The sequence below is a fragment of the Gopherus flavomarginatus genome, chromosome 3 (assembly GCF_025201925.1).
Source record: "Gopherus flavomarginatus isolate rGopFla2 chromosome 3, rGopFla2.mat.asm, whole genome shotgun sequence".
Classification (NCBI taxonomy): Eukaryota; Metazoa; Chordata; order Testudines; family Testudinidae; genus Gopherus; species Gopherus flavomarginatus.
In genome coordinates this window covers 227,977,030-228,121,208 of record NC_066619.1, presented here as the reverse complement: position 1 = coordinate 228,121,208, position 144,179 = coordinate 227,977,030, and the positions used below count along the sequence as shown (strand labels likewise).

The following is a 144,179-nucleotide window of genomic DNA, read 5'->3' as shown; positions in this document are numbered from 1 at the left end:
GCATCCCCATAATTCCCACTGAAGTCAGTAGAAGCTGAGGACACTCAGCATACTGCAGGTTAGGGTCCTCAATCAGTAGAGAAAAATGTACTTTCATTAGAACACAAAGAACATTTTGGGGTGTGGGGCTATTCACAGAAAAATGAAGATTTGCAGCTGATTCACACAAAGTATTATCCAGCAACAACAACAGAAACACTTTCTATACTTAATGTAACCCTCACACCTTCTGGGTGTGGTGTTCTGTCCAATCTAGTGGCACTGAGACCACTTAGTGAGAGAGCTGAAGTGAGTGTATGCTCTACAGCCTTAGCTAACCAGCAGTTCAGGTAGTGATGTTCATCCATCGTTATCGATGAAGACCTCAACAACTCATTCGTTCGATGACCAGGCTCTGTGCGTCCAAAGATGACTGATCAGTCCGATTCGGGCATGGAACGTCCTGTCAGACGTCGGGCAGACATGTGATGGCACTATTGGTGATGTGCGGGCAGCTCTGGACTTGCGCAGCTCACGCTTTCTTTCAGTCTCAGCAGTGCGCCGTGCTGGACGGTTCAGTGCGAGGGTTTCCCATGTGGCGGTGTTGATCTCGAGGGACTTCAAAGAGGTCTTCAGAGTGTCCTTGAACTGCTTCTTTTGTCCTCCATGGGAGCGCTTTCCCTGGGTGAGTTCTCCGTAGAAGAGCTGTTTAGGAATGCGCTCATCTGACATTCTCACAACATGTCTGGCCTATCTGGTCTGGGCTCTCATCAGCAGTGTGTGAACTGACGGAAGACTGGCTCTGGTAAGGATTTCAGTATCAGGCACTGTGTCCTGCCATCTGATTTTTAGAAGCTTTCACAGACAGGAAATATGGAAGTGATTGAGCCTTCGTGCATGACTCCGATAGACAGTCCACGTCTCGCAGGCGTACAGCAGAGTTGGAAGCACCACTGCTTGGTAGACTTTCAGCTTCATTGGTAGGCTGATCCTTCAACGTTCCCAGACGTTGGAGCGCAATCAGCCAAATGCAGAGCTGGTTTTAGCAATTCTGCAGTTTACTTCATCATCAATTGACACTGCTCAGGAAATGGTACTGCCCAGGTACGTGAAGTGGTCCGCTGCCTGAACTAAACTAAACTCCAGAGGTCCCAGGTTCATGTTGATGACCAGGGTCTGTTGGCATTACATTAGCACCATTTAATATATGTCTTTATTTTTTTACGTGGAAGTTGGAAAAAGGATTGCTCTATTCCTTTCCAACCAGGCCTGAAGCTTTTTATTATGACTCATTATGCTAAATGAGAGCTCTCATCCTGTTCCCATCTTTACCGTCTAAATAAGGCTAATTTTGGCAAAATATTTTAAAATTAGATCTTTGATTTTATCTTGCATATTTCTGTCTCATTGGGTTCCACTCAACTAAAGCAAGGGAGGCAGTTACATATTTTAGATGTAGTTTTTTCCTACCAGTTTTCTACAGTTAACACACAAGAGTACCCTCAGCTTAATTTTTTGATCATGTACAGACATAGAAAAGACAAGTCCTCTGGCATTTAGCTTAATCTTTTCTGTCAGGTACAACAGCCCGTAAGAACTCATTACACAAAAATGGCTCATCTCACAATGCCTCAGTTATAAACGTTCAGAGTAATACAAAACACTTCGCGCATGTCACAGAAATAACATACAATTCCTCTTAGTTTTATTTTTATTCTCTGGACCAAGCTACCATTTATGGCTCTGCTTTGTTCCTGCACCTTTCAGCGATATGATCACTATAAATTCTCAGAAAACATAAATATACTTTGCTCCAAAGAGATAAAGGGTTAAAATCTGCAGTTAATCCAGTGGTATAAAATCAGATTCTTGCCCATAGTCTCTCTGGGTGAAATTCTGGTCCTTTTCAAGTCAATGAGAGTTTTATATCAAGGGGATAAAGGATTTTATTGTCTATATCTACACTGCTTGCTTAAATAGATACTCAGAGATCTACAGTCACCAGTATGATGAAGAGTTTTATTACTGTTATTGTGACATCATAACTATGATCCAAATTCTAATAGACAGTCACCAGTAAGCCTGCTACTTATATAAGAAGGCCAGGTGACGGGTTTTTGACCGGAAAGTCTGGTGGAAAAGGGGACCTGATGGTGTCCAGCCAGATCCACTGACTGGACATCCAAAGTCCAATTACTGTGGGCAGGGGAGGCAGGGAGGCGCCAAGTCATCATCTGCCCCAGCCCCTACTCAGCAAGGGCCATCTCCTACCTGCATCAGGTGGATGCAGCTCCTAGCCCTGGGTGAGTCCCTCCCAACCTGTGCAAGGGGGTACGGGGGAGAGGAGAAAAGCAGTGAGCGACAGAGGGAGAAGGAAAGAGGAATGAACAGGGGGTGGGGTCTTGAGGAAAGAGGCAGGGCAGGGGTGTAGGCCAAAAGCCTAATGGGAAAAAATTGTTTCAAGTAAATTGTACTCCATTTTGCTTTATACTCCATTTTGCTAGCTTTAAATTAGTAAAAAAAAAAAAAATTGTAGCCTTAAATTAGTAAGAAAAAATTATTCTAAAAAGAATAAAAATTTTATGACTGTAATTATCGCCTTATTTACTGTTTGGTGTGTAAGTGAAAAATGTATGGCATACTAATTAACTAAGAAGAGACAGCGGGACCGAATGGTCAAAAGGGAAATAAAAAAAGTCAAGAGGCACCAACTTTATTATCAAAATCACCTGGATGGCAGATTAACTACCCTAAAGCAAAAGCATACACCTCAGAAACAAAATGAAAAGTTAAGCCAAAAGAACAAAATAAAAAACAGCTGTGGATCCTCCCAGTACCAACTCAAAATAATGCTAATTAAGAGCAACCTTGACTACCTCATAATTAACATCTCCGGTGTGACAAAGCAAGGTCCATAGACTTGTATGGAAACTTACTATAAAAAAAGGGTGTATTGCCATGGAACTTTGAGTTCATTCTGCATCAACATCAGAGCTTCAAACGTGTTCAACAAAGACCCAGCTCCCCTCCCTCGTGTGCAGTTTCAGCTGGCCACTGGAATTGACCAAACTGGTAATGACGAACACTAAGAACTGGTAACTATAAAATCCAGCTGCAAAACCTTTTGGTATGTGTATGTCTGTGTGTAAATGAAAGCATATGCTAATTTTAATGCTTACATTGTATGCTCAATAAACACTGCGTATTGCCTTTTCCCCTTTAAAAGGACTCTATGTGCTTCTTATAAGCATAACAGGGTTGAGGCCTGGGGGAAGGTTCCAGCACTCCTGCTGGAGTGTTCAATTTTTAAATATTACAAACTTGGCAACCCTATGCAGTAGCTCAAGACAGAAGCTGACTGCCTCAGTTCTGGTTCTTCCTAAAACCTGTGGAACTGTAGGCTGTGGAACATGTGGAATCTGTAGACTGTCCAGAACAGGAAGTATCTTCTGGAGCAGTGCCCAGGCAGTATGGTTTGCATGTCTGTGTGTGAACATTGCATAGCTAACCAATGGTACCTTCACACAGGTACCTGTGAAGACTATACATTCTCCTGGTGGGAGACAGCATGAATGGGCTACTGCAAGGCAGCATAATAGTGCACATTAACTTTGCTTTTGCAGTTTATATATGCACCTGTTGCAAGGGGTTGTGTGGGTAGCCACACCACTTTCCACTTGCAGTAAGCATTTGATTCATAATGTCATTAATTCTATAATGTATATGAATATAAAAGAGCCATTAAGAAGAGAAGAATCTAGTGGCAGAAGTTCTGGATATCTGTAGTGGGGTGGTTGCCCTGCTCCTTAAAACAGCCCTGGGAGAGGGCTGTAGCAGGGGAAAGGCTGGGCTGATTGGAAAGCAGCCACAGCTGTGGCTGGATTAATGAGGGCCCAGCTGGCCCTTACAAGAGGGCGGGGGCCAGAAGCCAAGACATACTTTCTCTAGCTATATGGACAGAGAAGGACCTGGCTGCCTGGGAAGCTGAGGAGGGTACCTAGGGCAGAGCAGTGCTGGTGAAGGGCAGAGGGAACTGGGGAGCTCCAGCCTAACAGACCCCCAGCCTGCAGGCCAAGGTGAGGGCCGATGAAAGGGTACTAGAGCTGAAGAGGGGCAGCCCAGACCTAGGTTGAAGCAGCTGGTCTGATGACTGACAACACACACACACACACCCACTGAAGATGAGTGGTACAGACTGAAGTCTGCCCCAGGGAGTGTAGGCTAGACGATGACTGACAGTTGCCACTGAGGCAAGGGAGGGATAGGGGGTGGGGGTTCCCTGGGAAGGGGAGACCCAGACTAAGGGGGTATTGCAAGGGAGCAGAACCCTCATGTAGAAGGGGCACCAGGGTCCGGGAAGGAGATGGGGCCAACAGCAGGCAAGACGGCAGCCAGCGCTCCTAGCTGAAAAGAGCTAATTCCCTGGACAACCAGCAGGAGGTTCTGTGCTGGTGCGTCGTCACCCCACCACAGTATCCATAAAGGCCACACACGTTAGGCCCAATTATCCAACCATTACAAATTTGATAAAAAACAACATTTTATAAACATGTGAGGAATTAAAGTTATACTAGTTATAGACACAATGGCTGAGTGTTGCACTGATTTACACTCTATATGTCAACAAAGGGTATAAAACAGTGCAGAATTTGGTCCCTACAAATTCACTTCTCAAACAACTGAATGGATTCAGCTTCTGGTTTTGCATCTTACAGCACCTTCCAAGTTAATTTTTGGTGTTAGTTCCAGTACACTTTATATTGTGGGGATTGTACTATTCATGAGTTGTGGGCTTAACAAATGTTACAAAAATGTGTGATTATAATGAAAGCTCTTTCTCTAATTATGCTGTGAATATTTTATTTTATACAATAAAATATATAGCTCAGGATTTGTTCCTCTTTATGCCTACAGCATGACTGTGGCAGGCATGTCAACAGTTACTGCTAAATCCAATCCAAATACAGGTCACTCCTTGCAAGTCAGAGCTTCACATAGTTTAACAATTGTGCAGGAAAATATTTTCTGGGTTTGTTTACAGAAATAAATCTCCCATTAATGAGGAGCCTCTTGTCAAGCCGGCATTCTAAATAACACAATACCTCTTCTCCCAACTCTAATCTAGTCATATTATGTGCACCTATTCAAGCAAACTCCCAGGTCTAACTGACTGTGAAATATGTTGTTACACACATTGACATGTCAAACTTTGTAAGAAGTTCAGACAAAATCAGAGAGACTATATCTGTTTTTTGAATCATTCATCTTCTGATCATATCAACCACCCAACTCACGTTGGCTGTCACATAAAAATAAAAATAGTTTGTATTTGCAGGAGAAAAATTAAAATGTTCATAAACAATCAGCTACCTAATACTACTGCTCCTCCGAAAAAAATTATCCCAACTTTGTCACTTTAACTTTGCTGCAAAAAGGGTCTATGCCTCTCGTCAAGGTGGTTTTATTTTGTTGGCAAAACAGCAGAGTTTTACCACCAGACATAGCTTTGTAGTGTCTCCACTGTTTTGTCGGCAAAAGCTGCCTTTTGCTGACAAAACTGTGTAGTGTAGAGAATACACCATCCAGGCATCTAAGAAACAAAGTTCTCTGTAACTTTTTAGAGCACTGGTCGACTCCATCCAATGTCCAACACCCTGCTTTCAGCCTGTGAATCATTTTATTAGTGCCCAGAACACATCTGAGTTCCCCATGAATATTTAATTTCACATTAACCTAGGCAAAACAAAGGAATATAGGAATTGTTGTCATCCCAGATCACACCAATGTCCCACTTAGTCTGGTTTCCTGTCTCTGGCAGTAGCCATTAAGGTGCAAAACATTCAGGCTGGACGGTTGTACCCAACCTACCATAACTGCTGCCTCCATTGAAGATGCACCTCTACCCATGCTGTAACGTGGTCGTGAGAAGCCAAAAATCCCTACCGCGTTATAGCTGAAACCCCGTTATATCGGGTAACAGCGGCAGGGCTCCGGTGGTGATTTAAAGAACTCCGGGCTCCAGCCGCTGTGGGGAGCCCAGGCCCTTTAAATCGCCAGTGAGCCCTGCTGCTGCAGCCCTGGGGTAGCGGCGGCAGGGCTCCAGCAGGATTTAAAGGGCCCGGGGCTCCCCGCAGCAGCCAGAGCCCCGGACCCTTTAAAGCGCTGCCCAGCTCCGTGGCCGCAACCCCGGGGTAGCGGTGGCAGGGATCCAGTGGTGATTTAAAGGGCCTGAGGCTCCGTTGGCAAAGGATGTTCAGTATCATCTGTCAGAAGTCAAAATAATACCTTATGTAACTGCCAAGGAGTGGAGGCAGAGTAACATTTGAGGTTTTAACCATTTAGTATTGTCTTCTGATTCAGTGGCAGTTTGTTATACAATTTAATGCTATTTGTAGGCAATATGGTCCATATTGAGTTTGGGGCCTGGATAACTTTAGTTGGTCAATGGTAAATGAAATCTGTTTAAGAAATGTTAAAGCAGCTTGTGGGGAAAGGGTAGTATGATAGGCCATAAAGGTACTAGGCTAGACCCCACAGTTATTTTCCTAATGTCATGATGATTAATTATCATGAGGAATGTATCAAAATTAATGAAAAGGTAACTGCAAAATGAGAATGGGTCTTATATTGTTAGACAGAAATCTGGCAACTCCTTCTTATATGGGCCTCTCACATTTCCTTTTTATGAAGGAAGTGGTTGCTCATGGATTTTGTGAGAAAATGTCTACTCCAGACTGGAATCTCTGACTATGACTTCAGATACAAACTCAGACTCAGATACAAAATGATTGGTCCCCCTTGAACTATAGCCAACATCCAGGAATTCCTAATTGGCCTTTGAAGATACAAGGGTGGTCCCTGAGCAGAGTAGCGGAGATGTGACTCCTACACAACTCTAAGTGTTTGCAGACAGGATGAGTGCTCTCTCATGCCAGTGATGACACTTGAAGCCTTAGCCTGCTCTCTTCTGGGAGAGGGAGAGGTGAAGCACCAGCTAAGCCAAGTCTGAAGTCTACAGACAAGAGAAAAGAAACTGGATAACTTTGGTATGATTTGATGTATGAGCTCAAACCATCTGTAACACCAACCTGGTTCCAGAAAAAGGACAATCAGGTGAGTCAAAAGACTCAGAATGAGAATTCTGATCTATTCACAAGAGGGATGCCCTTGCCCCATCCTCTACTAGTGTATATCTGTCACTAACAGTAATACCAAAGTAGACATTAAAACCCTCAAGTGTTATAAAATTAAGTAAGATTATATTGAGTTAAAAAGTGTGTTTTATTTTAAAGCTGCTAAGTGTATGATTTGATCCATGCCTCTGTTAAAACCTGTAACAGATGCTGTATGGGAGGGAAAGCAAGATTAGTAAAACTTTGGTGCTTTTTCCTTAATTCTTTTAATAGACACCAGGTAGGAAGATACCAAGTATCTCTAGTTTTAACCTCCTTAAGACCAGGACCGGCGCTAGTGTTTTTAGCGCCCTAGGCGCACAGCCATTTCGCCGCCCCGCATGCTGGTCCCATGGCTCCGGTGGACCTGCCACAGTCATGCCTGTGGAGGGTCCGCCGGTCCGCGGCTCTGGTGGAGCTGCCAAAGGCGTGCCTGTGGGAGGTCCACCGGAGCCGCAGCAGCAGCAGACCGTCCACAGGCACGACTGCAGCAGGTCCACCGGAGCAGCCTGCCGCCCCCCCCCGGCAAAATGCTGCCCCCCAATAATCCTGGCGCCCTAGGCGATTGCCTAGGCCGCCTAAATGGAAGCGCCGGCCCTGCTTAAGACAGGAAATATGTCATCTCTGTTCCAGAACAGCACTGAGCCTATATCAATATTCAACAAAAAGAAAAATAGCAATAACCGTGTATGTTTCATGTCAGGCAGGGTAGGTATCTACACACCATTGTCAGGGACTTGTCATCGGCTAATACACAAAGGGGGTAGCCCTATAGATAAAACTGTAATTGAACTCAGTAGCACCTTTGCCTATATAAGATGGTAGGATTGCTTCCATAGCTGATGTGCTGACTGACTGCAGTTATGCTAATTAAGAAACCATTTGAAGACTCTTCAGGTCCATTATATTTAGTCATATACTGATATGACAAGCAAGATGGGTTCAGATGTCGATGGTATCATTGATATGAGTTGGCCAATGGCTACCTTGCTAAGGCAAGAATCCAGGGAACAATGTAACATAGTGGTGCACAATGTCTACCAGTTAGTACACTGATACTTTGTGGGTATCCCAGGATCAGAGGAATTTACCATCTAGCTCTTTATATTTTATTTACATTTATTTCTTGTTGTAAAATAGAATCTTTTTTCCAGTGATAAGTCTGGAAAGTCAGCTGACTTCTCAAGGAGCTTTTTCTTCTGCCAAATAAAAAAAGAAATAAAAGCTTCACCTCTCTTCAAAATTGAGATATTAATGATTGACTATTATTAACAGTACATATAAGCTACATGCTCATCCAGGCTGGCTTGCAAGAAGGTAGCATAACTGAAGTGACAAACAATTTGTCTTGTAAAAACTGCTATACAGAACTTGATGTAGCATTTATAATTTGCTGCACGATTGGGTGTGGTAATCACTTTATATAACTGTCATCACAACCAGTCAGACACCTGTTCAAAACCTTGTTTTTAGTTTGCATATATATAAAACTGCAGCCAGGCATACTATATAGAACTGAAATTAAAATTGTTCCTTTTGCAGCCACCAAGTGGCAGTCCTCATCAAATGAGGTCAGCATTTTCTGTATACTGTGAATTATATTAGCTATATTTAGCATATAGATTGTGCCCAATTTCAGTGAATTTTGGGAGCTCAGGATTTCTCAGGATCAGACTTGTAGATATCATAAGCTTATTGGAGCAGAAACTCTGCTTTCTTTATGTTTGTACATTCACTGGCTCAGTGCTCAGTGAATAAATGTCTTCATCTTTAAACTGAAGCAGTCAATGACAATAGCGTAAGAGCTGCCTGCTTCAAAAATATATTTACAATATTGAGAAACTCCACCATTGGAATTCTACTGGAGCTCCACATAGTCCAAAGGCTTGAGAACTGCATGTGATGTATTGAAAAGTATAGTAAAATTGTAAGCTATCATTTTAAATCCTCAAGGATTTTCCTGCCCAGCCTTGCAGGCTAGAGGGTTCTGCAGGAAGCTTGCGATCTGCATCTAGCAGCAGTCAGTTTGCAAAGTTGGCCTACAAGAAGGTGGGGTGAGATATGGCTGGCTGTTTTAGAAAGCAGCTTGCTTTTTTCTTTGTTTTTGGTTCCTGTGTATTAAAGTTCTGTGTTTTTAAGAAAGCAGTATCCCATTGCAACCTTCCTCAAGAGAGTCTCTTATGATTTTTATCTAACTTTTTTCTGTTTGTATGCTGTGGCCGTAACACTGAAGGTGCACATCACCTCACAGGAGAGCTCAACATGATGATTACCGGGAACCTATTACCGGGAACCTATTTATACTAGTTCTGGCAACTGAATTCACAGTGACTTATTACTCTGTAAGGAATCTGTTTTTATGCTAGATTCAACTGTTCCTAGTAGTCACTTATAATAGTGTCAAGTAGTAAGTTTTAAGTAGCACTAACTAAAGCTAAAGCTACTAAATAAAGTGATTCTTATAAAAAGTCACTATAATTTAGTTGTTAATTTCTATTCTGGGAGAATGATTAAATGCTTAATTGTTTAGTGTGTGTATATATATATTACCCTTTACCCATTCACCCTTGCTGCTAACAGACAAATTAGTCACACTCTATCTTGTTAAAAGTACTAACTAGCATATAGATCCTCATGTTCAGTAACATCTCTCACGGGATGCTACAAACACAAGTAAGGTTTTTGGTGCCTACTTTCACCCACATGCAGGTGGCCCTCACAAAGACTATACATCATGTACATTCTAATTTGAAGGTTTAAATGGGATTTTACAGGTGGATACCCTTTGTACTGAGGTGAATTGTGCTTTTGGTGACAACTTGTGATACTATTGGCCAAATCCAGCAATGTATGTAACAGGCATTCAGTGTGAGAGAATATATTGTTGCCCTTTTTTGACTCAAGTGACTAGTCAAAGTTCAGGACCCTGGGGAAGTTCCATCTGGAAGTAGAAATTGATGGAGTCTGGTATTTTCTTTGATGCAATCTTAGTTATTTACAAGGAGTGCACAAAGCTGTGCTCCTTTGAATGTAAAATGAACCAAAAACAAAAGAAGCCGTTTCTTAGCTTACAGCCCCAATCTTCATTGTTTTTTTAGGTCTGTTGGCTAGTATCTCTCTTGCTTTTTCCAGGAGCAGACTGTCCTTGCAGGCTACTGCTTGGCTTTCTTGCTTCTCCCTTCTTGCTCTCTTCTCATCTGTCCTCAGTTTGTGTTCTCTGACCCTACACACACACCTCCACCCAGGGGTAGCTCCAGGCACCAGTGCAGCTGCTTTCGGCAGTGCACCTGCAGGAGGTCCTCTGGTCCTGCAGCTTTGGCAGCAATTCGGTGGCGGGGACACCGAAGCCGCGTGACCAGTGGACTCCCCACAGGCATGCCGCCGAAGCCATGTGACCAGCGGACCACCCACAGGCGCACCACTGAAAGCTGCCTGCCTGCCCTGCTTGGGGTGGCAAAAAACATAGAGCCTGCCCTGCCTCCACCCACACCCACAGATCTTGTCACAATACACAGTCAAACTCTCTGCCCACATGGTGCTAGTTTATTGGGAGATTTTATTAGGCTTTGTCCCTTAACTGTCTCTTGCAACTAAATGGAGAAGCAAATTTTGCCCATTACATGTGCATGTTCCCACCTATCCAACTGCTAGAAAGAAATTTGACAAATAAAGGAATCTTGGGATTAATTTTAAAATTCTCCCACTATCTTTTCTTCTCAGTGTTGGTGATATCTCTGTCAAAATAAGCATTTATAGTTTGTTTCAGTCCCATAGCATGGTAAGGCCCCAAAAGTTGATATAATCTGAACCAGCATTTGAACTTTTGGGCCTCTGCCAAAATTACATTCCAGCCTCTTGATTGTTTACCCACTAAGTATAAGGGAAATTTTCTTGATACCCTCAATCTGTTGACTTTTTGAGGTAGAAAATTCCTCTGAATAGTGCATATTAAGGATGACTTTGGAAATCCAAAGCCAAACCCAAAATTGAATTAAGACTAGAAATGTGTTGAATGTCCCTAGTAACCAGGCTATATGGTTACTTTTAGCCACAGTGAAAATTCACTGAATTCAATATGCAAACAAGGACATTTTCTACGTATTTGTAATGTACCAAAAATGATCCATTCTGGAGCTTCTGCAAACCCAGGAAAGCCAGTAGACTTTCAGGGGGGAAGTAAAAGGAATTGTTAAAGCATATTTGGGTGCTGACTCACTTCCCAATGGCCTGGTTAGTGGGTCATTCAGCATATTGCTGAGCTTCACTCATTTTCTGGATTTGCAGGTGCCCCCTGAATATGTGAGGACCAATGAACAATTGGCAGTACTCTCTAGAAAAAAATGGAGTAAGGCCACTGTCGTCTGCATTGATCAATTACACAGTGCCACAAACCTGTATATCTTTTGGGGGGCTTATTGAGCAAAGTGCTGAGTGACCTCAGTTTCTAATGATTTCTATTCCCTACTTGTGGGAATATTCCAGCACCTTAAAGAATCAAGCCATAGAGCTTTAAAAGTGCTGAGAGAGAAGATGAAGAAGCAAATACAGTTAATGAAATGGCACACTAGAAAGCTTGGTTCAGTTGTATCCAGGTTCACAACTGTGTAACCAAAGTCCTCTATCAAACAGAGAACTTTCCCCAGTTAAAAAAACTATGGATCATTTTGGTGTGTAGAGGCTAGATAACCATTTAGTCTGGGTTTAATGTGCTAACAGGCCTGCCTGATCTTGCCCTCGTCGATGTTAATGGCAAATCTCTGATTAACTTCAATTAGTCAGATCTACTCTACAATATGAGAATCCAGATTATATTCACAGTGTCAGTATTTTAGTAATACTTAATGTATAATATGTTTAACATATTATATACAAGATAATGGGCCTGAATTTTAACAAACTTATCTATCGATCACAGCTGACTAAATCATAATGTAACACATAGACAAAGTCTACCAACTGACTAGCAGAGAGCACAAGTAATGACTTCACTGCTACATAAAAGAACCAAAATAAGTAAATCAGCCTAAATCATATACTATCTAACCCCTAATATTCCTCTTTTTGGCTTGATCTACACTGGGCGGGGAGGGAGAATTGATCTAAGATAGGCAACTTCAGCTATGAGAATAGCGTAGCTGAAGTCGACGTATCTTAGATCGACTTAGATTGACTTACTTCGCGTCCTCACGGCGCGGGATCGACGGCCACCACTCCCCCGTCGACTCCGCTTCCGCCTCTCACCATGGTGGAGTTCCGGAGTCAACGGGGAGCACATTCAGGGATCCATGTATCATGTCTAGACAAGATGCGATACATTGATCCCCGATAGATCGATCACTACCTGCCGATCCAGCGGGCAGTGTAGGCATACTTTTAATAAAATGCTATCTACAATTTATTTAGCTTTTTGAGTCAGGAAAGATATAGCTTAACTCGTAAGAAAATTAACAATTTGTCACCCAAACATAATGATTCTAATGAAGTTTCTCCAAATTTATCTTTAAAGCCAGGAATGTTTGCAGATTTCCTTGTGCCAGCATTCGCAGCATAATGCTTCAGCCTTACTCCTCCCACAGCTGCATGTGCTCATGAATCAGAATTACTTATTCCTCCCATGGGCTTCTACAGAGAGCCTTGCAGATGTGGAAATTTTTCTTAAGGAGAGTCTTTGTACTGTAGAGAGAAAATGGTCCAATTAAGTGGATTCCTATTCTTCTAGAATCACTAGACCAGAGTGATTTTTCTTTTAACCTCTTTGCATTATGAGTAATAAAACCAATCATTTAACAATATCAAAATCATTTCCTCTACCTTTAATTTGTGAAACTTGTATAAAATGGGCTCCTTCCATCTAGCAATCAGTTCTTGCATCCAGCAATCAGACACTATACTCAGAGCAAACACATGTATTTGATTAGGACAATTAAAATTTAGGAGTGCTCCAGAATAATCCCACTGAGGTCTTGAGAAACTGGAGGAGCTCCATCTTTCTCAACAGCCCCTCTGGTTGATTGATGAATGGTACTAACAGGTGCTTCTCAACCTAAAGTGGCTCAGGAGAGACATTTGGTGCTCCTCAGCCTAAAGAATGATAGCTATAGGACAGGGTGCCAAAACAGAAGGCGGCATAAATATCGCTGTCAATCCACATAAATTCTACAGCAGAAAAATTAAACCTATCTGTCATTACTTAAGAGGCCAACATTGTAGATATCAGAATAACAGAATTAATTGAGTACAAACCGCATTAATTGTGTATGAAATAAAGAGCAGTAGCCAAGATATATGTATGTCTATCATATGAATAATACCTTAGATATATAATCACCTTTCACTTTGAAGGATCCCCAAAGAATTTTACAAACTAAATATACAAGGATCACTTCATCCATTGCTGAAGCATAGTAACCTCTGGGATGGAACAGTTCATCTGTCTTCTTGTCTAGTATTAAAGAGTTCACGGCAGGAAATAAAGAAGAATGCCAAATCCAGTGGTAACTTCAGAAAAGAGCCCCATGTCTTAATTTTTTTCCAAATGTACAGACATCTTCAAATGATCAAATATTATAAAACAAATGGGGCACTTTTGAAATAATATGCAAAACAATCCCATACTTTAAGTGTTTAATTCTTCCTTACCACTTTAAACATATACATCTTTATCTGTAGGAAGGAAACCTGTAAACATACTGTTTGGGGATTTTTTCCCCTACCTGATTTAAAAAAACCTTCAGAATATGTGAATTCTTAACATTTCTAGTAATAGTGTTGGTGACATTATCCACTATCTTTTACAGGCCCCAAGCATAAAATTATGTTCCTAGAGGAGCATTTCAGAGTATTCTTGACATGTAAAGGAGGGAACTGAGCATATTGACACTAATGTTTCCTTAGTGGTATAACTAGTGTGCGTTTGAATGATCCAGATAACTTCCTTCCCTCTCTCCTAGGCAGATGCTGAGATTAAAATGTGTTTATATATGTTTATATGCTCTCATTTTCAAGGACAGCAGGGTTGTTTAGTCTTCCACATCTGGCCGCCCTCTCCCACACTTTTCCTGTGGGAAGCTCTCTTCTCATGTCCTCAACCAAAGGAAAGGGGAAGAATAGCTGTGTGTGGGACTTCACTACAACCCTGAGGTCAATGGAATCTTCCTGGGAAATCTTGGTTAAAATGCAGCTCTAATATGTAAAGTGATGCTGTAAAAATGTCAGTTGGGGCTCTGTGACAGTACCTAACAGCATCACAGAAAGTGCCAGGAGAAAATTGGAGGTTTTGCCAGCTGAGTGGAGGACAACTGAGGCTTTTGGTAGCTGATAGGTATGGGAGACTGTATGGAATTGCAGAATAAGCATATCAACTTCATGCTTCTGCTCAGATGTTTGGCAGTGAGTTATTTAACAGTCCTGGTATTTAAATTGCTATCTCTAGATTTCAAAATAAACTACCAGTTAAGATGAATGAGGCAGTTCATATCAAATTCTGTAAGACTGCCATTGCATCTGTTTATTAGGATCATGTTTTCTAGGCTTTCTTCACAATCATGAGAGGAAAAAATACTGCTGTGAATTAAAAGCAGATTTTTGGAGCACACTTTTGTGTCAAGAAGAGAATTGAGGCCACAGAATCATGGAATGAATTGGCTCTGGTAATAATGTGCAAGAAGAAAATAACCCAGCTTGCCTTCTCAAGCCTGTCTTGAGTTTGCAGGGCTGGCAGTCGGGGGGGAAGGGGGCAAAATCTCTTTTATTGGTAAACTAAGGGCATTGGTCCTGGATATCATTTAGAGACAATGACCATGTACCCCATAATACCACTTTTGCACTATCACTTTTCAAAATGAAACTGCAATTTAAGTCCCATGGTCTCCCATCCCCCACTGTGCTGTGGCTAGGCATTATTGTTCTCTGTATTTATAATGCTAGCCTTGCAATCAAATCTTCATGATCAGCTCCAATGCCAGTGCAGAACCCTATTTTCTTCAATGGAATGCTGCGTATCCTCCTGCACAGGTCAGATTGCAGCACTGAACCCTATTTCATGTTTTAAGGAGACTTTTAAAAAAAATTACAATCCACTTGACTTTAGAGATTGCCCTATGTCCCATCCTCTCATGCAGATTAGAGACTAGGGCTGCCAAGCAATTAAAAAAATTAATTGTGATTAATCGCGCTGTTAACAATAGGATACCATTTATTTTAAATAGTTTTGGATGTTTACTACATTTTCAAATATATTAATTTCAGTTGCAACACAGAATACAAAGTGTACAGTGCTCACTTTATATTTTTTATTATAAATATTTGCACTGTAAAAATAAAATAAATAGTATTTTTCAATTCACTTAATATAAGTACTGTAGAGCAGTGTCTTTATCATGAAAGTTGAACTTACAAATGTAGAACTATGCACAAAAAAATCGCTACATTCAAAAATAAAACTCGGTCCTACTTCTTGTTCCACTCAGTCCTACTTCTTGTTCTGCCAATTGCCCAGACAAACAAGTTTATCTATATGTGCAGGAGACAATGCTGCTCGCTTCTTGTTTACAATGTCACCTGAAAGTGAGAACAGGTGTTTGCTGTTGTAGCCAGAGTTACAAGATATCTATGTGCCAAATGTGCTAAAGATTTATATGTCCCTTCATGCTTCAACCACTATTCCAGAGGACATGTTTATGCTAATGACGGGTTCTGCTCAATAACGATCCAAAGCAGTGCAGACCAATGCATGTTCATTTTCATCATCTGAGTCAGATGCCACTGGCAGAAGGTTGATTTTCTTTTTTGGTGGTTAAAGTTCTGTAGTTTCCACATCGGAGTGTTGCTGTCTTAAGAGTTCTGAAAGCATGCGCCACACCTCGTCCCTCTCAGATTTTGGAAGGCCCTTCAGATTCTTCAACCTGGGGTCAAGTGCTATAGATATCTTTAGAAATCTCACATTGGTACCTTCTTTAAATTTTGTCAGATCTGCAGTGAAAGTGTTTTTAAAACGAACAACGTGTGCTGGGTCATCATCCAAGACTGCTATAATATGAAATATATGGCAGAATTGGGGTAAAACAAAGCAGGAGACATACAATTCTCCCCAAAGGAGTTCAGTCACAAATTTAATTAACGCATTCTTTTTTTAATGAGTGTTATCATCATGGAAACATGTCCTCCAGAATGGTGGCCAAAGCATGAAGGGGCACAGGAATGTTTAACCTATGCAAGCTACAAAATTGCCATGCAAACACCTGTTCTCACTATCAGACTGGTAACATTTTAAATAAGAAGAGGGCAGCATTATCTCCCGTAAACCTGTTTGTCTTAACGATTGGCTGAACAAGAAGTAGGACTGAGTGGATTTGTAGGCACTAAAGTTTTACAATGTTTTGTTTTTGAGTGCAGTTATGTAACAAAAAAAATATATATTTGTAAGTTGCACTTTCATGATAAAGAGATTGCACTTCAGTACTTGTATGAAGTGAATTGAAAAATATTTTTTTTACAGTGCAAGCATTTGTAATAAAAATAACATCACGTGAGCATTGTACACTTTGTGTTCTGTGTTGTAAAAGAAATCAATATATTTGAAAATGTAGAAAAATATCCAAAATATTTAATAAATTTCAATTGGTATTCTTTTAACAGTGTGCTTAAAACTGCGATTAATCATGATTAATTTTTTAAATTGTGATTAATTTTTGAGTTTATTTTGCATTAGTTATCTGCAATTAATCAACAGCCCTAATAGAGACTACAGGCAGACAACACTCATGATCACAGACAGCACCTCTTCATTCCTTCAGTGTGAAGAAACTCCCCTAGCATGGTCCTGATTCAGCAAAAGTACTTAAGGGCACACCTAACTTTAAGCATGTGAGTAGCCAGTGAGACTACTCACATGATTAATTTTAACCATAGTTTTAAATACCTTGCTAGATTGAAGCCCCAGTAGAGAAAATGTAGAGCTTGTGAGCTGTTCTAGCTGCCAAGAAAAGAGGTTGTATAGCAGTGGTTAATATGTAAACAATCCGCTGATAATAATAAACTGTATATTTTCCACCCAGATGTGCCAAGAAAATTGTACATACTTGTTTGCACTACTTTTTATAACATTGACACTACTTCAGTTGCTCAACATCTGAGGCTTGTCACAGGTTGCTTCTGGTATTTGGCACTAATCTCAGTGTTCTGGGGAAATGTGAAAATGATTGCGGCTGCCCTACCACTCCCCCTCGCACACCCCTTTAGTGCCTCTAATCAGAAGCCTACCATATGTAGGTGACAATCACTTATTGTCAGAATTTTACCCTTGGGGGAAATTTATTAGTGGTTTGCACTTTAAATCCATCCCATAACAAAATAACATACTGTCAACCTGAAAAACTCTCCGCAAGCTTTCAAATCCTCACAAAAAGCACTTTTTCATTGCCCCAAAGATTATGTAGCTCTTAATACGTGGAATTACTGATTTGTGAGGTTAAATGGTCTTTGCTCTCCGTGACCTCAGAGAGTGTGCTGTAGACTTGACACTAATTTGTTAAATTTTCCACTGATCTTGAAACAAATCCTTCACACAAACTTTAAAAGCTCCCTCACCTTTACTCTAGAAACCTAAGAAGAGTTTAAGGTCAAGTGAATTTATTCAAGAAGCTTTGTCACCTTTCTATGCAACCCCCAATCTGTAACCAGTTAATTAAAGTCAACTAAAAAAAAACTTAAGAGTGGCTTTACTAAAAGCTGTGGTAATAAACCATGATATCAGAGCAAAGAGGTTAAAAAAAATCTAATCATGGATTTTTCATAAGTATCATTTTACCAAGAAAAGAAAAGCTAAATGACAAACAATTATTAAAAGTTTCTTAACTTCTTTCTAAAGTGATTTTAATGCCTTTATTATCTGTTTGAAATTATATAGGGATTAAATCACTTTCCTTTTTATGAATGTTGCGCAGGTCAATCAAGCAGAAATTACAGAACTATAGAAATAGATACATGTGGCTTCAACTGTTTTCCCACAAACTAATAAACCACCGACTGAATCCTGCTCTCCCTAAGCGAATAGTCCCATTGATTTCAATAGAACTACTTGTGTATGTGTATTAGTTTTTTTAATTAAAGTTGCCCAGAAACTGAGTCCTCTTTTTAGTTCTACTTACAAAGGGAAGAGGGAGAAATCAAATGAGATATTTAAGGATGTGCTGCTGCAATCTCATATTCTCATATTTATGGTTACTACTAGGAATAGTCTCATTGAGATAAATGGGACTAGTTACATATGGTTGCCAACTGTTTAATTGCACAAAGCCAAACACCATTGCCCCACCCCCTGCCACACCCCTCCCTGTGGCCACATCCCTGACCCACTCCTTCTCTGAGGCCCTGCCTCCCATTCACTCTATCCCCCTTCCCTCCAACACTTGCTCTCCCACACCCTCACTCACTTTCACCCAGCTGGGGCAAGGGGTTGGGGTGCAGGCTGTGGGCTGGGGCCCATGGGTTTGGAGTGTGGGAAGGGGCTCCAGGCTGAGCCTGGGGCAGGGGTGCAGGAGGGTGTTTGGATGTGGGCTCTGGGAGGGAGTTTGGATGTTCGAGGGGGCTCAGGGCTGAGGTGTTTGAGGGGGTGCGGGCTCTGGCTGGGTGGTGCTTACCTTGGGTGGCTCCTGGAAGTGTCGGCATGTCCCTGTGGCTCCTGGATCAGGGATGACCAGATGGCTCTGCACACCGCCCCTGCAGCTCCCATTGGCAGTGGTTCCTGGCTAATAGGAGCTATGGGGGCAATGTGCAGAGACCCCCTGGCCATCTGTACACCTTGGAGCTGGACATGCCAGCCACTTCCGGGCACTGCGTAGAGCCAGGGGAGGTAGGAAGCCTGCCTTAGCCTTGCTGTGCTGCCGACTGGACTTCGGGCCTATTAAAATCTCCCAGATTGCTTTCAATAGCAACTGAGAGATTGGGGCCGATTCCGGGAGACTCCCGGCCAATCTGGGAGGGTTAGTAACCCTAAAATGAGCATAGATATTGGACTGTTTGCAGGATTGGGTATTCTGTCTGAAACTTAACTACTGTATGCATTCCATGGCCATCTAATACATTATATGCAAGAGAAGCATATCAAAGTTTGTTGTAGCAAAAAATGTGTAGTTAAACATGATCCTGATCCTGCATTTTGCTTAGAAAACTTGCTTACACCCAACATTACTTAAAAGTTTGGAATATTATACAATTCCACTGTAAAAGGTTGAGAAAGGGAGTACTGGGACTCTTCAACACCTTTGAAAACACTTTTTTATTAGGTGTCTAAATGTAGATTAAGCAGCTTAACTTCAGGGATCCAGGTTTCAAAAATTTGGCCACAAAATATAAAAATCTCTGCAGCTTTTTCCCCCTATGTGTAAAAAGCTCACTTATCACATAAAGCAAGCCACTAATAAATAAGTGGTACTCTAAATAGATGCAATTTAATAAGCCCATAGAGAATCCTACTGGGAGCTACTCTAAAGGGTAATGGGGGGAGGGAAAAGCAATTCATTAAGAAATTGACAGAAAGAAACAAATTGAGGGCCCAGTCCTATGTTCCTCATGCACTATTTCAGTAGGAGTTTTGGGCCCAATAAATGAAGGGGATGGAAAATGACCTGTGTATTCCCACAATAATAAACATGAAGTTCAACAATAATGATAATGTTCAAGGAAACTTGCAAAAAGAGTAGAAGTTTGTACAGTTGCTGTGATGCCTTTAGTTCATCTTGTTGTGTCACAGAGTTACCATCCCCATCTGACATTATATATGTGTTGTAATATCTGAGCACAGTGAGATTAGGTAAAGGGTCACTGTCAGATCTGATTGGTATAAAATTACTGCTTCAATAATACTTCAGAAGATTTTCCGGTGATGCACACCATTTATTCTGATGGATTACAATACTCAGTTAAAATTCGTATTGTCACTCTGGAGATTGTGTTTTGGCTGGATAGGCTTCCTCATGGTACTGTAATCCCTTCGAAAAAGTGGTTTGCAATATGGAAAAAATCTTTGATGTACTGTTAAAGTTAACAGTGTAGATTTGCCCCTCCTCGGCATGCACATGACATTCCATGCTGGACCTGAAAAGTCTGAAAAATCTATTGAGAATAAGAGTAATAGAGGTCAACCAATACGGAGAAAAAAAATTAACAGTCAGTGGCTCTAGGACTTTTGTTCCCTCCTTCCAGCCCTGCAGTCACTGACGCAGTGTTGCATCACTAAATATTTTGCTGCTCCTAGTGTTTTCCTGTCCTGCTTGTTTGGTAGAGTTGACTTTGCGTACAATTACATAAACGGCCTGATTGTGCAATGTAAACACTGGCTCACTTGTAGGGGAGGAGTGTAGAGCTGGACTGTCCTATAGGGAGGTGTGGAAGGAATTATGTCGCAAAGTTCCCTGGCATGCGGAGGAAGTGTGCATGTTGCAGAATCACTAATGTTATGGCATACTCCCATCTCTGTGCCCAGCCACTTTTACCAGTGCAGCAGGGAGGAGAGAAGCCATGATTCTGCCTCTTTCTTGCCCCCATGGGGTGTCTTGAGCCCCTGGGAACACCAGAAGGGAGCTATCCCATGAGTTCAGAGGCTGTGACAGATTGGGGCCTTGCATTGGGGTATAAAGGAGGGAGGATCCCTCTGCACCTACCCAAGCAAGGGATAGGCATAATCTGGCCATAAAAACACTGTAATAAGGGCCATCAACTGCTTATAAATGTATGGACATCTTTGGGTGGGCTGCAGTTTACATCACTGCCCTTTTCCAGTGCCTAAGAAACCGAACTCCCATAGAAAAGTACCAGAGACCAAGAATTCAGTCACTGAAGGTTTTCAGCAAGGATTGCACAGGGTCAGTCTCCTCGCATTCAAGTCCAAACGAATAAAAGGAATCAATTTCATTCTTAAGTACCAACTTTATAAAATATTTTGATAAAGAAACATAAACAACTTAATTTTTACAACATAACATGGCTATTTAGATTATTCATATCTGAAGATAAACATAAATAAAGAAAAAAATTGCATCTAAACAGGTCAGTCTCATTCCCCACAGAAGCACAGCAAGAAGAAACTCAGAGTTCCCAAAAGCTTAGGTTGAGTTCACCTGAATTTCAGTTAATCTTTGATAATTAAATCTATACAGTCTGCTGAGTCAAAAGCAACATCTTCCCTACACTTGCTTGTAGAAATCTCCAGCTGGAATTCATGGAGATTCTTCCTCCTCCTCTACTGAAATCATTCAGTTAACTAGTCAGCTAACCAATTAACCAACCACTCCAGTTAAGTATATAGATAAAAAAACCTGTGACAAAATACAAATCTGAGTAGCAAAATATAAATAACTCTTTCCCCATTATCACATTTAAATAAGAGAAAGTTGGTGAATCATACTGGTTGAGACAATTTAACTAAAACAGTTTGGCTAAAATCAAACAACATTCAAAGTATAGAATTAAAATAAAAAAAAAAAATGTTCTCCCAAATTTCCCCTTTCTATAATTAACACTACCTGGGTGCTCTGTTGGAGAGTTAACAATATCACTAACTTGCTGCAAAATACTTCAGAGTTAGGGACAAGAGCCTGCTTTCTGTTCCTTGGGTTCAGCTTCTCCCAACCCACACAGTGCACATAACCTTGTGCAAAGCAGTTACCCTGACTACTTGCCCTTGTGGAGTCTGAATCCACAAACAAGGAACTTATTGAGCACACCCAAACCCACCACATCCAGTTCCAGAAAGTTTTGAATTTAGAGAACTAATTGTGCATTGGCCCACCAACAATGACCCAGATCAACTCATTCCTACCCACCCCTCAATAGATCTCTTGAAGAGATCTCCCTATTAGGCACATGGGTTACACATACAGGTCAGTCACCTTATTGATAACCAACAGATTTAATTAAAAAGAAACTCATTTGGCTCCAGAGGTGCATTAAGGTATTGTGGAATTGAGCCCTGGGCCAGAGCAAGTGGGGGGCCCCCACCCCACATCTTCCATCTATGGTCCCATCCCCCTTATGCCCATTCCATCTGCAGCTAGAGTTACCAACTTTCTACTTGCAGAAAACCAAACACCCCGCCCCCCCCCCGCTCCAACCCTCCTCTGAGGTCCCTCCCTCCACTCCATCCCTCCTCTCTCTGTTGCTCACTCTCCCCACCTTCACTCACTCGCTCATTTTCACCAGGCTGGGGCAGGGATGCGAGAGGGGGTGAGGGCTCTCAGGTGGGGCCAGGGTTGAGGAGTTTGAGGTGCAGGAGGGGGCTCCAGACTGAGGGGTGGAGCCGAGAGGTTCAGAGTATGGGAGGTGGCTCCATGCTGTTGGGGAGTGGGACAGGGTATGGGCTCTGCAAAGGGGTGTCGGTTCCAGGGTGGAGCCAGAAATTAGGGGTTCAGGGTGAGGGAGGGGGCTCCAGGCTGGGGCAGGGAGCTGGGGTTTGTGGAGGGTGAGGGCTCTGGCTGGGGGTGCAGACTCTGCAGTGGGGCTGGGGATGAGGGGTTTGGAGTGTAGGAGGGGGCTCTGGGTTGGGGCAAGGGTGTAGGGGTGTGTGAGGGCTCTGGCTGAGGATGTGGGCTCTGGGGTGGAGCTGGGGATGAGTCCACATCTGAACTTTCCTGAACACGTCCTGTAGAAAACTGAGTCATGCATAGACATGTGACTTGCCCATGTGACTCCAAAACTCCATTTTGTATCTGGATTCTACACAGGGGGAAAGAGGGGTTTCCACCCACAAGAGAGAAACTATATATGCCCCTGGGAAAACCCCTACATTTTGTCTCTCTTGGGTTTGTCTTGCAGTAGGAGGCTTCTGGGTACACGTCTGGCTCTGTTGATCTGTTTCCTTATTTCCTCGTGTGGGTATTGTAGTTTTGAGAATGCTTGGTGGAGATTTTGTAGGTGTTAGTCTCTGTCTGAGGGGTCAGAGCAGATGCGGTTGTACCTCAGTGCTTGGCTGTAGACAATGGATCGTGTGATGTGCCCGGGATGGAAGCTGGAGGCATGAAGGTAGCCTACCTACCTACAAAATCAACAGAGCCAGACGTGTACCCAGAAGCCTCCTACTGCAAGACAAACCCAAGAGAGAAACCAACAGGACTCCACTGGCCATCACATACAGCCCCCAGCTAAAACCCCTCCAACGCATCATCAAGGATCTACAACCCATCCTGGACAATGATCCCACACTTTCACAGGCCTTGGGTGGCAGGCCAATCCTTGCCCACAGACAACCTGCCAACCTGAAACATATTCTCACCAGTAACTGCACACCACACCATAATAACTCTAGCTCAGGAACCAATCCATGCAACAAACCTCGATGCCAACTCTGCCCACATATCTACACCAGCGACACCATCACAGGACCTAACCAGATCAGCCACACCGTCACTGGTTCATTCACCTGCACATCCACCAATGTAATATACGCCATCATATGCCAGCAATGCCCCTCTGCTATGTACATCGGCCAAACTGGAGAGTCTCTACGGAAAAGGATAAATGGACACAAATCAGACATTAGGAATGGCAATATACAAAAACCTGTAGGAGAGCACTTCAACCTCCCTGGCCACACTATAGCAGACCTTAAGGTGGCCATCCTGCAGCAAAAAAACTTCAGGACCAGACTTCAAAGAAAAACTGCTGAGCTTCAGTTCATCTGCAAATTTGACACCATCAGCTCAGGATTGAACAAAGACTGTGAATGGCTTGCCAATTACAGAACCAGTTTCTCTCTTGGTTTTCACACCTCAACTGCTAGAACAGGGCCTCATCCTCCCTGATTGAACTGACCTCGTTATCTCTAGCTTGCTTGCTAGCATATATATACTTGCCCCTGGAAATTTCCATTACATGCATCTGAGGAAGTGGGTATTCACCCACGAAAGCTCATGCTCCAAAACGTCTGTTAGTCTATAAGGTGCCACAGGATTCTTTGCTGCTTTTACCTTGAATTAGTTTCCCAAATCCCAGTTCTTTATATACTTTTCTCTCAACTCTTAACTCCAATTTCTCCCTCTGCCTACTTGTCTTTCATGGGTTTTACCCTCTTCCTATGCCCTCCCCACTTTCTTATTTATACTATTTATAATATATTTGAGTTAGGCCTCTTATCTAGTCCTGCTATCCTAGTATCCAGAACAATGATTCCTCTGCTGTCTATATAAGTTGTATAGCTTCTTCTCCATGAACCTGAATCCCTCTATCCTGCACCATCTATTTAGCCACTAGCTTAATTTCACAATCCCGCTTCTTGCTTCAGTTTTGCTGAATACTATCATAATTTCTGATATCAGCTGTGCTGTTCTAAACTCATGTTTTTAAACCATCAAATGATTATTTTGAATAAGCCTTGTGATGTTCTTTTGGTATTGCTTCTCTTCTGTGATCTTTGCGATACTAGTCAGCTTCTGCATAACATTTTAACTCTTGATCGCTATGAACTATCATGCTGTTACATTCTTGTAGAAATTTGATGTATTTTGACACTCAGAAGAAAAACATGCCTCTTCTTGGCATTGGTCCTTTTTGATGGCCCAGATTCAGTCCTGATGAATCCCACTGAACTCTTCAGGAGCTGCACCTGTCTGCACAGGGGCTGAATTTGTGCCAGTGATTTTATCTTACATGCTGTTTCACTTTCTTCATTGTACTCTTTTCCAGTTATCTATTATCTGTTATCTCTCTGATGTGATGAGATAGAAGATGTATTGATATTCTGATTATTTATCACTTTCTTCTCAAACACTGTGGCCTCTGCCTTTGTACTTCTTGCAGCACTTTGTCCATGAATGCTTCTGACTGTATCAACTATCCTATAGGCTTCAACTGGCACTCAGATTCACTTAATTTACTTGTCAAAAGGATAAGATATTTTGCACCTTATGCATCAAAAGCCTTCTTGATTTCAGAACATTTACCTGATGTATCTTGTTCATCTAACTGACTGTGCCATTAGGGCCACACTTCCATTTTTAGCATGCTAGTGCCAGCAGATCCAGCACATGTCTGTCTGTTCTGAGAAGCACACTCCAAGCTGCTGTGTAGACATACTCTTTATCATACATTTTATAGCCAATAAGATCAAATTTTGCCTCCTCCCTTCAGGTTCACATGAAATCATGTATCTGGTACAGATTTCTTCAGTAGCTAGATGTACTTCAAAGTTGGCAAAAAAATTAATACAGGGATACTAGCGAATTAGTAATTTAATCTCTGCTCAGAAGTAGGAAGAAAAGAAGTGGATGAACTCATTCTTGTTTTTAAAAAATGTAAGAGCAGACAGGGCAAAAGAGAATTCCTATAAATCACCAGCCCTTAAAAGAGTAATGATGAGACAATAGTGTATTTAATAGTAGAACTACTCTTTCAGTAGTTCGAGAACAGGTCAAGACATAGTGGCTTCCTTCTTCTAATACAGAACTTTGTCCATATTAGTGCAGGATCTTTATCAAAGATGGCAAAGAATGTCACATTTAGTCATCCTATTTCCACGTGCCTAACTAACATTACAGTACATTCAAACTAATACCTTTTACACACTGTAGCCCTAATCCTGCAAGCACATATGCACTTGAGTAACTTAACACATATAAGCTCATGTGTTCGAAAGATCATGGCCTTAACATATACTGAACTGTTCAGTGCAAGTTTGCACTAGGGAGAAGACTATAGGAGCTTATATGGTAAAATAAAAATGACATGTCTGATCACTGCCTTGAATTAACTCCCTTTCCTTTTTCACATCTTAGACCATGCCTATGCTGGAGACTAGAACGGCATAGCTACAGCACTGTAGCTAGGTTGGCGTAACCCTGTAGTGTAGATGCAGCTTATAGCAACGGAAGGGGTTTTTTCCATAGCTGAAGGCACATCTTCTCCCTGAGTGGTGGTTGCCAGGTTGACAGAAGCATTCTTCCATTGAGTTAGTTGCATCTACAGTGGGGATTAGGTTGGCATAGCTTTGGTGCTCAGAAGTGTAGATTTTCACACTAAAGGCTGGTCTACACTACCGCCCAAGTTGATCTAACTCACATCGCTCAGGGGTGAGCAAAGTAAGTTATATCGACCTAATTGCGGTCCACATCGGCACTATGTCAGCGAGAGACTGACTCCCACCGACAGCTTCCGCCACTCACGGAAGTGGAGTAATTATGCCAGTGGGAGAGTTCTCTCCCATCAGCATAACATGTCTTCACCAGATGTGCTACAGCAGTCCAGCTGCACTGATGCAGTGTTCTAGTGTTGACTTGCCCTGCATGCTATAGCTATGTCAACTTAATTGTTAAGTGTAGAATAGACCTAAATTCCTTTAAACCATTTAACATCCCTCACACGTCTCTTGTTTAAGTAAACCAATAAATATATTGTTGAATTCACTAATAAATAAAAACTACTCAGAGCTCTGGCTTCTGTTTTCTTTCACCACTGCTGCTTTTAATCTTATCTAAATTTACTGAGATAAATAATAGCACAGTGTGCATAACCTTGATGGATGAATGTATCACTTCTGCCCTCACCATTTGGAATGTCTAAAATGATATTTTACCAACCATACCAAAATAATTAATATTACAATGGCTTTAAATTCAAGATTTCAAGCAATAAAATAATTTTTGATAAATCATTGTTTTGTGTTTTTCTTTGAAAATGTAAAAGTTGGGGTTAGTATTTCTGGCACCTAGAAACTGTGGTGATGGGGGGCTTTGCAAATGGAGAGGAAAGTAGGTAGCTAGAAACTTTGAGAACAATCGTCTATGTGATTTTATTAATCATGGGCATATTTTAAGTTAGAGCAGTAATGAGAGAAAAGTTATATAGTTGTATGTGATGCGTGTGAGAGAAGTTTGTAAGAATTGCCCCTAGCCATTTTTGGTGTTTGTAGTGTACACAAAGATTTTAAATTCGTGGATTGGGGGAAAGTGATATGGAGCTCTCAGATATTAGCATGTGGGTGGGGGGGAAGACAAAAGTTCGACAAGCTATGGATTGACAGAGCTTCTGCATGTTATGTATCTTATGTGATACTCATGCATTTGGCAGCCCTGTCATGGACCTTGGATGGACTCTCTTGCATCTCACAGGCTGGCAGCAGGATTTTACATGCAATGTCATTTACAACAAGGTGCTGATATGTTATCCTAGGTACTCGGCTACCACAGAATTTGCTCTGAAGAGAAAGTCCAGGATATACACCTAAACACCCTTAAAACTGCCTTCACTAAACAAGGACACTTCACCAGTGACATAGATCGCAACATGGAAAGGCTCACTTGGGTACCGGGAGAACCTGCTACAATATAGGGGGGGAAAAAAGAATGACCACACTCCCCTAGTTGTCCACACCCCATAAAGTGTACATCAATCAAACAATTCAACCTATAGTTGATAGGCACCATATCCTGAAAGAAATCTTTCCCAATCTCCTTCCTGGGTGTCCTCCAAACAACCCCCGCAACCTCACCATGCTCATTACTAGAAACAAGCTCCCCACAGATCAGTGCACACCAACTTAAAGCAGCACCAGCCCCTGCAGAACAACAGATGCAAAACTCGCAGACACATCTCCACTGCTACAACGATCACTACCCCTCCCACAATACACATTTCAAGATTAGTAGATGCTAAACATGCCTATCACAATATGTGGTGTACCTCATCTAGTGCATCAAATGCCTCAACAATTATGTGTCTGAAACCAGCCAATCACTACACTCTCAAATGAACTCACACAGAAAAATGATAAAAGACCAAAATTACACATCATCCATGGGTGAATGCTTTTCACAAAACGATCACTCCGTATTTGACCTCTCAGCCCTCGCCTTCAAAGGAAATCTTCACAACACCTTCAAAAGGTGAGCGTGGGAATTTAAGTTCATAACTCTGCTAGATACTAAAAATGATGGACTCCCAGACTTTGGTTTCATGGCTCATTACAATAATTTGCAACACACCCTACTGCCTGTTAACCCTTAATTGGCCACTTCATTTAAGTGGTCTCTTATATTATGTGTAGTGTGAATCCCTTCTGCTTAACATTCTGTCCCAAACTGTATTTAGTTCAGACATTCTGGTTACATTACCCAGCCCTGAAGAAGAGCTCTGTGAAACTCAAAAGCTTGTACCTTCCACCAACAGAAGTTGGGCCAATAAAATATATTACCTCACCTGCTTTGTGTTTCTCATATGCAGGGACTAAAACAGCTACACCACTGCAAACAAATCTCGTTTTAAGGCAGACTGTCTGCTTCTTTTCCTCTAATCTGGCTGTTACCACCACCTGTGGAAGGCCAACAAAAACATTACAGGTGGCGCTGCATAAATCTTGGTGTCTAAAAAAAGTGTAATGTAAAATATATTGAGCAAATGATAAAAAATATATAAAATAATGAATAGTAGAAAGAAGGTGCTTCTCTTCTTGTCTCTTACCACTGGGACAAGGAGAAATTCCATTAAATCAACGGGCGGCTAACTCAGAAATGATGAAAGGAAATACTTTGTCATTCACTGCATAATTAGGTTGTGGAACTCCTTGCTACAGAATATTGCTAAAGCAAGAATTTAACAAGATTCACAGATGGATTGAACACAGATGGCTAATAAAGAATATCCAGAGTTACAATGGTTAATCACAACAAAAACATTGCGCGGGGGGAGACCCCTTATAACAAGTTTAAACCAATTTCTAACTATTAGAGAGAGGAGGATGGGGAGGGGGCAGCTTAGTCTGTATCTGCCTTTTGTGGGGTTTCTTGAACTTTTCTCTGAAGTTCTGCTGTAGGCCACTAGCAGAGGCAGGATCGTGAACTAGAAGGAGCAGGGATCTGCACTCCTAATGGCAAACTTTATGTTCTGCTGACACAAAACAGAAGCAAGTTTGGAGGGGGGCGTACATTCCTTGGGGCTGGGGAGCAAGTGGCATTAGTGCCAGCAGGGCACGGATCCTTTCTCACAGTGGGGCGGGGGAGCCTTCCCTCAGCCCCCTCCCCAGCATGAAATCGGGCAGCTGTCACCGCGCAGCCGAGGGGCCCCGGTTACCGGAGGGGAGGTCCCCGAGCCTGGGGCTCCCATTGGCCCGTGGGGTGCGGGCCGGGGGCTGGAGGCGGGGCAGGGCTGTGTCTGGGTTGGGGTGTGTGCACGTGTTGGAAGCCTGGGCACGCCGGAATCCTGCTGCTGCTGCAGCTGCTGCTACGGTCCGCGAGCCGCCTCAGCTCAGCGCTCGCCCGCGTCAGCCAGGCAGGCCCGCCTCCCTCCGGCCCCAGTAAGTGGGACTCGGCCCCGCCACGGGGCAGGCGAGGAGCTGTGGCGGGACAGCTGGCGTGGGCGCAGCCAGCTCCGCGGCGTCCACATGGCTGGGGGCGGGGAGCTCGGTGGGCAGCCGCTGGCCCGTGCCCAGGGGTGGCTGGGTCTCCCTCCCGCCTCCCGCGCTGCGGGCACACGGGGTGACGTGCGGGGGAGGCAGAGGCGGGGGGCGCTGCTGCTGCTGCTGGCGGGGGAAGAGCGAGTACGCGGAGTTATTCTTAGGGCTTGACGAGGTTGCATGGGGAGCTGTGCGGAGTGGGAGGCCAAAGGCTCCTCTGTGTCCTTTTCAGTCCGCTCGTTGTGAATGGGGTTGGTTGTGCTTCTACGTGGGTCGCAGCCTGCTGTGCAGAGCGCTGCTGGCGGTCGTGTAGTTTATGTTGCTGCTAGGGGTATCTGCTCTGACCTAAGAGGTGACAATCGGAGCTGAGTCCTGCACACACCACAGAGGAAGATGCACACCTGGCAGCTTCAGAACGCGACCAAACAATAAAAGCAGCAGAGTGCTGTGGCACCTTATAGACTAACAGACGTTTTGGAGCATGAGCTTGCATCTGACGAAGTGGCTATTCACCCACGAAAGCTCATGCTCCAAAACGTCTGTTAGTCTATAAGGTGCCACAGGATTCTTTGCTGCTTTTACAGATCCAGACTAACACGGCTACTCCTCTGATACTTGACCAAACAATAATGACTCTTTACTGGTTTACACAGCATTCTTTGAAACTGATGTGTGTGAAACGCTGAGTTGCAGGCGGTATTTATGGGACTGTGGCTCAAGTGCGTACAAGCTGGTAACTTCATATTTAGAGTTAGATTCATGTACAGTATGTGCCATTCAAGCAGTATTGGAAACTCGCATTGGCTTCTGCAGGCACTCAAAATAAAATCTTCACACCTTTTTCTTCATGTGCAGCTAACAAGCTGCGAAGCCATACCCTCAGCAGAGAATGTGGACTGGGGAAAAGACAAGTTGTCTTCTCTGAATATGTAAAGGAAGTTTAGGGGAGGGCAGGTTTCCGTTCCTTTGCCACCGCTGCATGTTTAAATATAGAAATGTGTTTGTGACAGGATGGATAGATTAAAATCAAAGTGAGTTTAATCATTACTTAAAGGAGAAGCAGGACACCTTGATTGAAATAGTTGATTTTAATTTTGTTTTAGATTTGCATATTTTAGTTACTTTCCTAAAGAAAAGTTGATTCCCATTGTGTTGGTAACCATTAAAACATGGATATTTGCTACTAAATCTAGCCTTTACACTAAAGTTGGTACTACTTTTTGGTAATCAGGAGGAAACACTCTATTTATACACATTTATTTAAACAGTTACATTGTGTTACATACATTTATTTAGATTCTAAATTTTTACACTTTTTTCTTATGTTAGATAATGCAGAATGATTCATTTCTGATTTACTAGATGATTATTCTTTGCTCAGGATCTATGTTATGCTCAATGTGGATAGAAGTTGAAATTCAATTAAAAATGCACACAATAGTATTTAAAGTGTTTTTTAATAGGTTTAAACTATCTTAAATGTATTGGATACATAAGGGGATCCAAAGTAAGTTTATCAAAACATGTTTTGTATTTAAAACTAACTGATTTATTAAACAAAGAAATACTGTCGGTAGTTAGTGAATTGAACTGTTTCCAGTGACCATGTTCTTCAGGATTTTACAACTACGGAAGTAGATCTCATCTTCTCACACCTCATTTTTATTCATAAATTGGAAGAGAAAAACAGGCGTTCCTACTTTTTCAACTTCCAATCTGGTTTTTAATTCTGAATGAATTAGTCATTGAACTGAACTAGTTGGATAAACTGAAAGAACAAATGTATTCTCTCTTTACACCTGCAGAAGGGGCTACTGCAGTCAAAGGCTAGTTTAGACCTTCAACAAACTTTGGTTCCAGGTGTTTAGCTAGTGACTTTGAACAGTTCAGTAGTTTGACTTTCTTTGAAACTTTACAGCAAGTATATACTGTTTTTTAATTTAATTTAAATAGTTTTAATAGATTAAAGCAAATTTAGGCTATAATATGGTTTATCGTAATAACAAATATATTGTAAAAATATATAATTTAAATAAAATATCAATTTTTTTTAAATTACTGTTTTTTTTATCCACCCTGGCTTGTGAAGAATTTGAGTCTTGTGTTACAATCAAGTTTGTATTCCTGGTAGCAGCTGAAAAAAGCTGTTGTGAGTGAAATACTTTAACATATATTTATTTGCTTGACATTAAAATACAAAACTAAATAACAGAAGATGATTAAATTGTCTATTTAAAAATATATAGCTACAATATTCCAAATCTAAAGCTATTATGGTATCTGCTAAGGATTATATGGGTGTGACACTGATCTTACTGGTAAACTAGGAGTGACATCTTGAAGTCAGTGGAATTAAACCAATGTGAGAGGAGACTGAGAGGTAATGGAGAGGGAGATAGCTCAGCAGTTTGAGCATTGGCCTGCTAAACCCAGGGTTGTGCGCTCAGTCCTTGAGGGGGCCACTTAGGGATATGGGGCAAAAATCTGTCTGGGGATTGGTCCTACTTTGAGCAGGGGGTTGGACCAGATGACCTCCTGAGCTCCCTTCCAACCCTGATATTCTATGATTTTATAAACAATTATGAGAGTGAGCACAGGCAGCGTATGTTGTTTGCCATGAAAACTGCCAGAGTTTGGTCCCTTTGAGGACTGGGACTCATGATGCTCATGCACGGTGAAATAAATTGAGGACAGTTTTGCTTTCAGCCCTTATCCAGTATCCCTATAAAGACAAGACAAAATGAAATTTGACATTAAGGCTGTCTACACTACAGTTTATGCTGTCATAATTTATGTCCCTCAGGAGGGTGAATAGATCACCCCCTGAGCAACATAAGTTATGCCAGTGTAAGTGCTCGTGTGCACAGTGTATATGGGCGGGAGAGCTTCTCCCATCGTTTCTGCTGCTCGTGGAGGTGTTTTTTTTATGCCAACAGGATTGCTTTCTCCTGTCGGCTCAGAGCAGTGGTTCTCAAACTTTCTTATTGGTGACCCCTTTCACATAGCAAGCCTGTGAGTGCGACCCTGCCTGATAAATATATATTAAAATGTTTTTAATTTAACACCATTATAAATGCTGGAGGCAAAGCAGGATTTGGCGTGGAGGCTGACAGCTCGCGACCCCCCCATGTAATAACCTCACGACCTCTTGAGGGGTCCCAACCCCCAGTTTGAGAAAATTGTATGGAGGGCAGATTATGGGAGGCTGTGCCTCCCCAAACAGCCTGGCGTGGCCTGGCCCCTGCCCCCATCCGACCCCTCCTGCTTCTCGCCCCATGACGGCTCCCCTGGGACTCCTGTCCCATCCAACCCCCCTGTTCCCTGTCCCCTGACAGACCCCAGAGCTCTCACCCCTGACTGCCTCCTGCCACCGCATCCAACCCCTCCTCTCATTCCTGACTGCCCCCTGGACACCTGCCCCATCCATCCCTGTCCCCTGACCCTCCCAGAACCTCTGTCCTTGACTGCTGCCCCATCCAGTCCCCCCTCTCTGTCCTGACTGCCCCTGGGGACCTCTACCCTCATTCAACCCCCTTGTTCCCTGCCCTCTGAACGCCTCGACCCCTATCCACCCCTCTGCCCCCTGACCACCAACCTGAACTCCCCTGCCTTCTATCCAACCCTCCCTGCTACCTTACTGCACTGCCTTGAGCACAGGTGGCTGGCAGCGCTACAGCCACGCTGCCCAGATGGAGCCAGCCACGCCATCGCGCAGTACAGAGCACCAGGTCAGGCCCCGGCTCTGCAGCTGCGCTGTCCCAAGAGCTTGCAGCCCCACCGCCCAGAGCATTGCACTGGCGGCGGAGCGAGCTGAGGCTGCGGGGGAGGGAGAACAGCAAGGGAGGAGTTGGGGATAGCCTTCCGGGGCTGGGCAGGAGGGGCCCGCGGGCCATCGTTTACCCACTGCTGGCATGTAGCGTCTTCACCACACATGCTGCAGTGGCTTAGCTGTATCAGTAGAGTGTAGCACTGTATGTACAGACAGGACCTAAGCTTCAGGAAGACCCTACACAGATCCAGTGCTGTGCTTAGTGATTGGATTCAACAGTGGGGAAAAAGTCTTGAGTTTTGTAAAGTATTTTTGATCTATAACACTGTTTAACAGTAAGCAATGATATAATAAAAATGTATACACAGAAATGAAATTAATATTTATTACATGTTTTCATTGACACGCACAGTGCACTAAGTATCTTCCAAACAAAAAGAGCCCCAAAACTTTTACAAGCAAAGGCCCAGAGCTGCAACTGGAGCCATGTGGGTGCACTCCTGTACACTCCTGTACACGTATGGCACTCCATTGAAGTCATCCTGGATCTGATACACAGACAAGGGGAATAAAACATACATGATACTTTAATTTCTGATTCACAGTTATTTTTTTGGTGGTGTTATGATATATAAATTATCCAAAAATATTACAATCTGTATTTGTTTTGCTCTGATGATATGACCAGTATTGTACCAGATATAGCGGTAAGGATGGCCCCTGCTTGGAGGAGTCTGCAGTCTTATAGAGACAGAGAAAACAGAACTCACTCATTCTAGTATGGGGGAGGATGATTTAGTGGATTTTTTTTAATGGTTAAGAATGCAACACTTTTTGAAGCTCTATTGGCTTCCAAAACATCGGACAGAGCATAGGTAAACTGTGTAATCCAGATTCCTGCCTCAGCCAAAAAGTGTACCTAACAAGGCCCACTACAGCCCTAGTCTCAACCCCTCCCTGATTTACAAATTCTGGTTTAAATTGTAATCAGTTTTAAGGTGCTTAAAGTGCACTTAATTTACCTGTACTCACATCCTGAGCCACTCTGAGTATAATCCTGGTCATTCTGCTAAATGCTCTGATTCAGCCAGGTACTTAAGAACTCTGATGGATTTGGAGCTGCTCTGTAATAATTTATGACTATTGCATGTTGACCTGTTTATTTGGACATTTACTATATGACTATACTGTGCAAATTTAATAGGGGACTGTTCGGGGGGGGGGGGAGGGGGGAAAAAAGCAGAAAAGGAAAGAAAAGCATCACTTCTCTGCAAACACTTTAGGGTTGTTAAGAGATAAGGAAAAGAGATCAAAGATAGATCAAAAGAACTATTAGTTTTTTTTTTTAAAGGGATTTTCTCTTAAGTGGGGAGAGTAGTTTGGCTGACACACAAACATACCCTGGGATGTCTGAAGAAGTTAGGCCTGCCTAGGTTAATATCAGGGAATAGACTCCAAGTAAAATAGATATGCATATAGACTGTTTTAAAATACTTTTTTTACTCTAAATTCTTTGTCCTACTGTTAAAATAAACAATACTTTGTTTTAGGAAGGGTGTTTTGGCACTGTATGCCACTGGTCAGAGACTCCTGAATGGAAGAACTGCAAGTACTTGAACTTAGACCTGCCAGGTAATCACATTTGATACACAGGGTATTGTAGCCCAAGGCCTGGTTTAAAAGCGGGAGAATTGCAGAATTCCACTTGCAATGGAATGTAGTTAAAGGCATGATGCCTGACAGTTGAGGCAATGTACTTATCGGGATTAGGATGGGGACAGAGGTGCAGCTAGTCCTGTAGCTTTGACAATGACACACATAATTTTAACCATGCGAGTACCCCCATTTAAGTCAATGCAGCTATTCATGTGCTTTAAGTTACACGTCTTTAAATATCTTGCTGAATTGGGTCCAAAGTGCATAGGAGGCAATTCCTTTCCCATAGTGTCTAGAACCCTTTTTTCAGCCCCAACATGCTTTGCAAGGTGTGCAGGAGCCCTTGCTTTAACCATGAGCCTAGGATCATGCAGCATATCCTTCTTTAGCAAGAAAAACATCTACTCTATGTGCTCAGTAGGCAATTGTCAAATGATCATAACTCCATCAAATCAAAACCAACTTCCCTTGAAACAAAGCCATGTATTGTTCTGAAGTAAGAGCTATTCCCAGGCCAAACTATATTTCTAACCTCCATGTTTTTTCAGCTGTAAGACTGTACATGTAAAAAGATCAATAAATGATTTTTGTGATGGAATTAAAAAACAAACAAAAAAACTCCTTGTGCACCAAAATGGCTCAATCACTCTCTCCTCTCTCCCTTCTCCAACTTTCCAAAACCAAGCAAAACCTTTAGGTAAGGATGTTTTAGGCCTAAAAGCTGAAAGTTAAAGAAAGCTCTGAGTGACTATAAAGCATGGATTACAGGGCTCAATCCAGTGCCTAATGAAATTGGAGAAAAGGCTTTCACTGTCTTGACTGAAGATTGGAGTAAGCCCCAAATAAAAACTGTGTTATGCAACCTAAACTATTGCAGGTTGCAGTCAGTTTCATTTGCAACACACTATATATAACATTAGTGAGTGGTAGCACAAACCTTGTAAGATCTTGTCTTGGGGGCACTTTACTAATATAATGAAACATTCTATACAGCTACTTGGAGGACTTCTGAATTCACATCTTATTTTGAAAGCAATACACAATTGTAATTTGGAATCTCTTGGGAACACTAGAAATACACAATTCGCAAATAACCAACCTGTCTGCTTTCAGTTTTGCACAATTAGGAAATAAAGTTTTGATTTTCCAAATGAAATGGTAAAAGAATACATGGAATTCTAACTCAGTTCCTGCAATGGCTATGACGTTAAAAAGCCAAAGGATGAGAGTAATCTTGTAAACTATGGTATAAGAAATGCACTGTCAAGGCTGAATTATTAATTGAACAAGTCAGGAAGTATAAGTTAGATATTTTGGGGTAACTTAATTCTCTGCATATATGCATTGTGTATGGTTTGGTAGCTAGCTCTCATTCTTTTAAGTCAATACTGAATCAATGAGCAATGTGTAAGCATACTATTGGGGGGTCACTGAAAGAGGTGAGAAAATAAGAAACCGAAGAGAGGCAAAATCAGTAGTCTTGGAGGCACAACAGAGGTAGGGCCCTCAGATGGAAAAGCTAAAAACGTACTAAACCCTCTAGTGTGAGGGGAAAATCCTAAGCCTAGAAACCAAATCCCTGGAATTAGCCATTTATTGTTTTAGTTTAGAGTTCTTTACCAAATGCTGCTTAAATAATGATTAAATGTGGGTGGGTTTGACAGGTTGGGAGAGGGAAGCATTGGTACTGCATAAGTGGTCTTGCAGTGTTCCATTCCTTTCCCACCAGTTTAAAAAAAAAGGTCTAGCCTGAAAAGGAAGCGTTTATGTAAGGCTGACAGACACCTGTTGACAGTGGGCAGCATCAAACCGGGGATCTCTGGAGCTCTGTGCATGAGCCTCTACAGCATGAGCTAAAAGCTAACTGGCTGGTAGTTAAGGTCGTAGAGCAGTGGTCCCCAACATGGTGCCTGCAGGTGCCATGGCGCCTGCTGGGGTATCTATATGCGCCCGCCTACTGACAAGGGTGCACCCAGCCGCAGAGGAGTGTGGCCGCCTGACAAGCAGCCACTGAAAAGTGGCAATGTCAAGAAGCATCACCACCAAAACACTGCTGCTTTTCGGCAGTGACACCTCTTGATGATGCAGCTTTTTGGTGGCATTTCAGCGGCTGTTTGTCTGGCAGCTGCGCTCCTCAGCGGCTAGTCATCAAGTGCTCGCCACATTGAAAGGTTAGGGACCACTGCTGTAGAGTATGCTCATTTTACCTCTCTCTTTAAGTGGCCTCAGTGCCACTAGATGGGACAGGACACCAAACCCAGGAAGTGTGTGGGTTACATTTTCATTGTCCTTTATCAAAAAAATTCTTGAATGAGGAAGGAAGAAAAACCTGGGGTCAGTGAGATGATTCCCCTCAACTCCCAGTTGCACACCCCACTTTTCTGCCCAGGTAGGTAACTTCTCTTTCTGGAAACTGTTGAATGCTATAATATATAGCATTTACCATATATTGTACTTTATGCTTTTTAAACACTGTACAAACTAACTCAGCAAAAGATTCCTGTAAAGGTAGATAGGTATTTTTCCCAATTGCAAATAGGGAAACTCAGACACAGTTTAAGTGTCATGCTTCCAGTCAATGGTAGAGCCATGATTTAGAAAGAATTTAGAAAATCATGTTGCTTGAACACAGGAGGAAGTTTCTTTGCTCACAGCTCCAAGCCCCTTCCAGCCAGCGCTTGGCGCAAAAGCACTCTGTAAGCTTTTTCTCTGAGCCACATTACCAGTGTGTCTGTGTCTGGTGCTTCCTTGCTGCCTTCTCTCTCAGTTTCTTTGGCTTTTTCTGCCTTTCTTTCCAAGACAGATACATTTTCACAGTGAAATCTCTCTGCCCACATGTGTCTTCCATGAGCCTCTGTTTTGAGCAGTGTCATATGCCTATTTGAGGTGGAGGCTGTTCTTGTTCCTCTATGGTATCACACACCATAAAGGAGCTTAAGTGTTTCTTACAACTATCCTAAATGAATGGTGGTGGTTGTGCCCAACCTCTAACATAACTGAGAACTGTTTTCTCAAAATGTAGCCAGGACAGTAGTATACTCATTTTTACTTTGGGGTGGGATGAAAGTGGAAAGACAAAGAACTGCTCTGCCAGTGACTCTCCTCCCAAATGGACTACTAGCCTCTAATACTAGTATGCCATTATTTAAAGCTAATATGCAGAAAGGCCCAGTACACAGGACATGAGAGCGTTATGCAGGATACTTTAAATGTTTTATTTAATTTCTCCAAAACACACAGGCAAGGACAAGTTTCTACTAGATCTTTTATTACCAAGCAGGTGGGCTCTTTAGTAAGTTCAAAAGGCTGTATGTGTCCTGTGGCTAACAGCAGCAACAGGCCAAACAGGAAAAATAGAAGGAAACTGCCATGTACATTCATTCCTCCACTGCCCTTTGTCACCTTGTCTCCCTTTCTTCCTTGACGTCACTCTTTTTCTAGCCACCGTCTGCCTCCACATCTATTAGCTTGTTGCATTTCTGCTTCTGAAAAGGCCCCTGAGCAGAAGCATACTACCTGGCACCTCCAGTCCCTGGAGCAGGGAGTTTGAAGGATTCCGTGGTGCATGTTGGTGCTGCCAACTGAGCTGCTGTTTGTGAGATTGAACCACTACAGGTAGGGTTAGATTCTGCTTTTAGATCTGATGCTCTAGGTCAGTGTTTCTCAACCTGGGGGTTGGGTTTATGGGGTTGCAAGTGCAGGGCCAGTGTTAGGAGTGGCAGGCAGAGCAATTGCCCAGAACCCCATGCCACACGGGACTCTGCAAAGCTAAGTTACATGCTTTAGCCACGCTGCCTGGGGCTGAAGCCAAAGCTCGAGCCCCGCTACCCAGGGCTGAAGCCCAAGCCCAAGTCCCACTGCCTGGGGCTGAAGAATGTAAGTTAGTTTCATGGGGCCCTGGGCAATTTCCTTGCTTGCCACCCTCGAATGCCAGCCCTGAGTAATTTACTAAATGACATTTAAGATAGGGAGGGGGCACTTTTTTCAAGTCTTAGTGGGGAAGGGAGGGGAGGAGATCACAATTTTTTTTTTAAGTCCAAAGGTGATTGCCAACACAAAAAGGTTGAGAAACACTGCTCTGTTACCAGATCACTTACTCATAAGACTTGCCTGCCCTGTCTTATTTTTAGTGCTAAAGTCAATCCTCCATCATTTCAAAATACTTGTCTTTATTAAAATAATGGTCTCCTCTTTGTTCCTAAAAGTTACCTTGTCGGATGCAAAACCAATGACTTGCTCACCCACAGAATTGTCTAGTTTTATTGATTGTTGAATTTTGTGAGCATTGCTGCATCTGTTATGGATATGTATAGTTGGAGTTCTGTGCTTACTGAACAAAGATAATATGGGGCAGGAATTGGCAACCTTTCAGAAGTGGTGTGCCGAGTCTTCATTTATTCACTCCAATTTAAGGTTTTGTGTGCCAGTAATACATTTTAGCGTTTTTAGATGGTCTCTTTCTATAATATATAACTAAACTATTGTTGTATGTAAAGTAAATAAGGTTTTTTAAATGTTTAAGAAGCCTCATTTAAAATTAAATTAAAATGCAGAGCCCCCCAAACTGGTGGCCAGGACCCAGGCAGTGTGGGTGCCGCTGAAAATCAGCTCGCGTGCCGCCTTTGGCACCCGTGCCATAGATTGTCTATGTCTGATGTAGGGGTTGCATCAGCAAAATCAATGCTAAACGTCCCTCCTAGATTTTCGGAAACTAGGAATAAATTACCAGTTGGAGGGGGATGGTGATAGCAGACTCTGCACCAAACACTTTCTCCCTTGTTTTATTGTCTTCCCAAAGGTGTAGATCCTTATAGTTAGTCCTTTTGCATTTGTGCTATCACTTTTCCTAAAGCAGTGTGATTTAGTTAAAAATGAGACTTTTTAAAACAATACACAAATTCTTCCTGTACCTCTTCTTGAAGAAGATGGAGCTGAGGTGATGTAATGAGCATAAACATACACATCAGTATTTTATTGTGAAAAACCAAGATATGCACATAATCCTTGCAACATTATGGTAAATCTTGTTCTATTTTCTCACCACATCACCTATTTTTGCCCTTTGTTTGAGGTTATTGTTTGCTTCATGTCTGCAGCTAGATTACAAGCTCTCTGTCACCATGAGAGAGGGACCACATTTATTTTATTTTCATGAAGCAGCATGCACACTGTGGTTATGGAATAAAAATAGTTAGAATGGACTTTGGAAGGGATTATTTATTGCGCTCTCTTTGGCATCCTTAGACTGACTAACTAACAAGGCGATGTTTAGCAAGATCTAGCACTTGGACATCATGTGGATTTCCAATTAATCTCATGAGAATTAAGAATTAATTCCTCTGAATGTAGTATTTATCTGTGATTGATATATGAATTATATCCCTCACTTTAACACTTTTAGAATACCATACAATCGAGAGAATGCAGTTGTACAAGAGTTAATTACTATAGTTGCAGCATTTCATGGCAAGTCACTGTTGCAAGTTGCAAACAAGCTGTGGAAGCCTAAAAATGATGTGTGTGTGACATACATGCTTTTTACATCATGAAATGCAAGCAAATGTAACAATGAGCAACAGAAGGTCCCTAAAAGTAGGGGGGCCAACAGTGCTCTGACCCCCCCCAACACCCAGCCCTCTGCCCTGTGCCCTGCACACCCCCCAGGCCCATGCCCTGAGCCCTGTACCCCCGTCATACACACCCAGCCCTCTGCTTGACTCCTTCACCCCCTCAACCCTAGCCCTGACTCTGGCACCCCCACACATACTCAGCTCCTCCTGCCCTGACACCTGTACCCCCTCACATGCCCCCAGCCCTCTGCCCTGACTCTTGCACACCCCCACATACCCAGCCCCCCCCACACCCCATGCACCCCCCACATCCTGACTCTTGCACTCCCCACATCCCCACCCCCACCCTGAGCACCAAATGGGAGCTCCTGCACCCCTGCCCCCTACATTCCCACCTGCACCCCTTGTACCAAATGGGAGCTGCCCAGGTAAGTGCCCCACACCCAAACCTCCTGCCCCAACCCTGAGCCCCCTCCCTCATTCTAGCTCCTGGCCAGACCCTTCACCCCCAGCCCTGTACTCAGTGCACTCCCACCCTCAGCTCAGTGCAGAGAGAGGAAGAGAATGGGCCAGACACACGGAGAAGGTAGGTACCCACTGTATGTGGGCAGGGCCGGGACCCCAGACTGGTAGCGGGCTGAGTGGGTCCGGCAGCTGGGCTCCCAGTTGGCAGATGGAACCCCTGAGTGGCAGTGGGCTCAGCCCACTGCCAGTCTGGGATCCCAGCAGCTGGCCCTGCACAGCCAACTGCCGGTCTGGGGTTCTGGCTGCTGGACCCTTACCAGCTGGGGTCCTGTCCGCAGGCCCCGCTCAGCCTGCTGCCGGCCTAGGTGAACAGAACCTCAGACCCGCAGCAGGCTGAGCGGGCCGGCGGTGTAAAATCATTTTAATTTAATTTTAAATAAAGCTTCTTAAAATTTTTAAAACCTTGTTTATTTTACAATACAACAATAATTTAGTTATGTAATATATAGACTTAGAGAGAGAGAGACCTTCTAAAAAACATTAAAATGTATTACCGGCACGCGAAACCTTAAAGCGAATAAATGAAGACTCGGCACACCACTTCTGAAAGGTTGCCGACCCCTGATCTAAACATTTCAGAGGAGAGGGAGCTTGCAAACAGTGCTTAAGGAATTGAGGGTAGCATGGTATATGACCAGTCCAAGCTAGGAATGTTGATGGGATTGAGTGTCAGAGCTGTGTGTAGGGGCTTCTGAAAGGACCAGATATCCTAAGAGCTGTGGTTTTTGGCCCACATTTTTTACTAGATTCTTGGGCTGCATATGATTAGCAGGGTGTGAGCCCTACCAGTTCCCTAGCCTTACAGATTCCTCCTCATAGAAGGGGGCATATGCTGGATTTGCACAAAAACTAAACCTGTAGACTAACTAAACCTTTCAAGCAAGGCTCATTTATGTGTGTTTCAAGACATCAGAAAGGGAAGCATATTCTGTAATCTTTTGGTTTTATTTTTGACCACTTGTTTATTGAAATTCCTTTAACAAATGACTGGTATCTAATAGGAGTAGAGATCTCGATCTCTCTCTTCCTCCTCCTCCTCTCCTGCTCCCACAATCCAAGCAGCAGTAAAATGTATCAAATATTCCTGCACTCACAGTGCTCTTTATAAAACATATGTATTCCCTTAATGGAAAGTGTTGTCTTCCTAATTTATGGTCTTTGAATTTCATTCTCAAGTGGATTCTTTAAAGAACTATCTGTTTATATTTGTAATACAGTACGTCATATTGCACGCAGCAGTGTGTGAACAGAAGGATATGCCATCCAGTACAAAAGCAATTAAAATACTAGTTTCAGAGTAGCAGCCGTATTAGTCTGTATCCACAAAAAGAACAGGAGTTCTTGTGGCACCTTAGAGACTAACAAATGTATTTGAGCATAAGCTTTCGTGGGCTACAGCCCACTTCATTGTAATTTTTAGGTTTTTTTTAGGCCATCATTTAAATGAAGGCATATGTATGCCCACACACTCTAAAGCGGGGGTGGGCAAACTACGGCCTGTATCCGACCTGTCAGCCGTTTTAATCTGGCCCTTGAGCTCCCGCTGGGGAGCAGGATCTGGGTCTTGCCCCTGCTCCAGTGCTCCAGCCAGGGAGCAGGGTTGGGGGCTGCTCTGCTCCCAGAAGCAGCAGCATGTCTCCCCTCTGGCTCCTATGCATGCTGCCCCCATTCATTCATTGCCCACCATACAATTTCCATATCCAGATGTGGCCCTCAGGCCAAAAAGTTTGCCCTCCCCTGCTCTAAAGGTTTAACAGCAGTTTCCCCTGAGCATTCCTCCTTTCAGCCAGTGCAGGAATTATACTCTTTAGATGCCGTCTAATCTTGGAGTTGGAAGGAAACGTCACTTGCATGTCTTGCAGGCTTCAAAATCATATTAGGTTGAAGGATATGGTAATAAAGACAGCAGTGGGACTTTCTTGGTCAGTTGCTTTCTGAGTGGCTGAAAAACTGGAAACTTGAACTTGGTATTTTAGAAATTCATAATGAGACCAGGCTTTTCTTGTCAGTGTAACATTGTGGGCCTCCTGGACAAACCTGTTATCATTTCTTCTCTTCTTTTATTTTTCCATATCTGTTTTGATTTTAGCGATTTGTTTCCTCTGTAGTTCTGTTATTACAACATAGCTGAGAAGTTTGAGCCTTGGCCTGCTTAAACCTAGTGTTGTGAGTTCAATCCTTGAGGCAGCCACTTCAGGATTAGGGGCAAAATCAGTACCTGATCCTGCTAGTGAAGGCAGGGGACTGGATGACTTTTCAGGGTCCCTTCCAGTTCTGTGAGGTGTGTGTATAAATATATATATATATTTCTTTTTAGCTGTCAGATGTGATCTCCCAGTTACCTTTTTGTTTGCTGCTTTTTTCTCCATTCCTCCTTTTCCTCCTTCCCCCTCCCCCACTGCATAAATATGAATTTGCTCCATTTTCATGGTGATCACATTAATTGTTACAGATCATCAAGGATCTTGGGCCATTAATTTGCTTCCTCTGGAGATTAAAAAAAAGTGTTCGTGTGCTGTTTGGGAAGCCCTTCCTTTCACTCACCTATCCACTGAAATTACAGCTTTATCATGGCAGTCAAGTTTGAAACTTGAGCAATTTGCTGCTTGTTGCAGTTTTCTTGAATATTAGGTGTTTTGACCGGATTGGGTAAAGTTTGCTATTGTACAGTGGTGCAAATTGAAAGGGTAGCCTTTATCTTATTGTGATAAGATCCACTGTCTGATACTGCATAATAGAAAAATAGAGGTACAGAAAATAAGTACTGTACTATGCTTTCGCTAAAGGAGGATATATGTAAACTGATTTCAACAACTGTACTTTCGTGAGACATGATTCCTGAGTATCCATTCCAGAAATTGTTGCAGTGCCGCAAGGCAGTGCTGGTCAATTAGAAATATCTTTGTCAGACCATCTTAACTTAATAAATATGCATATTCCATTAATAAGGCAATTGCTTTAGGGAATTAAGCTTTCAACATAAAAATGAACTTGTTAAATCTAAGTTTCTGTTTAAAGATCGTGGGATTTTTACCTTTAAAAACCGCTGTAAATGTACAATGTTCTTTAAAGCTCTTTGTGGTGTTTGATTAAATCCGTCAGATTCAATAGTTGTCTAAGCAACTAATTTCAGCTTGGTTTAAAGTGAGATTTTTATCTGTTTGACTATTTTTCTATCCTGTGCAGTAACAGATGGTTTGCACTTAGTTCAGTGAACCAAGTGAAAGAAGAACAGAACTTGCAGCAAATTACTGTTGATACTGCATTTTTATTCACACTCAGTGGGTTAAATGAACTTTCTGAATATTTAATTGAATGTTTACACTAACCCACTTTTACTGACAAAATATATATACAAGGTTCATTATGTGAAAAAGGTAGCATTTCCCTTTTGTGTGTGTATGTATTGTGTATATTGTCTCTTTTTAAGTGAAGCTCATTGGGGAGCTTTGCAATGTTAGCTTTCCAATGGAAGAAGAATTGCTATCACAGACTCAGGGTATTTTCTAGTGTAACGTATCTACAGATTGTGCACAAATCCCACTTGCTTCAATTTGAGCTGCTCAAAATTGCACATAGTTCCACTGGCAGAAAATCCAACTATCTGAGACATCTCTGTGTACAGCTGTGTTATCACAAAATTAGCTCCATTTCTGTCTCTGCTTCTTGGTCTCTCCTTGCTTTTAGCCCATTATCTGTTTCTCTGTCCTGTCTGTGCATTGCCCTTTTCACCTAAGAAATCCTTTAGCCCCAAGTTACTAACCATTAGCCACATGGAGCACTTTGTTCCCAAAATAGGTGGACCTGAGCATTTGCCCACTTTTGTTCAGCTGTTCTGCAACACAAAGGAACATCAGACAGGTAACCTGATGGGAAAAGTCTGTACCTACTGTGGGCAGATCTATGGTTCCAGGATTGGACTTCTGAGTCAGCTCAGGACCCATATGTAAATCTGTGATAGAGATCATCCTCGAATCAAGAGATCGCTGATGATGATGATGACAAGAGGTCCTTTGGAACTGGCTTTTTGCTAGTCCCTATCCAGAGAAAAATAATGTTAGTCCACACAATCTCATTTACCAAGTACGGTTGCTGAAGCCAGCATTTATGGGCTCAGTAAGATCCCTCTAAGCGTAACCATTTTTTATGGAGAGTTTCATATTGAGTTTTTATATCAATATTTTATAGCATGCATTTAATTAACATCTTTGCCATAACTATACCATTGTATTGCCACATGTACTACATGCTGAGGCCTGAGCTACACTGGGCGAGGGGAGTTCAAACTAAGAGATGCAACTTCAGCTATGCTATTCACATAGCTGAAGTCAAGTATCTTAGTTTGACTTACCTTGCCATCCTCACGGCAGCGAGTCGACCACCATGGCTACCCTGTCGATTCTGCTTACTCCTCCTGCTGAGGTGGAGTATGGGTGTCGATTTGGGGATCGATTATCTAGATATGATAAATCGATCCCCGATACATTGAACACTACCCACCGATCTGGCAGGTAGTATAGACATACCCTTAGCCTGATTTTGATCACCTTTCTACTGGTGTAAATCAGGAATAGTTCTGAGATGCCGCTGAGTTACTAGAGTTCAGAACAAGGCACACAATAGTTAAGCTTTGTCTACACTATACAGCTGTCTTTGGGGTGCGTAGGGGGGGTATTTAAGCACCTGTGAAAGACAGAAGTTTTGTCACTCAATTGCCAGTGTAGACAAAGCCTTAGTTTTTAAAAGGATCTATCTTATCTTTGCTACCAGTATTATATAATGTTCTGATAGAACAAACATTTCAGTGTAAAATCTTAGGGCTAGTCTAAACTGGCAACGCTAAATCACTGCTGCAGCAGCGCTTTACCATACCTTGTGTGGTCGCGGCACAGCACTGGGAGAGAGCTCTCCCGGCGCTCTAAAAAAACCACCTCCATGAGAGGTGTAGCTCCCAGCACTGGGAGCGCGGCTCCCAGCACTGGGGCACTATTTACACTGGTGCTTTACAGCGCTGCAACTTGATGTTCTCGGAGGTGTGTTTTTTCACCCCCCTAAACGAGAAAGTTGCAGCGCTGTTAATTGCCAATGTAGACAAGCCCTTAGTTTTAAGGGCTTGCTCATATTATTTTCAATGGACTGCTGAAGGACTAGCTCTGTTGAATCTAGATATTAGGAATTCATTCACACAAGTATGCAGGGCCATTATTCACATCCTGCTACAAAGGACTGTGACTCTTGGAAATGTATGTGAAATAGTGGATGGCTTTGAAGCAGTGGGATTCCCTAACTGTGGTGGGGTGACAAATGGTACGCATATTTCAATTTTGGCCCTGGACCATCTTGTGATGGAGTACATCAATAGAAAGGGGTACTTCTCTATGGTATTGCAGGTGCTTGTGGATCACTGGGGTTGTTTCACTGAGATTAATGTGCGGTGGTCAGGGTTGGAAGAGACCTCAGGAGGTCATCCAGTCCAACAGGCCTGCTCAAAGCAGGACCAACCGCAACTAAATCATCCCAGCCAGAGATTTGTCAAGCCAGGCCTTAGAAACCTCTAAGGATGGAGATTCCACCACCTTTCTAGGTAACCCATTCCAGTGCTTCACCACCCTCCTAGTGAAATAGTTTTTTCTAATATCCAACCTAAACCTCCCACACTGCAACTGGAGACCATTGCTCCTTGTTCTGTCATCTGCCACCGCTGAGAACAGCTTAGCTCAGTGTTCTTCACTGCAAGGCCCACGAGCCTGTGGCGGCTCCCACGGACTCTAAATGTGGCTCCCTGTCAATCACACTCTCCAGCGGCACAGTGGGGCTGCAGCTAAGGCAGGCTCCTTGCCTACCCTGGCCCCATGCCGCTTCCGGAAGCAGCCAGCACAATCCTGGAGGATAATGGGGGGAGCAGAGGTCTCCGTGCGCTGCCCCTTTCTGCAGGCACTGCCCCCACCACTCCCATTGTCCGGGAACTGTGGCCAATGGGAGTTGCTAGGGCAGTGCCTGCAGAGAGGGGCAGCGCACAGATACGTGCCCCCCACAGGGCCCACAGGGGGGCATTGGCCCCTTCCAGGACCAGCATGGGGCCGGGGCCGTCTGTAATAAGTGCTGCCCCCTTCAATGGGCAGGTTCTGCATAGCTCTTCCACCACCCAACCTGCAGCCTCCTGGAACCAGCCCTCACATATCTTTCCTGTACCCCAAGCTCCTGCCCCAGCCTTGAGCCCCCTCCCAGAGCCATCCCCCAATCCCTCCTCCTGCACCCCAAGCCCCAGCCCTGAGCTCCCTCCAAGAGCCTGCATCCATACCCCCTCCTGCACCCCATACATCCTCCTGGAGCCAGCACCCTATACCACATCCTGCACCCAAACACTTTGCCCCAGCCTGGAGTCCCCTCCTGCACCCAAACTCCCTCCCAGAGCTTGCACCCCTCCTGCATCCCAAGCCCCTGCCCCAGCCCTGAGCCCCCTCCCATACACCCTCCTGTCCCCCAAGCAATATTACCAATAATGGTAATATTACCATATCAACCAACAAAGATCTTGGCATGTTCAACTGTCTCTATCGGGTTGATGTGGCTCTCACACTGAAGTTTTTTGCAAAGTGGCCCCCAGTTCAAAAATAGTAAAGTGCACGGCCTAGCTTCATCCTCTTTGGAACCCCCCCTCATGTAGTTAAAGGCTGCTATCAAATCCCCTCTCACTTGTCTCTTCTGCACAATAAATAAGCCCCATTCCCTCAGTCTCTCATTGTTAGTCATGTGCTCTAGCCACCTAATCATTTTTGTTCTCCACTGGACTCTCTCCAAATTGTTCACATCCTTTCTGCAGTGGGCGGGGGAGGGGGGGTGCAAAACTGGATGCAGTGCTCCAGATGTGGCCTCACCAGTGCGAATAGAGGGGAATAATCATTTCCCTCAATCTGCTGGCAATGCTCCTACTAATGCAGCCCAATATGCCATTAGCCTTCTTGGCAACAAGAGCACATTGTTGACTCATATCCAGATTTTCATCCACTGTAATCCCTGGGTCCTTTTCTTCAGAACTGCCGCTTAGCCAGTCGGTCCCCAGCCTTTAGCAGTGCATGAGATTCTTCCATTCTAAGTGCAAGACAATGCACTTGTCCTTGTTGAATCTCATCAGATTTCTTTTGGCCAATCTTCCAATTTGTCTAGGTCACTCTGGACCCTATTCCTACCATCCAGCATATCTACCTCTCCCCTCTGTTTAGTGTCATCCATGAACTTGCTGAGGGTGCAATCCATCCCATCATCCAGATCATTAATGAAAATGTTGAACAAAAACGGCCCCAGGACTAATCCTTGGGGCACTCTGCTTGACACTGGCTGCCAACTAAACATCGAGCTGTTGATCATTACCTGTTGAGCCTGACGATCTAGCTAGCTTTCTATCGACTTTGTAGTCCATTCATCCAATCCATACTTCTTTAACTTGCTGGCAAGAATACTGTGGGACACAGTATCAAAAGCTTTGCTAAATTCAAGGTATATCACATCCACCACTTTCCCCATATCTACAGTGCCAGTTATCTCATCATAAAAGACAATCAGGTTGGTTGGGCATGACTTGCCCTTGGTGAATCCATGTTCACTGTTCCTGATCACCATCTTCTCCTCCAATTGCTTCAAAATGGATTCCTTGAAGACCTGCTCCATGATTTTTCCAGGTACTGAGTTGTGGCTGTAGTTCCCCAGATTCTCTTTCTTCTGTTTTTAAAAGATGGGCATTATATTGCCTGTTTCCAATCGTCCGGGACCTCCCTCGATCGCCACGAGTTTTCAAAGATAATGGCCAGTGGTTATGCAATCACATCAGCCAACTCACTCAGCAGCCTCAGATGCATTGCATCCAGCCCCATGGACTTGTGCATGTCCAGCTTTTCTAAATAGTCTTTAACCTGTTCTTTAACCACTGAGGGCTGCTTACCTCCTCCCCATACTGTGCTGCCTAATGCATGACACATGCATCTTCAGAAACACTGGCCTGTATAGAAAGCTCCAAGCAGGGACTTTCCAGACTGGAGGGATTTCAATGGGTGATGTTGAAATGCCCATAGTGATCCTGCAAGACCCAATGTACCCCTTACTCCCATGGCTCATGAAGCCTTACACTGGAAGCCTGGACAGCAGCGAGGAGTGCTTCAACAGGCTGAGCAGGTGCAGAATGACAGTTGAATGTGCATTTGGCAGATTAAAAGCATGCTGGTACTGTCTTTATTTAAGATTAGATCTAAATCAGGGAAATATTCCCATGGTCATAGCAGCCAGCTGTGTGCTGCATAATATTTGTGAGGCAAAGGATGAAAAGTTTCCCCAGGGTGGAGCATGGAGGCGCATTGCCTGATGGCTAATTTTGAGCAGTCAGATACCAGAGTTGTTTAAGGGGCGCAACAGAGGTTATTTGAATCAGGGTGGCATTGAGGCACCATTTTGACAATGAGCACCAGTAATGTATCTTTCTATAAAGCATTCTGCCATGCTTTGTTAACTTGCTGTCTTGCATGAAAATTTTGATGATTGCTTCCTGACCATGATTTGTAGTCTGCAAATGTGCCAGATGCCACAGTGTATTAATTCCAGCAGCAACCACCATCTGTGGGAGACAAATAAAGATTGATTATGCAGGGACCAAAGCGGCACACAGGCGAGCAGCACAGGGACCCATCTGAACCAGCAATAAACACAAAATGCTTGGTTAAAAGGGAGATGACAACACTAAAAGGCACTCTCCTGAGGGAGGCCCTCATGGCTGTGTGTTACTCCAGCTATCATTTTGGAAGTTGTCCAAAGGCATGGAGTGAACGGGGTACTGTGACAGGCTGGGAAGATGCAAGGAATGTGTGGGAGGAGTTTGAGGAGCGCATGGCAAGCAGTTCTGTATGGGCTGCAGGGAGGGGTGAGTGAGCACACATGTTCTGCCTGCAGCGTGATTAGGGATTTCAGCATCTCCATTTGTGCCTCCATCATTTTTATCATCTGCTCCTGGCCCATTAAAATTTGCTCCTCACCCTCCTTCTTCTCCTATCTATTTAAAAATTTTAATTAACTCTCTCTTTCCAGGCCCTGTGTTGTTGTTCTGTGTTTTCACAGAATTGGAGCATCATCTGAAACATGTACTCCTTTAAATAAATATATGGAGATATACCTATCCTCATATAACTGGAAGGGACCTTGAAAGGTCATGAAGTCCAGTCCCCTGCCTTCACTAGGCAGGACCAAGTACTGATTTTGCCCCAGATCCCTAAATGCCCCCTATGATTGAACTCAGAACCCTGGGTTTAAGCAGGCCAATGCTCAAACCACTGAGCTATTCCTTCCTTACTCTGTCTTTCCTGCTTCCTTATCATAATAGTAAAATACACCTGTTTCTCGTTGACCATTGGCAAGCGCACAGCTTGGCCAATGCCTTAAACATGGTGAGTTCAGCCAGGGGGTGGAGTGGGCGTTCAAGATGGGGCAGAGGGTCTTGGTTTTTTAAGGGGATCACTGCAAGCAACTAGGGACAATACTGTAAACTCTGCCAACATTTTCCACAGGTGGGAGTCTTTGAAGCTGATATTTCACTCCTGAGGGTAAGCCAGGATACAAGGGTGCATCTCCTGAATGCATGCGGCTTCAGACCTGGCCACTGTGCTGCTTGCCTTTGTGCAGCTTTGATTGCTACACAAGTAATTGCCAATTGGCACAAGAAAGTTTCCTACAACAGTGGAAGGAACAACGCAGCTCTGCCAAGGAACTTTTGGCACAGGATTGACTAGTACTTTCTGGAAGGTTGCCTAGATATCTCTCTGGAGGATTCCTGTGAAATCTTGGTGTGCATTAACACACTTCCACCCCATTGTGTAGCTGCACAGGGGAATGTGAAGCAGACACAAACACAGCTAGTTTTGTAAATTTCTATCCCTTAATCTAGCATATAACAAAGCAAAGGACAGGTCTGCCTCATGTAACTAAGCAGCATCAACTCTAAATGATCACTTACCAGAGCATCCCTCTCCTGTTTCATGCATGCCAGAGAAAGAGTGGTGGGACAGGCTTGAGCCCTCCAGGGTCAAGAAGAGGTCCTGATTCACCATGGTACCAGCTGACCCTGTTGCCCGTCCCATCTCATCTTCCAACTCCACTTCCTCGTCCACCACTTTTCCTTGGAGTTGAGTCTACTGGCTGCTGTCTCCATCCCCCCCTCACCCCTCTCGAAGTATCTACGGGGCTCTTGGCAGTGGAGGTGGGGTTGCCACAAGGATGGTGTCCAGCTCCTTAAAGAAATGACAAGTCTTCAGCACAGCACACGAATGACGGTTTGACTCTCTTGCTTTCTGATATGCCCGCCTCAGCTGCATTATCTTCGCGCAGCACTGATGCGTGTCCCATTCATAGCCCTTATCCGACATGCCACAAGAAGCCTGATTGTAGGTATCAAAGTTCCTATGGCTGGAGCAGAGCTAGGACTGCGCAGCCTCCTCTCTCCAGAGACCCAGCAGATTCAAAAATTCTGGTGTGCTCCAAGTAGGAAAGCATTTGCTGTGTGGAGTCACCATGGTCAGCTGGGAAGATCTGATGTGAGCTCTCCATGCCAAGCAAACAGGAAGTAGAAATTCCCAGCCCTTTAAAGGGGGAGGGGCAGATGACCGTGTACCTGGGTGCAAGGCAGCGGAGTTTGAACAGCTGACCAGAGCAGTCAGAATGGGCATTGTGGGACACTTCCTGGAGGCAATTTACGGTGACATAATCAAGCACAGTGTCTACACTGACACTTTGTTGATCTAACTTTGCTGCAAAAAGCTCTACACTGCTCATAGAGGTAGTTTTATTTTGTTGGCAAAGCAGGAGACTTTTGTTGGAGGGAGGAGCATTGTAGTGTGTACATGAAGTGGGTTAGCAGTGGCCCCTACCCCTCTGGGTCAGTGGGAGGCCACTCCACCTCACTACGTTGGGGGGCATTGCTTACGGTTGGAGAGTTAGCTGAGTCACTCTAGGCCTGTAGCTCTGGTCGACAGTCCGGGTACAGCGTTAGGTAGTTATGGTCTCTAGCCCGCAATCAGGGCAATGAAGGGTCGGTGACTGAGACCTGTATTCAGAGGCGAGCGGCAAATAAACAGTAAGTTCAGCCCTTAGTCAGGGCAGGGCGGTACAGAGTCTGGGTCTCGGGCCTGCACTCAAGGCCGAGAGGCAAACAAATAGTTCAGAGCCTAGGCCCTTAGTCAGGATGGGCATCAGGTTCTCTGGGCTCAGGCAGGGTTAGAGTACCCAAACACAGTCTTGGGCAGGAGTAGAGCACCCAACCACAATCTGTGGGGAGCTCAGGCAGGAGTAGAGCCTAGTGTCTTCACTCAGCGGACTGTAGGCAGAGGTAGGTGGGGTGACAGGAGGGACGCGGGGACACCCAGCTCCACCGCGTCCCAGCCCAGGGCCCTAATAGTGGCGGAGGGACTGCCACTGGGTCAGCGGGGATCCTCCCACAATACGTTAACCTGTCGCAGGCCAGCTCTCAACCAGATAGTTGTCTAGTTCCCCTGGGCTACTTCCTATCCCCCCCTCAGAGCACACCTGGGTCTGTAAGGGGTCCTCTGTGTTGTCTGGGTAGCAGGCCACTGGCAGTCCTGGCAGCTCCTCCTCAGCTTGGTCAGTGTGTGGCTCTGGCAGCGTCAGCGAGTCCTCAGCGCCGCAGGGGTCCGTGGCAGTATCCCAGTTTGGAAGTGGGAAGGAGGCATCTGGGTCCATCAGCAGCTGCAGCCCAACTGAGCTCGCAGACCTGGCTTTTGTTCTTCCTGTCCCACCCTCTGACTTCCGATGGGAGGGGTGAGCATGGCCTGTCTCCACCCACCAGGGCTCTGTGAGTGACCCCTCCGCCTCTGGGTCGGTGGGAGGCCATTCCGCCTAACTACAGTACACCTCCACTGTTCTGTCAACTAAAGCTGACTTTTGTTGAAAAAATTCTGCTATATGGGAAACTATAATAAAGTCATTTGCCTATTTTAACTTTTGAAAAAGCCCTTAATTTTGAAATATTTCAGACTATTCAGTTGTTTCTTATTCTTTGAACTGCAAGTATTAAAGATTTTTTTTTTCCTTTTTGAAGAAATAAATGCTGACTTTCCTTCACCCCTGCAGTTTTGGAGCTCTCACAGCCTGGGAACACTGTTTAAACATGGTTCCAGTTAAGCCACTTTTGTAACATAGTTTGGCTTGCCAGAATGGATTGAGGCCAAACTGTGTTGGAACTATGTTTTAAGACCTAGTTCTAAGCTAGAATCATTGCTAGAGAACTTGTTTGGTCCCTCCTGCCCTGGACCAGCCAAGTTGTGTTAGAAACTGGGTTTACCTGGAACTGTGTTCAGACTCTTCACAGGGTTCCTTCTGTTTGTGTTTTAGAGTGAATGGAGCGTTAGTCGGATTACTATTATTCTGAAAAGTCACTGAAATAATTTACTTTCTAATACAGATTATCTAATAATAGGTCATGCTTTCATTTGGTCTAGAAACTGAGCACTTTGGAGCCAAGAACTTCCTGAAATTTTTTTTGTTGCCTTGTTAGTTCTTTCAAAAGCATTTAATCAAAAGCTGTCTGTGCTGCCCTAGAAACCTTTTGATCCTCTAAAAACACAACAATTTTTATGCTGCATTGGTTTATCTTCTTTTTGCTTTAAAAATACAACTTGCAGTATAAAAGGATGACTGCAGGGTATGATTTTTAACAGTTTTGTGTAAAAGTGATTTGGATCCTTTTCCCACAGTGAAAATGTCTAGACATCTTTGAACCTTTCTAAAGCTGATATCCAGACAAATTAGTTCCATGAATTTGAACCACCTCAGCCTTAAGAATTATCCAAATAAATTGGATCTCCAAGTCACTTTTACTTTTTGCTATAAATACAAAGTACTGCTCAGAAGCATCAGCTGTCAGATGTGAAAAGAAAATTGCTTGTCAGCAACTGTCCAGCTCTTTCTTTGAAAGGAAGGATTTAAGCTATTTGTTGGTACGAGTTCTCTAGGATAGTTCTCAGTGAAGCAGGAATTCTGTTGCGTAATAACATGGCCTGTATTTTCATGTTTTACAGCTGAAACCAAATTTAAAGTCCTGTATAGGGGTAACTAACTGCTACAATCTAGACCATTCAGGAATGTAACTGCATTCAGTTACACTTTTAGTGAGGTATTCCATTTATTTTTATGTAGTCTTTTATGGGCAAGTATCATAATCCACTTCCTGATCTTTTATACTATTTACTATGCTAAATTTTTATACTATTTCAGAATGCATGCTAATAGACAGTAAAAGTTTACTGTTCTTTCATATTGAATGCATCTCATCTGTTTTTCATTGTACTTCTAAATATCCTTTCATTCCACATACTCTTGCTCATTTGTGCGTTCTTAGAATGACACTTACTAATCTCAGTGCATTTTGAATACTAAACCAGAACGAATGGACTTTGTCTTTTGAGATAGTCATGACTCGAATGTTCTTCAGTATTTTTCTGAGGAAATATTCTTTGAATAATTTCTTTGATTTAGGACGAAGGCTTAGGAAGAGTTAGACAAATTATTTCCAGCAAATTTATTCAGTTAATAAAAAAAATTTATTTATTCCTCTAATCTGTTAGCAAGCTGTTTTCAGAGATTACAAATTTTACTTTTGCTAAATGTTTTATATAAATCTATATTTCAGAACTTTCTCTGAGTACTGCTTTAAGCACTCACCAGTCTCACTTCAAGCTCTTTTCATTCTCTTACACATTCTTAGATTTTGGTTGTGAACAAATGCAAAGTGGTGCACATTGTATAAAGGAATGAGACCATCTGGCATATTTCAGTGGAATATACCCTTTGTAAACCAATGAAGCTTTGTAGCTCTAGCCCCCTCTCCCTTCTCTACAAATTCTGGTTTGTTATTGGAAGTTATGGCCATGATAAAATTGGCCAAAGGCATGCTTTTGGTAGTGACTCCTTTCTAATTCAGATAACCAGTTGAATGTGAGGTCTGCCACAGGGGAAGAGATTGTACATGTTAATTGTATGAAGTAAGCACTATGTTGGTTACATTTTGCATGACCTACCCTCCAGCTCCTCCCTACACAAACACCACAGTCCTGGGTTGAGGAAGGGTAAAGATTTCCTTAGTCTTTTAGGTCTGAAACAGAAGCCTTAGGCTCATGATGTTTAATATATTTAATACCCAAGAGTTGCTTGTAGAAGCATTTACAAAAAACACTTAGCTTGTCTGTTCCTGAGCCTAAAAAACATTCCAAGGAGCTTCCCCTGCTGGTAGAGGAGAAACAAGAGTTTTTCATGTGCACCTTGCTGCAGAAATTAGAGAGTAAAATATAACTAGATTCAGATATAAAATTTTAAATGGAGGAAATTGTATAGTTTATCTACAAACTGGGAGATTTTTTGGGGGGAAACTAAGATGGAGAGGATGATAGGTTGTCTTTACCTGTTGAACACTATACGGTATACAGATTCAAAGATAAAAATGTAGACTGCTCTTTGAAGAAAATCATTCAATCTTGCTTCTACACAGGAGAAATAAGAGGAAAATGAAACCTGTGACAACAAGGCGCTCTTAGAGTGGCTGGAGTACATAAAGAAATTTTGGATTTCCAGGTCACCAAATTAGTCTTCAGTTTTCTTTTTCATCTGAAATGGGATTTATTGAAATGGGTGGGAAGCAGTGTGGCTATCTATGTTGTGTAGTCAGAACAACTCCTTATTTTTTTAATTTATTTATTTTTAGGGCTCTGACTCTTTAGGTTAATTTTTTTAGTTTATCTATTTTTAGGGCTCTGACTCTAGGTTAAGGTTTCAAAGATTTTGCCAAAGGTAATGAGGTTCTTAACTTTTCTCAACAAGCAACCATGCTCTGTCCTCTTCACATGCTTCAGTCTTTCCTTTTATCCTTCCTACAGGAAGAGAGTGAGGATCACAAGCACAACCTACCTCTAACTGAAGACATTTCTGATTATCCAGGTGGAGCCTCTAAGGGTATGTCTACACCACAAGCCTGGGCCAGCTGACTCGGACTTATGTGGCTTGGCCTGGAGGGCTGTTCAATTACAGTGTAGGCATTTAGGCTTGGGCTGAAGCCTGGGCTTTAGGACCCTGCAGGGTGAGAGGGTCCCAGAGCACATACTGCAGCTTGAATCTGAATGTCTACACTGCAATTAAACAGCCCCTTAGCCTGATCCCTAAGAACTCTAGTCAGCTGGCATGGGCCAACCAAGTGTGTAATTGCAGTGTAGACACACCTTCAACAGCTCAAATGGAGAGAAAAGTCAGATTATTCAGATTATTCAAATACCCTTTTAGAAATTGGGTGTGGGGATGTGTCAGGAATCTGCTGCTCTTTGTGAGAGAGGGTCTGCCAGCTATGCCAACTGTACCCTAAGAAAGCGTCCGGCTGGAAATGAAGAGCAGTCAGTTTACATCTCTAGGAGTCACCTTAAGAGGCCTCCTAAGGTCAGTTGCAGGCAGTTCTAACAAGAGTTGGTCCTCCAACCCTTAAAACAGCCAAGAACAGGTGGAGGCCAATCTCAGCCCAGCAGGATAGATAAAAAGGGCTGGCTGCTTCTACTGGGAACCAGTTCTACAGTGAAGCCAGGACAAGGAAGGAAGCCTCTCTACCCTAACCCAAGGAACCTGGTCCAGTAAAGGGTTTAATTTTGTGGATATTGGTCTTGGATCTGTGTGAAGGATTATTTTGATATTATGGACTTTAATGCCCAGATGGCTATTTTGAGTTCAGATTTAATTAGTTTTCTATTAACCCCTGGAAGGAGACTGGACTGGGTGCTGGAGGAATAGGCCGCGAAAGTGGCAAACCATTGTGGAATCAAGACACAGAGGAGGTTGTGATGGGTCTACAGTCCCCACGCTCAAGCAGTGCGGGAAATAGAGCAATATTGGGCTAGGGAAGGCTTGTTCCCAGTGGAGGAACAATTTAAAAGGATCCTGGTAGCCCATGGGAAAAATGAGTTGCATGTGGTATCAGGAAGGAAGGCTGATGTTGAGAGCTGTACCAGGAGCAGCAACAACTTTGTGAAGGCTGCTTTAGCAGCAGGGATGGGATTTCTCCTCACCTCCCTTCTTTGAGAGTTGAAAGTCCTAAGAGTGATTGACTAACTGAAGAGGCCAAGGAGAGCCTGCTAAGCCAGCGACCTTGCCCCAGACTGAGGCGCTCCAGACTGATAGGAAATGACATGAGGGGGGAGGGGAGGGACATAATTTGGAGTAGCTCAATAACTGGATTGGATACTTTGATTAACCCCTAGGGACCTGGGTCAGGACCCAGTGGAGTGGGAGAGCCTCGGTCCCTCTACCTTTGCCCCCCTCCTCACTTTTGTAGTGACTGAACTCTTGAGGAGCAATCGGAGCATAAGCAGTTGATTGATGCTGCTGCTGGGGCCCCTCTAGGATGACTAAACTGGCAGAAACTTTAAGGCCACGAGCTGACCATTGGATAAGCTGGTCATCAGACCTTTCCACTACTGCACGGGTGCTAGAGAGAAAGAACCTTTGCAGCACCATGTCCTGCCATAAGGGGTGCTCTGGTTGTGAGTGCACACTATAACACGGGGGGAAAGTGGCCCTCAGGCCCAACACAGCAGATGATTCTTTCAAGTTCCATGTGTATCAGAGAGAGTGTCTCCATTTTTTTTTGGCCTAATCCTTCTAATTATAGAGTTCCTGCCATGCTCTTAATCTTAAAACTCTAAAACTAATTTGTCTAAGATCAGTGAATCTGTCAAAATCTGAGCATTTTATTTTATAGGAAGGACATAGGAGTGGAATACTTCTAAAACCTCACTAACTGGATAGCTCAAGGGGTATACTGATGATTCCAACAAATCCTAAAGAGCCCCGTGCCCTTATAATTATGATGCAATTTAACTCATTCTCAGGGACCTCCCTGGGCAAAGAAGAGAGATTCCGTCAGAGGAACTTTGCAAGGAAACTGTTTGGTTATCTGTGGATTCTGCTCCCAGTACAAATAACACATTTGTGTTTTGAACTCTCTGTCTTGATACAAGTGTCTTCTTAAGCTTTCGCACTGTTTTGCATCTGAGCTTGCTATTCCAGATTGATAAGCGTCAGATGATGCAGGCAAGAGAATCTTTATGCATTCATGATGGTTTTTAATCTCATGTCCATCAAACTGAAACAATCCATCCTGTTGCTTACTGGTATGTAGGATGGTGGTGGTGGTGGTGGTGTTTGGGGTGGGTTCTCCCTGTGTTACTTCACCCTCTTATCAGAGGGGTAGCCGTGTTAGTCTGGATCTGTAAAAGCAGCAAAGAATCCTGTGGCACCTTATAGACTAACAGACGTTTTGGAGCATGAGCTTTCGTGAGTGAATACCCACTTCCTCAGATGCATGTAGTGGAAATTTCCAGGGGCAGGTATATATATGCTAGCAAGCAAGCTAGAGATAACGAGGTCAGTTCAATCAGGGAGGATGAGGCCCTGTTCTAGCAGTTGAGGTGTGAAAACCGGGAGAGGAGAAACTGGTTCTGTAGTTGGCAAGCCATTCACAGTCTTTGTTCAATCCTGAGCTGATGGTGTCAAATTTGCAGATGAACTGAAGCTCAGCAGTTTCTCTTTGAAGTCTGGTCCTGAAGTTTTTTTGCTGCAGGATGGCCACCTTAAGGTCTGCTATAGTGTGGCCAGGGAGGTTGAAGTGCTCTCCTACAGGTTTTTGTATATTGCCATTCCTAATGTCCGATTTGTGTCCATTTATCCTTTTCCGTAGAGACTGTCCAGTTTGGCCGATGTACATAGCAGAGGGGCATTGCTGGCATATGATGGCGTATATTACATTGGTGGATGTGCAGGTGAATGAACCAGCGATGGTGTGGCTGATCTGGTTAGGTCCTGTGATGATGTCGCTGGTGTAGATATGTGGGCAGAGTTGGCATCGAGGTTTGTTGCATGGATTGGTTCCTGGGCTAGAGTTATTATGGTGTGGTGTGCAGTTACTGGTGAGAATATGTTTCAGGTTGGCAAGTTGTCTGTGGGCAAGGACTGGCCTGCCACCTAAGGCCTGTGAAAGTGTGGGATCATTGTCCAGGATGGGTTGTAGATCCTTGATGATGTGTTGGAGGGGTTTTAGCTGGGGGCTGTATGTGATGGCCAGTGGAGTCCTGTTGGTTTCTTTCTTGGGTTTGTCTTGCAGTAGGAGGCTTCTGGGTACACGTCTGGCTCTGTTGATCTCTTTCCTTATTTCCTCGTGCGGGTATTGTAGTTTTGAAAATGCTTGGTGGAGATTTTGTAGGTGTTGGTCTCTGTCTGAGGGGTTGGAGCAGATGCGGTTGTACCTCAGTGCTTGGCTGTAGACAATGGATCGTGTGATGTGTCCGGGATGGAAGCTGGAGGCATGAAGGTAGGCATAGTGATCGGTAGGTTTTCGATATAGGATGGTGTTAATGTGACCATCACTTATTTGCACCGCGGTATCAAGAAAGTGGACCTCCCGTGTAGATTGGTCCAGGCTGAGGTTGATGGTGGGGTGGAAGCTGTTGAAATCGTGGTGGAATTTTTCCAGAGTCCTCCTTCCCATGGGTCCAGATGATGAAGATGTCATCAATGTAGCGTAGGTAGAGAAGGGGCGTGAGTGGACGAGAGCTGAGGAAGCGTTGTTCCAGGTCGGCCATAAAGATATTGGCACATTGTGGGGCCATGCGGGTGCCCATAGCAGGAACACTATCCCTGATGATGCCACAGCACAACTGGCTACTGAGCTCTGTGCCTTTATACTTACACACAACTATTTCAAATTTGATGACAATATATATCTCCAGATCAGTGGCACTGCTATGGGCACGCGCATGGCCCCACAATATGCCAATATCTTTATGGCCGACCTGGAACAACGCTTCCTCAGCTCTCGTCCACTCAAGGATCTACAACCCATCCTGGACAATGATCTCCTCTTAGATTGTTATGGGATTTTAATGGAGATCTCAGGAACCAATCCATGCAACAAACCTCGATGCCAATTCTGCCCACATATCTACACCAGCGACACCATCACAGGACCTAACCAGATCAGCCACACCATCGCTGGTTCATTCACCTGCACATCCACCAATGTAATATACGCCATCATATGCCAGCAATGCCCCTCTGCTATGTACATCGGCCAAACTGGACAGTCTCTACGGAAAAGGATAAATGGACACAAATCGGACATTAGGAATGGCAATATACAAAAACCTGTAGGAGAGCACTTCAACTTCCCTGGCCACACTATAGCAGACCTTAAGGTGGCCATCCTGCAGCAAAAAAACTTCAGGACCAGACTTCAAAGAGAAACTGCTGAGCTTCAGTTCATCTGCAAATTTGACACCATCAGCTCAGGATTGAACAAAGACTGTGAATGGCTTGCCAACTACAGAACCAGTTTCTCCTCTCCCGGTTTTCACACTTCAACTGCTAGAACAGGGCCTCATCCTCCCTGATTGAACTGACCTCGTTATCTCTAGCTTGCTTGCTAGCATATATATACCTGCCCCTGGAAATTTCCACTACATGCATCTGAGGAAGTGGGTATTCACCCACGAAAGCTCATTCTCCAAAATGTCTGTTAGTCTATAAAGTGCCACAGGATTCTTTGCTGCTTTCACCCTCTTATTCAAAGTTATCCTGGTATATTTTTGAGTTGATTCAGTGCTAAGTTTAGACCAACCTGAGAATAGCCTGAAAGTTGGGAAATTGTAGGGAATTTGCCAAGAAACTTCTATCTCATATTTTTATAGAATGAGAATTGGGGGAATCTGAAGTACAACAATAACATAAACCAGTAAACTCTAAACAGAGTAGAAAGAGGAATTTTTTTTCTTCCCTGATTTTTTCAGATCACTCAGAGATTCCAAAATCTGGTGAATTCTGTTTTTTTTTTTGTTTGTTTTTAGAATCTTTTTTGGATTTTTGGTGCTAAGAATGACTTTTCCAATTTAAAAAAGATCCTAATAATCAAACTTAGAAACATAGTTTTCTAAATGGCTTTGCAATGTTTTAATAATGGAAAAATTGGTGAATGTTAGTGAAGTAGTCAAACTGGGAACATTCAGAAAATGCTCCCTATTTGAATACTTAGCTACCTTTCATTAAATACAGTACAATGCTACAGATACATAAAAAACAAAGGCCTTCCTCTTTTTTTTTTTAGGCTGAAGTTTGTATTGAAATTGACATATTTAGTATTCATCTTAATCGCACTGTGTTGTGTTCTACTTTTCATATTCTTATTGTTGAAATAGAAGTTTCTAAAAAATATCTACTTTTAGAGATTCCAAATGCATATCTTCAAATGCTGTAGGAATGGCTCATGGGATCACTCTATTTGCTAAAGTGGAGAGGAGAGAATGTTAAAATGCATGTTACTTTGTCTGATGCAATGAGTGTGTGTCAACCTTTAAACTCTCTAGAACTCACTGAAAAATCGATAACTTCTGATTTGAATAGGAGACAAATAATGTATTTCCTAGCATCTCTTGACACTTGTCCAAAATCACCTCTTGCTGGATTACATATATGTTTTTGCCTGGGTCACCTAGTACTCACATTGCTGACAGCTTCTCTTTTCATGTGACAAGATGGACTTCAACACAAGCTGATTATCTACCTAAAACTTACATTTTTGGCATGTGACATTGCTCAGATGTTTCTTTTAAATACAAGCTAAATATTTAAATGGATATAAATATTGATTCAGTAAAAGAAGGGCCAGATTTTGATGGGCGGGTCATAACAATAGACATAGACACAGAAGGAAATTTGGATGCTATGATGGCTATGTAAGGTCATGAAAAAAAAAGAGTTAGGGAGAAACTTCTGATAGGAAAGCAAACTTTTGAAGAGGTCAGAAAGGTAGAATAATAGTGGACTGGAGGATTGTCTGAAGGGCATTTTTATTCTAGTCTTCATGGAAGACCATGTTTAGGGCTGAAAGAGAGTATACAAAGAATTTATTTTGTAGCAAATATATATGTGAAGGATTTTATAGTGAAGCTTTGTTCTTCTACCCAGAATAGATGAGACTAGTCAGCAAAGAACAAAGCTTTAATTTACAAGAACAAAAAATCTATACAAAGCTGTCTAAAATAGTAGTTCCAGGAAGTAACTGGATAAATGAGAGCATGAGAACTATTAGAAATAGGGGGGTTCCCCTTTATCCTTTTTATGGTGGAAGTCAGAATTTTTCTGCTTGAGATGTATAGGTGGGGAAGAACAGCCTCTTGGAGTTGAACTGGCAAAAGTGGTCAGACAGGAGGATACAGAAGAAGAGAATACAGAGACAATCTACAGAATGTTTTTCCTGTATCGGTAGATAACAGCTCAGGCAAAGAAACCAATGCAGAGAAGAAATTTAGTTTCAAAATCCAGTACAATTGTAGCTGTGTTGATCTTAGGATATTAGAAAGGCACGAGGCAAGCCACTCTACCTTGAATGGTCCCTTAGACTATATGATGACTACTAGAGCTGTCCCTAGGGTATGGTGAATTGGGGTGACCGCTCCAGGCCCTGCGCTTTGGCATGTGAACCACTGGCTGGTGGAGGCTAGCCCCCCGTGCTGCCCCTTCCACCCAAGGGAGAGCGCGCTGGGAGGGAGAGTGCGTGGCGGCACCACTGCAGCCTCCCCAGCCCCGAAGCACTGGAGGGACAGCGCATGGCGGCACTGCAGCCTCCCTAGCCCCAGGAAGGCAAGCGGTGTGGCCCCAGCGGGACCCTGGGATGGAATGTGAGCGGGCCCGCACCTGGCTATTTGGGGAGGCACTGCTTCCCCTTCCTGGCATGGTCAGTCCCGGAAGTGACGGGTCCTGGACATGACTGATTTGTCATTTCTGCCCCAGGCCCTGCACCCACCTAGGGATGCCCCGATGACTACTTATGTTAAACAATCTGTTCCATTTTGCATTTAGCTGCAGGGTGATCAGACAGCAAACCAGACAGTCAGGAAAAAATTGGGACAGGGGGTGGGGGTAATAGGAGCCTGTATAAGAAAAAGACCCAAAAATTGGGACTGTCCGAATAAAATCAGGACATCTGGTCACCCTATTTAGCTGTGACACTTGGAGTACCTTTCCCACACCTGAAGAAGAGCTCCATGTGGCTTGAAAGCTTGTCTCTCTCACCAACAGAACTTGGGCCAATAAAAGATATTACCTCACTCACCTTGCTTCTCAAAATGAGATTCTCATTAGACCAGCTAACAGTGCTCTTAGATTGAGTGTAACATGCTGCCCCCTTCCCTAATCGCCCATATAAGAGCTGTTTAGCAGATATGCATTACAGATCATTATCAAGAAGGGGATATAGATTGGTGTCTGGATTTACGACCCTCACAAAAACTCAGCTGGAATAACACAGAAGGGGAATGACAGAATGTTGTCCGACTCACCTAAATAAGCATAGTGGTTCACATCATTTATGGGGTTTTTTTAAAGTGGAAATTGAAGAAAAGAATATCAATACATTTTATGTACTATAGCATTCTGTTAAATCTTGCTCTTCATATATGTGGTAGGAATTTAGAATTCATCCATTTCTGCCCAAATCTTTCGCTGATTTAAAAAAACCCAAAAAACTATTGAGCAATGTTAATAATATAGTGGATGTATCAGACTGAAGAAATGGCTCACTATTCCACACTGTACTAATATGGGCAGGAAGTGGCTCCAGATGCTCTTTCAGAACTGGATGTCTTATTTTATACTTTTTCTCTTTTAATGATCTGCCAAATGCTAGTGAGAACCTGGCGCACAATTAAGAGATTATCCTAGTCACCATATTAACCCAGCAGATATTGGATTTCAGAGGTTGTTGGGTCTTTGTTCAGGCTTTCAGTAAGATTAAACCTCTTCCATGGCTGAATTTTCCATTGAGGTTACAATATATCATCCTTCTGCCTTATAGGCCTAAAAAAGAAAATTCAAAGAATACCCTGGTTCTGCATACACATAGTATTGGCAGCAGTTGGAAATCTCTTCCTAGCAATACCCAATCTTTTCCTGGTGGCCTGCACTCGGACACAGAGTCAGTTTTCACTGTTCCGGCGGATTTTTATAACCAGGTTCTGAAAGTGTACTGGAGGCCAATGCTTCTGTAGCTTACCTGGAAGATGGTTCATCTATTTTGGGAAGAGTGTCAGAACAGTTTCTTCCTTCGGATACACTTTCTGTCCTAGTGTCAAATAGACACCCTTTTCCTGAATGCAGTGTGAATCTGGTTTCCAGTGCTTCATGTCTTCTTAAATACTCTTATTTGGTTTCTATCTCTATTTCCGGACATTAGTCAGTTGCCATAGTAGCCGTGTGTTAGGGCTAACCAGTGAGTGAAATAAGTATAGACAGGATGATCTCAACCAAATGGGCACTTTTAGGCACATTAGTATTTCCTCAGATGCAAAAAGATTGATAGACTCCTTGCCCAATATTGCAGCTCTTTCCCTGCCCTCCATCGCAGCTCTCCTTTGCTGTGCACAGCTGGCATGCAGTTGATGCAGTTCCCTAGTCGAAGCTAGCATAGCTGTATCTGCTTAATGCATGCCAATCAGTTGGCCATTGATTAGGATCCCGCTGTTTCCCTCACTGACACTATTTCCCCAGCTTGCCTCTTCTATCTTGGCTGTCCCTTTCTCTCCTTTCAGGGTTTCTTGGTGTGACTGCTTAAAACTTATCAGGAAAGAAGTTAATAGTCTCTTTATTCCCCCTCTGTCTACCCAAGGGAGATGGAAGAAACAGGCATGCCTACCAGTGCTGTGCCCTGGGCTGGACCTTGTGGGCCTGTTATTGGTCTAGTCAACCACCCATACTCCTGAGAATGGGATTTAATCATGGACATAATTATAGGGGGGAACCTCTGGATTTCAATTTTTTATTATTCTTTTCAAAAACATTATATTTTAATCCAATCTCTGGGCTCTTTGGGGCCTGACACAGGATTTTTGGCAATATGGAGTGTGTGTGTGTGTGTGTGTGTGTGTGTGTGTGTGTGGTGTTTTTTTTAAAGGGGGTTTACACATTCTCTCCTCTTAGATTGTTATGGCATTTTAATTCCCTTGTATCCTTCTATATACAGTAGTGACACAAACAGAAGTTACTCTAGCTTTTAGATAGAGTAACCCCAGCTGGAAAGGATAGTGAGCTAATTTAGTAAGAAAAGAAGGGTGAAATATCTTTAAGTGATAAAAAGATGTTTCACTGATATTAATGGGAAGGTAGAGGTCAAGAGAAAAGCTGGAAAGATACTGGAGTAGATTACTTAACAATCAGTTTGTAAACACCTAGAAGATAATTGGATTATGAATAGCCAACATAGATTTGTCAAAAATGAATCAGGCCAAACTGACCTAATTTCCTTCTTTGACAGGTTTATTGGCCTAGTGGATAGGTGAGAAGCTGTAGAAGTGATATATCTTAATTTTAGTAAGGCTTTTGATACAGTCCCACATGACATTCTCATGAGCAAACCAGAGAAATGTGATCTAAATTACTACATAGCAAGTGTACAACTCAAAGCATAATTATTAATGATTCACTGTCAAATGGGGGGGCGTATCTAGTGGGGTCCCTTTCGGTCTGGTACTAGTCAATATTTTCATTAATGACTTGATAAAGTAATAGAGATTATGCTTATAAAATTTGCAGATGATGCAAAGATGGGAGAGGTTGCTAACACTTAGGAGGACAGGATTAGAATTCAAAGTGATCTTGACAAATTGGAGAATTGGTCTGAAATCAATAAAATAAAGTCCATTAAGACACATGCAAAGTAGTACACATAAGAAGGAAAAATAAAATATACAAGTAAAAAATGGAGAATAAGTGTCTAGTCAATAGTACTGCTAAAAAGGATCTGGGAGTTATAGTAGATCAGAAATTGAATGAGAGTCAATAATGTGATGCAGTTGCAAAAAATCCTTATATCATTCTGGGGTGTATTAACGGGAGTGTTGTATATAAGACATGGGAGGGAATTGTTCCTCACTATTCAGCAATAGTGAGGCCTCAGCTGGAGTACTATGTCTAGGTCAGTGCGTCACACTTTAAGAAAGAAGTGAAAAAATTAGAGTCCATAGCAAAGGAACAAAAATGATAAAAGGTTAATTAAATCTAACCTAACACATTTATTTGGGCCTAAGCTTTCGTGGGCTAGAACCAACTTCATCATATGCATGGAGTGGAAAATACAGGAGCAGGTATAAATACATGAAAAAATGAGAGTTGCCTTACCAAGTGTGAGGTCAGTCTAACGAGACAATTCAGTTAACAGAAGGATACTAAGGGAGGAAAAATAAATTTTGTAGTGGTAATGAGAGTGGCCTTTTTCAAACACTCGACAAGAAGGTGTGAGTAACAGTAGGGGGAAATTAGTATGGGAGAAATTAGGTTTAGGTTTTGTATGACCCAACCACTCTCAATCTTTATTCAAGCCTAATTTGATGGTGTCCAGTGTGCAAATTAATTCCAATTCTGCAGTTTCACGTTGGAGTCTGTTTTTGAAGGTTTTTTTGTTGAAGAATTGCCACTTTGAGGTCTGTAATTGAGTGACCAGGGAGGCTGAAGTGTTCTTCGACTGGTTTTTGAATGTTATAATTCCTGATGTCAGATTTGTGTTCATTTATTCTTTTGCATAGAGACTGTCCAGTTTGGCCAATGTACTTGGCAGAGGGGCATTGCTGGCACATGATGGTATATATCACATTCGTAGATGTGCAGGTGAACGAGCTCCTGATGGTGTGGCTGATGTGGTTAGGTCCTATGATGGTGTCCCTTGAATAGATATGTGGACGGAGTTGGCACAGGGGTTTGTAGCAGGGTTTGGTTTCTGGGTTGGTGTTTTTGTTGTATGGTGTGTAGTTGCTGGTGAGTATTTGCTTTATGTTCGGAGGCTGTCTGTAAGTGAGGGCTGGCCTGTCTCCCAAGGTCTGTGAGAGTGAGGGATTGTCCTTCAGGATTGGTTGTAGATCCTTGATGATGTGCTCCAGAGGTTTTAGTTGGGGGCTGTAGGTGATGGCTAGTGGCGTTCTGTTATTTTCTTTGTTGGGCCTGTCTTGTAGTAGGTGACCTCTGGGTACCCTTCTGGCTCTGTCAATCAATTCTTCACTTCACCAGGTGGGTATTGTAGTTTTAAGAACGCTTGATAGAGATCCCGTAGTTGTTTGTCTCTGTCTGAGGGATCGGAGCAAATGTGGTTGTATCTTAGAGCTTGGCTGTAGACAATGGATCGTGTGATGTGGTCTGGATGAAAGCTGGAGGCATGTAGGTAAGTATAGCAGTCAGTAGGTTTCGGTATAGGGTGGTATTTATGTGACCATCGCTTATTAGCACTGTAATGTCTCGGAAGTGGACCTCTTATGTAAACTAACCAGCGATGGTCACAAAACCTTGGATGCATTTGTTACTGTCTCTATTATTCTACTTGTTACTGTCTCTGTAAATTGAAGATGATGGAGTGCCTTATTGACTAGGCAGGACAGTGATACATAGACTAACCTCAACTTTTTCTGTGTTTTGGTCCTGTCAGTGTTCCCAGTTTTAGATACCCAGGGAAGGAAATGTAATTTAAATAATTTCCTCTGTGGAGATCCAGAACATGTAGATATTTGTTAATTGTCTTAATAAGCATCATGATAGTATAGACCCAGTTTTGATCTCCCTAACATTGTTTTTGTACTGTACTCTCCTGAAGTAATTCCATTGACAATGACAACAATTATTCATGATTCTCACCAATGTGAGATTTGAATTGGCTTCTTTGGCCTGATTCTCCACTGTTTTGCACCTTATTTAGTTACTTATACCAGTACAAAGTGCTACTCACCATAGTGGTACTTTTCAACCACCAATTTGCACAAGTTGTAAGTGGTTGAATAAGACACAAAAGTGGTGAATCAGGCCTGTGTCTTTATCAAGTAATTTGTAGCTCACTGAAGTTTTTTGTAACTCATTGAAGTGTCTTTAAAGGAACTACTGCAAAGTCTTGTTATAAGCAATGCTGTACTGTGCTTCAAAGCTGAGTGCTCTGTACTCTCTGTAGCATATGCTATGTAAGCAGTGTGGAAAGTTGCAACACGTGGGTTTGGGTTAACAGGGAGTGAACTTGACACTACCTTTGCTCTACCACTTGGAAATTCCTGAGCAACTTCCTAATGTACAACATAAAAAGCACAGCCGTGCGTACCTTATAATGTGCTGCATGCTCTTGATGACACCAGTATTGCAACATCAGTCCTATACTTTATTCCCATACTTCCAAATCATTGAGAAAGTTGAAGATTTTCAAAATATGTTTAAGTGGAAAGTGGTAATGAATTTCATACTCTGATTCTGATGCAGTAACTGTAGAGCTGCTATTTAAAGCAAAGAATGTATCCTGACAACAGAACTCTCTGGCATTAGTTGCCTCAGTTATAAATAAATGCTAGATGCTAGGATTTATATGATCTTGAAGTAGATATTATATATTCATAATACCATAATGGCTTGAATACCTACATTTAATGTCAAAGGTTAACATTCTAAAAAAGGGCTCTTACTGGACTTCATAGATTTATAATTATGGTGACTTCATGTTGAAAGACGCATGTGGGACCATAAATGATAATTTGTTTCCCTGCTAATATAGATTTTGATTTTTCAAGGTGTGAGGTACAGTGTGCCTTCCCCTTCTGCGAACTTCAAGGGAAGTGGTGGGTGCCCAAAACCTTGCAGGATTAAATGCATTTTACAAAGCCCTCAATGATTTTATATGGGTTAATCCTCCCTCACAAGGTTGTTTTATTGCACTTTTTATTTGTGAGGATAACAATTACTGTGGGGAGATTTGCCCAATAAAATATATATATTTTTGTAAAATACTATTTTTGTATGAAATTCAGAAGAATTCCTCTCCATTTATGCTAAATGTAGCCAGAATTTTGAGATGCTTATGTTGGTTTCCCATTTAAAGCCCTTGTAGTTATTTCAAAATCAGCATTTAAGTGTGTCTCTTTCTGATTAATGTTTGGAAAGCAAAATGTACATCTGGGAATTTTTGGAGCAGATTAATTGTGACAGTGCATAACATTTAATCCTTGATACTTTTGCTCAGTTAAATAAACCAGCAGTTATGAGCAAGCTTTATAGTTAAAGGTCTGTCAGTCAGCACTGCCATTATAAACTTCAAATTTTAGGGATTGAGATGCAATCCATTTCTTAATTTGAGAGGTTCTTCATTTCCCTGAAACCATGGAAGTCTGGTAACCTGCTGGCCTAAGATTATTCCTTTTTTACTATTTCCATTATTTGGAGGTTTTTTTATTCCAAATAGACTGTTTCAGTTTCACGGAGTTTCTTTTTATTCGTGTGTATCTTCCTCCCACTGTGTTTATTGCTAATTTTATTATCCACTGATGATTGTGTGGTGGTTTATGCACATGTAGACAATATTACACATAGAAACTCTCAAATGTTATCTGAAAAAATATTTGGAGTAGCAACTTGGCCTATTGTATCTCACATAAAATAAGTTGATGATTTAAGTTCTAGAAAAAAGCATGGAAATACGTTTGTAGTTTGATTTTTTTGTATGTGTCTTTTGGAGAGTGTGGGAAGAAAGTAAATAGAATTCAAAGCCCAGTTTTAATTGAAACATAAAATTATGCTAATAGTTGATAGTAATAAATAACATGTAGTATGTCATTTGATAACTGTTTTAGTTGCGGGGGAAGGGTTGGAGAGTGAATAGGTACAGGATAGCTTCATGTTTCTGTGACTTACTTTAGCCCAATTGCAAAGTAAGTTAAATAGAACCTGTAAATCAATACATATCTAAACCAGAAAAAAAGTAGATATGCATTAAAATTCAAAGAGCATAACTGTTGAGGCGTATGTAAATTCTGGTTGTAACGTGACAGCTTTTTTTTCTTTAAACACAGATAATCTAAAATAGGAGATTCCTGAAACCAGCTAAAGACACTTCAAGTATTTAATATAATTGCATTTGTGGAAAATGATGATTATATTTCGGTTAGGGGCATTGTTATGTTTAGCTTATTTGTGCTCAGTATAACTTCTCATATGTTCTGAATTTGTATTTATGAATTGTGTGAAGCAATATAGATAGTGTATGCAACTCCATATGATGCAACTGTGCTTTTTGCTTGCAGACAGACTGTTCCTGCAAATGAGACTTGTTGAAACCTTCCTATAAAAATATTTTAAATAAACTTCACTCTGTTGACTTGAGATAAATGAAATGTGGAATACAAACAATGGGTACATCTGAAAGGTTCTCAGCTTTCTGTTTGTGGGAGCTTATAAAAGCTGGGGGGGTTGTTGTTGGTTTTTTTTGGTCATAATACTGTGAGGTTATATAAGACGCTGGTGAGACCCCATCTGGAATATTGTGTGCAGTTCTGGTGTCCCATGTTCAAGAAGGATGAATTCAAACTGGAACAGGTCCAGAGACGGGCTACTAGGATGATCCGAGGAATGGAAAACCTGCCTTATAAAAGGAGACTCAAAGAGCTTGGCTTGTTTAGCCTGGCCAAAAGAAGGCTGCGGTGGGATATGCTTGCTCTATATAAATATATCAGGGGGGTTAACGTTAGGGAGGGAGAGGAATTATTTAAGTTTAGTTCTAATGTAGGCACGAGGACAAATGGGTACAAACTGGATATTAGGAAGTTTAGACTTGAAATTAGACGAAGGTTTCTAACCATTAGGGGAGTGAAGTTTTGGAACAGCCTTCCGAGGGAAGTAGTGGGGGCAAAAGACTTATCTGGCTTCAAGACTAAGCTGGATAAGTATATGGAGGGGATGTTATGATAGGATAGTTTAATTTGGGCAATTGATCTTGGATTATCACCAGATAAGTCTGCTCAATGGTCTGCGGGGAGATGTTGGATGGGATGGGAACTGAGTTACTGCAGAGAATTCCTTCTTGGGTGCTGGCTGGTGAGTCTTGCCCACATGCTCAGGGTTTAGCTGATCGCCATATTTGGGGTTGGGAAGGAATTTTCCTCCAGGGCGGATTGGCAGGGGCCCTGGAGGTTTTTCGCCTTCCTCTGCAGCGTGGGGCATGGGTCGCTTGCTGGTGGATTCTCTGCAGTTTGAGGTCTTCAAACCAGTTTTGAGGATTTCAATAACTCAGTCCTGGATTAGGGTTTGTATAAAAGTGGATGGGTAGGGTTCTGTGGCCTGCCTTGTGCAGGAGGTCAGACTAGATGATCATATTGGTCCCTTCTGACCTATGAGTCTATGAGGTCATCTATATATGCATGGTATAAAAAAAGCAAGAGAATGTTAGCAAGTTGCATTTTTAAAAATTCAGCAAATAGAAGATGATTAATTATAAATATTTAACTGTAAAATTGTCCCGCAGTACGCAACTGTTTTATCTCATGAATAGGGCCCTAGCAAATTCACAGTCCATTTCAGGGCTGGCCTTACCGTGAGAAAACTGAGGTGGCTGCCTCAGGTGGCAGACTGTGGGGGGCGCCACTAGGACCCAGAGTGTAGAAAAATGTGTCTGCTGCTGGTGCATATGTATTCTCTCTGCTCTGGATGCACAGAGATGGTGGAGTGCTGTGCTGGAGGAAGGCGGGCACAAGAGACATAACAGGCAGTCAGGAGAAAAGGTGAGAGGGAATAGGGTGACCAGATGTCCTGATTTTATAGGGACAGTCCTGATTTTGGGGGCTTTTCTCCTATTAGCCTCCACCTCCCTGTCCAGATTTTTCACATTTGCTGTCTGGTCACCCTCTGAGGGAATAACAGAAAGCATCAGGAGCTGCAGGGAGAGAGAGGAGGAGGAGCCTCTTATGTACCTCTCTAGCACCCACAGGAGCCTGGACTGATTAACACCAGCTTCTCAGGGAGCTTCCAGTTTCCTGCTGATTCCCTGAACCCACATGAGGAGAACAGGCAGTCAACTGAAGTAGTAGGAGCCAGTTAGACCCTTAAGATACTGATATCATCTCACTCAGGCCTTGCTACCAGCCTGCTTATTTAGGGTTACCTATATGTCCATATTTTTCCAGGCATGTCTGGCTTTTCAGTTGTTAATTGCCGTCTGGGAGGATTTTTTAAATAAATAAAACCGTCCAGAAAATACGAACATATGATAACCCTACCCACTGCCCCTCTCTTCTGTTGGGGTGTCAGCTCGCTGCAGCCTGTGGATTGCAACCCCTCCACCCCAGTGCTGCTGCAACCCTGCACCCCATGGCTAGAGCAGTGGCATCTCTGCAGCCAGCTGCAGGTGTGGGGGACCTGCAGCTGCTTCTCCCTCCTCTGAGCATCCCCTGTGGCTCTTGCAGAGCCTCAGTCTCCTCCCTCCACCCCCACCATGCAAGGAGTTTAGTTCCTTAAGTCTGGATGATTCAGGACTGTGGACCCACGTTAGCAGTAGCCTGAGGGATTTCCTTGTACTGCATGGGCCACAGCAAGTGAAAAATGTCATGTTCCCCAAAGACAATGAAAATAGAAGTTTCCATCCAACACATTACTGGCGTGAAATCCCCAATGGTGACAAAGTGGAGAGGCCATGGCTTATGTACTCAAAAACCCAGAAGGCTGCATACTGTTTTTGTTGCAAACTCTTCCAGTCTAATGTTCCAGTCACATTGGGTTCTACAGGAACAAAGGACTGGAAGAATCTGTCTAGAAATCTGGCATGCCGTGAGAAGGCAGCAAATCACCAGAGAGCATTCCATAGATGGAAAGAGCTTGAGATGAGACTAAGGTAAAAGGCCACCATAGATCAGCATCAAGAGAAGATTGCATCAGAGTCTCTTTACTGGCAAAATGTTCTGAAAAGGCTTGTTGCCACTGTAAGAATGCTTGCTACCCAAAACCTAGCACTGCATGGCACTTCGGATCAGCTGTATGTACCAAACAATGGAAACTTCCTTAAAATTGTGGAGCTGATGGCTGAGTTTGATTCTGTACTCCAAGAGCATCTAAGAAGAGTCACCATGCAAGAAATGTATGCACAACATTAGCTTAGAAAAACAATTCAAAATGAGATCAAACAGTTACTGGCAACAAAAGTCAAACAGAAGATTGTGGCAGATCTGAAGTCAGCAAGATATTACTCTGTTATTCTGGACTGCACACCTGACATCAGCCATACGGAACAAATTTCTTTAATGGTGCGTTTTGTAACAACAACAGACCCTAATGAAAATGTCCCTGCAATGGTGACTATCAGAGCATTTTCTAGAATTTATTGACACTGATGATACTACAGGAGCTGGTATGACAAATGTGCTTCTTAAAAAAGCTGGAAGATGCGGGAATTGTGGTAGCTGACATGAGAGGGTCATGGCTACGATAATGGTGCCAACATGAGAGGAAAGAACAGAGGAGTGCAGACACGGATCCGAAGGTTAAACCATTGAGCTTTTTTGTTTCATGCAGTTCTCATTCACTGAACTTGGTGGTCAGTGATGCAGCTTCACCTTCTAGTGAGGCTGCTGAATTTTTTAATTTAATTCAAAGCATCTATGTATTTTTCTCTGCCTCAACTCATTGATGGCAAATTTTGAAGCAATATCTGGGAACATCCTCTCTGACATTGAAACCACTGAGTGTCACATGATGGGAAAGTGGAGTGGAGGCGATAAAGCCTATCAAACATCAGATTGGGAAGATAGATGATGCCATAGTTGCCATTAGGGAAGATAATGCTATGACAGGAACTGTTCATGGGAGAACAGTGGCAGAGGGAAATGGGATCACCAGAAACATACATAACTTAAGTTTCTGTGTGGCTTAGTGTTGTGGCATGACATAACTGTCTGAAATAAATGTTGTAAGCAAGAGACTCCAATGTGTTGACCTTGATATCTGGAACGACAGAACAGCTGGACAAAGCGAAGTCATACCTACAGTCTTACTGGTCAGATGAAGGATTTCAAAACATTCTGAAGAATGCACAGAAATTGGCAGAGGAACTTGACACTGAAGCTATTCCCCCCACACCCATTTAAGAATATGAGAGTCACCGAAGAAGACGACATTTTGATTACGAGGCTCAGGATAATCCCATAAGAGACCCCAAGCAACAATTCAGAGTTGAATTCTTTAACCAGGTGCTAGATTGTGCAATAGTCAGTTAAAGAACATTTCATGCAGCTCAAGGAACACAGCAGTATATTTGGTATGTTGTATGCTATTCCAAAACTCCTCACTATACCTGAAGAAGACCTACACCAGCAATGCAGGGCACTAGAGACAGTGACACATGATGACATGTGATATTGAAGTGAGTGATTTAGGTGATGAACTGAAAGCCCTTTCAAGATACATTTCAGCAGGATCAATTCCAAAGGCTGTTCTGGAATATATGTGCACAAATAAGATGACCACCCTCTTTCCAAACGCTTTTGTTGCTTTGAGCATACTTCTAACACTTCCTGTAACAGTTGCCAGTGGAGAACGCAGCTTCTCCATGCTGAAGTTAAAAACACATCTACGCTCCACAATGACACAGGAGAGGCTGGTTGGCCTTGCAATCATCTCAATAGAGCATGAGCTGGCCTAGGCTGTGACCTTCAGCAGGAAGCAGTTCAAATCTTTGCAACCAAGAAGGCATGGAAAGCACCACTTTGATTATTCAAACAGATAAAAATGCCAGTGTTTATTACGCAGACAATAAAAGTTAAATTTGCTGTTCAGGCATTTGAAAGTTAAGTGTTACTTAACATTTTTGAACAAGGCATTTTAAGTTGTTAGTTCTCCTTTATTGGGGTAGGTAGCAGAGCAGTACCATGAGAGAAGTAGAACAGGAAGAAGGCAGAATTGAGACCCTTCAAAATTTTGGCCCAAGCGAAGAGTATGGGGGCATCATTTGAGCTCCCCGCCTCAGGTGCCAAACTGTTGTGGGCCGGCCCTGGTCCATTTTGGTCAATTTCATGGTAATAGGATTTTAAAAATTGTAAATTTCATGATTTCAGTCTTTTTAAACCTGAAATTTCATGGGGTTGTAATTGTAGGGGTCCTGGCCCAAAAATGAGTTGTGGAGAGTCGCAAGGTCATTGTAGGTGGTGTTGTGCTAGTGCTATCCTTACTTCTGCACTGCTGCCGATGGCAGCGTTGCCTTCAGAGCTGGACAGCTGGACAGCAGCAGCTGTTGGCTGGGAGTCCAACTCTGAAGGCAGAGCTACCGTTTGTAACCGCACAGAAGGCAGGATGGCATGGAATGGTATTGCCATCCTTACTTCTCTGTTGCTGCCTGCAGAACTGGGCCCTCAGTCAGCAGCTGCCACTCTCCAGCTGCCCAACTCTGAAGGCAGCAGCACAGAAGTAAGGGTGGCGTATTATGGCACGGTATGGCATTGCCACCCTTACTTCCGCACTGCTCCTGGCGGGGCGCTGCCTTCAGAACTGGACGCCTGGCCAACAGATGGTGCTCTCCAGCTGCTCAACTCTGAAGGCAGTGAAGAAGTAAGACTGGCTATATCATGACCACCTTAAAATAACCTTGTTACCCCCCTGCAACTCCCTTTTTGGTCTGGACCCCAATTTGAGAAATGCTGGTCTCCCTTGTGAAATCTGTATAGTATAGGGTAAAACATGCAAAAAACCAGATTTCACGCCCCGTGACACATTTTTCATGGCCCTGAATTGGTAGGGCCCTACTCATGAACTACTGGAAATTGTGGCATCAAGCACTCTTTCTTTCTTTCTTTCTTTGAAGAAGTGGTTTAATGAAAGAATATCACTTGTTTTGATAGTTGGCCCCTCCCTCGTGCTCTGCACACACCCCTCCCCCTGGAAAAGTAGGGGTGTATGAGACAGAAATAATTGCCATAATCCTTTTTCTCCTTTGAAGATGTGTATACAGTACTATCTGAAAGAGGTTTAAAATAATATGACCTAACACTAATGAGGAAATTAATTCAGGCTGATAACAGGAATAATTTCTGAACAGTGAGAACAATTACATATACAGAAAAGATTTTCCAAGCAAGAATACCAAAGCCCACTATTGGACTTCTTATCCCTTTCAACAGAGGATTAAATTTTACTGGAAATGAAGCATGGAAACATCTTAAATAATGAAATATGGCAGGGGATCAGATTAAATGGCTATAGTGGTTTACTTTTTTATCCTAAAATCTGATTCTAGAGATGCTACAAAACTGTTTGCTGACAACTAAATTGATCCCTGAGACTGTGTTGCAATTCTTCTAAAATAAACGTTTCTTGGCCATCATGTGATGGACAGCAGTGAAGTAGTATTGTAAGGATCTTTTCCCCCAAAATCATACTTGGTAACATAATGCAGGCTAGTATCAGGGGTGGCTCCAGGCACCAGCGCAGCAAGTGCGTGCCTGGGGCGGCAAGCCACGGGGGTGCGGTGTGCCAGTTGCCGTGAGGGCAGGAGTCAGGCGTTTCTCCGGAAGGTCCAACAGCCCTGCGGCTTCGGCAGCAATTTGGCAGAGGGTGCTGAAGGTGCGGGACCATCAGATCACCTGCAGAAACCCACCAAATCCGCGTGACCAGTGGACCGCCTGCAGGCATGCCGCCAAAGACCACTTGACTGCCATGCTTGAGGCGGCAAAAAACATAGAGCCGCCCCGGCTAACCTCCTTCCTATTTGAATTACAGTTCTACTCTCAAGTGAATAAGAAGCATTCCTCCCCTCCTCTTTGCATGTTGTATAACTTTCCCACTTACTTCCTTGAGAAGTTAAGTAAAGTAGTCATCCGTAACATTTTAAAAGGATCTCTGGAGCATATTCTCTTAATGCAGTCTTGCACTGTGTGAGATACCTTCTCCATTCTTGTAATTACTTGTATGAGAATGCAGGAAAGGGAAGATGCCATGTGCTCTAGAGCACAATTCCCAAGTACCTTTGAATGTTTATAGTAGTAGATCAGTTGGATTCAGGGAGGTTAGTAGTTCCCGGTACTTCAAAATGGGAAATGGAGCCAACATTACAGAGAAAAATAAAAGTGTATGAAAAGTAACGTTGTTGAGTCCATTAGATCACAAGGGTTTAAAGGCTGCATTCAAGGGGAAGGAAATGGTTGCCCTGGGATTTTTGGGAGACCTGCAAAACATTTTTTTCCTACCATGATCGTATCACTATACTGTACAAATGGCTGGCTTGAGGATTTGGTTCAGGGTTAGTGAGATATTTTCCTTATGCTTCTAAGTGACTCATATTACGTATAAAAAAGTTCATATGAGATCTCTGGCTTTCCCCATGTCCTCTTGCTGTTGAAGTGGGAGAAGCTGCATGTGCAGAAGGACTCGGTCTCAGAGCCAGGAGTAGAATGCAGTAGTTAGGGTGACCAGATGTCCTGATTTTATAGGGATAGTCCAGATATTTGACGCTTTTTCTTATATAGAAGCCTATTACCCCCACCCCGTCCCGATTTTTCCACACTTGCTGTTTGGTCACCCTAGCAGTAGTGCTTAGACCACTAGATCATGCTACCTTTCATGATATTGAGCTTCTGCCCCTCCTTGCAGCTAAAGGTTGCCCATCCCACTGGGAAGGGTCTTGTGGTGGCCATTGTGAAGCAGTGCTCCCCACAGCTGCAGGCAGATATAAAGTCATTCCAGAAATCAAGGGAACAGTGACTACAGTTTCCTCAACTTTAAAGACCTACCCGGGACTAGGGCAGGTGAAGTGGGAGTCATGAGCAGAGTTGCCAACATTGTACTCACACAAAACTGAACAACCCTGCCCTGCCCCCTGCCCTGCCCCTCCTAAGAGGCCCCACCCGTGGGCTGCCCCTTCACCGAATTACCGCCTCCTGCTCACTCCATCCCCCCTCCCTCCGTCGCTCACTCATTTTCACCAGCTGGCTCAGGGGGCTGGAGTGTGGGAGGGAAGGAGGGCTCTGACAGGGGGGTTTGGGCTCCTGGGTGGGGCCAGAAATGAAGAGTGTGGAAGAGGGCTCCAGGCTGAGGCAGTGGGCTGGGATGTGAGAGGGGGTGAGGGCTCCAGCTGGGAGTGCAGGCTCTGGGGTGGGGCTGGGGCTGGGGGGTTTGGGATGTAGGAGGGTGCTCTGGGCTGGGATCAAGCAGTTCAGAGGGTGGGAGGAGGATCAGGGCTGGGGCAGGGGGTTAGGGTATGTGTGGGGGGTGCAGGAATGCAGGCTCCGGGCGGCACTTACCTCAAGCAGTTCCCAGAAGCAGTCGATATCTCCCCTCTGGCTTCTACATGGAGGTGCAGCCAGGCGGCTCTACATGCTGCCCTGTCCTCAGGTGCCACCCCTTCAGCTCCATTGACTGCAGTTTCTGGCCAATGGGAGCTGCGGGAGGCGGTGCTTGGGGCAGGGGAAGCATGCAGAGCCCCCTGGCTGCCCCTACACCTAGGAGCCATAGGAGGACATGCTGGCTGCTTCCTGGGCGCTGCATAGTGCATAGGCTAGCAAGGAGCCTGCCAGTCCCATTGTGCAGTGCCGCCAACCGGACAGTCAATGACCAGTTGACCGGAGCCGCCAGGATACCTCTTCAACTGGGTGTTCCGGTCGAAAACCAGACACCTGGTCATCCTAGTGAGTAACCATGATCTTTAGGAAAAATCAGTAATAAGCCTCCAACCCTAATAATGTGTTTACATTGGTCTGCATTTCAATGTTATTTTCACTAGGAAAAGGGCTAGAAGCTTACCTTTTTTAAATAAAAAGGCCTAGCCCTTACATTCTAGTTCTATCTCCCTGCATTTCATATAGAACCCAAAGGCTGGCAATGCTGAGAAGTTGACTTATTTTCATGAGTTTACTATTGTGACTGGTGGGGATATACCTATCATGAAATTACTTCTAGTGGTGGATATTGAAAAGAGAAAATAGCGACAGAAAACTATAATAAATTTAGGACCAGACAGCCTCTTTCTTAGAATTCTGTAGGAACTAAAGAATGAAGTAGCTGACTTACTAATAAAAAAAAATTAAAAATGGCACAGCAAGCAGAGGACTAGATGGTGGTCAATGTTGTAACTTCCTCTTTACAAAGAGCTAAATGTGAGCCTAGGAATTACACTGGTTAGCTGCCCCTCAGTATCAAGAGAAACATTTGGGAGTAATGTGAAAGATCCAGTTACAGAGTAGGTGACTGCAATATAGTAAGGGAAAAATCAGTGTAGCATTTGTAAGGGTAAATGATGCTTTCCTAATTTGTTAGAATTTAATCTTTAAAGAGTTAAGACTTTAGTGAAAAAGTAGAAACTGTAGGTTTAATTGAGACTTTCTAAGGTGTTTGATGAAATCTTACACAAGAGGCTGTTAGGAAACCTGGTAACCATGGGGTAAGAAGTAAAGCACCCCTGTTATTGGTTAAAAACAACATAAGAAATAACAAATAAGTAGGAATATCAACCTCCAGGTGAGTCTTACAGCCAGTTCCTAGTGTGGAGTACTTCATGGATAAGATGGGGAGTAGTGCTGGATGAGAATTTTCCACAGAAATTGGATTTTCAATGAAACGTTTGTTTGTTTGTTTAACTTTTGTTAAAAGTTTCTGCTTTCCACAGTAAATGTTGATTTTGAAGTTGAAATTTTCTGTGAGAAACAAACAGTTTCCAACCAGGTCTAGAGAGGATGTTCCAAGCAAGGAAAGATTTTAAAAAGCAAAACAAAACTAACCAAAAAAAAACAAAAGAAAAAGAAGAAAAAAAACCCAAGCCAATCCTGAGATGATTTGGCTGGAAAGGAGAAGAGTAAATGGATGGATATATGAGACAAGCATATACAATATAATATGATAAAATAAAATAATGTCTCGTTGGATGCTTATATTATGGAAAATGATAAATAGAAGAAGACAACACTGAATAGTAAAGGATACAGATTGAAAACTGATGAAAGAAAATACTTTTTATGCACCATATAATTATTCTGTGGAATTCACTGCCATATATTTGGGTAAACAGCTTATCAACATTTAAAAAAAAGTTTAGATATTTATATGGATAAATATAGTATTTGCAGTTACACAAGCTAAGATACTGGTTATGAGAAAAATCCAAATTATAAACTAATCACTACCCATGAAGAAAGTCTTCCCAATAGGTTGTTATTACATGCTTAGCTAGGTATACTGGGAAGGGAAATGTGTTCATTTTCCCTTCAAACATCCATCATAGGCCATTGTTAGGGAGGGAATATTTGTCTAGCTGGATTATTGGTTTGCTTCATTATGATTCATAGTAACATCCCCATCAGTCCTATGATGATGGTGAATAAAATGTAGCACAGTAGCTGCACATCAAAAGGCATGGAATGGGGTGCTGATATTTTGTTTCCTGCCTTTGCTCTTACATGCAAGGGTAACATAAGACCTAATTAGGACTTGAAAAATGTACCAGATATTTACTAGCAGAGGTTTAATCTGCTGGGTGAAAGGCCTCACTAGCAGAGAGCTTGGGGAAATGACTGCTACGCAGCACTAGATGGAGGAAGGTGCTTCAAGTCCTAGACTTTTAAGGTAAGAAAAAATGATTTGATTATCTAGTCTAATCTCCTGTATAACAATCACCCATGCTAGTCACTCCAGTACTGGGCTCAGTAACTTATATTTGACTAACGCATACCTTCTAGAAAGGCATCCAGTCTTGATTTGAAGACCTACTTACCCAAATGCCATCACAACGTTATTCCCCAGTCCCTGACTGAGGGCTCCATTTTTTAATCAGCCAGGTGATTTTAGTAAACTTGGAGCTTCTGCACTTATGACTATGGGAAGGGAAATGTTTCAGTCTCCATCCCTGCCTCACCACTGACAAGGATGGGGTATCTCTAGTACTCGTCCCTTCCCCAGAGCCTCCTGGCTGCTGTGGGGATGGGAGAGTAAGAAGAAAGAAGTATCCCCTGCTCTTTTCACCTCCATCTTCCATTTTGTTGGGTGGTCCTCACAGGGCTAGATTCACACTGGGGACTTAAGCACTGCAATTCTCAGCGTTGCAGCACCTAGCTTTAGGCTGTCTGTAGGAATTCACAGCCTCAAGTTAGGCTCCCTATAGAATACATGGAGAGAATTTGACACCTAAAAAAGGAATTCACAAGAGACAGCCAGCTAAGTGGAGATCTGCCTACGCTAGCCTGTAGGAAATGTCTAAGAGAGGTGTGTAGTCTACACTTCACTCTCAAAGAGAGCCAGGGCCCCAAACCAGATTAGTAGTTTTTCACCAAAAAAATCAGGAAAGGTGGTGACATTCCTCCTTGCTCCCTCTCCCCAGGCTTTTTTGCCCAGTGGATATAGCATTTACAAAGAGTATGAATCTAGTCTCCACTGCTTACCTCTGCTGCTTATAGCTTTGCCAAGCAGCAGTATGGAATGGACTTGATTCTGGACAGTTTCACTCCTGCAGAGGGATTTTGAATAGGCTTGGTGAAACTGACTAGAGTCTTCTTCATTTCTGTCTCCTGCTGCTTGGCAAAAGAGCCTGTTGTGCTTTATTTTATTTATTTTCTATAGTGGGAGTGTTAGCTTTAACTTTGACTTTCTTGGCTTTAATCTGTTTGTATCCCAATCTTTGCTATTTAAACTTTCTTCTTACATTTATACTTCCAAACTTTACTCTGTTATGGATTTTGGTGTCCCCCTGCCTCCTCCCCCAAAAAGTTTATTTTGAGAGTGTAGCTTTAAATAGATAGTTCCTCCCATGGGCTGCTTTATAAATCAGTACTGTGGAGAGGAGTTGGGGACAGCACTGTGTGGCAATGTTACAAGCAGTTTCTATAGGTCTCTTGTGAATATCTGGGATTCAGATGATGATATATAGTCCTGCTGTGTAATGCTTTGGGATATCTTGAAGGACAGATTAAATGACCAGCACTGGAGGCCAATAGAGCTATTAAGAGTTTGTTCATAAGGAAATCTGTTAATCCGTCGTAGTTACATTTGAAGCTGCACACTATCAAAACTATTCTATGTGCTTGCCGTAGTCTAGTAGTATCAGTGTTTGATCAACAGATAATTGAGCTACTATAAAAAATTTTAGAAAACGGAGCTGTGCCTAGCCATTTTTTGTTTTGTATGATTTTTCTTCTAAAAACAAACTGAAAAGAGAATTAAGGAAAACTTGAGAGAATTGGTAAGTGATAATTCTATTTAATATAGTATGTACCATAGGTTGAAGTAGAATGTCAGCAGTCTGGTTAGATCGTAAGACAACAAAACAAACTGAAACAAATATTTTTCTTGTCTTTATATATGTGCGAAAGACATTATTTTTTTTAAAAAGGTCTTAGAATTACATTTATTTTCCTGGAAAATTAGTCTACCTCCCTATTTTAGAATTATCCTATTCTTATTATCTCATTGTAATTTGTAAATCATAATTATTGAGCTGTATTAATTTTTTTCTCTTCAAAGTTTGTATGTGTGTATGCTTTTAGACATCCACATAAATAGCATTGCTGTATATTCTCACACTGTAACTGATATTTCTTTGCAGTAACCTGGTATTATTTTCAGAATTGTGTGTGCATGTGTGTGTGTTAAATCACATTCTAAAGAATTATTCTTAATTTTATACACATTTTTCATTGGCGTCTTAAACATTATGTGAATCCTTTTTTATGATTCTGAGTATGGGGGAGTTATTGGAGGCTTTAAAGAACTAATTTTTAAAAAGTGCAGCCTGCAACTTTAGCCACCATGTTAAAAGCAAATGCTTGCTGTACACTTCCCGATTAATCCTTGATATCCAGATAAAGAGAAACAGGTAAGGGTCAACTTAAGTTTGTTTAAAATGTTTGAGCCTTACTTTTATTTTTGGTGTAGTAAATTGTTAACAAGAGCCTCTTTCACCTTCTGTTCACCCTGTTTGTGGGCTAGACTTTGTCATTCTTCTCCATGTTGAATAGTACTTTATTCCAGACTGAAAGTAGTCCACGGCAACTCATAGACTAAGGTACTGCTCAGCATGAGCAAGGTGCATAAAATCTGGCTCCAGATGAATCATAGTTGTAATTGGTTTTGTCTGTGTGTATTTTGTTGTTGTGTTTTTTAAATCAGGTATTTGTTTAGTTTCTTGTTTCCTGATCCTATAGTCTTTACTCAGGCAAAATCAGTGGAAGTCTCTGGGAGACTTCAGCCCAGAGATTTCATTGGGAGTTTTGTGTAAGAGCTGCAGGATTGGGCCCAGAGTGTATGTGTGAGGTGTCACAAGAAACCAGATGTAGTATCTGAATTAGAACCCTGCATGGGATTAGTGTAGAGCCCTGCAGCAGGACCGGGATCCCCCAGGTCTCACAGGAGCTGCTGCCAAAATAGCAGGAGTGGGATTAAAAATAGTCCCACACAGGACTCTAGTCTGGATTGCTGATTGTCAGTGTGTGCATTCCATGGTATGAGGGCCCAGACTTGAATTTCCACTAAAGTCAGTCTGAGTTTTGGTTGCTCAGCATCTCATTGGAAGGACTCATTTTTATGCAGAACTGAGCCCGTTCAGTATGTGCCACAAATGTGAGATAATAATGACATTTCAATAGGATGGTTTATTGGTAATGTTGATTAATGCATTTGAAAATGTGAGAGTTTAGAAAACATTGGCTGGTGCTGCCATTCTCTTCTCTTTGAGGGATCTCTATTGCAGTAAGATGTTCATTATTTTAGTTTGGAGACTGTTTCTCAGCTTGCACAACTTGAAGTTTTACTTAGTGGCTTTGAATCATTGTAGTTAAGAAGTGTCCATTATTGCTGTTCAGAATAAAAATTTTAATTTTAAGCCAACATGGATATAAAATCTTGGAAACCAATAATATTTGAAAAGCTTCAAGGAGGTCTGGCACATTTAAAACTGCAGTGAACTAATGCCCTGCTATTTTATTGAGTTTTGAAATAATATGACATTTGAAAATTTTGCTTGTGTTTTTTCTATCAAGAGCCTTAAAACTAAAATGTGGAAGTAACTGTGTATTTAATTATCCCGGTCTCTAACTCCTAAGCATGGGATCGTGCTAGAAGATTACATCAGATCTCTAATACTTTATTAATCTAGACATGAAAAAGGTTCTTGGTGGTAATGCATGAATCTATTAATGCAACACTAGCCAATGATACTTCTTTGATGGTATCAGAATGATCTAAAATTACAAACTGAGTCATAACTTTTCCCTGGGTATGGCAATGGTTGCAGTCATGTTACAGCTGTTAGTGTGAGTTTGTCATATAATATAATTCCAAGAAAAACATGGAGGGCAAGTTACGCTGGAATAACACGATGTAATGGTGAGTAATTGAGATCAGACTCTGCCTAAGTAAATTCCTAATTTTATTTCTTATCTTTTACTGTATTCTGGTTCTATATTTCTTAGTCTTCTGGAAGAATGCTGCCCCTAATGGTAAAAGTGTTCAATGTAATAGACATGTATGTATACCATAGTGTATGTACTCTTAATACTTATTTTGTTCTCTAGTCTCTGTAGATGTCAATAATCCCAAACCAAGCAGGTAATAAAACAAGAGGTCATAGTTCTGCTGACTTCCAGTGCAAGACAACCTGCTTTTCACAGAGTGCGGCTGGCAAAGAAGATTTTGGTTATTGACTTACAAGTGTAAGCCCTGATCATGCAAACACTTATGCACATGATCAACTTCACACATGCTGAGTAGTATGTGAAGTTAAGCACATGCATAAGATTTTGCAGGGTCAGCTCTTTAGATGTTTAAACCTTTACAGATTTATCAAGGCAGCCCCTTACGGCCGTTCTGAGAGATTATACCTACCAGATCAGTCATTGACAATAGCGGTGAGGCTGCAGCTCTGTGTTCATATTTAGGAAAGTTTAACCTCCCTCCGTCCCTTCCCCCCAGTCCCCTAATCGTGGTATCCCTTGGATTACTCCTATTTTTCATTTCCAGTCTATGCAAGAGTCTCGTTTCACAAGTAAATTAGGATGCAATGGTTTTTTTTTCTACTTTGTTATTCGCTGATCATATATTTCTAGACTCATGACCTAAAAATTCTTCAACAGCCTCAAACTCTTCTACATTGACAACATGTAAAAACTGCTGAAAGAAGCCTTCCCTCCACAAAATATAAAATATAAGAGCTTTCACTGCTTCATCCATCCCCTCTGGAAAAGCCTGAGTAAACAGGCTTGGTAACATATTCTCAATCTTACAAACTCAGCTATCTCCAGTCAAGGGATGAAGCAAATTTCACATGGGAGGTCCCTCCAGCTAGAATTTCCTCCTGCCTGGCGCTGGGGTATATAAACTTAAGAACTGTTGCCCGAAGCAGCTGATGATTCCAAGTGGAATATGGTTGCTAGGGAAGAGAGAGGTAGCCTCTTAAGGGCAGGACCCAAACCACAAAGCACTTTGTAGGTCAAAACCAATGCCATGAAGTATAACTGGAATTCAGTGTGCAAACTGATGATTAGAGTGCATTACAGAAATTTAGTCGGCAGGTATCAAAGACACAAGTAAGGTGGGGATGTCCAGATCTGAAAAGAATAGTGGTAACCTATTAGCACTAGATAAAGGTAGCTGTAGTATAAAAAAAAATGTTTTCTATCTGATAATTCAGATGCAGCCGGGTATGCAGCAGGACCTTTAAACTGCAAATCTTGTTAACAAAGGGTGGCTGTACCTTCCTCAAAGGAGCAGAAAAGGTGGTAGAACAGAGTTCCATGACAGTCCAAGTGGGACAGCTCTTAAAGTAGAACAGCGGTCATCTAATTCACATAACCATACTCTTCTCTGGATCAAATCTTAGAAAAGCAAAGTGAAGCACATGGTCAATCATGTCAAAGGCAGCTGATAAATTTGAAAGAACCAGGGTGAAATCATGACCCCATTGAAATCAGTGGGAGTTTTGCCATTGAGTTCAGTGGGGCCAGAATTTCAGCCTCTTATCTTTATGCATTGCTGAAAGGATATTATATAATGTACAAGACCAGCAATAGATTGTGTTGTACCCAATCCTGGAACCAAATGGAAAGGGTCAGAGAGCTCTGAGGACTCCAGTTAGTACCAAAACTAACTTGCCGTAATCTCCTTTCTATCACAGATGATAGGTCAAAAGCAAATCCTATTTGTCCTAATGAATTCTTCCTAATTATAGCTTGGAAAGCTTAGCCAGGTGAGAGAAGCAAGCTCCTGAGATGCATCCAAGAAGCATGTGTGTATTCTGGAAGCCATGATGAGTATTTGCAAGGCAGAGATCTCCCTAATGACTGGCCACACTGCTTTCTATTCTTATTCATAAAGGGAAGGATTTGGAGACCTCCTGTGTTTACAAGAGGCAATCCTAGAAGACTAGTGTCTCAGATTTTGTAAGTGGTGCTGAGGATCAAGAATCAGGGTAGCTCCAACTACCTACGAGGAAGAATAACCGTACTTCCCTTTTCCTCCTTACAATGAGATACACTAAAGTGGTTTTGCAGACTCTGTTCCTCTCACTGTCCACATGAACTGGGTATTTTCCACTGCAGCTTGCACTAATGTAGCATTTTTAAGCATTGCTTTTGAAATGTATTTTGTACTGCTTGAAAGCAAATATATGCTAGAAAAATGTTTCGTTTGGCTAAGTTTCTACATTCCTTGTAGGGTAAATCATCATAATCATGTATAAAGAGATAGTTGCCTTGCCTTGTCAGGATGACAACAATGACAAAGAAAAGAGATTTTTTGATAGAATGGAGTTGACAAGCTGGCAGTGGTGCCAGAGACTGTAGTGGATAAGGTTAAGGTTAAGAGTTCTAGAAGGAAAGCATGGGTCCTTTCTACAGATTGACCTAAAATACTTCTAACTGCTTTGGAAAAGTGTCAACAACCCTAGTAGGAGGAAACACCACATTTTCAAAGTACTTATTTTGTCTAAATCCTGACACTAGTGAAATCCCTAGGAGTTTCAATATGATTGGAAGTAATATTATGAAGTGTTGTTTTTCTCTTGCATTATTAGAACTAAAATGGTCTAGGTAGTATTTTAAAAACTCTCTGATGAAAATAATACAGTATAAACTATTATTGGTTCTTTTCATGAGTTAGGACAAAAGTAAAAAACACATTAGTTCAGTGTGCAGTGTCTGAATCATAGAATCATAGAAGATTGGGGTTAGAAGAGACCTCAGGAGGTCATCTAGTCCAACCCTCTGCTCAAAGCAGGACCAATCCCAAATAAATCATCCCAGCCAGGGCTTTGTCAAGCTGGGCCTTAAAAACCGCTAAGGATGGAGATTCCACCACCTCCCTAGGTAACCCTTTCTAGTGCTTCACCACCCTCCTAGAGAAATAGTTTTTTCTAATATCCAACGTAGAATTCCCCCACTGCAACTTGAGATCGTTGCTCCTTGTTCTGTCATCTGCCACCAATGAGAACAGCCTAGCTCTGTCCTCTTTGGAACCCCCCTTCAGGTAGGTGAAGGCTGCTATCATTTTTCTCTTCTGCAGACTAAATAAGCCCAGTTCCCTCAGCCTCGCCTCGTAAGTTATGTGTCCCAGCTCCCTAATCATTTTTGTTGCCCTCTGCTGGACTCTCTTCAATTTGTCCACATCCTTTCTGTAATGGGGGGCCCAAAACTGGACACAATACTCCAGAAGTGGCCTCCCCAGTGCCAAATAGAGGGAAATAATCACTTCCCTCAATCTGCTGGCTGTGCTCCTACTAATGCAGCCCAATATGCCGTTAGGCTTCTTGGCAACAAGGGCACACTGTTGACTCATATCCAGCTTCTCATCCACTGTAATCCTCAGGTCCTTTTCTGCAGAATTGCTTCTTAGCCAGTCAGTCCCCAGCCTATAGTAGTGCTTGGGATTCTTCGTTCCTAAGTGCAGGGCTCTGCACTTGTCTTTGTTGAACCTCATCAGGTTTCTTTTGGCTCAATCCTCCAATTTGTCGAGGTCACTCTGGACCCTATCCCTACCCTCCAGCGTATCTACCTCTCCCTCGAGTTTAGTGTAATCCGTGAACTTGCTGAGGGTGCAATCCATCCTATCATCCAGATTATGAATATTTATATGATACTTGTATGGAGACTTATACACTTCCATAATTGTGTTTCCATAATGAAATGTAATTATTATAAAAGACTATGGTGTGTGTCAGGACTCAGAGAATTTGAACTGTCTTCCTGTTGTTATTTTTGTTGTTCCATGCCTAAGATGGAAAAAAAGACTGTGCTCTAAAATCATTACAGAAATTGTACACAATTACACTCACAATTTATAATGAAAATTGACACAAACAAAACTGTTTTTTAAATCTTCCTTTCAGTTAAAGGAATTGCTATTGTATATGTGGGCTGAGGAAGAAGGCTTAAATAAATTGTTTGAAAAAAATATCTAGTTTACTAGATACGTTTAACAGTTTAATATAAGCAGTGTACTGATGTGCTGTTAGCACTGGCCCCCCACTTGGTAAGGCAACTCTCATCTTTTCATGTGCGGTGTATTTATATCTGCTTACTGTATTTTCCACTCCATGCATCTGGTGAAGTGGGTTTTATCCCATGAAAGCTTATGCCCAAATAAATTTGTTAGTCTCTAAGGTGCCACAAGGACTCCTCCTTGTTTTTGCTAATTTAGGTTGAGTTTGCCATAAATAGTTGTGGCTGTGTGCATGTGACTCTTGCTGGGCTAACTTTAAAATGCAGTAGTTTTACTGAGTGCATTCTGAACGCTTAAACAGTTTTTTTTCATTAGGTGACTAATGTCCCAATCTTGTGGTGTTCTCCATATAGGCAGACACAGAGCATGGCTGAAGTCACATGGGGCTCTGCACAGGTGCAGGGGTCTGACAGCAAAACGCAGCATAGGGTTGCTACTTAAATCAAATGCATTTACATTCATGTCTACCAACAAGGTGCCATGAACATAGCTATAACATTCTAAAGGAAATACTCTTCTCTGCACTAATATCAGGACTGTCAGTAGTCTTTTAATGTCAGACAGCTTGTATCTTTCCTGGGTGTGAATGTTTAAAGTAAAGAAAAACCAGCTTACTATTGGTTACATACAGTGGGGCCGCTGAGCTGGGTGGCCGTTATTCATGCTGACGTCAGAGGGAGTCGATGGCACTCAGCACCTTGCAGTTGTGCCACGTTTATTTTTAGAGGCTGAGCTTTTAGAAGAAAAATCAAAAGAAGAGGGACCCATATCTTCAGTGGAATATGTAGCAATTAGCTATTGTCTTAAAAGCAGGAGTATTTTTAATTTTTATTGAATATTTTGAAGAAATACACCTGCTGTTACAGGATTCTAGCTTTGGGAGTATTTTTACCTCAGGCTTTTTATTTCTGAGGGGCAGTAATATATGTTTCAACACCACTTTCTAATTACCTGGTTTAAAAATAATCCATATCGAACCTGGAGGACACGAGGTAACACCCTAGGTGTATGTCCCCTGAGAACTGGAAAAGTTTCAAGGCTTTTGTGGAATCACAGGAGGGCACTGTACTGGGAAAAGGAAAAGTTTTTAGCTTGCAGCAGGAGTAGGGGCAAGGTTCTTCAAGAGTAATTCCTGCCTCTCTCCTCCGAAGAATTCTTTTCCACTTAACAGTTTGCACTCCTGACATGATTGTACCCCCTTGCTGCTGGCCCCTCTCTCTCAGGCTGGGTACTAGCAGGGGAGGAGAGATCAGGCTGGGAGCATGGAAGAGCTGGGAGCATGGGACAGCTAGGGTTGCCAGTTTTGGTTGGACATATTTCTGGAGCAGAGGTTTCATCACATGACATAATCTTTCAAGATTAATCTTTAGTTCCTGGACACGCCAGGACAATGCTGGAGGGTTGGCAACCCTAGGGACAGCTAGGGAAGCGGGAGGGGAGTCCCATGCACTTCAGGGGAGAGAGAACAGTACATGGGAGGAAGGCAGAGCTCAAGTTGGCAAGGATGGAGTAGGGGTGATAGAGGTGACGCGCAAAGTATTAATATCTACAGAACTTTAAAGAGGTTCTTGTTTTCTTTCCAGAATAAAAATCCTTTACCTCTTTTTTACTTTTATAAAGGAATATCCTATGTTGATATGGGAAATGGTGTCTTGAGCCCCAGGCCTGCAATATTGTTCTACATAAGTGGATCATGTATCTTCAATCAGTTGCCTTGGCTCCAGGATTGGGACTTACTTAGAATGGCTAAGGCCAGGTTGAGTATCAGAGGGGTAGCCGTGTTAGTCTGTAAAAGCAGCAAAGAATCCTGTGGCACCTTATAGACTAACAGACGTTTTCGAGCATGAGCTTTCGTGGGTGAATACCCACTTCGTCAGACCAGGTTGTTTCTGGCTCTTGTGTGTAGGAACAGAAGGTAAGGCTTGAGGGGCTTTCCATATCCCCATCTTACATAACTGCAGACTCTGCATATAGGGAGCAGAGGGACTGGTCCCACTTGGGGATGCAAACTGTCCCCACAAGCATGGGAAGAGGAGGAGTATGGCCCTGTCTCCTTCTCTACACAGGCCTCAAGAGCAGGCTAGTTGAAGCATCAGGAAGGTCCTGGAAGGTCCTGCACTCTGAGATGGTGTATCTCAGATGGTGCACTCTGAGATAGGGTATCTTCACCTCAGGATGTACACAATCTAGAGCGCTCTTCATTATGAGAAGTGTAGTGACACGATGCACTACAAAAACAACAGTGTAAAAAGTTGAATAAAAATGTTACTGCGTTTGGGGTTTGGTGTGTAGGGGTTGTATTGTTCATAGATTATTTTTTGTCTGTCATTGGAAGCAATAAAACTGCTATACTTTTCAATTTAGTTCATTCTGGAAGATAATTTTTAACAAACTGAGCCTTGCTTATTGGTTATGTCACAGGAATATTTGGACTGTTATTCTAATTACAGTCCTTAGCACTTTCATATTTCAAACCATATGTAGGAGAATGTGCTGTACTGCATGTCTCTATCACAATTCAGCAGAACTGGGTATACTCTCTAGCTGCACTCCTTATTTTATTACAACACTGTTTTGAAAGGGTTGGTTTCAGTTTTTTTTTTTTAATAATTACTTCAACTAATGCAGACACATTTTAAACATTTCAGCATTAGATTGTGTGGGTTTGAAGATTGGGTTTGTGAGTGCTTTATAATAGTACTGTAATGCTGGATCTTCCTTTTATAAGGACTGCAAATATGAAATCTGAAGATATTTCCCTTCCCCAGTAGGGCAGAGAATGTTTAGGTGCTTTTTTTTTAATGCAAACATCTTTAAAGTAATGCAAGTCCCTATCCATTAGTGATGGACAAAAATGCCCATTCAGGCCTTAACACCAGTTGTGTGCATGTATATGTGTGTGTGTGTTTAAATATGAAAAAGAAGCTAAAACAGATTTCACTTTGTGGCTATAATGAATATAATTTAAATTGAACAGCAGTAACATAGTTTTTTTCCCCCTGCTGGGTAAATAGCCCAGTCAGCTTTCTATCATCCAATCACCTGTGATTACTGTGCCACCACCCCCAGGAACCAGCAGCTCCCACCTAACCCACAGATTTAAAGCAGCTAGTTTGGTAAAATCATATAGAACTGTTGCTGCTCACATTTAAGGATACAGAACTGCAGGACTCATTTATAAGAAAGGCAGAAGCTTGTCCAACAAAAAGTTGCATTGAACCAGAAGGTTAGTAATAAAGTTTCATGCTAAGAAACTTTTTTTTTAAAAAAGTCAGTTTCAGTACACATGAAGATTTTTAATATCCTGAAGAGATTGGGGATTATCACATAAATTAAAACAAATTACTAAAATTGTATATGCTTTTGAAAAGCAAGACCTGTGATAAATATATCATACCTTAAAGTATTAACCGTTAATACTTCTCTAACTAGATGCCATACTGATCTCCTTTCCAACCTTTTAAACAAATAGAGATGGTTTCCACATTAACCTAAACAAAGACCATTTCTGTTTGAAGGAGGCTAAGTATTTAGACATTTGTTCTGTTGTCTTGCTTTTCTTAAATATCATTACATTGGTTTTTCTTTTTTTTTCAATATTAACAACTTCTATGAGGTTCTTATTCATAGTATCAGTATTTATAATGCACAAAATTAAAAGTACAGTTCATATAAAATCATGCATTGATATGTTAGTCTCATGTATGTACATTTTGCAACTTTCAAATTTTTGTTCTCTTAATTTCATAGAAGCTGAAGAAAACCAAAGTTAAACATTCTCATGCTAGGAAAGACAAATCAGTGCTAAAATTGAATTAAGCCAAATTAACTGAAGATGGCAGTAAGTTATAAGGAGAGCTGGTATTGTTGGAGAAACCTATTGGTACAATTTGTTGCAGGTTTTTTGAAGGAAAGAGAGGCTGAGGAAGGATTACATTTTTATCTGGTGAAGATTTCCATATTTCTTACCATTCTGAATATTCCAGGGGCATTGGGGTCTGTAAAACAACATGTTTGAACATGTATGAACACTACTTTCTTTTTTAAAAAATGGCCTATCAGATGCAGTACTGCAAAATAATATGAAGTCAGCAAAATATGTTTTAACAACAAATAAAGGTACCAAAAAACCTCTTGAAAATAGATATCTCCTGGAATATTTAAGCATATATGTTAACAATAAAATCATGTTTTGGATTGCTCATAGTGTTTGCTTTGTACAGTAAATACTTTTGTCATTTATATTATAGTTTAAAAAAATGCAAAACTCAGGATGAAATATTTCAAGAGCCTACCACAGGACAGTAATTAAAGTGAAAGGTGTGTCTTCTGCAACCCTCAGACTGGGGAGTGATTTGTAATTTTTATGTTATGTATTTAAAGCAAATTTTATTTCTCAGAGTGAAGGCAGAGATTACAATGTAAAAGGTAGATTAAATTGTTTTTCTGTAGACATACAGACTCTATCCATATACACCTATTGATTTTTTTCAGTTATTTGTGAAGTTTTGCAGCAAAATCAAGACCAAGTCCTGAAACACTTTACATGTCTGTGGAAGTGTCAAACCTATTTAAGAGCTGTATGGAGACTTTGTGGAAGGGGACTCTGTATCCCATGAGTACTGTGACAGTTTAGGGGTCTGCCTAGGTACAAGTTATGAATTTTTTGGTATTATGAGCTCTCTGTGTACTCTCTCCATATATCAAATTACAAACTCCAGTTTGTTTTCTAAGCATCATTTTGATTATAAGCTTGTTCTGTAGCCTCCAAATATAGCTGAAACACACAAGAGGTGTCAGGAGAAAATCTTGCACCTAGCAGAGGACTAATAATGGATGATTGTTAAACCTTAATGATCACCCATTCAGATGGAAGCACCCTGGGACAAAGAGCTGGCTGTCACCCAGGATAAACCGGTTTTTCAAGTCTGGGCTCAACATGGATGTTGACCAAGTAACAAAGCACCTGGTGGGCCACAATGATCACCTGATGGGGTTTGAGGCTGACAAGAGAGGTCATCTGATGGGGAGGGATTGGAAGCCTATAAAAGAAAGGGTCTTTCAACAGCCATTTTGGAAAAGATACCAGAAACATGCTCCCTCAGTGCTAACAGCATAACAACTACGCAGCCACCCACCCCTGTCCCCAGGACCTTAGAAGATAGTGCCTGGAAAGAAATGTGCGTGACAGTCAGCAGCAAAGCATTTAAGAGGCTGTTTACCTCTTACAGCATACCCTTCGGCATACTTCAGAGCAGTTATCCAAAAGGCTAAAGACCATCAGGTTGCAGTGTTTGAGGGTTTTTTTCCTTCTGATTTCTTTCTGATAGAAATCAATTGGAAAAGGAATCGGGGAGGGGGGGCCTCCTCCTAACCGTTCCTACATCACTAGGAAGAAGCATGTTATGGGATACATCCTGGTCTCATTCTCTCCCCTCCATGGCAGCTCTCCTCCCAGGGCTTCAGTAACCTCCTTAGGTCCCTGCCTGAAGAAAGAGGGTAGGGAAAACAGGTTCTACAGAGGGCTGCTTATGGGAGCAGGGGCTGCTTTTTTGGGCTTAGAGCTCCCTAGTATACTCTTCCACATCAAACCATCCATTCTCAAAATGGGTCAGCCCAGTGTGGTGCCCGATAGGAGTGAATGATTGACTGATGTGTGCCTTAAACCTGCTGGAGGCTTGGGATTTGGCTTTTACAGTGTAACTCAATTGCATTTATATAGTAATTGTGATAAACGTGTCTCTGCTGGAAAAATTCTTAAGTCATCCACAATGAGCTTGTCAAAATGCCTCCAACAGTGATCTTGTCCACTCTTATATGCTAAACAGGGGCAGACTGAAGCAAGAATTTAGATGGGAGATACCCTTCAGCCAGAGTGCTGCAGAAGGTTGTATTAGTGATTCAGTAGATGACAGTCAGTACTGATTAATTTAAATCAAATCCACCCTGTTCACTAGTCAGGAAGACTTGATTTAATCATTGATTTCTACATAAATTGCATTCTTGTTGGTTGTTATGTAACCTTAATACATATTCTTCACAACTCAAATGTAGGTTTCATTTTTGGAAGGTATACACTATATATTTTTAAGTGATTTATTTTGAAAACTTTTCAGATTAGTTTTACAGCTGTATCAGAAAATTGAATGATTGTTTGGTTATTTCATTTACCAAAGGTAATTGAAGCAGATATTTATGAAGTCATTGGCAGGTGAACTGTCTCCCTGTTCCACAGGTTAATCATTAATATTTGGAGGATTTTTTTGCCATGCTGTATTTTAGGAGGACAACATCACCAGACAGACATTTAAGTAAAATGTTTTACTTAAGTAAAACAACAATGTTATGTATTCTGTTTATTTTCTTCAACAGCAAACATATAATATTTTAACAAAACAAGCATTTGAATTTAGTTTAAACATTCAAGTATTTAAAAATCAGGTTTGTTTTTGTTTTTATATGTATTGTGGATGACATAAGAATTTTTCCAGCAGAGACACGTTTATATATATATATATATATATATATATATATATATATATATATATATATATTTAAAAATTAAATCGACTATGTCAGCCAGGTCAACAAGAGAAACTTAAACTATTGGCTTCTGCAGCTAACTCAGTCATCTTCACCTTCATTTTCTTGTTTGTTCATAATCTGGAAAAGAAAAGCTTTCCTGCTTTTTCAAGTTCTGAACAACTTCTCAATTTGGAATGAATTAGTCCAAAGGAAGAAAACATTCTTTTTACAGCGGCAGAAGAAACTACTGCTGTTAAAAGTGAGATTATCACTTCAACAGTCTCTGAATCCAAGGGCTTGGCTACACTCGAAACTCCAAAGCGCTGCTGCGGGAGCGCTCCCGCGGCAGCGCTTTGAAGTGCGAGTGTGGTCGCGGCGCCAGCGCTGTAACTTGCTGCGCTCAGCGGTGTGTTTTTTCACACCCCTGAGCGAGAAAGTTGCAGCGCTGTAAAGTGCCAGTGTAGCCAAGGCCCAAGTGCTTAAGTGACTTCCACCAGTTTACTGGTGTGACTTTTTCTTTAAAACATCATCAGCAAATATATATTTCTTTAATGGTTCACCCTTAGCTCTGAAGTTTATTATAGTCAGCATTATGGAGGGATGATTGCTGGATGTCCACGTCATAGCCAACTCCTCTGCTTCAGCAGTTAAGGTTTGACCCTGGTACTGAGTATTGAGAATATTTGCAAGAAAATGAGCTGGAGATAGTGCTTGTCCCATGTGTTTTTTTTTTTTTTAATGCTTGCAATTTAACTTTGTCATTGCATATTTCTCTTTTTAAGATCTCACTCAGTTCCTTCCAAATTTCAGCGCGTCAGCAATAAAACAGCTATTTCCCTGCATTTCGTTCAAGGCTACAGAAATAGGCTTCAAGGTACTCAGCATGTGTTCAACCATTCTCTTAAGCCCAATGTTGAGAACTTTGGCTGTGATAGTGCCATCTATTTTTTCACGATTTTGTTCACGGAATCAGATTAGGCCAGTTCTTGATATAGTGCTCAAAACAGTTCACAACTGAGTTCCATCGCACATCTTGTGATAGATTTAGCTTGATTCCTCCCATTTTTTTCAGAGCAGCTGCTGCAAAGTGGTTGTTACGGAAGTTTTTTTTCAATTTCAACAACATTAACCTTTATTTCTGGAACACTGAAGTCTTTGGCTAGGAAATGCATCAAATGAGCACTGCAACCATATGTTATTAGCTTGGGATTCTCTTCACTTTCTCTTAAATTTGTTCTCATCTTGGATACATTTGCAGCATTGTCTTTGACCAAGCTGCATGCTAGACATTTGAATTTTTTTTCAGTTTGTTATAGCTTCTTGTAAGTATTCTGCTGTGTGTGCATTTCCTGATGTATCAATTGTTTCTGTAAGGAAGACGTTCCCTTCTTCGGTTGTCACACAAGCGCATACAACAGGATCATTGTGGACGTTGCTCCTCCCATCAAGACTCAGGTTAACAATTTACCCTCTAGACCTTTTTGCACACTGCTCAATTTCTCTTTCATATACTTTATTCAGCAATTTGCCTGTGACATCTGTTCTGTTGGGTGGACTAATATCCTGGTCTTAATGACTGAACCATGTTAATGAAGTGTGGGTTCTCAGTCATATGGAAAGGAGAGTTTGTTGCATAAACAAACTGGGTAATATTTTCATCAGTTACCTGTTTTTGCAATCTGCTGGTTCTTACTACAAACTTATCTATGGTGTTTCTGGATGATGGAGATTTTTTTCTTTTTCTTTTTGCCACAGGTGATATACTGTGACTATATGACATACGTGATGTGACTAACACTGTCCTTGGCAGATAACTCTGAACTATAGAAAATGATGGTGATCTTGAAGGTGGATAGTCTTCAGAACCCTGTATGTAGAGGATGGAATCTCTCAAACAAAATAAGTCAATGCAGTTATTTAATTATTATTACCATACTGCTCATTTAGTATTTCTCATTGCATTCAGTGACACTCAGTACTACTTTAAAGGTGAAATTGTAAAAGGAAGATCTGCCTATTTATTTTTTATTACAGACATATCTAAAATGATAATCCATAGAGTAACAACTACATTTTTTGCTCAAACATGAGAATTCAAGAATAGTCTAGATGGAAGACAGGCCGTCCTTAAGAAAGAAGTATGAAATGAAAAAGTTTACCAACCTGAAGATCCTGCATGTTCAGACATGTTCCTTTCATTATCTTCAACACAGCTTCCTCCTGAGAAGGAACACTTCTCATGATGTTGTTTTGTTTGGACGACCAGGCCTTGCATTTCTTTGTTGCGCTGTTTGCATTTTGCACCCATGCCTGTCTTACCCACAGGTCGAGGAACTTCATTCAAATATTCCCAAACTGGGTCCCTTTTACGGCCTGCTGCAATTATAGGTTTTCCCTTCTAGTGAGAGAATGGTATGGTAGATCTCAAATCAATGAAGGCTACACTCAGAAAGACCTCAAGACTTCTGGAATGTGCTGCTCAAACTGTTTCACTTTTGTTTCTACTGCCTGTCCCTGCCTCGTCACATTTATCTCCAGACTTTCTCTCCTTGTCCAGATCTATTCCGCCCCCAACAATCTTCTATTCACTGAACTTTTTGAAACTTTGCACTTTTAGAGAGAGGTAAGGGATTTGACTCTGTGTACACAAATTTACAGTAGGGTTGAGGTCTGTCATTTCTCACCTCTATATATTATTTATTTATTTAAAACTAACTAAGCATCTCTGATGGTATCTTCTAGGCTGAGTCCATTGGGTAGATAAAAAAGAGTAACCTAAATAATTTATACAGAAGCTCCTGGAACCCCAAAAAATTGAGTCCCTAATCCACGAATTATTGGAATTCATTTACAAAACTTTTCTTAAACATTACATGAATATATTGTCTCATACTATAGAGAATTAGAATTTATAATCCCTGTTCCATGATGAGATATCTTTGAGCTATTTTATTTATTTTTTAAAAAAAACACATTGATTTTTATCCACCCTGGTACTGAATCAGTGCCTCAGTATATTTTTTAAACTGTTCTGGTTGGAGGTGCTATATTAAGGCATGTCTGTAGGAACAGTTAGTCCGTGGCAAGCTGTGGTGTAAATCTGCGTTGTGTTAGCCAGCCACACAATAACAATCTGTGATCTGTGTGACCTTGCTGCTATTCACTAAAAGTGCCATAATTTTCTTTGCTCTACCCCACTCTGAAATGAGAATGGATCAGACTAAGTACAGTACAGGACTTGTAATGCACAGCAGCAGTATTCCATAGCACTTCTGTCTATTTCCATTTCACAGCAAGGAAGATCAGAGCACACCATGGAACTTTTAGTGTGCACCAGGCTCTGTGTGATAGATGGACACCCCAGCTTTCTACACGCAAACAGTTCATATAGGCAAGTCTTTCTGGGTAACAGTTAAAATGAAGCTTCTGACCACTTGTGACGAATGGTCACTAAAGATCCTTTGGTACTTTAGTTGTGATTAGTTTCAATGTGAAGGCCAAACTTCAACTTGATTAAGTGTATTCTCCCTACCATGCTTTGCCTAAAGTCATATGCATTTTTTCTTCACTTATATCTTGTATTTTTGTTGCTACATGCTGTTAAACAGCGTTTGTTTTCTGTCCCACATATAACTGCCTTTCAGTAGTCGATGCAGTGATGGACATGTATGCTGTAATTAGTTTGCAAAGCAATTTACATTCGAGTTGCAACGTTTTTTACAAATGTACATTTCTTCATTGAGTATATGTTAGTGTGCATCCCATCATGTGCTCATATGCATCTCATGTGCACAAGATTGGATTTTTTTTGGAATAGCAGTGTCTGGAGGTGTCCTCTATACCAAAGAGGCAGCCAGTACCAGCCCCATACCATCCCTTGGCTCTGCCCTTCAACAAGGAGATATATTCCTCCTTCTGAATGCTGGTATATTCCTTCTCAGTGGTAATTCACAAAGATCACTTCACCCAGGAGGGAGAGTGATCTTTGGAAGTTGGTAGCTGAACCCCCTATATTACATTCCAGAGGGACAAGGAAGTGCTGCGACCTCACCTGACATTCATTCCTAAGTGGGTCTCAGAATTTCTTCTAAACCAGTCGATCAACCTACCAGTTTTCTTCCTGAAACCACATTTGGCACAGGAAGTACAGAAATTACACACACTACATATGCCCAGGATGCTGTATTATTACATTGACAAAAACCGTCACCCCATCTGTTTATAGCCACATCTGGGCATTCTAAAGGTTAAGCCTCCTTACAGAGGATATCAAAATTGATATCATGATGTCTCTTGCCTAGTTACCAGTTGGTTGCTGAGTCTTGATGCTTGAACTCTGTTGTACCTCTGCTTCTTTCAGAACTGTGCCAATTTCTGAGAGCTGCTGCCAGGCAGCAACATGGAGTAATCCACTGACCTTTATCAAGCATTATGCATTGAACTTACTGAGTAAAGCCAAGGGTGCCAGAACTGCAGGCGCCGGGGGCCAGGCTCACCCACTTTTAAACATGGGTATAGTTTGGGGACAGGGGGCTGCATTGCCCCCCAAACTGCAAGCCTTGGGCAGGGATGGAGTGGTGATAGGGTGATCAACTCCCTTGCTGCAAAGTACAGCTCCTGCCAGCAGTGCCAGCCTCTTCTCGGTGGGGTGGGCTAAGGTGGGCGTTAACCCCCCTCGCCATGAGACCCAGCCCCTCTCTGTGGCCTTGCCTCTGTTCTGTCTCTTCCCCATGAGGCCCCACCCCCTGGCCAGGCTGGAAGTCGGAGCTGGGTGTAAGAGCTGCTCAGGGAGCGCAGGCCACTATGGGGAGCCCTGGACAGCATCCCAGGGGGAGGGGACACCAGGTATGGACTGCTCTTGGGCTCCCTGCCCCCTGCCCATGGCAGGTGGAAGTTCTGGGGCTCTCCACAGCGGCCTGGGCTTCCTGGGTGGCTCTTAACACTGCCCAGCTCTGGCTTCCTGCCTGGCTTGGGGGCTAGGCCATAAGAGGATGAGAGGAGCAGGGGGCAGGATCTCATGGCACCCCCACTTCTACCAAGGTTCCGACACTCCTGGGTAGAGCGGATGTCAAATTCAGGATACCAAACTACAACCACTATTTAACTGGTGCAGCTGAAACTCCTCGTTCCCACCATCCTGAAGGGATACAGCCTTCCAGTTCCTTATAGTGAGATCCACATTGACACGTACTTAAGCCTGTCAGGTCAGTTTAAAGTACAGGCTATGAGCAGCAAATTAAGTAAACAGAGAAAAAGAAAGAAAAGAAAAGGATATAGTTAGCCTAAGAACAGGGCCTCAGACTGTCACGTGAGAAAAAGGCCCTATACAGACAGACACTGATTTTGATTCTTTTGTATACCTCTATAACTACCTAATGATAAACGTATACCTAAATTCTTAAAGTATAGGCCTTTACAGACAGGCCTGAATATTTGTATCCTAACACTTGGTTCTTCTGGATTCCCACTACCTGCTCTTCTCTGTTTTTGGAGTTCTTGGCAACAAGGACTTTGAATTGTGAGGGAAGGGAGGGAAGTGCGGGGCTGTTCCACCTTTAATGCCCAGGCATAGGAGCATGAGGAGGAACGGGGCATGTGCATTGCACCAACAGACATTGCTGTTCAAAACAATCCAATCTCGTGCATGCAAACCTGCAGTGTGATCCATACTGATCACAACATCTTGAAGAACCACAGTTACTGTATGATAAATACATATTTTTATTGTGTTTTTTTTAAATCTTCATTAGATAATTATAAGGTTAAATTCTTTGGTCATATTCCAGAATTAATTACTTTTTGGGATGCTGTTGATAGGAGAAGGGAGAGAAAGAAACCGTCCAAAAATTGACATTAAACTGCTTTCACTAAAGTGAACTTTAAAAGCAAATTCCTTGTACTCATAGACTCTAGGACTGGAAGGGACCTTGAGAGGTCATCGTGTCCAGTCCCCTGCCCTCATGGCAGGACCAAATACTGTCTAGACCATCCCTAAAAGACATTTATCTAACCTACTCTTAAATATCTCCAGAGATGGAGATTCCACAACTTCCCTAGGCAATTTATTCCAGTGTTTAACTACCCTGACAGTTAGGAACTTTTTCCTAATGTCCAACCTAAATCTCCCTTGCTGCAGTTTAAGCCCATTGCTTCTTGTTCTATCATTGGAGGCTAAGGTGAACAAGTTTTCTCTCTCCTCCTGATGACACCCTTTTAGATACCTGAAAACTGCTATCATGTCCCCTCTCAGTCTTCTCTTTTCCAAACTAAACAAACCCAATTCCTTCAGCCTTCCTTCATAGGTCATGTTCTCAAGACCTTTAATCATTCTTGTTGCTCTTCTCTGGACCTTCTCCAATTTCTCCACATCTTTCTTGAAATGTGCCCAGAAGTGGACACAATACTCCAGTTGAGGCCTAACCAGCACAGAGTAAAGCGGAAGAATGACTTCTCGTGTCTTGTTTACAACACACCTGTTAATGCATCCCAGAATCAAGTTTGCTCTTTTTGCAACAGTATCACACTGTTGACTCATATTAAGCTTGTGGTCCACTATGACCCCTAGATCTCTTTCTGCCATACTCCTTCCTAGACAGTCTCTTCCCATTCTGTATGTGTGAAACTGATTGTTCCTTCCTAAGTGGAGCACTTTGTATTTATCCTTATTGAACTTCATCCTGTTTACCTCAGACCATTTCTCCAATTTGTCCAGATCATTTTGAATTTTGACCCTGTCCTCCAAAGCAGTTGCAAGCCCTCCCAGTTTGGTATCATCCGCAAACTTAACAAGCATACTTTCTATGCCAACATCTAAATCGTTGATGAAGATATTGAACAGAGCCGGTCCCAAAACAGACCCCTGCGGAACCCCACTTGTTATACCTTTCCAGCAGGATTGGGAGCCATTAATAACTACTCTCTGAGTACGGTTATCCAGCCAGTTATGCACCCACCTTATAGTGGTAGTATGAATCTAATCGTGAATTGCCCTGGCTCCATCAAAATAGTTTTTTATAAAAGATTGATATTTGTAGCCATGAATCTGAAAATACAAAATCCTTAGGAATATTGGTGCTGCTCCTGCTCCTAATTATGTCATTGGTAAAGCAGCTTACAGGCTGTGTGATATGATAGTGGCTGTCTGCTTTGATTTTGTTGTATGGAAGGTTGAGGGCAAACCATCAATAATAAAGTATAAGTTATTTGCTCTCATTTTACCTTATGTTAAGTTTTAAATATGATGGAAATTTTCTGAAAAGAGTGTGGGAGCTGAAAACAAAATTGGGATAAGGTTGCTACCTCTTCTGTGTTGTTGAGAAATCACTAATTCTGTTTACTTTCATGGAACAGTGTATATGCATGAATGTGATCTTATCTTGTAAGGAGGGTATGTTGAATCACATTCAGACAATTAATATTTCTTTACCATCTTTCTCCTTGTCTTCAGATACCAAAACCACTGTTGTATCTTTTGTGTCATCATAAAATCTTTCTAAAGTGTTATTAGCTTGCAGACTCTCATCTTTTAGGGTTTTTTTTTTTTAAAGTTAATTAAAACTGTAATCACAATCAGTTGTCATCTAGTGTATTTTACATTTCCAGTCAATCAGCTAAGTCAGAAAGTAAACTGAATCTAACAAAGCAATGAAAAGAGGAGGTAGGGAGAAATTTCTGGATAATTTATTGCTAATGATCCACAATTTTGTTTAAATGCAAAATGTATTATCCATCAGTAAAGTGGCTTTTGGAAGGTTAAATTGTGGCAGTTTGTTTATATTATGCCTTCTATGTTTTTTATGACTTATTTTATTTTTCTAGTTCTACATCCAAAATGATACCCTGTGGACCAGTTCTGTCATTTGTTCGGTGTCTGTTGCGAAGAAAAATTGTCACTACGGACAGTCTTGAGGATTCCAAGCTATGCCGATGTTTATCCACTGTGGACCTTATCGCTCTGGGAGTGGGAAGCACTCTTGGTGCTGGTGTTTATGTACTTGCTGGAGAAGTCGCAAAAGCAGATTCTGGACCTAGTATTGTTATTTCTTTCCTCATTGCTGCCTTGGCATCTGTGATGGCAGGTCTTTGCTATGCTGAGTTTGGTGCTCGTGTTCCCAAGACTGGTTCTGCATATTTGTATACTTATGTAACTGTTGGTGAACTGTGGGCTTTTATCACTGGCTGGAATCTCATTTTATCATACGTTATAGGTAAGTTTGGGAGACCAGTGTAAAATTGATGGGGTGACTGGGAAAACTAGAAATAAAATGTAGGTTTGGGCTCTTTCTTTTATTTTCTTAACTGCTACTACTTCAGACACACTCTGGCATCTGATAGTCAAGCTGGGTTATTTCCTTCTCATACATCATCCCCTCTAATAAAGCTTCTTCAAGCCAAAATAGGTACTTTGTGATGCCTTTGCAAACCAGTTCTCTTCAAGAGCTTAAACAAGTGTACCTAAGTGGAAAATAGTGGCAAACAATTCTGCTGATGATGCAAAAGAAGAAATAGAACCTAATTCAGTTTCTCATTGCCGTGTTGGCTCCGCAGGGCTAGCTGGAGTAAAAGCAGTAAGTATAAATGTTTCTGGATACAAACAGGTAGTAGATCTAGGGACAGTGCCATCAGTGTAGAACTACACTTGAAAACAAATCATGAAATGTAAGTATCAATTGATGTAACTCCATCAGTGATGTAGTGTCCTGCAAACATACCAGCTTTGGGCTGATATCCCATCATATATAAAGCTAATTGGGACCGGGAAATGTCAGTGCTTGGATTGGAGAGATTCAGAGAGACACCTTAGTAAGTCAGGAAGAGTGGAAGAAGTGATATTTGTGACTGAAGTATCATGCTTCCTTCCAGTACTGTGATCCTGCAACTGAGCCTTTTCACAGGCACAGGGTACACCAGCACAGAGTCAATTAAGTTATTGATGTTCTGTGTGGGTGAACATGTCCACATGTGCAGGTTCAATTGCAGGACCATGGCTTATATCACAGCTCACCCAGTACATCCAAGTATTATATTAGGGGACATTCTACTGATGGGGATGTTGCTTTTTGAGAGTGATATAAAAATGTGGTTTTGATTGCATGTGGTCCTGTAATGTTTTTTCAAGAGCTGGGTGCTGGCTAAATGCAAACTCTGGTAATTTCATTCTGCCTACTAAAACTTCTGTAATTCAAACTGGAAAAATTATTCTTCAACTCCTGTCCTAAACTGTTGTGTGGTATTGCTGTGCATTGCTAAAGACATACCATGTTTCACCTTATAAGTGGCTGCACTCCAGCACAGAGAGAAGTTAATTTTATATCAGTTGTAATTTTCAGAATGTTTTAGGATTAAATAAAAGTATAATATGGTGAAACAATAGAATGAAAAGTACTCTAAATGAAAAATTATTATTGATTATTATACTATCAAAGTTAGCTATTATAGAAGAGTTTACTTGAACTCTTCTAATGCAGTAAATTAGGATATTGTTATTGTAGCTTAATATATTATACTATAATTTTGTAGATATGAATTTCTATAATAAAATCTATAGAGAAAAAGACCACTTGTTTAACAATAATTATATCTTCCTAAATACAAATAGCAACATGTTATTTCTATAGTACTAACTGTTGTACCATTTTGTTTGTGCAAAATTCTATTTATTTATTTTTTTATTTTATGAAGGTACATCCAGTGTAGCAAGAGCGTGGAGTGGCACCTTTGATGAACTCCTTGGAAAACAAATTGGTCAGTTTTTCAGAACCTACTTCAGAATGGATTTTTCTGGTCTAGCAGAGTATCCAGACTTCTTTGCAGTATGTCTGATATTGCTTCTGGCAGGTAAGAAGTAGAAATCTCTTTACATTAGGAATGTCATGGTGACTAATAATAGAGAATGTATTGGAGGGAGAGAACAGATTCTGCACCTATCTGTATACAAACAATAAAAAAGGATGAATTATAGTTCTAATGTTTTGTCCTATCAATATACTGTTTATATTTTAGAGAAATATAAATGCATACAGAACATTGATATAGTCGCTCTATCAATCAGAAGCAAATATATACACACATTTTTTTAACTTCATCTAAGTCATGAGGTAATCAGCTATGAGAACTTTTGTGTAAAATCCGTAATGTAGAAAGGCCAATAAGAGAATAACTAAACAGCATTTGGTTTTTTGTTTTTTGTTTTTTTGGTTGTTTTAAAGGTGGATATTTGACTTAACTTTTCATTTAATCTTTTCCTCACAAACTATTTCTTTAGTACAACTTAACTTTTTCCCACTTCCAGTCTTCAAAAGAATTATACAGGCTAGGATTTGTGTCAGCTAATAGGCAACTCCAAGACATAAGCACAGTCCATCCATCCAGCCCATGTGAACCTTCAGCACTTCAAGTCTGGAGAATGGATAGGTTGTTTCTTCGTGCTGTTAGGTTACTACTTTCCAGTACTCCTTGATACTAGTGGGCACTGGTAAAATTAACTGGGTTTTTCTTTTGACAACAATAAATCACTTTATTTCTATTACATCTTTGCTAATGCATCACTTTACAAAAGGAAATCCCAGCCACTGGCACGAGACAACTAAACTATTAAATGGTTTGTTTCTATGAGTGTCTGGTTCTCTCAGAAATAAAAATAAACATGGCTAGTTTTTACATTCAGAGTGGCTATTGTGCATAAGAGAAGGTCACTCATGTTTTGATGATGCGGCATATGAAACAGCGTGCATATTGAGAATGATAGTATTTGTTATTATTTATTTGCATCAAAAGTATGCTAGGTACTTGAAAGATAGACGACTCAGCCCACGCCCTGGAGAGTTAGCAATCAAAATAGATACCTGACTCAACCAGTAAACTAAGGGTTTGTCTGCACTGGAAACTTAGACTGCATAAGCTAACGTGAATTTAAACCAATGTAGTTTTATTGCTATGATCCCCTGTGAGGACACTTTTATTTTCAAACTAGAGTAAGAGTGTATGCACGGGGTGGCATGACTGGTGAAAATTTCTCATGTAGACCAGGTCTAAAAAAATAAGAATAATGTCGAGGGAAGAGAGGATAAAGGTTACAATAATGTCAGGATTTGCTTATGTGGGTAAGCATGCATTTTTGATGCATTAATGTTCTCTGTCTTAATCATTATTTACTTTTAATAGAAGATGATAGAAGATAAAATTTTCAAAAGTGCCTAGTCCTATTTTCAACAGAGATGTAGACACTTAAAGTTTAAGTTTCACTGAGCTTTGTGTCCTAAATCAAGTAAGTATTTTTGGAAATTTTACCCAGAAGCTTTTGAGGGTGTTGACAAAAATGAACAGCAGCGTATTTGCCTCTGCTGTACGCAAGCAGCAAAAAATGAATCAGAGCCCTGAGGAAAGGATAGTTTTCAGTTTGGAAACTAGTTGGGATTAATTTTCAAGCAGCAGTAGTTTTGAGTCTTGTAAATGTTTTTCCTCTGATTGTGAATTACTGACATTATCAGCGGTTATTGGAATTGTAGCATTATGGAGTCAGACTGCAATGGAGGTAATAGGATGACAATCATTGTCTGAATATCATCAAGTGTCATTTAGCCATTTACTGTTTAGATCACCCGGCTCTAAGAAATTCCCCCTTTCTTTGTATATAAATTGTATAGGAATAATTTTCATTGCAAATTAAAATAAAACTTGGTCATGAGGAAGAAAACGGGTTTGGTCTGACAATGAGGCTAAGGAAATAAATAAAGGCGAGTATTTACAGAACAGTAAATCATAAGGTTATTTCTTTCCACTCAGCTACCGGTACCTTTCGCTGTGAGTCATGTACAGTGAATTTCTGTAGGTTTAACAAGCTAATAACCTATTTTTTAAATTATATGCATCTCTTTTTGTTTCAAATTAGTTGTTACAATTGCTACAGTCCCTTGAAAATTCTTTTCCAGTTGAATTTCTATTTGGGAATAGCCAAGCACTTCATTTCATGAAGCCCACTCAGCATACTCAAAATCCCCCTATCGAATTTCATTTTTTGAGCCGTGTTATATTGGGTGATTTGAATTGGTTCAAAAGACATGCATGCTGCTGCTGAGAAGAGAACTGTAAAGAATGCTTAGCCTTTTTGCTAGTGGCCACAGAGCACGCCTACTGTTTCCTTCTGAGCAGACACTAGTAGCCATCATGACTGCTGATCTACGGAATGGAAATCAGACAGTTGCATTTACAGTTCAGTTTTTACTCTCGTACTAAGACATTGCCAAAAGAGTATGGCCTGGAGGAAAGATTACAGTTTGGGTCCTGGAAGAGGAAGAAGATGAAGAAGAAAAAGGGGTAGGAAAAGAGGCGGGGAGGGGGAGACAACCATATAAAAAAATCTAGTGAGAAGTCTGGAGTAATAATTCCAGACTTTTAACCCTGGTAAATAAAACATTGTCTGCCTTTTTATTTGTCCAGAGTAACAGGAAAGAACAAAATCACATTGTTTGTAACAGCTAAAAATGTCAAGAATACCAATTTTATGTTTACACAGTTTGCGACAGTCTTGGATAGCTTCCTCCTTCCTTCAGTCTTCTAGTAACTGTTCATCTAGTGAACCTTAGTGATGAGAATCAGGGCTGTCTTGTGGTCAAACAGCTCTCAAGAAGACAAGAAATTGGGGCTCCCTTTTAATGCATACACAGTTCCAGCTGCTGAAAGTTGAATGTCCCAGATTTGAATGCTCTGGTAGGAAGAAATTTCTAGAATCCATATTTGTGTGTGTTTTTTTTAAAGTTGGTCCTCTTAGTATCCTAGGGAGTGCAGAGAAAATTAATCAGTACAACTGATTGAGCCTGAAATGGGGAAGACAAGAGAGTGTGAGAAATGCAAAGAGAAGAAATTTAATTAGTAGCAATAATAATTCTAACTTGGATGATGGCCAACTGCTGCTGAGAGAGACAAATTCTGGAAAAGTCTTTAATTTGAGAGAGTTTCAATGATGAAAGGAATGATGCCTGGTTTTTGTTTTTGTTTTTTTTTAACATTTCCACTTATCTATATTTTCTTCTGTTTGCTTACCATTCTTCATCTGGAGTGGGCCTCCCAGATGTTGTCAATCAATCAGAAAACACTGCTTCTTAAAGTTAGGTAGTAGCTGCCAGGCCATTGTTTTTCTTTCTCTCTATCCCCCTCTTCGTTCGCATTCTCTCTTTGTGTCTTCTGTTCTTCCAAACCCTGTTGTCATTCTCTGTCTTAAACATCACTTCTCTCCTTCCCTTTCCCTTTCCATTTGTTTCCTCTTCTGCCCTCAAGTCACTTTCCCCAGAACAGTTGAACCAGCAATAAAATAACTTTGCAAATCTCTGCCACTGAGAGAGGAGGAGGAACACTCGAATCTGGGGGTGTCCTGCAGTTCAGGTAGTGCCAGACACAGTTCACTGGTGTCAGTGCTAAGCAAAGCTGCAGCTGTGGGAGTGGCAAAGTGACAGGTGTTTCATGGATACTATCATACCCTACTTTATAGCACACTAGCCAATTGCTCAGGTCTCTTACTGTGAGAATGGCCTTCCATGGGAGCAGGAGACATTTGTGAAGATCCTCACTCACACACTTTTATTTTTATTGTCCAAATGAATAGTCCATGGTAACCTGTTCCTTCATGTTTTCTTTCTACAGAAAGAGATTCATTTTTAAGACATTTTGCATGCTGGATTTCCTATCATTTTAGGTCCATTGAGAAACTTCTTTCTAGGAGGGTGGGGTAAGAGGAAGATGTAAAGGTCTACAAAACAATGTACTACTTCTGCCAATAAAAATACCACCAACAAAGAAAACTTGAGCAGCTCCTATGATAGTTCCTAAGTTTTTGAGAACATGTCTTATGTTGCATTAACAGAATCAGAAATTTCATTTAGACATTATCTTGATAGGCTTAACGTTTTCAGAATTAATCTTAAAATAATGAGGAAAAGCATATAGGTGTGGCATTTTTTTCACAGAGAAATGATGTGAGATTTTTCTACTGTATTTCGTGTTTCCGCATCCCCATTTGTCATCTTGTATTCTGCTAAACTACAGACCAGACTTCCTGCTGTGAAGTTAGACAGGGGACAGTTGGACTCCCTTGAAAAATGTTCAGATTGTGCAAACAGAATAGTCTGCTATATAGAGAGAAATTTATTTTATATCTTGATTTGCACAACAATACAAAAGATCAAGAAACTCTCTAAATCAAAGTTGTTTAGGAGCTAAATTAATGGGTGTCCTTTAACTATTTTGATAATCTGTATCAGTGGTTTTCAGCCTGTGGTCCATGCATCCTTGAGGGTCTGCAGATTATGTCTAAGATTTCCAAAAGGGTCCGCACCTCCATTCAAAATGTGTTAGGGGTCCATAAATGAAAAAAAGATTGAAAACGATTGACCTATGGGATGGCCCCATTATTCTAGGAATTAGGGACAGCGCTGAGATGTGCAGTGATAAAATTAGATTTAAACTGGTCAAAACATGGAAGAAAAAACATGCATTTAAAATGTATGACTTTTATTTTATCAAAAATTCTAAATTTAATTTTTTTTACTATTCTACATGAGATTCTAAAAATCAGCATGGTGCCAGGTCCTGAACCATATGTACTGTAGACAGAGAATTCAAATAATTAGAGAGAGAGAGAACGTCTCTCTTTTTTTTGCTAACTCACACACATGTTTGCAAGACTATATCCTACACATAGACTATGGACTGGGGGCACAGGAAAGAAGTATGCTACACTTCCCATATATATTTTTTGCCTGCTGGATAAGAAATGGAATTAATGTCAGTCAAGAAGACAGTCATCAAACTTTGGAGGGAGAGAGGATTAAAAATAATCTCTATTTTACAGTTTTATACAGTGCTTATGTTGAAGTGCTCATTAACCTAGTACTTACACCTAAAAGCCATAGATCTAGTATCATTAACGTAATACTAAAATTGGTATTAGTCAAGTTAGCATGTATACATTATTAAAGATGCTATTTTACTCCCTAAAGAAGTTGTTAATTCTTTAAAAACCCCTCTTGTATTTCATAGGTCTTCTGTCTTTTGGAGTAAAAGAATCTGCATGGGTGAATAAGATCTTCACTGCTGTTAACATCTTGGTTCTCCTCTTCGTTATGATTTCTGGCTTTGTGAAAGGAGATGCTGACAACTGGAAAATAAGTGAAGAATCTCTCATAAATCTCACAACACAAACAGGGTAATTGTTTTTTTTTTCTTTTCATCTGTCAATTTTCTTCCATTTTTCTTGGTCCTACTTTAAGCAGCTTCTGATGATAGCTCCTGCTGTACATGCATCTCTGGTATCCTATGCATTGAAGCAACAGGTTTAGATTTACTGTTTTGCTGGGAAATGTAGACTTGTGTCCTGAAACAGAATTAAATTTTATACTAATTACTTTTTTGCCTTTTAGTAATCTCAGCCTTAGCCATCTGGGAAGCTATTGGTGTATATTTTTAAAGATAGCTATTTAACTGCAGTGATTAACAAGAAGATATTGGACCTGATCCTGTACCATTAAAGTCAATGGGTGTTTTGCCATTAGTTCCAATGGGAGCAGGACCAGAGTTTATAATGTTTATTTGATGATCCATTTTTTTTCTGTTGTTAATGAGTATCTAGTGATAGACGATCTTTATCTCAAACGTCATACAAAGATAGTTTGTACTGAGAGCTTTGTAAAAGGATCCTTATCCTGAGAATACTCTGCATTTCTTCTACTGCAAATTAAAAATGCCTTTTTTTCTGTTGTATTTCAATTTTCTATAGAAATTATTCTTCCTATAAGAACGTGACAAGCATATTTGGGGCTGGTGGTTTTATGCCATATGGTTTTACAGGAACATTGGCTGGTGCTGCAACATGTTTTTATGCCTTTGTGGGATTTGATTGCATTGCAACAACTGGTAAGATGAGGTTTCTCTCTCTCTCTCTCTCTCTGTGTGTGTGTGTGTGTGTGTGTGTGTGTATATATATATATATATTTGAAGTAAAAAGTTGGTGGTCAAACTGTGTAACTATGTATATCCTACTCTTCTTCCCTCTCTGCCTCTGTATCTGTCTATCTCTGCTCTTAAACTCTGTCACCATGTCTAGAAAGAGACTGAGATCATGCCTGAATGTGGCTTTCTCATTCCACAGAAAAACAAAATTACGGTGTGAATAAAATTCTCTTTGCCTGCAGTTAGCTACGATGGCAGTGGCAGAGTGTGGAAACTGATCAGCACAAGTTCTTTCTGCTAAGCCGATATGGCAGGCATCTTGCCTTTATTTATTTATTTATGTATTTGTTTGTTTGTTTATTTTAAACTAGCTTCATCGTAGCTTTAAAAAAAACAAACTCAGAGGCTGCATATTCCTTAGAGCTTCTTTTAGACTAATGTGAAATTAATACTTATGAAGCTCAACACAGTAAAAGATCAACAATTTACTTATCCTCGGTATGGTGCAGGCAGTTCGCAGAGAACATAAGAACGGGCATACCGGGTCAGACCAATGGTCCATCTAGCCCAGTATTCTGTCTTCCAACAGTGGCCAATACCAGGTGTCCCAGAGGGAATGAACAGAACAGGTAATCATCGAGTGGTCCATCCCCTGTCACTTATTCCCAGCTTCTAGCAAACAGAGGCTAGGGACATTTCAGAGCAACTTTCCAAGACTAATTGTATTGATAAGTAGAAAATTCTAGATTTTGGCCTCTCTAAAGTAAAATATTTATTTTATTTATATATATGACATTATATATGAATTATCTATATATATAGATAAAATTCCGTATATAATGTCATTTTGCTTAACTTAATTTTTTGTGCTATCGCTGACTACAAAGTCCTGGGTTACATACTGTATCATTGATTTTACTCTATATGGAATATTCAAGCTATTATTCTTAATATTTAGACTGTAGAACTTACCTTTTTCTGTGTGTTGATGCACATTGAAGTAAAAAATGCAGAAGTTTTCCTAGATGAGTAAGAATGTTTGTTTGTTTTTCCTCCATAGGGGAAGAAGTCAGGAATCCTCAGAAAGCTATACCTATTGGAATTGTGACTTCCCTGCTTGTCTGTTTTATGGCCTATTTTGGTGTTTCAGCAGCTTTGACTCTTATGATGCCATACTACCTTCTAGATGAGAAAAGTCCTCTTCCTGTAGCATTTGAATATGTTGGATGGGGTCCTGCAAAGTATATTGTAGCAGTGGGATCCCTCTGTGCTTTGTCCACAAGGTAAAGAAGAAAAAACTACTAATTTTATTGGAAAATAAGATAATTGAAAAATACAATATATTTCAATGTATGGTCACACTTTTTATATTGAGGGTACATGTTCTTAAGGGTTAACATTTAATAAATATTATAAGCATGTTACAGACATGAGTAGTATGTGATCAGTATAAACTATCTGGAGGAGCTGTGATTGTAAGTCATAATTATAAACAACCTATTGGACTCTATAACAATTGATGAAAACATCCATCAATAAATAACTATTGGTAAACTATAAATGTAATCTTAATATAAAGTGTGACCAAATATATTATTTTAGTTAGAAGAGTTGACTAGATTGTGAGATATATTAATATGTATAGTACATGCATCTTCCTATATATTATAGCCCACATGTAATGTGGTATAAGAACCTATTTAGAATAGAATAGTCTTCATACTTACATTTAGGAACAGCCATAATATTCTCCTTTTCTGCTAACTGAGCTCATGTACATTACTAGAGTGGTTTGAAAAGAAGCAGGCTTGCCTATTTAAGGAGTACTGTTGATGTCATTGAGATAGTCCGTGAGTAGTCATGTATAGAAGATAAACATACTGATTGTGGAAAATAATTGAGTGAAAAAATCTGAGGTGGGAGATTATAAAAAAGGAAAGAGCTCTAAATGACAAGCTAAAAGAATCTTAGGCCTGTGTATGTAGACTAAGTTTGTGTTTGTACAGTTAGTTTTGGGACTATAATTTTCTATAGTGATGCCTGAAGTGGATTCTAGCAGTTTTATGATTTTTATGTTATTTGTCTCCCATAAAATATAAAAGCAAATGTTTAAATAGAAACTCGAGCAAAGAAAATAGCAACGGAGAAGAAAACTTTACATAGAAAGTAAAACCATTGGTTACCACATTTTAACTATTGATCTCCTAATTTTTCTTCCGAAGTATTTTAAAGTTTTTAACACCCGAGTTTATTCTGAGAGGGGTAATATCTCACTCTAAATCTTTTACTTAAAAGAAACCCTTTTACTTATAATTCCTTTATTTGGCGGTGTAGTAGGCTGATATGTTGGGAATATTGCTTTGATCCGAACACTTACCTATTCCTGGGCCATGTCATATGAGATTAAAATGTTTACAGTATTTATAGATTTCCATTATTTACCAGAATGCAGTCTGAAAATGAGAAGAAGCATAATTAACTTCTACAAAGCCAGTACATTAAAAATATGTGGAGATTTTGGTGATACCAGTATGGAAATATTACTTATTCTTCAAGTTCAGATTTCTTGGCCCTGATTCAGGAAAGCATCTTTATTGGGCAAGGGCACTTAAGCACATGCTAACTTTAAGTAGATACTTCAGTGCTTTCCTGAATCAGCACCAAAACCAGGTAAAGTGTGAATGATTGGTAGTGCTGCACGTGCATTTAATTTTAATGCTATGTTTCACAAGCAGTGCTAAAGTGACTTAGCTTCTGTGGAAAATAAAAGCTGCACACCCACTGAATATATGTAGGTGATGTATTCAGTTCTCTGTAGCAAGAAAGGCATACTGGCTATATAGTAAAACCTCGGTTTCAGCTGGCTAAGAAGTTATATGGCTGTTGCAGAGGCTATACTGTGTGGATTTTTTATTTGTTTTGGTGGGGGTTGTTAGTATGATTATTTTGATGTGAAGGGAAGAAACCCAATAAATTTTAAATGTTTTAAATACAGGAAGAGCTTTGAGTCATCTGTAATTCAAAATGCTTTTCAAATTCTGAAAATATCAACTGTTTAAAATAAATAGTTTACTTTCAGTCCCTAAATAAAACCAAGAATAATAAGATAGCTTGGCTATGGGTGCTTTAACTGAAAGAAATAATAGGGTTAAGTGTAAACTGTTTGGTGTTTACTTCAAGTTACTATTGATTAACATTGTCATAAGGAGCTGCAGAATGTGTTACTGCTTGTGTGATTCACTGTTGCTAACTGACAGAATCTTTCAAGGAACAATAATGCTTAATTGCATAGCTAGTGTTACCAGGGCCATCCTCCTGGTCCACTAGTATCCCAAGATCTACAGTGATGGCAAAAGTTGTTTCACTCTTTTACTACTGTTTCCAGTGAAGCAATTGCATTACTACAGAATTGTGAACAAAACTTCTAGTGGTTTTCAGAAACAAAATAAATCTATTGGTGTCCAAACTGTAGTATCTTTGGTCTATAATATTTTTACCATCATACATTTTGTTTTCAGTGAAACATGCCATTAATTAGCATTGTTTCTCTTTTCTATGATATAACCTTGCACGAATTGTGTTTTGCCATGTTGCATGTGTTTGCTTTTTACTCAGTCTTCTTGGATCCATTTTCCCAATGCCACGTGTAATCTATGCTATGGCGGAAGATGGGTTGCTTTTCAAATGTCTAGCTCAAATCAATTCCAAAACGAAGACTCCAGTTATTGCTACTTTGTCATCGGGTGCAGTAGCAGGTGAGACTGAGAGTTGATTATTTTAAGGAAAGGTGCACTGCTTCACACATCGCATATGTGGAAATTCACTACTGTCAGGCAAGTTTTGGTTTGCTTTTGACTGAAGGAATAAAATATGATTGTCTCAAGGTAAAATAACCTTTTTCCTACCACAGAGTGTATTTTTTTGTGTTAACCTCAAGTGCTTTGGAAGCACGGGTTCAAAAGAACAAAACAACATGAAAATAAGCTTTTCCTATCTTCCCGTTTTAGTTGACTTTACCAGTAGAACACAGTGCTTTTAATAATGTGTATTTGAACTTTAAATTTTTCTGTTCTAGTCTTCTCGGCTCTATGTTCCCTCTGCCCCGAATTCTGTTTGCCATGGCACGAGATGGTTTACTGTTTAGGTTTCTTGCCAAAGTGAGTAAGAGGCAGACACCAGTTGCTGCCACCATGACAGCAGGGGTCATCTCTGGTAAGCTCTGAAAACATAGGTTTCTTCAAACTGGGATTTGAACCTTGTATGCACGTGCATGGATTATAAGAAAGGCCTGCTTGTTAACGTCTCATGCATGTAAGTTTGGAATAAAATTGCTGACTAATTGAAGGGCATAAGAATTCCAAATCATGGCAATCGTGGTGGTGGTGGTGATGTCTTTGATGTCAATGAACTTGCAACTTTTTGTGTGTTCTAAGTTTGGCTTCTCTTGCATTACAAACAAAACAGTTATTTACTTTGGGGCATCTGGAATAAAACTGTCTTTATAACTCAGCCATTGGACTATGCTCTGTTGTGAGGTTTGAGTATAGGAAACTTTAGTTCAAGATTAATGTATTGTTTAGAAATACTAGGGGGAATGTGTTTCTGTTTTGAATAATCTTCAGTAAGGCAACTACAAAATGGTTTTAAAAAAGAGGAAATTTTACACATTCTTCATCCATAAAGGGCACTAATCCATTTTTGGTACAGATATTTTGCAAGGATCATTACATATGTGTGTACGTACACACATACAGAATGCATCAAAGCAATATTTCCAGGAGCTGTGCAAATTCTTATACTTCGAAGTGGAGATTTATTTATTTCTTTTTAACTCTTTCATTGTTGTCAAGATGCATATCTCTTGTATTGCTTAATGTACCTGGAATACAAATTATAGCCTACTGATTTCAATGTAATGTCAGCTTTGCATGGAAAAGTGAGGGTAGGCTGCCTCAAGATGACAAAGACCAAGAGATTCAGACAAGACTAAAACATGTATTTATTATTTATCATACTGTCACATCTACAAGCCATAGTCATGGTCAGGACCCTTTTGTTCGAAGAGCTTTACAAACATATAGGAAGCCATGGTCATGCCCCAAATAGTTCAGAATCTAAAAAATTGCCTTAATTCATCTTTTTTTTGTATTTCAAAGTACAAATCTATAATGTGGAATTACTCTTTATAAAGAGACACTTAATATAATTTTCCAGATTGCTTTCATGTTGCACCAGATCCCTTTTCTGTAATACTTTGGGAAAATGTGGAAATCTGGTATCAAAAGTGATTTTTCATTTTAGTAGAATAATGCACCGATGCAGAAAAAAAGAAGGAAAAATGTTTTCCCCAGTTGGGTAAACTGATGAATGCAAATATTCAGTCTTTGTAGCAGCAACACGACAGTAGTAATTCAAAGCCAGTTTTGGGGGTGTAATTATGTGGGTGGGTGGCTTATCCTAACAGAACAAAACTTTTTGAAACAGCAGGCAAATTTTTTTCTTTAAGAAAATGTGTATCTAGTAACTTGTAGGTTTAAATTATGTTATGCTGTTTTGCTGGATCTGTTAAAAATGAATGCAGCATGAAAGTAATCTGGCATTCCTACTAAATCTTAGCATGGATAGTCTCACAGTTTTAAACAGTGTTAAGAAGATTAGATTTTGACCTTTTACTATGTATCGAGTCAAAACTACAGCTGAGGCCAAGCATGATTACAGGTATTTGCTCTTTTTCCCATATAATAATTAAGATAGTGAAATTCTGCGGACAGTAAAATGGTTTGCTTACAGTCCAATCATATTTTATCAAAGGCAGCAGGCTAGATGTAATGTATAAATATCAATGTGGCTAACCTTCAAAAGCAGATTCTTGGCCGTAAAGTCACGCATCTTGTTGATCACAAATATTACTGTAATTAAAAAGAATACAAAGTAAAAAGCTGTAATATTTTAAATATAATAATCATATGCTATAATTAGCTAAAGTATGATAAAATTAACTTGTAATGTACAGGAACCCTTTAAGACTGGAAGGATTAAAATTAAATCAAATTCCTTTATTTTGCACATTCTGATGGTCCTCAGCTTTGCCTGTCAGTACTGGTCTCCGAGCACCCTAGGGAGTGAAATATATGAGAAATCTTCTTACCGAATGCTTCATAGTTTTTGTACAAACCTCTCTGTTCATAAGACTAGTGAATGTAGGATGCTTCATGATCATTAAGGAAATTGTATTCCTTGGTTAGTTATTAGTCCAGCAGATTAACTGGTAATTTTGCAGTCTTATTTTTGGGAATTAATCTTTTCTGTTTTTCTTCATGATCAAAAAGGTGTGTGTGTGTGTGTGTGTGTGTGTGTGTGTGTGTGTGTAATATATATAAAATCAAGAAGGTAGGGATGGGTATATGCTTTTTATAGATCTATCTATCTGTACACACACATGCACGCACACATATGTAATATAAAAATAATGCATGTATTAGCATATACACACACAATTTATTTTTTGTGACTATGAAGAGAAGTAAAGATCAGTGACAGTCACTTTGGATTCATGCCAGGCTAGTCAATAAAACAGTGGATGCAATCTTTGCTTCTGTAAATATATAGAGGAAGGAGAAAAACCCTGCACATAGTATTCATCAGTCTTGAGAAGACTTATGACCACATTCTGAGAGAAGGCATCTGGTGTATGGGAATGAAACAGATGTCTGAGCCCACGTCCAGACTACCCCGCCATATCGGCGGGTTAAAATCGATTGCTCGGGGATCGATATATCGCGTCTAGTCTAGACGCGATATATCGATCCCCGAGCGCGCTTACATTGATTCCGGAACTCCATCAACCTGAACGGAGTTCTGGAATCGACACGGAGAGCCGCGGACATCGGTCCCGCGCCGTCTGGACGGGTGAGTAATTCGATCTTAGATATTCGACTTCAGCTACGTTATTCACGTAGCTGAAGTTACGTATCTAAGATCGATTTTCCTCCCCTAGTCTGGACGAGGCCTAAGACTATATCAGACTCCTCCAGGACATGTACAAGGGTGCTTTTATCACAGTCAGAAGGTCATCTGGAGAAACTGAACAGTTTCTAGTAAGAATTGGAGTACATCAAGGCTTGGCACTAAGCCCCTTTGTGTTCATGTTAGTGCTCAGTGCACTTAGAGAGAACATCCAGAGTGGCACCCTGGTGCTTGCTGTTTGCAGATTGTGAAGTGCTTGTAGAGGGAGCAAAGAGGAAGTGGAAGAAGATTTAGAGATTGAGGTGCATACTTGAAAGAAATGGCATGAAAATCGGCAGAAATAGAGTATATGGTCTGTTCATTCAGTGATAACTTGCAGGAAGACAACGGGTCTGTAAAGTCTGGAGGGCCAGCCACTACCAAAAGTACAAAAGTTCAAGTACCTAGGTTTGGTAGTACAGAATAATGGTGAACTCAGTGATGAAGTATAAGCAGAACAGGAAAAGAATGGAGAGAACTGAGCAGAAAGATCTGCAATAGGAGGAAGCCTATGAAATTCAAAAGTAAGGTATATAAGATGGTAATTAGGCCTGTACTTTTGTATAGCTCTGAATGTTGGACATTGAGGAAGAGACGTTGAAGGAAGGATTTTGAATATAAGGGAAATGAAAATATTAAGAGAGATGCTTGGAGTTATTAGGATGGACCATATTTGGAATGAATGAATTAGGGGAGGTTTAAAGGTGATATCAATTATAGAACAGCTGACAGAATGCAGGTGTAGATGGTTTGGGCATGTGAAAAGATAGTAGGAAGACTATATTAAAAACAGGGTGTTAAACTTAGAAGTGGAGGGTGGGAGGAGGATTAGAAAACCCAAAACTAGATGGATAGATGTTATACAGAAGGGTCTGGTTAGCTCTGACATTTCTGAGGATCTGCTTCAAGCAAACTGGAAAGGAGAAGGAGGACTCAAACAGTCAATCCCATCTAGAGGGGGCTAAGGCTAGAGGAAGAAACTCATTGGAAGTCACAGGGAAGTTGCCTTGCCAAAGAAGGCGTAAAATAGGTCACTTTTAAAACAATGCTGTTTATTAAGAAGTCATGCAATCACCTGCAAAATACTAAGATTTTATTCAGCCTGGTTTAACATTTAAATTCACTTACTCTTGTTTATAGGCTCCAATTCAGCAAAGCATTTAATGATGTGCTTAATGGGATTTAACCAGGTTCTCAAGTGGTTTGCTGAATTAGGGCCATAGTACACACAGATTACATGTACTGGTTATAGATTAAAGTCCTGATCCAGTCTGTCTTAGATCCACACACGTCAGTAGATTGGATCCCACTGTCAGCTTGTGGTTTCAGGCTCTGACCGTGCAAACCTCAGCCTGTAGAATTTGAGTAGGAGTTCTATGCACAGCACGCTTGCAGGATCTGCCTCTTTGATAATTATTCTCCAAAATTTTCTACAATACCTTAGTAAAACTAAAGTGTTATATTTTTAAGGGAGAAATGTTTTCACATAGGGTTATGTTACATATCAGTTTCCATAGTTGAAAATGATGACATTTTTACATGACAGCAGTGAAGGGCTTCCTAAAATGTATTTTTCATTATGTTCCTTCCTAACTGTATTGTGTTTACCCCTTTGTCTTAAACTTAAGAACCATTCCTACTATGCAACTAAATATATGTCTAAAATAACCATCTTAAAAATCACACAGCAGGTATATAGAGAATTATGGCTGCAAGGTTTTCATTAGTGTTTCCTAGATGTTCTCTGGGTGTCTTATGTTGGAAAACAAAAAAGTAGACCAAAATTTGTGAACTTGGTTTCCTAAAGTTAGTAGGCACCTAAATCCCTTTTTAGGTATACAAATAAACGTGACTTTCAGGATGTGTTGAACAACCACAGTGAGAGCTATGGGTGCTCAGGGTCACTGAAAAGAGACCAATTATATTTCAATGCCTACATATAGAGTTAGGTGTCTGACTCCAGGCAACTAAGTTTAAAAATGTGGGTCTTTACTTCGAAAATTCATTTTTATGCATTACCATGGTTTCATTTGTATTACTATTAGTAAGTCAACTAAATAAAAATTCCATACATAGCCTCTTGAGCTGCCTTAAAAAATCTTAACTCTCAATATGTAACTTTCATACAAACTCTGTATTTCTCTCTCTCTCTCTTTTTTTTTTTTTTTTTAGCTATAATGGCATTTCTTTTTGACCTAAAGGCTCTGGTGGATATGATGTCTATTGGTACACTTCTTGCTTACTCGCTTGTAGCAGCCTGTGTTCTCATCCTCAGGTGAGCCCCATCTTTACCCCCGTTTGTTTTTCTGTATTTTATTTTGTCCTATGCAGAATACATTTAAAATACAATTATGTTTGTTTAACTTTTATTCTATGTACATACATATTGTAAAATTAGGTTCACTCTTCTAAAATGTTGATCCGTGTGTGGTTTCTTAATTTAATGATTACCAGAAGTGGTGTCCCTTCAAAGTTGGATGTACACTAGGAATAGACACAGTGTAATGCCAGTGTGGGCATAGGTCAAATTCAAAACCTTATTTGAAATCTAGGAGGGTTTTCTTTTCTGAAAGATAACTTATATGGTCTTCAACTCCAAATGGTGTAGTAGGAACTCATGTCAAAGCTAGAAACGTATTTCTAATTTTACAATATCATTTATGTTTTATCTCCTACTGTATACAGCAAGCACAGTAAATTGTGGGAGCTATATGTGAATAGTGAAATACTGTAATAAATTTGCTTCATAAGCTAAATCCTGACCTTCTAGTGCGTTTTCATCTTGTGAATCAATAAGTTAGGAGACTGAAAACAGATGCTTGGGATTTGCCCAATCTTGAATCAGCAAGGTCTGGACAAACCTGAGGAACTGTCCCAGAATGAGGTGTCATTAGAGGAGGTTTGGGAACAAATTGATTAATTAAAGAGTAGTAAGTCACCAGGACCAGAAGGCATTCGCCCAAGAGTTCTGAAGGAACTCAAATATGAAATTGCAGAACTACTAATTGTAGTTTGTAACCTAGCATTTAAATCCGCTTTTGTACCAAATGACTGGAGGATAGCTAATGTGATGCCAGTTTTTAAAAAGGGCTCCAGAGATGATCAAAGCAATTACAGACTGATAAGCCTGACTTCGGTACCAGGCAAACTGGTTGAAACTATAGTAAAGAACAGAATTGTCAGATACATGGATGAACATAATTTGTTGGGAAGAGTCAACATGGTTTTTGTAAAGGGAAACCAGGTCTCGCTAATCTACTAGATTCTTTGAGGGGGTCAACAAGCATGTGGACAAGGGGGGATCCAGTGGATATAGTGTACTTAGGTTTTCAGAAGCCTTTGGCAAGGTCCCTCACCAAAGGCTCTTAAGCAAAGTAAGCTGTCATGAGATAAGAGGGAAGATCCTCTCATGGATAGGAAACAAAGGATAGGAATAAATTACCAGTTTTCAGAATGGAGAAAGGTAAATAGTGATGTCCCCCATGGGGTCTGTACTGGGACCAGTACTAGTCAACATATTAATGAATGATGTGGAAAATGGGGTAAACAGTGAGGTGGCAAAATTTGCAGATGAAACAAAACTACTCAAGATAGTTAAGCCCATAGCAGAATGTGAAGAGCTACAAAGGGATCTCACAAAACTGAGTGACTGGGCAACAAAATGGCAGATGAAATTCAGTGTTGGTAAATGCAGAGTAATGCACATTGGGAAATGTAATCCCAACTATACATATAAAATAATGGGGTCTAAATTAGTTGTTACCACTCGAGAGACATTTTGGAATCATTGTGGATAACTCTCTGAAAACATCCACTCAATGTGTAGTGGCAGTCAAAAAAGTGAACAGAATATTGGGAATAATTAAGAAAGGGATAGATAATAAGAGAGAAAATATCATATTACATCTATATAAATACATGTTACGCCCACATCTTGAATACTGCGTGCAGATGTGGTTGCCCCATCTCAAAAAAGATATATTGGAATTGGAAAAGGTTCAGAAAAGGGCAACAAAAATTATTAGGGGTATGGAATAGCTTCCACATGAGGAGCTAGTAAAAAGTCTGGGACTTTTCAGCTTGGAAAAGAGACGACTAAAGAGGGATATGATAGAGGTCTATAAAAATCATGACTGGTGTGGAGAAAGTAAATAAGGAAGTATTATTTACTCCTTCTCATAACACAAGAACTAGGGGTCACCAAATGAAATTAATAGGCAGCAGGTTTAAAACACAAAAGGAAGTATTTCTTCACACAACGCACAGTCAGTGTGTGGAACTCTTGCCAGAGGATGTTGTGAAGGCCAGGACTATAACAGGGTTCAAAAAAGAACTAGATAAATACATGGAGGATAGTCCATCAATGGCTAGTAGCCAGGATGGGCAGGGATGGACAGTGTCCATAGCCTCTGTTTGCCAGAAGCTGAGAATGGGCGACAGGGAATGGATCACTTAATGATTACCTGTTCTGTTCATTCCCTCTGGGACACCTGGCATTGGCCGCTGTTGGAAGACAGGATACTGGGCTAGATGGACCTTTGGTCTGACCAGTATGACCACTCTTATGTTCTCATGTGATCCGGTGGATACAGTGTACTTAGAGTTTCAGAAAGCCTTTGACAAGGTCAGAGAAATGTCTCAAGGCAAGGCATCCTTTTAAGCTATAGAATGGTGCTCCTTTTGTGATCTAATACAGTGGTTCTCCACAAGGGTATGCACACTCTTGGGTGTATGCAGGAAGTACATCAACTCATATAGATATTTGCCTAGTTTTACAACAGGCTACATAAAAAGCACTAGTGAAGTCAGTACAAATTAAAATTTCATACAGTGACTTTTTATACTGCTCTATATAATATACACTGAAATGCAAGTACAATAGTTATATTCCAGTTGATTTATTTTATAATTATATAGTAAAAATGAGAAAGGAAGCAATTTTTCAGTAATAATGTGGCTGTGACATTTTTGTATTTTTGTCTGATTATGTAAGCAAGCACTTCTTAAGTGAAGTGAAACTTGAGGGTACGCAAGACAATCAGACTCCTGAAAGGGGTACAGTAGTCTGGAAAGGTTGAGAGCCACTGATCTAATAGGTGACACTTATCTATAATTACAGCTAATCTAAAGGTATTTTTAATGTGGGTAACTGAATAATAATGATACATTGGTATTGCAGTGCATAAGAGGTTTTTTTTAATTGTGTGTATTGCTGGTAGTTGGGGCAATAAATGAAGGTTAAAACTAATTAAGTAGTCAGAGGAACTCAGACTGGTAATTTTGAAAAATGTAACAATAGTTCTGACAGTAGTAGCTTAAATTCATCTAATTTATCACTCACAGGAGAATATGCTCTTTCCCATAGTAAGGTTGCATGTATATAAAAGCGTTACATTCCTTCCAAAGTTGGTGTTAAATCTCAGCCTTATTCAATCAGTATGTTTCTAAGTGTTTTTCTTCTCTAAAGCGTCTTATGGTCATCTCAGTGAAAGTCTATTGAAAAGACCTACTGTATTTCAAGAAATCCTCTTCCATATCTTTCCTTCATCTCATGAAGGGCTTTTCTGTTGTGTTAAATATCAGAGGGGTAGCCGTGTTAGTCTGGATCTGTAAAAGCCGCAAAGAGTCCTGTGGCACCTTATAGACTAACAGACGTATTGGAGCATGAGCTTTCGTGGGTGAATCCCCACTTCATCGGGTGCATCTGACAAAGTGGGTATTCACCCACCAAAGCTCATGCTCCAATATGTCTGTTAGTCTATAAGGTGCCACAGGACTCTTTGCTGTATTGTGTTGTGTTTTTTCTATTTCGATTATAAGTATTTTTGCTGAAAAACAACTGCTTCCCACAGTATAGTTAAAAAATAAACAAAAAGCCTCTTCTAGTTTATTATTATCGCAGAAAATCTTAGGAGACATAGTGTTAGCTTTGTAAAAGTGGTGATCTGTAATTGTTAACTTTTTAAGAGACTATATTACCTTTAGTAGTATCCTCTATACCCGTGAGTCTCAATCGTTTCCATTCCACGACTCCTTCAGGATTACCGTCCCATTTAGCAAAATGGAAAGGAAAGGGTGATTATGACCCCACTCCTCTACAACACTTGTCTGCAATCCCCAGTTTGAGAGCTCCTACTGCATACAGTTCTTATGCGTTTCTCTTGTTCCATTCTAAACTGTGGAAGTCCAGATTATGGGAAACCAGGTTACTAGGGTGTAATCTTCCTTTATTATTTTATATATGATAGTGCCCAGTATGGCAGGTGGTGTTGGATGATAGGCCCCTTTGCAGAGAGTGTAGAGATTAAATAGACTACCTAGAAATAAAAGAAGATTGAAGGGATGCCACACAAATTTTGAAAGGGGAGACTTTATATTTTTTATTGTGGCTACTAGTGTAAAGTGGAATCATTGGAGATTGCTGTGGTATTTACAACCATCCTCCTTCAACCCCCACCACAAGCTTAACTTCTTTACTTGTTACAGTCTTGTATATAAATATCTATTTATTTGTGGATAGGTACCAACCCAATTTGACCTATGAGCAACCAAAATATTCTCCAGAGAAAGAGGCTCTGACGGGATCAGAAAGGGAATCTCAAATTAGCATGCTTCAGGGGCACCACTTCAGTCTTCAGACATTGATGAATCCATCCAGTTTGCCTACAGAGCAGTCTGCCACTACCGTTAGCTTTTTGGTGGGTCTATTAGGTAAGTCTACAGATACCCAAATAAGTACAATACATTCAAATCAAGTTTCATAAATAGTGGAATTTAATTAAGCAGAACAAAAGTTCAAATCCAATGGTAACATCTTAGAGTACCTTCTCACAAATGTCAAATATGAAGTATTCTGGTACGAAAACAGATTTTTATTGTTTGTTCCATAATCTTATTTATTTTCCTTCAGTCAAAAATAAGGCAGAATAAAGTGTTTTCTCGTCAAAACAGACTCTTTTCATTTTAACATCTGATAATGTCTCTATTGGTAAAGATCTGCTTTATCAGATTAAGTTGCATGTTTATTTAAACAATTTTGAGAGGTTTGACTTCCTTCCAATTCTTATTTTCTTTTTCACACAGCTTTTCTGGTGTGTGGGTTGAGTGTTCTGACCACATATGGGATTCATTTTATTGCTAATATGGAGCCTTGGAGCATTGGTCTTCTTGCTGTGTTGGTAGTACTCTTCATAGTCATAGTTCTCACCATGTGGAGGCAGCCTCAGAACCAGCAGAAAGTAGCCTTTATGGTGAGTAAGATAACACAAATAATGCAGAGTTTAAATTCGTTTTAATAAACGTGTGTGTGTGTGTGTGTGTGTGTGTGTGTGTGTGTGTGTGTGTGTTTTTCAGACAATGCCTCACCATTGCACTATTGTATCTCCATTGGTGATAGTGACAGTGCTAGTATAGACAGGTCATAGGCATTTTTACCACCACATTGTCTAGACTGTCTCAGATCAATTCTGGTATGATTTCACTGCAGACTGAATGAGGAGGCCTTGCATTGGGTGTGCCGTCCATATCCTGTTCACACCACTGATTGTTGGATATGGCTGGTAAATTGTCTAGTACAGAGGTCCACCAGCTATTCCCTACCACTTGGGGGGTGCTGGGGCAAGCAGCACAGAGGCTATTTTAGCCCTCAGGTTGGGATAGCAGTTGAAGAGTGGCTTCACTACTACAGAGCCTGTAACTTAGAGGGAAGAGTTCCTTACTTCCAGCCCTGGAGGAGCAGTTTAGCACAAAAACCCAGTTGCTTGGACTGTGTGCCATGATTCCTTGGAGCATGAATAAGTCTTTCACATACACTACAAGGATTTTTTTTTTTTAATGGGCAGTTAGGAAAGTGGAGATGAGCTGAATGATGGGATGAGGTATGGGAAGCTATTTGGTAGGGTGATTGGGAAGGACAGGGATATAAATTGTGTGTGCTTTTTTACTGAGGCATGTTATCCTTTTTAATTATTTATAAAGTGTGCTGAGAGCTGTGGGTAAAGGCTGTTGAATATAAATTTTAATCAATAAAATAAGTATTGTTTCAGGCTTCCCACCTAGATTAGTTCAGGAATTCAGCACTGCACTGCTGTATGTTCAGTGCAAATTGACAAGGTTTTCTCTGCAGCTGTAGGGACCAAAACTTTTTTTTTTTAAATGAAAGCGTAAATTTTGCAGAAACTAGTGATTAAACCTTACACTAAACAGGAAATGGAGCATGAGCTTTTGTGGGTGAATACCCACTTCATCGGATGCATGTGTAAACAGGAAATGTGTCTTACTCTCACTAGTGAGTGGGTCTGTCCGTCCCTTTATTTGTGTTACAAAACTGAAATGTGCCATTTTGTGTGCGGAAAGATTTGAAAAACATTACTATCTTATAAACTGTTTCCCCTTAGGTTCCATTCTTGCCATTTTTGCCATCCTTCAGTATCTTGGTGAATATTTACTTGATGGTACAGTTAAGTGGAGAGACTTGGATCAGATTTAGCTTCTGGATGGCTTTTGGTAGGTACTTTATAACAACTGTTTACATTAGGATTGATGGGTCCTCTCTTGTGGTTCTTTCTAGGAATCAGTTAATCATCTTCTTCTTTTAACCATTCAAATAAAAAGCTTTCTTTCAATAAATGTCAAATGATATCACTAGTCAAAACAAAAACATACCTCAGAAGATGTATGCATCTGCTGCTAAAACTGCACAAGCAGTTGTGAGGCAGCAGGAATCGTAAAAGCTACAGGACTAATTCCAGTTAGCTTATTGCTGTCTTCCAAATAGAGGTGATGTATATGTAGGCCTGGAAAACATTAACGTTGAGTCTGGTAAATCTTGTCTGCCTGCCTACTCTATTTCAGAGGCAGCACTTTCAACTCGCTTTATGATACAAAATCCAAACAGGGAATATTTAACACATTCTCAGGATTTGTTTTGGTAAATAAAGGTGACATGCTGTCCTGATTTTATAGTAACAGTCCCAATATTCAGGGCTTTGTCTTATATAAGTATCTATTACTCCCCACCCGTCCCAATTTTTCACATTTGCTATCTGGTCACCCTATGGTAAATATAAAATGAGAGCTGAAAGTGGTGGTTGTGTCAAAATGCTCCTGAAAGGTTAGCTGAGCATACGTCCAGACTATCCCGCCGTATCGGCGGGTTAAAATCGATTGCTCGGGGATCGATATATCGCGTCTAATCTAGATGAGATATATCTATCCCCGAGCGTGCTTATATCGATTCCGGAACTCCATCAACCCCAACGGAGTTCCGGAATCGACACGGAGAGCCGCGGACATCGATCCCGCGCCGTCTGGACGGGTGAGTAATTCGATCTTAGATATTCGACTTCAGCTACGTTATTCACGTAGCTGAAGTTGCGTATCTAAGATCGATTTTCCCCACCCTAGTCTGGACGAGCCCTGAGATTCAATCAGCGTAGTGGTAGATAACGAGAAATCTATGTAGGCTTTGTTCACACACACATACCAGTAGCACTGATTTTAACCAAATTTAGTTTAGAAACTGAGTTAGTTAAATCAGTGCAAATCATTTATATGGACAGTTTTTTTAAAATTGGTTTAAGAAAGTGCTTTATATTGATGTAGCTTAAGTTGGTTAAAGCAATTTAAGAGTATTCACATGAAGAGGTTGCACTGATTTAACTAGCTCAGTTCCTAAATCAATTTACTTAAGTTGGTACAGACTCTCTGTTTGTAAGCCAAACCAGAAAACATGGGGAGAAAAATATGTAAAATCAAGATCAATATTTTTCTAATAATTATAGTCAAAATTGTAGAGAGAGGAGTATTTTCAACTACTGTATCTATTTCCTACTACTCTATCATTCTCCTCTGAACTGCAGTACTTTAGAACTGTAGAAATATACATTAACTGCAAAATCAGTTTTGGTGCTCCAAACTTGTATTGCAGTTATGAATTACAGGCAGCACTCACCATTACCAGTGCAGATAAGAGCATACGCAAATGACTGGGAAATAGAAATGTTGCACTGGGGCCCAGCACTGCCAGTTGTCTTTAATGTAGAGAAGAGCTGCCTTAACAGGCACAAAGGCTGAAGACCTAGTAGTAATTTGCATACCAGAGACAGGGAACTGTTCAGGTTAATGGGTTTAGTTATCCAGGGGGTTGGGAATCACTTTTAATGCACTGTTTGCCTGAAAAAAAATTAAGTATTTTTTTTTGTTTTGGAAGGCTTCTTTATTTACTTTGCATATGGCATCAGACACAGTCTTGAAGGTCATCCTAGAGATGAGGAAGATGAAGATACTTGCTCAGAAAATAGTGGAATACAGGAAAAGAACCCTGTGGAAGAAGCAGATGAACATACAAACGAAAACGCTCAGTTTATTACACATGAAAGGACAAGTGAATGTTAATGTTGCAAACAACCTTAACGTGCATGTCTCTTAAGTAGTAGTAAACTCTGACTGAATGTAGTTGCTGAACGAAATTGTAAGAAGGTAGCTGCCAGCAGATTGACAGTAATTTGTTTGTGCATCTTGAAAGTGCCTACCACAAAGCGTGACTGACATGTTGAACTAGCTGCTAATACCTCTTGGATACTTCAGATCCAATCACATGAAGACATTCTTCAGTGAAAAATTGATATCCCAGATGAAAACATCAAGGAAAATGAGGGGAAGGACAGACTTCCAAGGGGATAACCGTACCTTTGCTATGCTAAAATTTGGGGGTGTTTTGATTGCACCATTATATACAATTAATTGGTGATGACAAAGTATAAAGAGTTTTAGGATTGCTTACAAAAGAGTGCCCTGAACATTTTACGTTTTATGAAGAAAGCAACTGCTTTTCATATGTTCTCGTTATCCCTGTTTGTTAAAATACTTTGTTATGGTCTGACAGGGTATAATGAATAACAAAGTGACGATACTCTTTGATCATTCAAATATTGAATTCCTTCTTATTTCTTTACAGGGAACTAATGAGAGATTAATTGGGAATAGGTCTAGAGCAGTGGTTTTCAACCCCTGGCACCTGCAGACTATGTCTAACTAAAGAAAATAACGTTTCAGATGCCAGAAAAGGCATTCTGTTTTTCTGATCAATCAAAAGTATGTGAATACGCCCATCTATAGGTCAAAGCCTGGAAGTGTTACTGTTACCATAGAAGCCCACAGTTTAGTGCCCTTTGTGCATCAAATACTGTACCAAGCACATGCAACATTTATAGTTGAATTCTGTTCAGTCAGTTTTCAGTGTAAAACTTCCAGGGTAGGGGTCTATGGACCACAGGTTGAATTTCCAAAGGGGTCCACACCTCAATTCAAAATTTTTAGAGGTCTTTAAATCAAAAAAGATTGAAAACCACTGGTCTAGAAAATAATCTGCAAAGCTTGTTTACAAATGGTAACAGCACAAATCAGACACTTTTAACAAAGTAGAGTATAGTATATTTATATCAAAGTAATAAGGAGATGTTCAGTTATTCTTACCAGTAAGCAAATATGCATAATTCAGACCATGAAGATGTTTATGAGAAATGATACACTGTAGGAACAGTATTCAAGAATATTATTTTGTTTCATATAAAGTAACATCTGAATTTTTTTCCTTCCAAAGTTACTCCAGCTGCTAAAAGAAAAATTCAAAAGCAGACTTAATCTTATTTGCCTGTAAATCAACTGGGACATAATGTGTGGGACATCATAGCACGAAATCATGGCTGTACTGAACTCAGTGGGAATTTCTGTAATTAGTACTTATGTATAGCTTTTAGAAATGCTTTCTTCTTCACAGCTAAATTCCCTCTTCCTCCTTGTCCATCATATGCATATTGTGAGCGGGGGCGGGGGGCGGTGTTCGGGTCTATTTCATACATTGCTTCTTGACAAGAAAACAAATGCCTATGGTACTAGAGTTCATTGCACAGAGAGGAGAAGGGTGGACATACATGGAGGCAAAGCTTTTATTTAAATATATTTATTTTCAATCCTGACAGAGTATCTTTCAGGGATGATAGGATTTAAAATTTGAAATATATCTATTTGCAAAGTCTGGGTTTTTCCCCCAAAAACAAATGTTTTCAGTTCTTTATTACCCTTTAAATAAATATCAATGATAGTAGAGCAAGCAACCATATATAAACAGCACAGTGCACATGGGTCTGATATCCAAAAGCCAGGAAGCAAGTTGTTATAACAATATTGAATAATTAATTTGAACATAATGAACAATATCCTGATGGTGTTCTTTTCAATGTAAAAGCAAAGATTTGTGTTACCTATCAAAGGTACATAATCATTTAAATATTTTTAGTGTATATAGGCTTAAATAGTTGAGAAGTGTCACTTAGTTATGGAAGATTTCAAAATGTGGAGTTATTTTGCCCAAAATGTGTGTTATTAATTAAAAATAAGTTCCCAATTGTAAGCAAAGAGCATCCAGAATGCTGCCATTGACTAAAGGAAATAGGTATTCCTACAATCTAAAGGACAAGATAGCTCAGTGGTTTGAGCATTGGCCTGTTAAATCCAGTGTTGTGAGTTCAATCCTTGAGAGGGCCACTTAAGGATCTGGGGCAAAAATCTGTATTTGGTCCTGCTGGTGAGGGCAGGGGGCTGGACTCAATGACCCTTCCAGTCATAGGAGATAGGTATATCTCCATTTATTATTATGCTGTTAGCTTTCTCCTTTACTCACTGTAAGGCAAGACCCAGTGAACACAGTTTTGACAGGTGTCTTCAAAGACATATGTTGTCTGATATTAAAAATCACCTTTACACTTCTACAACATCTGGAAGTTACGAGAAGGTGGAAAGCCATTTTCTCTGTGTGTGTGTGTGTGTGTGTTAGCAGTATTGGATTCTTGCTATTTTTTAGATATAACTAGGGTGACCAGACAGCAAGTGTGAAAAACTGGGATGAGGATGGGGGGTAATAGGAGCCTATACAAGAAAAAGACCCCAAAATCGGGACCGTCCCTATAAAATCAGGACATCTGGCCACCCTACATATAACGTGCACAAACCCTGGTGAACACAAAAATGTGAAAGCTGCTTGGCACAGAATCAGAAATGTGTTGATACTGAACAGGGGAATTGGTTCTTAATGTTGAGCTTCCTTTACTCCTCAGTTTGGATTGGATTGTGGATATGTTGCAGTACCTGGAATGGAGGGAGGGGTGGATTTGTGCTTTTGCACCAGTGGCCCCTATTGGCCATTAACAACAAGAGGTTGCATGCTGAAAAGAACTCCACTCCCTTTTTTCCTTGGCTGGAAGGTACTTGGTTACCTAGTGTACTCCAGTGAAATTTCCAGAGGACAGTTGCTGGGAGGTGAGAGCCCTATTAGCTACCTTTCTCTCTCTGAGCCCACGTCCAGACTACCCTGCCGTATCGGCGGGTTAAAATCGATTGCTCGGGGATCGATATATCGCGTCTAATCTAGACGCGATATATCGATCCCCGAGCGCGCTTATATCGATTCCGGAACTCCATCAACCCCAAAGGAGTTCCGGAATCAACACGGAGAGCCGCGGACATCGATCCCGCGCCGTCTGGACGGGTGAGTAATTCGATCTTAGATATTCGACTTCAGCTACGTTATTCACGTAGCTGAAGTTGCGTATCTAAGATCGATTTTCCTCCCCTAGTCTGGACCAGCCCTGAGAGAAGCATATGCAAAAGAAAAATACCTTCCTCTTACTGAGACTTAGCTATTATTGTCCTAAGGATAAATACTCACCCTTATGTATGGTCAGTCTTGGGAGGGTGTTGGTGTTAGGGACAAACCTGAGGGAAGCTGATTAGCAATGTAGTTGGGTGGGGCGGAAGGAAAAGGGCTAGGAAAGTGGATGGAAAGCAAACAATCCAACAAAAGTTTGTGTGGATAGGTGGGCGCAACTCTATCGTCAAAGGAATGAATCTGACCCTATGTTAGATAACAACTTTTACTATTACTTTTCAGCAAAATAGAAATCTAAGTTCAGATGCTGGCTTCCTTTTTTTGGAAGCATTTTTTAACTTACACGGTGGGATGTTTTTGAGTTAGAAGCAGTTTTATTTGGATATAAAGAAAGATGCTATTAGACTTCTGGCATCAATGGAAATTCCTTTGCCTCAGCTTTGAGGATGTTACTACTAGCTGGATTCAAAATACTATCTGTGTAGAGGAAAACTGACATTATTCTCTGCTTATATTTGTTTCTATATAATGTGCATGTAACTAATATATTTTAGAAATTTTAATATTTACATTTTATTAATCATTGATATGTCAAGAGATTTTATCTTTTTTTTTTTTTTTTTTTTAAGTCCATTGATTTCATAGAACCTTTGTGGGTAGAGAGACTTGCAGACTTGGGCTCCAAATATTTATAAAATTTCTAATATGAAATCACAAAATATGAATACCTATTTAGAAATCTTATTAAATGGTGTGTATTATAATGTTTGTCTTAATTCCTGAAATGCTAGGAATTATGTTTAACTGTGTGTCATGGGACAATCAGTGACCACCAGGATGGGTTTAATTTTTTTTTTTAATGTAACTGCTTTCTTCAGACTTTTAAAATCACGTATCATAGAGAACAGATTTTAGATGTAGTTTGATGGGTCTGTCACTCATTCAGAATGATGTAATTAAAGGAAAACTCCAGTGACTTATTACACTGATATAGATAGATAAATGTTTACTAAATAAGAATATTAACACAGGAATTTTCAGAGCTTTTTAGAAATATTGATCAGTTTCAATATCTTGTTAAATGAATTAAAAAAAGATGTCTGTCTCAGTTAGGTCTAACATTTCAATTATACTTTCCAGCTGGGGCCCATTTTGATGCAGAGTAGGACAGAAACATCATATTCACCATTTGAAATTATTAGAAATACAAGACTCTCAAAGTTTTTGGGAGGAAGCTAGAAATAACTATTTTTAAAAAGAATTTATTCAGCTTTTTGTTTAATCACCTTTTTAAGTATAGAACTTTTTTTTACAACAGCTCTGAAAGTTCAGCAACTCTGTGACCTAGAGGGAGGAGTAATTTACTTCATTGCACTAAACTTAGTTGCTTGAACAGGAAGAGGGGAATATCTCTGTCTGTCTGTAGTCCTTGATAATTTAATCTTTGTAATTCAGTGTAGCGATTAAAATAATTTGTGTTGCACTGCAATTTTCCTTAAAAGGGACACTGTTAATAACAGTTCTGACTGATAAGTGTTACGTATTATTGCTACCTAAGATTTTGACAAATCTTGAAAGACTAATTTTTTTTTTCAGTTTGTTTAGTTTGTGTATATTTGACAGCACTTTGTGTATAAACAGTTTCCTCTTTTGTTTGCATAGATATTTTCCACAACAACAGGGGAGAAATAAAGACATTTAAAAAGTAGTAAAATGTGATTGTACAGATATCACAGGGGGCTCAAAAGCAGGCATAGTACCAGAAATCAGTTTTAACTTATTATTTTAGTTGACTTAGTTTCAACTTAAACATCATCAGATAGTCTCAGTCTCAGTTCCCTTCTCTAATGTACAAAGAAAATTCTCTGCCTTTACTTTTAGGTAGCAAAGTAATATCACTGTAAGAATCAAGTAAAATATATGCATTACGTTTGGTATCCAGTATAGGGCCAACACTGCAAGGTTCTAGCTGCCCTCAACTTACTTTTGCCTTGCAGGATCCAGCCATGTAAGGGACAACAACCATACAAATTCTTACATGTGAGAGATGTTTAGATAGAAATATGTAAGAAAGGGTATGTAGAAAATGAATACTGAATGTGTGGGTGCATGCGTGTCTTTATATTTACCTAGAGATGAACTGAAAACTCTAATCCTATGGAATGAAAACCTAGTCTACACATTGCTTTTTTAAAAACGTGATTAATAGTTATTGTAACTTGTTCAGTATCTATGCAAATGATGTAGTATTGTCAAAAATCTGTTGTCGCAGGTAGCTTTTATTTTTATGGAGAAAGCTATTGCTATATGTGCATTGGTAAGTTCTGTTGGTGCAAAACAGACTTATTCTATGTAACTGTTGTCATGGCTATGTCACTGTAAGTTGCGGTTTCTTTATTTTAACTGCCAATAAAGTGTTAGTGGCAATACATCAAGGGATTGTTTTGGCAATATGGTTAGGTTAAGTTAGGTATTTAGACAATTATCCTTTACATTTAACTAAGGGATTGTACAGCTGTGCTGTGCAGTAACTGCAAATAACATGGATAAGTCTGACACAACACACACAGTAGTTTTTATAGATATTTAATAAAGTCTGATTGTGAATGAATATGTTGTCACCCCTCACCCCGGAGCTATCACTGCATATGCAGCAGTATGCCTTTATAAAGGCAGAATTACTTTTTAAAGTAATAGGGCTCTACCAAATGCCTACAATGGCTGCACACCATGCATCCTGGAATACTCAAAGCTTTAAGCAAAAGAGATGAAATCTACCACAGTGCATTAAGCAAGCACAAGGCTCTGCATGCCACTTTAGTACATGATCCTTCAACACTGGGATGCCTTTCATACTAAATTAATGTAACTCACATATGTATTTACAGATCCTTTTTTGGTTACAAATGCTTTATTGCTTTTAGGCCTGGATCCTACAAAGGGTACACATTACAATGTGCAATGTACACATTGAAGTCAATGGGACTACTTGCAGTGTGTAAAGTTAAGCATGTGTGCCAGGATTTGCAGGATCACAGCCTTACTCCTCAACGGGTTATTCACATAACGTAGGATACTTATTTCTGTTTTAGTCTCCTGTAGCTTTAATATATTTCCTGATATGTGCTTTTTTCATTTTCACAGTTGGCTTTTACAAAACTAATTGCAATCATGTCTCTTCTTCCCCTCTGACCACAGTTTATGATTTGATTCTAGGAATTATTCAGACACTAACCAAGTTAAAGGACATTTGTACAGGCATGCATAAGACTGAACTGTATGTATAAATGCTGCTTTTTATTGTCTGATGGGCAAATTCTCATGTCTTTAGAACGTTTTCACTCAGCCCATCTCAGGCAAACTCCCATTGAAATCAATATAAGTTGGGCAGAGACTGGGTTAAGGTTAACAGGATTTGGCCCTGATTGCTTAGGAGGATTTGTTTTTCTTTACTGTTGGCAGACTGGAAAGCATTTAATATATTTGTTTAATACATTTTAAAATAATTTTGTGTTTTATCATTTTTGAAAATGTTAGTATTTCTGTCTTTTGGAACTCTCCTCTATCACTGTTTATATGTACATTGCAGTAATTATTTCAAATGTATGTTATTTGCTGCTGTACATTTAAATGTAGATAAAATGATGAAGCTTCATATACAAATTTAGATTTGTGTAATGCTTTAGTCTAAAAAACCTAATTTTTATTAATGTAAACGTGTTTTGGAATGTATGTAGGAATTAAAATACTTTATGGTGCTTGGATTTTTCACTTTTGCAATAGAATATCATCAGTATTCTTAGTTGCTATAGAAGCTGTGATGGAAATTATACTGCTGTTGATTTATTCACTGTAATATATGCTTCATAGGACAACAGTCATGCATTTGTTCTATATTTTTTAAAATAAAGTTAAAAATCACTTGCGTGTACTGGATATAAGTTTCAACTTTATCTTGTGTTCTAAAATGATTGCAGAGGTCTTTGTACAAAAAATACACCACAGATTTTACTAAGTAAGGTAGAATGATCTACAGTGACTGAAAACCATTCAGTGTGCATGTTACGACTTTATAAACTGCTTCCAGTGTAGCATAAACTCATCTATGATTTTAACATTATTATGCAATACATATATATGAGCATTCTGTTGGACAATAAGCAGCTGTGGTTTTTTGCCAAAAGCTTTTATTTTTCAAGAAGGTAGATTGGATCAAAATGGGTACAACATGAGGTAATCACAAGACCAGGCTACTATTCTGCCTCTATCACAGGCTTACTACATAACATTCAGTTAAATAGACATGGAGAGCTGTGACAATTAAACCAACCTGTTACCTCTCCAGTTGATTGAAACCCTATTCTCAGACAGGGAACAACACGCTACACCAACTCAAAGGTCTGCTCTTATTCTGGGGAGGAGTCCCACTCTTCTGGTCTGGGGTGCAACACGTTCACTGTTCTCTCAACAATTCTTTTATGTCCTTACTGACAAACTTTATGTCCTTATTGAATGGAAGCATCAATGAGAAAGAGAGTCTAACACTAAGTAAATTCAGAAGTCCATCACTGCACCTACTTCCTTGTCCATTTGATCATAGATCCTGGACCAGGCTCAATGGGCTTCTCTCTAGCTCAACCACAATTGCCATAACTATGCACCAGCTTGGTCTGGTTTCCTCTCTGCACTGTGTCTCTGGGGCAGTGTTGCAGATAACAACTCGTGGTAGAAGAATGCCTGACCTGATATCTGGATGGTGGTCTATAACACCTAGTTTCTCCTGATTCAGAAATCATCCTCTGCTTGCAGAACCTGGTCACCAAGCTCTGCCTGCATATGAGAAAGAGAAGGTCACAGGCTAAAACTTACAAATATGGCCTCTGATTTTTGGTGTTTCTGTTTGGGGTGCCCATTCTGAGACACCATGGGACTGATTTGCAGAGGTGCTGATGACCTACAGTCCCCATTAAACTTTAGCTGGTGGCCAGTGTACAACACTTCTAACGATGTCTCAAGTTGGGTACCCAAGCTTAGAGACTGCTTTTGAAAATTTTGGCCCTAAACTTGTGTGTCTCCATTTCCCTTTCTTAAAAATGGAGACAGCATTTATTCAGCATAGTTAAGTGCTTTGAGTTCCTCAAATGAACAAATATATACAGCGTAAATACAATTTCACAGATCCTCATGCCTAAATCCCATTGAAACTGATGGGAGTTAGGTACCTAAAAACCTTTGAGGATCTGGGACAAAGTGTTTTCTAACATAAAAATAATCACTAGACAAAAGATTTATATTATTACATTTTTGAAATACCTTTCTTCAAGAAATTTCTCAAAGTACTTTATAAGCTTTGTGAGTCTTCTGGGTAAAGGGTCCTACATAAATAAGAAAAATACATCTGGTTTAAATATCAAGCAAAAGAGTGAGCTAGATCTTCAGCTGCTGTGAACTGTCAAAGCTCTATTGACTTCAACTGAGCTATGACAATTTACACAAGTTGAGGAGCTGGCCCAGTGTCTTCAGTTGCACAGTACTGTCTAATTCCATGCTGGGAGATTATTCTACTGCTGAATCAAATGGTGCAGTGCTACCTACTAATTGCCAGCATCACCTCCTTTAGCAAGTGGGATTTGCTTTGGAGTTTTGTCACCCAAGGCCAAGGTCCTGTAAGTCTGAATGAGATCATATTTCAAGGTAATATGGCTACAGCTGAAAATTGGTAATTAAAGGATATGGGCAGTTAAGATTCATATACAGGAATTTCAAATGTTGAGAATGGTTCTCGTGGAATATACTGAACCACAACCTCTTCTGCAGCTTCATCAATTGGAGTGTTGTAAAGAAGTATGACAGCTATTTTTATTTCATTTAATGAATGTTAAATCACAGATTGCATAGTCTTACCATAAAATTGTTCAGACATACATACAACAAATTAAAAAGAAAACACACCATAAAAAGTTGGCGCTAGGGATACAAAGTCTTGGCAGCAAATTTCCAGTGGTACACAAAATTCTTAGACTCAGATAATTCCACATTAAAGTATAGCTACATATAAAATGGGTTGCAGTGTAGTTTGTAGATAAACTAAAGATTTAAGAAAAAATATAATCTATATCATATAGATATATTAGAGCTGATTATTCTTGAGCGTAATCCTGGCCCCACTGAAGTCAATATGTTAACAGCGGTGAACTTTAGTAATGAATATAAATCACATGCTTAAAGTTAATCATGCATATAAAGCTCTGATACTTTTGGATTTTTTTATGTTACACTTGCATTTCAGAAAACCCATTGCTGCATCTTAAAATAGGATCCTTTATCTTCTACTGTGTTTGTAGATAGCTAGAGCCGTATGTGGCACTCTAGCATATCAAGTAAAATCCACATTTCCTTTTGTATTGTATATTCTATTAAAAAGGATTATAAACCTTAGCTTTCAGACAATTGATCTGGATCTGACAGCTCAAAAGACATGAAACTAAACACAGCAAATTCACTTTGGAAATATTTACAGGTTCACTTCTAACAATGTATTTGAATGTCTTTTGGAGTTTCCCCTCTTGTCTGAAATATTAGTGTGATTCCTAAAAGGCTTTTCATGTCAGGTTTCCTATTTTTTATCTCCATGTCCCAAGGCCTAAATAGGAAGGTATTTCAAAATGGATGGTAGTAGAGAATATATTAAGTGTAATATCACTTGGAAAAAATATCTCATTGTTTTGAAAGTAAGCAAATCTGGAAAGGTAATACAATACATTTAACATTACATGATTTAATTTAATATTAATATGTATTGGGTAAAACTAGGTTGTATTGTAATCAGATTTTATTTTATTTATGAAAATGGCCAAGTAAAAAGTAATGTCTCCATTACTTTGAAGCATCTGCTATGTCATTTAGTTGAAGCAAGAATTAAAGAGTGATCAGACACATCAAGAGAGAAAGTGTTTTATAAATTCAAGCTTCCAGGCTTTTCTGGAAGATCATAAAAAAATCCAAAAATATCAGAGCTTGTTTAGTTTAATGCTGCTAGTAAATTTTGATGGCCAATGAGCATTGCATGTTTTCCATGTAATGGCAGAATTTGGTTCTTAAGATTTTGATATGTCAAAAGTAAAAGACTTGTGCATCAGCAACAGTGTTTATAAGTTCCAGTTACCAGTGCAAAACAACTGAAAGCGATAGGCAGGTGTTACAGATGATAGAGTTTCAAGATAAAGGGGTTCAACAGGTGTCACCAAAAGACTAATTTGGCCTGCAGATCCCTTCTTACTGGTGGTGATTTGCAAGAAGGAAAGAACCCAGTATGAAGCAGATTCTACATATTTATAGGGCTGTTAGAAACAAACCAGAGCAAAACAATTTTTGTACTTATGAACATAGAACCCTAATATGCCATTTTATAGTTACTTTTCAGACAAGACCTGGGCTTAAAGAAAACAGATGTCTCTCACTGACTTGCTCAACACATTACAGCCTAAACTGCTGTGCTTGCCACTGGCTCTTAGAAAGGATCTTTACAAAATAAGGTAACAGATGCCTTCTGTTTTCCATCTCTATCATTTTGAGTAGTATGTTACTGCTCAATCAAGCTATAGGTAACACAGGGATAAAATCTGCCCTTGCAGACAGTTATGTGGCTCCCAAGGGTGTGCCATGACATCTTTAGGGAACCATGGCCAATTGGAGCTGCGGGGGTGGTAGTTCGTGAAGACCCCTGGCTGCCCCTCCGCCTAGAAGCCAGAGGGACATGCCACCACTTCCCATGGACTTCCGCCAACCCTGGGAAATGCCAGGGCCACCTGAGGTCAGTACTGCCCAGAGCCTGCACCCCAAACTCCATCCAACAACCTAGCCCCCTGCCCCAGCTTATAACCTCCTGAACCCACACCCCCTGCATCTCAAATCCCTGCCTCTACCCCAGAGCCCTCACCTCCTCTGCACACCAACCCAAAGCCCCCTCCCACACCCTGAATCCATCTCCAGCCTCACCCTAGAGCCTGCACCCCCAGCCCAGAGTCCATACCCCCTCCTGCAGCTAGGGCCGGCGCTACCATTTAGGCGACCTAGGCAATGGCCTATGACGCCAGAATTTTTGGGGGGCGCTATTTTGCCAGGGGGTCTGGTGGACTTACTGCAGTTATGCCGCAGTTATGCCAGCGGACGGTCCTGTAATAACCTTAGTCCCAGATCTGGACCTTAGCGTCCAAAATATGGGGGTTAGTATGAAAACCTCCAAGCTTAGTTACCAGCTTGGACCTGGTACCTGCTGCCACCACCCAAAAAATTAGAGTGTTTTGGGGCACTCTGGTCCCTCTGAAAAACCTTCCCTGGGGACCCCAAGACCCAAATCCCTTGAGTCTCACAACAAAGGGAAATAATCCTTTTTCCCTTCCCCCCTCCAGGTGCTCCTGGAGAGATACACAGACACCAGCTCTGTGAATCCAAACAGAGTGAATCTCCCTCTCTGTTCCCAATCCTGGAAACAAAAAGTACTTTCCTATTCCCCCAGAGGGAATGCAACATCAGGCTAGCAATCCAACACACAGATCTCCCCGATTCCTTCCTCCCACCAATTCCCTGGTGAGTACAGACTCAATTTCCCTGAAGTAAAGAAAAACTCCAACAGGTCTTAAAAGAAAGCTTTATATAAAAAGAAAGAAAAATAAGTACAAATGTTCTCTCTGTATTAGATGATACAACACAGGGTCAATTGCTTAAAAGAATATTGAATAAACAGCCTTATTCAAAAAGAATACAAATCAAAGCACTCCAGCACTTATATTCATGCAAATACCAAAGAAAAGAAACCATAGAACTTACTATCTGATCTCTTTGTCCTTACACTTAGAAACAGAAAATAAGAAAGTAGAACTACTTCTCCAAAGCTCAGAGCAAGCAGGCAGCCAGAAACAAAGACAAAGACACTCAATTCCCTCCACCCAAAGTTGAAAAAATCCGGTTTCCTGATTGGTCCTCTGGTCAGGTGCTTCAGCTGAAAGAGACATTAACCCTTAGCTATCTGTTTATGACACGCCCCCCAAATTGCAGACAGTGGGGAAGCTCACTGGCGGCGATTTCCTTCTAGAACTTGAAAATAAACAGATTAATACAACACATACACCTTTACATATACTCCTAAGTATATAACTAACAGACTTCTACATTTTAAGAACACTTTTTAACGACTGAATCCTGGGAAACTCTCACGGGAGAGTGCATCAGCTACTTTGTTAGAAGCTCCTGTGATGTGTTGAATTTCAAAATCAAAATCTTGGAGAGCTAAACTCCAACGAAGAAGTTTCTTGTTGTTCCCCTTGGCAGTATGAAGCCACTTTAGTGCAGCATGGTCAGTTTGTAGTTGGAACCGCCGTCCCCAAACATATGGGCGTAGCTTTTCCAGGGCGTACACAATGGCATAGCATTCCTTTTCACTGACTGACCAGTGACTTTCCCTCTCAGACAGTTTCTTGCTGAGAAACACGACAGGATGGAAGTTGTGATCTGTTGCTTCCTGCATGAGCACCGCTCCTATACCACGCTCAGATGCATCTGTGGTTACTAGGAATGGCTTGTCAAAGTCCGGGGCCCTGAGCACAGGGTCAGACATGAGCGTTGCCTTAAGTTGGGTAAAGGCCTTTTGACACTCATCAGTCCACTTAACTGCATTTGGCTGGGTCTTTTTGGTCAGGTCGGTCAGTGGGGCAGCGATTTGGCTGTAGTGTGGTACAAATCGCCTGTAGTATCCGGCCAAGCCTAAGAAGGATTGGACCTGCTTCTTGGACCGTGGGACAGGCCACTTTTGGATAGCATCCACCTTGGCCTGTAGGGGGTTTATGGTTCCTCGACCCACCTGGTGACCCAAGTAAGTCACTCTGTTTTGGCCTATTTGACACTTTTTGGCCTTAACAGTTAGTCCTGCCTGCCTGATGCGCTCAAAGACCTTTTCCAGGTGTAGTAGGTGTTCGGGCCAGGAGTCTGAAAATATGGCCACATCATCGAGGTAGGCAACTGCAAATTCTCCCAGTCCAGCTAGTAGACCATCTACCAGCCTCTGGAAGGTGGCGGGTGCATTTCGAAGGCTGAAAGGAAGGACATTGAATTCATACACCCCCGCATGGGTGACGAATGCTGACCTTTCCTTGGCAGGTTCATCTAGCGGTACTTGCCAGTACCCCTTGGTTAAGTCTATTGTAGAGATGAATTGGGCACGTCCCAACTTTTCCAATAGCTCATCGGTACGTGGCATTGGATAGTTGTCCGGACGAGTTACAGCATTTAGCTTACGGTAGTCCACGCAAAAGCGTATTTCCCCATCTGGTTTGGGTACCAGAACCACTGGAGATGCCCATGCACTGGTAGATGAGCGGATTATACCCATCTGTAGCATGTTCTGGATCTCCCGCTCTATAGCGGCTTGGGCATGAGGAGACACTCGGTAGGGTGGGGTTCTGATTGGGTGAGCATTACCTGTATCAATGGAGTGGTATGCCCGTTCAGTCCGTCCTGGGGTGGCTGAGAACAATGGGGCGAAGCTAGTGCACAGCTCCTTGATTTGTTGCCGCTGCAGACGTTCCAGGGTGGTTGAGAGGTTCACCTCTTCCACGCCACCGTTTTTTTTCCCGTCATAGTAGACACCGTCAGGCCACTCAGCATCATCTCCCTGGACTGTAAACTGACAAACCTGTAAGTCTCTGGAATAGAAAGGCTTGAGAGAATTAACATGGTACACTTTAGGCTTTAGTGAGGAATTGGGAAATGCTATGAGGTAGTTTACAGCTCCCAGGCGCTCTTGGACCGTGAATGGCCCTTCCCATGATGCTTCCATCTTATGGGCCTGTTGCGCCTTCAAGACCATAACCTGGTCTCCTACCTTGAAGGACCGATCTCTGGCATGTCTGTCATACCAGGCCTTTTGCTCTTCTTGAGCATCCTTTAGGTTCTCTTTAGCAAGGGCTAAAGAGTGTCGGAGGGTGCTTTGTAGGTTGCTTACAAAGTCCAGAATGTTAGTTCCTGGAGAAGGCGTAAACCCCTCCCATTGCTGCTTCACCAACTGTAATGGCCCCTTAACCTCGTGACCATACACAAGTTCAAATGGTGAAAACCCTAAACTGGGATGTGGTACAGCCCTGCAGGCAAACAGCAACTGCTGCAACATTAGGTCCCAATTATTGGAGAATTCGTTGATGAATTTTCGTATCATGGCCCCCAAAGTTCCATTGAACCTTTCCACCAGGCCATTGGTTTGATGGTGGTACGGGGTGGCAACCAAGTGATTCACCCCATGAGTTTCCCACAGTTTTTCCATGGTCCCTGCCAGGAAATTAGACCCTGAATCTGTAAGGATGTCGGAGGGCCAACCTACCCTGGCAAAGATGTCTGTTAGGGCCAGGCACACAGTGTTAGCCCTGGTGTTGCCTAGAGCGACTGCTTCTGGCCATCGGGTAGCAAAGTCCACTAACGTCAGTACGTACTGCTTTCCTCTGGGCGTCTTTTTTGGGAAAGGGCCCAGAATATCCACAGCTACTCGCTGAAATGGGACCTCAATTATGGGGAGTGGCTGGAGAGGGGCCTTGACCTGGTCTTGAGGCTTACCCACTCTTTGGCATACCTCACAAGACCGGACATACTTGGCAACGTCCTTGCCCATCCCCTCCCAGTGGAAGGACTTCCCCAACCGGTCTTTGGTTCTGTTCACCCCAGCATGGCCACTGGGATGATCATGGGCTAAGCTTAAGAGCTTCCCCCGGTACTTAGTTGGAACCACCAACTGTTTTTGCAGCTGCCATTCTTCCCGGTGTCCACCAGAAAGAATTTCCTTGTATAAAAGTCCTTGGTCTATAACAAACCGGGATCGATTAGAAGAGCTGAGAGGCGGTGGGGTGCTCCGTGCCGCCGCCCAAGCTTTCTGTAGGCTGTCATCTGCTTCCTGCTCAGTCTGGAACTGCTCCCTTGAGGCTGGGGTCACCAGTTCTTCCTCAGACTGTGGACTTGGGCTTGGTCCCTCTGGAAGCGATGTAGGTGATGGGGTTGTTTCCGTTGCTGGTGAACCGCTCTCCGCTGGTGCACCTGAGGGTATTTCAGGCTCTGGCTGAGCCTTTTGGGTATGGCTGTCTGTTGCTTCTGCCAGTTTTGGCTCGCTGGCGCCCTCTGGCGTTGAGTTTGAAGATGTAGTTGCACTTGCTGGTGCTGGTTGCTGTTCCAGTTCCGGGCCTGGGACTGGAGATGCTGTGGCTGTTTCAGTGGTAGGCATGGAATCCGGGTCCACTACCTCTGTCTGGGTCTCTGGTAACACAGACGGGGCCTCTGTGGACGGTTCAGGAACAGGAATGGGTCTGGAAGCTTGCCTGGTTTGGCTACGTGTAACCATTCCCACTCTCTTGGCCCGCCTCACCTGGTTGGCCAAGTCTTCCCCCAGTAGCATGGGGATAGGATAATTGTCATAGACTGCAAAAGTCCACATTCCTGACCAGCCTTTGTACTGGACAGGCAGTTGAGCTGTAGGCAAGTCTACAGCTTGTGACATGAAGGGGTAAATTGTAACTTTGGCCTTTGGGTTGATGAATTTGGGGTCAACGAAGGATTGGTGGATAGCTGACACTTGTGCCCCCGTGTCTCTCCACGCAGTAACCTTCTTTCCGCCCACTCTCAAATTTTCCCTTCGCTCCAAGGGTATTTGAGAGGC

General features: G+C 41.2%; 1 protein-coding gene across 4 annotated transcripts; it reads left to right on the top strand.

The window, feature by feature from the left end:
- The first annotated feature begins 29,378 nt into the window (after positions 1 to 29,378).
- Positions 29,379 to 129,307, top strand: SLC7A2 (solute carrier family 7 member 2). Of its 4 annotated transcripts, none has more exons than XM_050947656.1 (12): positions 29,379 to 29,427; positions 102,694 to 103,082; positions 104,557 to 104,712; positions 109,909 to 110,074; positions 110,645 to 110,781; positions 111,878 to 112,100; positions 114,433 to 114,572; positions 119,995 to 120,097; positions 124,343 to 124,533; positions 124,906 to 125,072; positions 126,219 to 126,327; positions 128,033 to 129,307. In XM_050947656.1, the coding sequence occupies exons 2-12, from the start codon at positions 102,707 to 102,709 to the stop codon at positions 128,215 to 128,217; spliced, it is 1,953 nt and encodes a 650-aa protein (XP_050803613.1). In that variant the 5' UTR covers positions 29,379 to 29,427; positions 102,694 to 102,706; the 3' UTR covers positions 128,218 to 129,307. The 4 variants fall into 4 exon arrangements, with proteins under 4 accessions (XP_050803613.1, XP_050803614.1, XP_050803615.1 ...); XM_050947657.1 differs by lacking the exon at positions 29,379 to 29,427 and adding an exon at positions 34,895 to 34,927; XM_050947658.1 differs by lacking the exons at positions 29,379 to 29,427; positions 114,433 to 114,572 and adding exons at positions 81,737 to 82,102; positions 114,893 to 115,029.
- Positions 129,308 to 144,179: the final 14,872 nt, after the last annotated feature.

Excerpts from the sequence above, each read along its gene's own strand:
- SLC7A2 (XM_050947656.1), top strand. The coding sequence starts at position 102,707 with ATGATACCCTGTGGACCAGTTCTGTCATTTGTTCGGTGTCTGTTGCGA. Across the intron at positions 104,713-109,908 it reads TCTGATATTGCTTCTGGCAG|GTCTTCTGTCTTTTGGAGTA; the intron begins GTAAGAAGTAGA and ends TGTATTTCATAG. Across the intron at positions 112,101-114,432 it reads CTCTGTGCTTTGTCCACAAG|TCTTCTTGGATCCATTTTCC; the intron begins GTAAAGAAGAAA and ends CTTTTTACTCAG.